General features: G+C 47.1%; 6 protein-coding genes across 8 annotated transcripts in view; 2 read left to right on the top strand and 4 right to left on the bottom strand.

Moving 5' to 3' along the window:
• Positions 1-4,701, top strand: part of RIIAD1 (regulatory subunit of type II PKA R-subunit domain containing 1) — a 7,153-nt gene extending 2,452 nt beyond the window's left edge. Inside the window, exons 3-4 of the mRNA XM_068966662.1 lie at positions 3,457-3,503; positions 4,601-4,701. Coding sequence (XP_068822763.1) covers positions 3,457-3,503; positions 4,601-4,671 — 118 coding nt within the window. The 3' untranslated portion in view covers positions 4,672-4,701. The remainder of the gene's footprint in view (positions 1-3,456; positions 3,504-4,600) is intronic.
• Positions 4,702-38,763: 34,062 nt separating this feature from the next.
• Positions 38,764-45,867, bottom strand: MRPL9 (mitochondrial ribosomal protein L9). 3 transcript variants are annotated; one of them, XM_068964616.1, is made up of 7 exons: positions 45,679-45,867; positions 45,329-45,485; positions 44,463-44,587; positions 44,208-44,258; positions 42,468-42,569; positions 39,530-39,613; positions 38,764-39,417 (listed from the first exon to the last, which is right to left on the bottom strand). In XM_068964616.1, the coding sequence occupies exons 1-7, from the start codon at positions 45,829-45,831 to the stop codon at positions 39,286-39,288; spliced, it is 804 nt and encodes a 267-aa protein (XP_068820717.1). In that variant the 5' UTR covers positions 45,832-45,867; the 3' UTR covers positions 38,764-39,285. The 3 variants fall into 3 exon arrangements, with proteins under 3 accessions (XP_068820717.1, XP_068820718.1, XP_068820719.1); XM_068964618.1 differs by having other exon boundaries at positions 39,281-39,417; positions 39,553-39,613; XM_068964617.1 differs by lacking the exon at positions 42,468-42,569.
• On the top strand, positions 45,475-51,910 carry OAZ3 (ornithine decarboxylase antizyme 3). Its single transcript, XM_068964619.1, is given in 6 exon segments — positions 45,475-45,506; positions 49,436-49,499; positions 49,501-49,575; positions 50,343-50,518; positions 51,009-51,094; positions 51,768-51,910. Coding segments are annotated over 6 exon segments (576 nt in total).
• Positions 51,911-53,830: 1,920 nt separating this feature from the next.
• TDRKH (tudor and KH domain containing) lies at positions 53,831-77,594 on the bottom strand. Its single transcript, XM_068965070.1, has 14 exons — positions 77,486-77,594; positions 60,691-60,827; positions 59,949-60,055; positions 59,150-59,339; positions 58,124-58,263; positions 57,696-58,017; positions 56,444-56,604; positions 56,108-56,280; positions 55,807-55,871; positions 55,371-55,522; positions 55,045-55,146; positions 54,698-54,791; positions 54,405-54,492; positions 53,831-54,226 (listed from the first exon to the last, which is right to left on the bottom strand). The coding sequence occupies exons 2-13, from the start codon at positions 60,812-60,814 to the stop codon at positions 54,440-54,442; spliced, it is 1,683 nt and encodes a 560-aa protein (XP_068821171.1). The 5' UTR covers positions 60,815-60,827; positions 77,486-77,594; the 3' UTR covers positions 53,831-54,226; positions 54,405-54,439.
• A 7,775-nt stretch (positions 77,595-85,369) lies between these two features.
• On the bottom strand, positions 85,370-89,616 carry LINGO4 (leucine rich repeat and Ig domain containing 4). The gene is made up of 2 exons (XM_068991640.1): positions 89,570-89,616; positions 85,370-87,164 (listed from the first exon to the last, which is right to left on the bottom strand). Exon 2 carries the CDS (start codon positions 87,152-87,154, stop codon positions 85,370-85,372), a length of 1,785 nt encoding a protein of 594 aa, XP_068847741.1. The 5' UTR covers positions 87,155-87,164; positions 89,570-89,616.
• Positions 89,617-90,460: 844 nt separating this feature from the next.
• Positions 90,461-115,444, bottom strand: RORC (RAR related orphan receptor C). Its single transcript, XM_068963886.1, has 11 exons — positions 115,397-115,444; positions 112,692-112,721; positions 100,633-100,718; positions 100,209-100,350; positions 98,437-98,949; positions 97,975-98,096; positions 96,988-97,120; positions 96,717-96,824; positions 96,423-96,533; positions 94,853-94,962; positions 90,461-91,868 (listed from the first exon to the last, which is right to left on the bottom strand). The coding sequence occupies exons 1-11, from the start codon at positions 115,434-115,436 to the stop codon at positions 91,707-91,709; spliced, it is 1,557 nt and encodes a 518-aa protein (XP_068819987.1). The 5' UTR covers positions 115,437-115,444; the 3' UTR covers positions 90,461-91,706.
• Between the last annotated feature and the right edge of the window lie 2,307 nt (positions 115,445-117,751).

Below are 117,751 nucleotides of genomic sequence, written 5' to 3'. Positions count from 1 at the left end.
AGGAGTAGCCTGGCGTCTGCAAGGACAGCCCCAGGCAATTTTCCCTCTCCTTCCTTATCATCCCCCTCTTGGGCCAGGTAGGCCACAAGGCCTCTCCTTTTGCTGTCCCTCAAGCTCCTCTCATGAAATTCTCCTGGCCCCTTTTAGGCCTTTCTCTTTCTGGGATGGAGGTGGGAGGAAAGGAGAAGTGTTTGAAGTTTGAGGGTTTGTTTTCAGGGCTTTCATGTGTGTGTGTGTGTGTGTGTGTGTGTGTGATTGTTATTTCCTTTGGATGGTACCAGAATGAATGAGAATTAGCCTGTCATCGGCCCTGGATGCTTCTGATGGTCCTTCCTATAAGAAAAGAGGAAGGGAGAAGAGGGGACAGAGTCCCGGGCGGCGTGCCTGTCCTCACCTGTCTGCAGGTCTCTGCTGTAGGCTCACTGCAAGCCGTGAGAAGCCCTACAGTGTTTTTGCTGGGAAACTGGCTCCCCAGATCCTAACAATTTATGGCCATTCAGCCACAGCTTTCTGGTCTGTACTTATATATACAGTGTACGGAACTCTTCCTACCTTGAATTTGGGAACTGAAAAATGGAAGGAGTAGGGATCTAACCTATTTTTAGGAACCCAGAGATCTCAGGTTTTAGGCTGGAGACAGGAAACAAAGTGTGACATTGTAGGAAGGCTTTACTAGGTGTTTCTGTAAACAGCCAGGCAGATGAATCTTCCAAAACCATGGCACCAATCATATCATTTCTTGGCTGGAAAAATCTGCAGTGGATCCACAATATCGCCTTAAAAAATTCTATTGAAATATAAAATACAAAAAAAGTGGCATGAACTTTCACAAGCTGAGAATACACATGGTGCTAGTGTCCAGATTAAGAACTAGAATCTGACCAGCACCTCAGACCCTTTGTGGCCCCTTCCAGTCACTTCCTCCAAAAAATTAGTCAGTATCCTGACTTCTGGAGAAGGCAATGGCACCCCACTCCAGTACTCCTGCCTGGAAAATCCCATGGACAGAGGAGCCTGGTAGGCTGCAGTCCATGGGGTCGCTAGGAGTCAGACACGACTGAAGTGACTTAGCAGCAGCATCCTGACTTCTAATTGCTCAGATTCATATTGCCTTTCTAGGAGAAGGTAATGGCACCCCACTCCAGTACTCCTGCCTGGAAAATCCCATGGACGGAGGAGCCTGGTAGGCTGTAGTCCATGGGGTCGCTGAGGGTCGGACACGACTTAGCGACTTCACTTTGATTTTTCACTTTCATGCATTGGAGAAGGAAATGGCAACCCACTCCAATGTTCTTGCCCGGAGAATCCCAGGGACGGGGGAGCCTGGTGGGCTGCCGTCTGTGGGGTCGCACAGTTGGACACGACTGAAGTGACTTAGCAGTGACTTAGCATATTGCCTTTCTGTGTCCTTTGAAAGTGAAATGAAAGTCGCTCAGTCGTGTCTGACTCTGTGCGACCCCATGGACTATATAGGGATTCTCCAGGCCAGAATACTGAAGTGGGTAGCCTTTCCCTTCTCCAGGGAGTCTTTCCAACCCAGGGATTGAACCCAGGTCTCCCACATTGCAGGTGGATTCTTTACCAGCTGAGCCACAAGGGAAGCAAAAGAATGCTGGAGTGGGTAGCCTATCCCTTCTCCAGGGGATCTTCCTGACCCAGGAATCGAACCAGGTTCTCCTGCATTGCAGGTGGATTCTTTACCACCTGAGATATGAGGGAAGTCCTCTGTGTCCTTTATATAAATGGAATTCCACAGTATGTGCTCCTTTGTGCCTGGTTCTTTTGCTCAGCAATATCTTATAGCCCCTCCATTCTCCTTGCTATATAGTGTTCCACGGTGGCACTTTACCACACTTTGTTTATCCATTCCCATCATCTCTTTTGGGCTTCCCTGGTGGCTCAGACGGTAAAGAATCTGCCTGCAATATAGGAGACCCAGGTTCAATCCCTGGATCAGGAAGATCCCCTGGAGAAGGAAATGGCAACCCACTCCAGTGTTCTTGCCTGGAGAATCCCCAGGAGCAGAGGAGCCTGGCAGGCTGTGGTCCACGGGGTCATAAGGAGTTGGACATGATGAGTGACTAACAACATCATCTCTTGAACTGAGTAGAAATGTCTCTCCCTGGCCTTTAAGGCCCTCCATACCAGGCCCTCCTTCACTTTCCACTATTTCCTGCATGTGCCCCGACTCTAGCCAGACTGGACCCCTCTGGTTGCTTCACTGAGTGCTCTTCTAGACACTGGGGAAACAAAAGTGGAGATGGCCCGGCTCCTACCCTAGAGGAGCTCAGTGCCCGTAGAATGTGAGCTGCTCCCTTGACTTTCCAGACCTTTGCTCCTGCTGCTTCCTTGTTCTGGAAGGCTCTTGTCCCTCAGCCTTTGTCCCATGTGTACCTCAAGGGTTCTCAAACGCCAGATGCTGTGTGATGACTTGGGGGGTCTTGTTTGAGGAGGCTGCCCTCTCTCCTCTGATCGTTCAGCACACTATTCTGAACCCTCCTGTAGCACTACCTGGAGGTTACTTGGCATTTTGGGAACTTACCCGTTTCCTTGTGCTTGACTGTCCTTTTTTTGAGATGGGGCTGTATTTATCTTTTTAAAATCAATCCCTCATATCTTATATAGTGACTTACACCTAATTTGTGCTCAGCAGTTCTCAAGTTGAATTGAAGGAAAAGAAGGGAAGCAAAATTGTTGAAACTTGGAAGGCAGGGGCCTCCTGGGCAGGCAGGGCAGCTGTGGCCACGAGGCTATGTTGCAGAACCCTGGCCTTGGAGCCACACGACCCGGGGCTCCTCTCCTTTATTTACTCACTTTATGAACTTGGGCAGTGGTCAACCTTTTGAAAGCTAGGCTCCTTCCTGTGTAAAACGGGGCACAGTCATTGCTGTTTCACGGGGTTGGAGAGTGAGGTAATATTTGTGGACCGGCTTTATGAGCCATAAAACTCCGTGGGATGTGAGGCAGTTTCAGCTTCCCAGTGGACCGGCGCTGCGGGTGTCGTCACAGCGTCCACGGGCCTGCCGGACCAGCAGCTGCCTCACGTCTGTCTGCTCAGCTTTGTTTCCCGTGCTCTCTCGCCCCACCCGTGGCAATTTCTGGTTGCTCTTCCTCAGAAGGTTGTGGGTGGCACACCTGTCCCCCCACACGTGAGAACCTCAGGGACGAGGCAGCGAGCTCTTCAGCCCTGGCCTGGCCTTGGTTTTGTGAAATGATTGTCGAGTGAATGGCAAGCTTCACTTGGCTACAGCACTCGCTGTCTCGTGAGCTGAGCATTCCCTAGACTCCTTGCTTCTGACCCCGGATCCTGACTTGAAGGAGAATCACACTGGAAAGGGTCCTTGGCAGGAGGCCTCTGGCTCTCTGCCCGCGACGACAGGTGTGTCTCAGGCCAGCAGCTGACAGACAGGTCAGGACCTGCTTTACCTCCACCCCATACCCCTTGTTGTTTTCCAGAGAAATATTTTTGAAAAGACCAGACAACATTCCCGAATTTGCCGCAGGTGAGTAAGGCAGCATCCATTTTGGGTGAGTGATCAACGCGCACCAGGAGTGTTCCTGTGAACTGCGACTTGGACAAGGCAGAGCCTGGGCTACCACATCACCTGATGTCTCCCAAGGGAGCTTTCTTCAAAACGCTCTTTCCTCCATCATTTCCTCAGAATGAGGACAGATAAGAAATGAGGCAGAACTTCCTCGTGGTAAAGATGGTTAAGAATGTTGCGATTCCCAAAGGGACAGACAGGCAGCTCTTTTCCCGGGAATCTTAAAGCAGGGTTCTCAGCCCAGTCTGTGCATTAAAGTCACCTGGGGAGCTTTTAAAAAATACTGATGCCCGGGCACCCCTCCCCCGGGTTTTATTTAATTAGTCTGGGGCGGGGCCTGGCATTCACTGTTTTAAAGGCTCCCCAGGTGATTCTAATGGGCTCCACTGCCCTGAGAGGGCTTGAGGTCAATGGTATTTAAAGGGAAGGGGCTAGGCCGACTGATTTCTCGGGTCCTTTTAGCCCTGGGAGTCCGTTACAGCCTCACAAGGTTTCTGATTGAGTCTAAGTATGTCTTTGCTGCCACAGCAGATGCTGCCTCTGATTCACATTATGCCGGGTGTATAAAAATCCTCCTTTGTCGTCATCCTGCGAGAGCCTAGCCCTCCTTGGAGAGGATATTCTCAGAGAGGGCGTGATGTCTCAGACAGGAGCCGGCAGGCCGAGTGGAGACAAGAATAACACTTGGTATTTATTTGGGCCCCAAGATGGGCCTGGAGCAGAAAGCCAGAGACTCATCAACCCTCTGACGGCTTCCTGTGCGTCAGCAAGCTGATAAGCCAGTGGCAGGGTGGTGTGGTGGGGACCGGGGCCACCCCATGTCCCCCTTCCCGGGAACGCTGGAGCTGGAGGCTCAGAAGTGCTGGGGGTCAGGGCAGTGCTGATGGTGACCCTGGAATTTGCTGAGACATCTCATATCACATCGTAAAGCTGGACCACAGGAACAGTCCTGCCAAGACAGAGCCGTCCTAACTTTTTAGCAGAGTGAGCTGTCTCTCTCCTCATCTGCTTCCCCTTGGGTTTAGATGATTTCTTCTTTTTGATTCTCATCCCAGACTATTTCACGGATCCAAGACTTCCCAACAAGATTCACATGCAGCTAATTAAGGAGAAGAAAGCGGCTTAATTAGCAAAATCACGATGCTCAGCTGTTGAGAGAGACCAGAAAGAATCCAGCCTCTGGTGGGTGTTAACCTCACTTACAGACAGAGGCTTCTTCACTCCTGTGAAAATAAGCACTGGCTCCTCGGCCTGGGGTGTGAAAGAAACCAAACAGTCTGCAGAGAAGTTTGTGCAAGTGTTGAGTTTTCCTGACACTACCTTGGGGAATTAGGGGCTGTGAAGAGAGGCCCAGGGTTTGTCTGGCATATCTGTGGCAGAGACATCCATCTTCTTAATCTAGTGACGTGGTTGAGGAGAGTGGAAGTTGGAGTAGTTCTGGAGGAAAGAGGGAGGCAGGGAAGCGGGGGTGGGATCTGTTGCCACAGGCTTCCTGCGAGCTCGTGTAGTGGCCTTTTCCTTGTGTCCTTGGTGGTGGGAGTGGAAGGGCTTCCCCACTGCTTCTGGAAGGGGTGGAGCCGCTTCCCTCGCAGCATTTGGATAAAATGAGATCACCCCCGCCTGTCAAACCATGCTACCCTGTGAGGGCCAGCACACATTTTCCAGGCAGGCTTTCTGCAATGATGTGGAAGGTTGGGATTTTTAAATGTGAGGTGGGACGAAGCCGCACTCCTGATTTAGCAGCACCATTTCTTTTTTTTGCAGGGTCACCTGAAAGCCAGAGAGCTCTGCTGCCCTCAGTGTGGGTTTCCAGGCTGCCCTGGGCTGCGCCTGCTGTTGCAAAGGCTTTTAAAGATACTCATTAAAAGCAGACCTTCCTGTGCTCTCTGCTTTATTTCAATCAGGAGGAGGAAGACATCCTCCATGGGAGGCTGCTCTACCCCTCCTCTGACCCGGGAGGTAGCAGGGCCTCTTTCTGTGTCCATGGCAGAGGCCTCTCAGCTCAGCCAGTGGGCCGGTTCATGTGCCTTAGCCCCGTGTGGTCCCTGCCCGTCCAGACCCTCCCTCCCAGGGCCAAGACTGGAAAAAAGGACAGTGGCGAGTATCTGGAGAGGACCACAGCTGGCCGTGGTGGTACTCAAACAAGCGGAGTCCACGCTTCTGAGTTGGCTTTTGTTTTTTATCTCACCTCCGGGGTTACTGTACCGAGAGTACAGGTGATGATTAACTTTTATTTCCATAGAAGCAATAATCAGGAATTGGGTTGGAAGAACAGCAAGAGTGAATGAGATTAAACATAGAAAACCCACTCAGGCTTATGCATAATAGTGAGGGACTCAGAGGTGGTGGACTTTGTTTTGGGGGATTTTTAGGAACAAGCTGCCCAGCCATTTCGTTTTGAGTGTTAGAGGCAGGAGAGCGGGCCAGCTGCCCCTGTGGAGTCCTTTCTAGGCCCAGAAGGTGGCAAAGTTTTGCATGTATGTGTCTATGTCTCTGGCCTCCAAACATACTAGCTCCCCTGTAGGAAGGACCTCTCACTTGTGTGACACGTGTCAGCTTCACCACGGTTACAGAAACACCAAATATTAATAATACAGACAGAAGCAGGGGCTGCATTTTTATTTGCCTTGTCTCTGCTGTCTTGTCCCCAGCTACTATCACCTGAAGTAGTAGCAAAGGCAACCAAATGGGGCAGTTAGAGAACTGTTGGTCTTCCCTGGTGGCTTAGAGGGTAAAGAATCTGCCTGTAAGGCGAGAGACCTGGATTTGATCCCTGCTTGGAAAGATCCTCTGGAGAAGGGAATGGCTACCCACTCCAGTATTCTTGTGTGGAGAATTCCGTAGAGGAGCCTGGGCTACAGACCATGGGGTCACAAAGAGTTGGACATGACTGACGGACTAACACAGAACTATTAAAACTGCAGATAATAGGCTATGTGATAGGAACCTGAGGAGTTATTTTAAGTGCTTTCAGAATCACAGTTCAGCAGCCATAGATCTGATAATGAGCTATCCCTGTTTAGAAAATCCAAACGAAGCCATCAGCCAAACACACATCCACTAAGGACCCCTGATGTGAAGTGTTCCATCAGACATTCTTGGAGCCTTCTGTGGGAGAAGAGACGTGCAGCAATGTGAAGAGAAAGCAGAGTGTTTTGCAGGGTGCTCGAATGCATGATTTAATACTGTGACAGTACAACGGCCCCTGCTTGGGGAGTTTCCTGGTAAGAAGAAATGCATTCCACTGAAAATACATTTGAAAGCCTTTCTGAGTGAAGAATGCACTTAACACAGGTCTTCGTGTGAGACTGTGTCTAAGTCCTGGGGGTAAGGCGGCAAGTGTCCCTCCCTGCAACGGCTCAGGGCCTGGGAGACTGGCCGCTTTACTCCCCAAACCTCAGCTGTCTACATATCTCACCTTTTAGATCGAAAACTCCACCAGGGCAGAGGGACCACACCTAAAAGGCGATCTTGTTCACTGTTGAGCTTCTGACTTCCTATCACTGTGTCTGAATACAGCAGGTGTTCAGTGTCCGTTTGTGGAGAGAATGAATGCTTGTATAATTGAGTGACCAATCCCTTTGTGTACCTATGATGGTAAGCAGGGGCGTCATGCCCGAGGCGGCAGAAGAAAGAACACCCAGCCTGCCTGTGGAGTGAGGGAGGCCTCAGGGAAGCTGGCCTGTGATGGGTAAGAAGGGGTTTGCCAGGCAGACGTGAGGGAAGAGGCCTGGGGCAGTCAGGGTATCTCGGCGCTTCTGTCCTGCTCAGCAGGGTGCTGGGGCCTGCTGATGCTCATCAGCCCTTCCTTCCTTGCTTCCAAAGCAGAAGAGGCCAAAAGAGGAAGGGAGGGGAGTAGCTTTGGCTCAGTCCCAAAGCAGTGTCTTCTGGCCCTTTCCTCCCTGACTCATTCTCCACACATTGCAGCTAGAATGATCTTTAAGAAACGTAAATTAAGTGTTACTTTCTTGCCTAAAACCCTTTGGTGGTCTTCCATGCACTTAAAATCCAGATGCGTTTCCCAGGACTACAAAGCTTCACAAGTCCCTCCACCTTCTAACACGTCTCCCCTCTGCTCCCCTCCTCCTGCCTCACTGGGCTCCAGCCACACCAATCGTTCCTCTCCTCCTCGAACACGCCAAGGTTGTTCCCACTGTAAGGCCTTTGACCTCTGCCTGGATTTCTCTCCCCCAGAACCTCATAGAGCTAGTGATGCAAGCTGGGGTGCTTTGTGCTGGAGGGAAGAGTCTGCTAAACAGGGAGGCCATGCTTTCCTCATGGAGGGCAGCTGCCAGAGCTGGCTCAGGGGCCACCCCTCTGCGGCTCCCCCCACGGTCACAGGAAAAGCAGGAGGACCTGGAAGGGACTTGCTGGTGGTACTTGCCTGTCTTTTCAGAAAAGCTCCCTCTCGAAGGATGGCTGGGAAACGGTTTAGCTAGTGAACACTGCCCTCAGTAGCTTCTTGTCACTTCCTCAGAGAGCCTTCTCCTGGGGATCCAACTGAAGTAGCCTCCCCCAGACATTGAAAAGTCTTTAATTAAGAAAGTATCACATCACTTAGTTTTCTTTTCAGCACCTTCCACTGTCTGATATTATCTTGATGGCTCATTTTCTTGCTATTGTTTGTGGCCCAGGAATGTGAGCCCCAGGGGAGCAGGCCTTGTCTGTTGTGCTCCTCACTCCAAGGCCAGTACCCGCAGCACTTGCTTGGATGGGTGGATGGTGGTTAGAAGCCTGACTACCATGAAGGCTTGACTGAGGCAGTGACATGAAAAGAAATGAATCCTAGTTGTCTTTAGGGGGAGGAGTTGCCTGGGGTTGTGATTTGAATGGGGTGGAGTTATAAGGGAGGGTGGTGGATTCTAGACTGCATCTAGAATTTACTTATGCCAAAGGGCTGTTATAAGGGGCAAAGGAAATGGGGAGATGGATTTATTTTTTGGCTGTGCCGCGTGGCTTATGGGATCTCAGTTCCCTTGCTAGGGATTGAACTCAGGCCATGGCAGAGAAAGTGCTGAATCCTAACTGTTAGACCACCATGGAACTCCCCAGGAGATGAATTAAGACCAAAAGGTTTCCACCGATGTGTAACTGGGTCATGGGTAATACTGATGGTTAGCTTCAGATGGGGTTGACAGGAGTTTGACTGCAGTGGACATAGTAGCGACTGTGAGCTGAGGATGTGGAAGTGGATGCATGCTCCCTATGGACACGACCTTCTAGGAACGTGGCCGGGAGGAGAATGGAGGAAGCGCAGTAGGTGGAGAGGCAGCGTCAAGAATGGGCTTTTGTTACAGGAGATGCTGAGCATCCAGGGATCTGACGTCTTTTGTTGCTGCAGGTCTGTTTTAGGCTAAAAAATGTTTGGAGCATCTTGGAAACGTCAGATGGGCCCTGACATCCAGAAGTAATGGGGACTAATGGGCAGGCCTGACTTTGCCATCATGTGACCCAGAGCGAACTCCGTGTCTGTTTTCTCATCCTCATAATTGGAGCAGAAGCTCTCATGGGCTTGCTCTCCTCACTGGCTGGGCCCAAAAGCCTGGGCTCTCATCTCATTGGATGGGCCTCTGCTGCCCTCTCCTGGGTGAGACGCCACTCTGAGAATCCCCGCTCCAGGCCCAAGTAGTGAGCAAGAGGAAGAGGAACTGGGCTAGGAGTTGGGAGCGTGTTCACACATTCCAAGATCCCTATAATAGAAAGTTTTTCAGAAGTTGCAAAATCCAGGGCCTTATCTCCAGCAGAGATGCTTCATGAGCTCCTTTGACATCTCCTTAAAAGTGTCAGAATGAAAGGTTGCAAGTTTGATTATTCATTTATTTGTTCACTTATTCACTATTCTACAAATATTGCTGCTGCTGCTGCTAAGTCGCTTCAGTCGTGTCTGACTCTGTGCAACCCCACAGATGGCAGCCCACCAGGCTCCCCCATCCCTGGGATTCTCCAGGCAAGAACACTGGAGTGGGTTCAACAAATACTAGGGTATATTATCAGGATGCAAAGTTTTGGAAATAAGACACACTGTTTCCTCAAGGAACCCATAGTCTAGAGAGTGTCCATGGATTCGTGGATAATTAGAATCCGTTTCAAAAGTGAAATGATAAGAGAAAAGGGCAAGCTGTTGCAAGGGCACAGGAAGGGGTACCTTGGCCAGAAAACATTTCCCAGCATGTGGAGCTAAATGCTGACATGATCAGGAATCGACAGGCACCAAGTTGCTGCCCAATATCACATCTCCCCCGTATTAAATCTGAAGGGCAAGTCTTGTGTCTTCCAAGCAGACTTCTTCCTGAGTTCTTTCCTCACTCTTATCTCTGTGCTTAACAGTCTTGTGAGCCCTCAGTTTTCCACGTCTGTAAACAGTGGGACGTGCTACTAGATTTGACCTCTGAGCACCGTTGTCATCATGAATCTGAGTCCTATGGATGCTAACACTTGCTTTCTAAAAACAACTTGGGAGCATGCTAGCACATTCATAATAGACATACAAACCCAGAAAATTTTCAGCATCCTTGGGAGGCTTCTGCTTTACCAGAAAGAACCACACGTGCTTTGCATACAGTAGCTTTTTACTAAATGCTTGTTGAAAAAAAACAGGCTGTTGGCACTGATAAAGTGTTCCTGTTGTCCCCTTGGGTTGCTGAGTTGCTTCATCTATAAGGGGGATAACATGCCTCTTGTGGACTTGTGTGGGGTGCTGTTACACTTGCGGGCAGCATGCCCATGGTGGGGCTCTGTAGATAGCAGTGCTTGTTGCAGTGAGGTGGTAAATTTAACCTGGGTCAGGGCATAGTTACTGAGAAGAGTCTCCATGGGAAGAGGGAGTCAACTAAAATTAAATGCAAGTTGATATGCTGGCGTTTAGGGCTATTTGTGGGAGACTGAAGACTCACGGCTTTCTGGAGAAAGCTTCTTCAAGGCCCAACACAACAGCAGTAGTCATACTTTGGACCCATCTCACACAGTCCCCAGGTGGCCTGGAAGCTAAGACAGGTCCTTCCGGAGCAGGACTTCACAAAGTAGCCTATACTTTGGTCATTGAGCTGGAGAAGTGACAGCACAGAGCACTCAAAGAATTACAGCAATAAGTGCATCTCTGGGAACTGGAAGAACAAAATCCCAATAGTTGTCTGGTAGCTGTACTCAGTTCAATTGCTTAGTTGTAGCCAACTCTTTGCGACCCCATGAACTGCGGCATGACAGGGTTCCCTCTCCATCAACAACTCCCGGAGCTTGCTCAAACTCATGTCCATCCAGTCAGTGGCCATGCAGTCATCTCATCCTCTGTCGTCCCCTTCTCCTCCTGCCTTCAATCTTTCCCAGCATCAGGCTCTTTTCCAATGAGTCAGTTCTTCACATCAGTTGGCCAAAGTATTGCAGTTTCAGCTTCAGCATCAGTCCTTCCAAAGAATATTCAGGACTGATTTCCTTTACAACTGCCTGGCTTGATCTTGCACTCCAAGGGACTCTCAAGAGTCTTCTCCAATGCCACAGTTCAAAAGCATCAGTTTTTCAGTGCTCAACTTTCTTTTATAGTCCAACTCTTCACCTCCTTACATGACTACTGGAAGAACCATAGCTTTGACTAGATAGACCTTTGTTGGTAAAGTAATATCTCTGCTTTTTAATATGCTCTCTAGGTTGATCATAGCTTTTCTTCCAAGGAGCAAGCATCTTTTAATTTCATGGCTGCAGTCACCATCTGCAGTGATTTTGGAGCTCAAGGAAATAAAGTCTGTCACTGTTTCCATTGTTTCCCCATCTATTGGCCATGAAGTGATGGGACCGGATGCCATGATATTAGTTTTCCAATTGTTGAGTTTTAAGCCAACTTTTTCACTCTCCTCTTTCACTTTCATCAAGAAGCTCTTCAGTTGCTCTTCGCTTTCTACCATTAGGGTGGTGTCATCTGCATATCTGAGGTTATTGATAGTTCTCCTGTCAATCTTGATTTCAGCTTGTGCTTCATACAGCCCAGCATTTCACATGATATACTCTGCATATAAGTTAAATAAGGTTTATTGACTACCCCAAAGCCTTTGACTGTGTAGATCACAAGAAACTGGAAAATTCTTCAAGAGATGGGAATACCAGACTACCTAACCTGCCTTCTGAGAAATCTGTATGCAGGTCAAGAAGCAACAGTTAGAACTGGACATGGAATAACAGACTCGTTCAAAACTGGGAATGGAGTACGACAAGGCTGTATATTGTCACCCTGCGTATTCAACTTATATGCAGAATACATCATGTGAAATGCCAGGCTGGATGAAGCACAAGCTGGAATCAAGATTGACAGGAGAAATATCAATAACCTCAGATATGCAGATGACACTACCCTTATGGCAGAAAGCAAAGAAGAACTAAAGAGCTTCTTGATGAAAGTGAAAGAGAGTGAAAAAGTTGGCTTCAAACTCAACAATCAGAAAACAAAGATCATGGCATCTGGTCCCATCAGTTCATGGCAAGTAGATGGGGGAACAATGGAAACAGTGACAGACTTTATTTTGTTGGGCTCCAAAATCACTGCAGATGGTGACTGCAGCCATGAAATTAAAAGATACTTGCTCCTTGGAAGAAAAGCTATGACCAACCTAGAAAGCATATTAAAAAGTAGAGGCATTACTTTGCAAACAAGGGTCTATCTAGTCAAAGCTATGGTTTTTCCAGTAGTCATCTATGGATGTGAGAGTTGGACTGTGATGAAAGCTGAGTGCCGAAGAACTGATGCTTTTGACCTGTGGTGTTGGAGAAGACTCTTGAGAGTCCCTTGGACTTCAAGGAGATCCAACCAGTCCATCCTAAAGGAAATCAGTCCTGAATATTCATTGGAAAGACTGATGCTGAAGCTGAAACTCCAATACTTTGGCCAACTGATGTGAAGAACTGACTCATTGGAAAAGAGTCTGATGCTAGGAAAGATTGAAGGCAGGAGGAGAAGGAGACGACAGAGGATGAGTGGTTGGATGGCATCACTGATCCAATGGAGATGAGTTTGAGTAAATTCCAGGAGTTGGTGATGGACAGGGAGGCCTGGTGTGCTGTAGTCCATGGGGTCGCAATGAGTCGGACACGACTGAGTGACTGCACTGAACTGATGTACTCTTTTCCCAATTTGGAACCAGTCTGTTGTTCCAAGTCCAGTTGTAACTGTTGCTTCTTGACCTGCATACAGATTTCTCAGGAGGCAGGTCAGGTGGTCTGGTATTCCCATCTCTTTCAGAATTTTCCACAGTTTCTTGTGATCCACACAGTCAAAGTTTTTGGCATAGTCAATAAAGCAGAAATAGATGTTTTTCTGGAACTCTTGCTTTTTTGATGATCCAGCAGATGTTAGCAATTTGATCTCTGGTTCCTCTGCCTTTTCTAAAACCAGCTTGAACATCTGGAAGTTTATGGTTCACGTATTGGTGAAGCCTGGCTTGGAGAATTTTGAGCATGACTTTACTAGCATGTGAGATGAGTGCAATTGTGCGGGTAGTTTGAGCATTCTTTGGCATTGCCTTTCTTTGGAATTTGAATGAAAACTGACCTTTTCCAGTCCTGTGGCTACTACTGACTTTTCCAAATTTGCTAGCATATTGAGTGAAGCACTTTCACAGCATCATCTTTCAGGATTTGAAATAGCTCAACTGGAATTCCATCACCTCCACTAGCTTTGTTCGTAGTGATGCTTCCTAAGGCCCACCTGACTTCACATTCCAGGATGTCTGGCTCTAGGTGAGTGATCACACCGTTATGGTTATCTGGGTCTTGAAGATCTTTTTTGTATGGTTCTTCTGTGTATTCTTGCCACCTCTTCTTAATATCTTCTGCTTCTGTTAGGTCCATACCATTTCTGTCCTTTATCGAGCCCATCTTTGCATGAAATGTTCCCTTGGTATCTCTAATTTTCTTGAAGAGATCTCTAGTCTTTCCCATTCTATTGTTTTCCTCTATTTCTTTGCATTGATCTCTGAGGAAGGCTTTCTTATCTCTCCTTGCTATTCTTTGGAACTCTGCATTCAGATGGGTATGTTTCCTGTCAACAGTGAGGAAAGCTAGCTGTAGGGTACCTCTGGTAAGATGCACCTGAGAACGAAAGCTGATGGAAAGAGGCTAAATGGGTTACTGTGTTTTGTTTCCACACTTCAGAGAAATGAAAACTAGATGCCAAAGGGAAGGACTGAATCATAGAATTTCTTCAAGTAGAAATTGCTTTGGAGATCAGCCAGTCCAGTGTTATTTCACAGATGGAGAGACTTATCCCCACACGACAGTGTGGCACAGGGGGCTGGCCCTCTGCTGATTTAAAATCGAATGTGATTTCAGTATTTCACACTGGAAAAAACTACCTAGACTTGTTTAGCTTGGAGAACAATAACTAGATGATCGTTCAGGAGCAAGGACATGCTGTGTGTCCATGGATAATTAACTTACTCTAACTGTAGGTGAGGTCAAAATCCATTCATTTATCAACAGACATTTTGAGCGTGTGCCAGCTCTCTCTCTCATTCAAGGTCACTTCCATCTCCATGCTTTTCATTTTTCAGTTCTGTCTATCATCTTGCACTAGATGTTATGGGAAGACCTATCAAGTGTAAAGAAAGGTAGCTCACCCCTTAGAGAGAAGGCAAGATTCACAGTGTATTCTTTTTTTTTTTTTTGGCTGAGGCACGTGGAATTAGTTCTCTAACCAGGGAGCAAACCTGCTCCCCATGCAGTAGAAGCATGGAGGCTTAACCATTGAACCACCAGGGGAGTCCCCAGCATGTAGTCTTCTGTGTCCAGCTTATTTCGTGTAGCCTATATTTAAATCTATCTGTATTCATTCGTTTGTTCCTTTATCTGCTGGATAGTAGTCCCTTCTTTATGCCCAGTTGATGGCCATTTGGGTTACTTCCATTTGGGGAAATAAAGCTTTGATGAACATTAAATTAATATTATTAATAACTTTTCATTTCTCCTTAGTAAATATCTAAGAATGGGACTGCTGAGTTAAATGGTAAGTGTATATTTAACATAGTAAAGAATTGCCAAGTTCTTTTTCATAGTGGCTACCCCATATATATTGTGGCTCAGCGGGTAAAGAATCTGGTGCAATGCAGGAGGCCTGGATTTGATCCTTGGGTTGGGAAGATCCCCTGGAGAGGGGAAAGGCTACCCACTGCAGTATTCTGGCCTGGAGAATGCCATGGACTGTATAGTCCATGGGGTCGCAAAGAGTCAGACACGACTGAGTGACTTCACTTACCCTGTTTTGCATTCCTACCAGCACTGTATGACCAGTTTCTCTGTATCCTCACCAGCATTTGGTATTCTCACAATTTTTCACTTGAACCATTCTGATAGGTGCATGGTAATATTTCCTGGCGGTTTTCATTTGCATTTCTCTGGCTGACTGTGTTGAACAGCTTTTCATGTGCTTCCTGTCCCTCATTATTTCCTTTCTAGTTTAGTGAAATACATGTTTATGTCTTGCCCATTTTCTGACTGGGTGCCTGTGTCCTTTTTTTAACGGAGAGCTAGTTTATTTAGATATGCAGATAGATGGCTTGCAAACATTGTTTCCTGGTAGTCTGTCTTTTCATTCTCTTCACATGACCTGTCAGAGGAGCACACATTTTTAACATTGATGAGATCCAAATTCTTGATTTTCCCTTTTATAGAGCATGTTTTTGTTATCAAATTTAAGAACTCTTTGTCTAATCCTAGATCTTAAAGATTTTTCTCCTTTAAAAAAAGTTCTATAATTTTACAATTTACATTTAAGTCTGTGGCCATTTTGAGTTGATGTTTGAATAAGGCGTTACACTTAGGTTGAATTTCGTTTTGGGCCTATGCCTGTGTAATTGCTCCAGCATCATTTGCTGAAAAAGCTATCTTTCCTCCATTGAGTTGCTTTGGTATCTTTGTCAAAAAAAAGGGAGTAGAACATATCTGTGTGTGTCTGTTTCTGAGAGCTTCATTTTTTTCCTCTTTTTGATATGTCTGTCTCTCCACCTGCAATACATAGCATTGATTATTGTCGCTATATATTAATAATAAAGTTGGATAGATGATTTATTACACTTCATTGGTTTTGTCTCTAAAATTATTTTAGTTCTAGTTCCTTTGCATTCCATATAAATTTTGAAACAATACAATATTTGTCAACAAAAAATGTTAGGATTTTGATAGTAAATTTCATTAAACCTGCATATCAATTTGGGGGGAAGAACTGACACCTTTACTTAGTTGAGTCTTCTGATCCATGAACATAGAATGTCTCCATTTATTTAGATCTTTATTTCAATGACATTGTATAGTTTGTATTTGTATTCGTTTTGTTATTTATACCTAAGCATGTTTTGAGCAATGATAAATAGTATTTTTAATTTTGGTGTCCACATGGGGGTGTGTGTGTATTAATGCATTGTTGATCAGAGACATTAATACATCTTATGTTACCCAAATGTTATTGACTGGAGACATCTCAATATTCACTTACAGGATAATTTGCTGGCCACAGGCATTAGTTTCTGAAGAAATCCCCCAGTCAATAATGTGTTAATTTGCTTCTAGGAGGTTTTTTGTAGGTTCACTAAGATTTTCTATGTAGAAAACTTGGCATCTGCAAATGGGGACAGTTTTACTTTTTCTTTGCAAATCTGTATGCCTTTTATTGCCCTTTCTTGCCTTATTGCACTGTCTAGAACCACTAGCACAATTTTGAATAAGAGGGATGAGAGCAGATATACTTGCTTTGTTCCCGATGTTAGGAGAAAAGCACGCACTGAGACGTTCAGCATTGAGTGTAGTGTTAGCTGTAGGCTTTGTAGGTGTTCTTGTCAAGCTTTAGAGATTTCCGAATTCCTATTTTCCTGAGTCTTTCTTTTTTTTTGTAATCACGAGTGGGTGTTGAATTTTGTCAAATTGATTCTTTGAATCAATTGATATAATCATGTGACTTTCTTCTTCAGAGTCTTAATATGGTGGAATACATGGGTTGATTTTTGAAGAGTGAGCCATACTTGTCTCCCAGGAATAAACTCCACTTGGGCATGGTATATAAATGTCTCCATACATTGCTAAACTCTATTTGCTAACACTTGGTTAAGGATTTTTCGATTTATATTCATGAGAGATATTTGTCTGTACTTATCTTTTTTTTTGTACAGTTGTAGTCTGTCCCCTCTCCCCACCCCTGGGTAATATAGCTTCATAAAACGAATTGGGAAGTATTCTCTCCTCTTCTACTTTGTGAAAATGATTACATAGAATTGGTGTTAATTCTTCTTTAAACATTTTGTAGAATTCTCCAGAGAAAATATATGGGCCTCAAAAGGTTTTTGCTTTTTTGGTGGTGGGGGAGAAGGGGACACTTTAAAATTACTTCAGTTCAGTTCAGTCGCTCAATCGTGTCCGACTCTTTGCGACCCCATGAACTGCAGCAGGCCAGGCCTCCCTGTTCATCACCATCTCCCGGAGTTCACTCAGACTCACGTCCATCGAGTCAGTGATGCCATCCAGCCATCTCATCCTCAGTCGTCCCCTTCTCCTCCTGCCCCCAATCCCTCCCAGCATCAGAGTCTTTTCCAATGAGTCAGCTCTTCTCATGAGGTGGCCAAAGTACTGGAGTTTCAGCTTTAGCATCATTCCTTCCAAAGAAATCCCAGGGCTGATCTCCTTCAGAATGGACTGGTTGGATCTCCTTGCAGTCCAAGGGACTCTCTAGAGTCTTCTCCAACACCACAGTTCAAAAGCATCAATTCTTCGGCACTCAGCCTTCTTCACAGTCCAACTCTCACATCCATACACGACCACTGGAAAAACCATAGCCTTGACTAGATGGACCTCAGTCGGCAAAGTAATGTCTCTGCTTTTGAATATACTATCTAGGTTGGTCATAACTTTTCTTCCAAGGAGTAAGCATCTTTTAATTTCATGGCTGCAATCACCATCTGCAGTGATTTTGGAGCCCCAAAAAATAAAGTCAGCCACTATTTCCACTGTTTCCCCATCTATTTGCCATGAAGTGATGGGACTGGATGCCATGATCTTCGTTTTCTGAATGCTGAGCTTTAAGCCAACTTTTTCACTCTCCTCTTTCACTTTCATCAAGAGGCTTCTTAGGTCCTCTTCACTTTCAGCCATAAGGGTGGTGTCATCTGCATATCTGAGGTTATTGATATTTCTCCCAGCAATCTGGATTCCAGCTTGTGTTTCTTCCAGTCCAGCGTTTCTCATGATGTACTCTGCATAGAAGTTAAATAAGCAGGGTGACAATATACAGCCTTGATGTACTCCTTTTCCTATTTGGAACCAGTCAGTTTTTCCATGTCCAGTTTTAACTGTTGCTTCCTGACCTGCATACAGGTTTCTCAAGAGGCAGGTCAGGTGGTCTGGTATTCCCATCTCTTTCAGAATTTTCCAGTTTCTTGTGATCCACACAGTCAAAGGCTTTGGCATAGTCAATAAAGCGGAAATAGATGTTTTTCTGGAAATCTCTTGCTTTTTCGATGATCCAGCGGATGTTGGCAATTTGATCTCTAGTCCCTCTGCCTTTTCTAAAACCAGCTTGAACGTCAGGGAGTTCATGGTTCACGTATTGCTGAAGCCTGGCTTGGAGAATTTTGAGCATGACTTTACTAGCATGTGAGATGAGTGCGATTGTGCGGTAGTTTGAGCATTCTTTGGCATCGCCTTTCTTTGGAATTGGAATGAAAACTGACCTTTGAGGGGGGCGGTCCTAAGATGGCGGAGGAATAGGACGGGAAGAGCACTTTCTCCCTCACAAATTCCTCAAAAGAACATTTCAACGCTGAGCAAACTCCACAAAACAACTTCTGTAGGCTGGCAGAGGACATCAGGCAACCAGAAAAGCAGACCATTGTCTTCAAAAACAGGTAGGAAAAAATATAAAAGACGAAAAAGGAGACAAAGGAGGTGGGGAGGGAGCTCCGTCCCGGGGAGGGAGCTCCGTCCCGGGAAGGGAAGCCCGTCCCGGGAAGGGAATTTTAAGAAGAGAGGTTTCCAAACACCAGGAAACACTCTCCCTGCCGAGTCTGTGGCGAGCCTTGGAAACACAGAGGGCAACATAACAGGAAGGGAAAAATAAAGAAATAATTAAAACCAAGAGACTACAAGCCCAACAGTAACTCCCCCAGAGGAAAAACAGCACAGACGCCTGCATCTGCCACTAGGAAGTGGGGGCAGAGCAGGGAAGCGGGGGAGGCGCAGGCTGCAGTGCTTTGTAAGAATCAGGCAGGAACGCCCCACGCGCAACCAGAATGATCTAACTTGGGCTAGCAAACCAGACTGTGGGATAGCTACCATGCAAAAAGCTCGAACATAAGACACCGCCAGGACTGAGCACAGAACAAAGGACGGAACGGAAAAAGCCGGCTGCAGACCATCCCCCGCGGGGGACAGGCAGCCAGAGCCGTAAGAGCTGGAAAGGGGCAATTGCAGACCTGGAGAGACTTTACTTACCTAACTGCAAGCAGGCTTCTTTGCTAAGACTTCTGTGGGTGCTGGACAGTCACCATCTGCCTCACAAGGGGCGCCAGCGGTCCACCCAGAAAACTGAGCAGCAGAGGCAGAAAAGGCGACAAGTCGCAGCGATCGCGCTCACCAAACTCCTGAGCTACTCGGTCCAGGGAAGGGCACAAAACGCAGTCCCAACCGAATCTGTGCCTCTGAAGGCTACCTGAGCGCCGAACCTGAGAGGCTTAGACCGGGGAAGTGCACGCAGCCTAGGGCCGGCCTCAGACGGTTCCCGGCTGAGCATCATAGAGCCGGAGCGGTTTGTACGCTGCGAGAAGGGACAGGTCCAGCGGGGCTGAGACACTGTGTGCACACGACAGCGCTATTTGTTTGCAGCATCCCCCCTCCCCACAGCGCGACTGAACTAGTGAGCCTAAAAAACCAGCATAAAGAAGAAGTTAAACAGAGGGAACCGCCTTGGAAGTGACCCTACACTGCCCACAACATCAGAGAAGGGCCAGATATATTTTTACTATTTTTAAAATCATTCTTTTTCTAACCTTTTTTTCAATAGTTAAGTCTTCTATTTCTCCTCTAATTTTTATTTTTATAACCTATTATTACTATTCAAAAAAGAAAAAAACAACTCTTTTTTTTTTTTTAAGGCAAACACCATATATAGTCTTTGGGTGGTTACTGGTGTTTTTTTTGTTTTTGTTTTTTTTAAAATAATTCTTGTGGCTTTTTTTTTCTTTTCTTTTTATTTCTTTTTTCCTTTTTCCTTCTGCTTCTTTTCTTTAATATTGTATTTTTGAAAATCCAACCTCTACTCTAGATTTTTAATCTTTGCTCTTTGGTTTTTGTTGTCAGTTTTGTACATTTAAAAACCCAAACTTCACTACCCAATTTTACCTGAGAGCGAGATTACTGGCTTGACCACTCTCTCCTCCTTTGGACTCTCCTTTTTCTCCACCAGGTGGCCTCTGTCTCTTTTCTCCCCATCTCTTCTCTATCCAACTCTGTGAATCTCTGTGTGTTCCAGACGGTGGAGAACACCTAAGGAACTGGTTACTGGCAGGATTTGTCTCTCTCCTTCTCATTCCTCTCTCTTATCTTCCTGGCCACCGCTGTCTACTTCCTCCCTCTCCTCTTCCCTGTATAACTCCGTAAATACCTCTGAGTGGTCCAGACTATGGAACGCACATAAGGAAGTGACTACTGGCTAGCTTGCTCTCTCCTCTTTTGATCTCACTGCATCTCATTCCAGTCACCTCTAACTACCCCCTCCCTCTTCTCTTCTCCTTGTAACTCAGTGAACCTCTCTGAGTGTCCCTCAATGTGGAGAAACTTTTCATCTTTAACCTAGATGTTTTATCATCGGTGCTGTATAGATGGAGAAGTCTAGAGGCTACTGTAAAAATAAAACTGAAAACCAGAAGCAGGAGGCTTAAGTCCAAAGCCTGAAAACATCAGAGAACTCCTGAATTCAGGGAACATTAAGCAATAGGAGCTCATCAAATGCCTCCATACCTACACTGAAACCAAGCTCCACCCAAGGACCAACAAGTTCCAGAACAAGACATACCACGCAAATTCTCCAGCAACACAGGAACACACCCCTGAGCTTCAATATACAGGCAGCTCAAAGTTACTCCAAAACCTTTGACGTCTCATAACCCATTACTGGTCACTCCACTGCACTCCAGAGAGAAGAAACCCAGCTCCACCCACCAGAACTCCAACACAAGCCTCCCTAACCAGGAAACCTTGACAAGCCACTGATAGAACCCCACCCACAGTGAGGAAGCTCCATAATAAAGAGAACTCCACAAATTACCAGAATATAAAAAGGCCACCCCAAACGCAGCAATATAATCAAGATGAAGAGACAGAGGAATACTCAGCAGGTAAAGGAACAGGAGAGTTGCCCACCAAATGAAACAAAAGAGGAAGAGGTAGGGAATCTACCTGAGAAAGAATTCCGAATATTGATAGTGAAAATGATCCAAAATCTTGAAATCAAAATGGAATCACAGATAAATAGCCTAGAGACAAGGATTGAGAAGATGCAAGAAAGGTTTAACAAGGACCTAGAAGAAATAAAAAAAGAGTCAATATATAATGAATAATGCAATAAATGAGATCAGAAACACTCTGGAGGCAACAAATAGCAGAACAACGGAGGAAGAAGATAGGATTAGTGAAATAGAAGATAGAATGGTAGAAATAAATGAATCAGAGAGGAAACAAGAAAAACGAATGAAAAGAAATGAGGACCATCTCAGAGACCTCCAGGACGATATGAAACGCTCCAACATTCGAATTATAGGAGTCCCAGAAGAAGACAGAAAGAAAGATCATGAGAAAACTCTTGAGGAGATAATAGTTGAAAACTTCCCTAAAATGGGGAAGGAAATAATCACCCAAGCCCAAGAAACACAGAGAGTTCCAAATAGGATAAACCCAAGGTGAAACACCCCAAGACACATATTAATCAAATTAACAAAGATCAAACACAAAGAACAAATATTAAAAGCAGCAAGGGAAAAACAACAAACAACACACAAGGGGATTCCCATAAGGATAACAGTTGATCTTTCAATAGAAACTCTTCAGGCCAGGAGGGAATGGCAAGACATACTTAAAGTGATGAAAGAAAATAACCTACAGCCCAGATTACTGTACCCAGCAAGGATCTCATTCAAATACGAAGGAGAAATCAAAAGCTTTACAGACAAGCAAAAGCTGAGAGAATTCAGCACCACCAAACCAGCTCTCCAACAAATTCTAAAGGATATTCTCTAGACAGGAAATACAAAAAGGGTGTATAAACCCAAACCCAAAACAATAAAGTAAATGGTAACAGGATCATACTTATCAATAATTACCTTAAACGTAAATGGGTTGAATGCCCCAACCAAAAGGCAAAGACTGGCCGAATGGATACAAAAACAAGACCCCTCTATATGCTGCTTACAAGAGACCCACCTCAAAACAAGGGACACATACAGACTGAAAGTGAAGGGCTGGAAAAAGATATACCATGCAAATAGAGACCAAAAGAAAGCAGGAGTGGCAATACTCATATCCGATAAAATAGACTTTAAAACGAAGGCTGTGAAAAGAGACAAAGAAGGCCACTACATAATGATCAAAGGATCAATCCAAGAAGAAGATATAACAATTATAAATATATATGCACCCAATATAGGAGCACCGCAATATGTAAGACAAATGCTAAAAAGTATGAAAGGGGAAATCAACAATAACACAATAATAGTGGGAGACTTTAATACCCCACTCACACCTATGGACAGATCAACTAAACAGAAAATCAACAAAGAAACACAAACTTTAAATGATACATTAGACCAGTTAGACCTAATTGATATCTATAGGACATTTCACCCCAAAACAATGAATTTCACCTTTTTCTCAAGTGCTCATGGAACATTCTCCAGGATGGATCACATCCTGGGCCATAAATCTAAACTTGATAAATTCAAAAAAACTGAAATCATTCCAAGCATCTTTTCTGACCATAATGCATTAAGATTAGATCTCAATTACAGGAGAAAAACTATTAAAAATTCCAACATATGGAGGTTGAACAACACACTTCTGAATAACCAACAAATCACAGAAGAAATCAAAAAAAGAAATCAAAATATGCATAGAAACTAATGAAAATGAAAACACAACAACCCAAAACCTGTGGGACACTATAAAAGCAGTGCTAAGAGGAAAGTTCATAGCAATACAGGCATACCTCAAGAAACAAGAAAAAAGTCAAATAAATAACCTAACTCTACACCTAAAGCAACTAGAAAAGGAAGAATTGGAGAACCCCAGAGTTAGTAGAAGGAAAGAAATCTTAAAAATTAGGGCAGAAATAAATGCAAAAGAAACAAAAGAGACCATAGCAAAAATCAACAAAGCCAAAAGCTGGTTCTTTGAAAGGATAAATAAAATTGACAAACCATTAGCCAGACTCATCAAGAAGCAAAGAGAGAAAAATCAAATCAATAAAATTAGAAATGAAAATGGAGAGATCACAACAGACAACACAGAAATACAAATGATCATAAGAGACTACTATCAGCAGTTATATGCCAATAAAATAGACAACGAGGAAGAAATGGACAAATTCCTAGAAAAGTACAATTTTCCAAAACTGAACCAGGAAGAAATAGAAAATCTTAACAGACCCATCATAAGCAAGGAAATTGAAACTGTAATCAGAAATCTTCCAGCAAACAAAAGCCCAGGTCCAGACGGCTTCACAGCTGAATTCTACCAAAAATTTCGAGAAGAGCTAACACCTATCCTCCTCAAACTCTTCCAGAAAATTGCAGAGGAAGGTAAACTTCCAAACTCATTCTATGAGGCCACCATCACCCTAATACCAAAACCTGACAAAGATACTACAAAAAAAGAAAACTACAGGCCAATATCACTGATGAACATAGATGCAAAAATCCTCAACAAAATTCTAGCAATCAGAATCCAACAACACATTAAAAAGATCATACACCATGACCAAGTGGGCTTTATCCCAGGGATGCAAGGATTCTTCAATATCCGCAAATCAATCAATGTAATTCACCACATTAACAAATTGAAAAATAAAAGCCATATGATTATCTCAATAGATGGAGAGAAGGCCTTTGACAAAATTCAACATCCATTTATGATAAAAACTCTCCAGAAAGCAGGAATAGAAGGAACATACCTCAACATAATAAAAGCTATATATGACAAACCCACAGCAAACATTATCCTCAATGGTGAAAAATTGAAAGCATTTCCCCTAAAGTCAGGAACAAGACAAGGGTGCCCACTTTCACCGCTACTATTCAACATACTTCTGGAAGTTTTGGCCACAGCAATCAGAGCAGAAAAAAAAATAAAAGGAATCCAAATTGGAAAAGAAGAAGTAAAACTTTCACTGTTTGCAGATGACATGATCCTCTACATAGAAAACCCTAAAGACTCCACCAGAAAATTACTAGAGCTAATCAATGAATATAGTAAAGTTGCAGGATATAAAATCAACACACAGAAATCCCTTGCATTCCCATACACAAATAATGAGAAAGTAGAAAAAGAAATTAAGCAAACAATTCCATTCACCATTGCAACGAAAAGAATAAAATACTTAGGAATATATCTACCTAAAGAAACTAAAGACCTATATATAGAAAACTATAAAACACTGATGAAAGAAATCAAAGAGGACACTAATAGATGGAGAAATATACCATGTTCATGGATTGGAAGAATCAATATAGTGAAAATGAGTATACTACCCAAAGCAATTTACAAATTCAATGCAATCCCTATCAAGCTACCAGCCATATTTTTCACAGAACTGGAACAAATAATTTCAAGATTTGTATGAAAATACAAAAAACCTCGAATAGCCAAAGCAATCTTGAGAAAGAAGAATGGAACTGGAGGAATCAACTTGCCTGACTTCAGGCTCTACTACAAAGCCACAGTCATCAAGACAGTATGGTACTGGCACAAAGACAGAAATATAGATAAATGGAACAAAATAGAAAGCCTGGAGATAAATCCACACACATATGGACACCTTATCTTTGACAAAGGAGGCAAGAATATACAATGGAGTAAAGACAATCTCTTTAACAAGTGGTGCTGGGAAAACTGGTCAACCACTTGTTAAAGAATGAAATTAGATCACTTTCCAACACCGCACACAAAAATAAACTCAAAATGGATTAAAGATCTAAATGTAAGACCAGAAACTATAAAACTCCTAGAGGAGAATATAGGCAAAACACTCTCCGACATAAATCACAGCAGGATCCTCTATGATCCACCTCCCAGAATTCTGGAAATAAAAGCAAAAATAAACAAATGGGATCTAATTAAAATTAAAAGCTTCTGCACAACAAAGGAAACTATAAGCAAGGTGAAAAGACAGCCTTCTGAATGGGAGAAAATAATAGCAAATGAAGCAACTGACAAACAACTAATCTCTAAAATATACAAGCAACTTATGCAGCTCAATTCCAGAAAAATAAACGACCCAATCAAAAAATGGGCCAAAGAACTAAATAGACATTTCTCCAAAGAAGACATACGGATGGCTAACAAACACATGAAAAGATGCTCAACATCACTCATTATCAGAGAAATGCAAATCAAAACCACAATGAGGTACCACTTCACACCAGTCAGAATGGCTGCGATCCAAAAATCTGCAAGCAATAAATGTTGGAGAGGGTGTGGAGAAAAGGGAACCCTCCTACACTGTTGGTGGGAATGCAAACTAGTACAGCCACTTTGGAGAACAGTGTGGAGATTCCTTAAAAAATTGCAAATAGAACTACCTTATGACCCAGCAATCCCACTGCTGGGCATACACACCGAGGAAACCAGAATTGAAAGAGATACATGTACCCCAATGTTCATCGCAGCACTGTTTATAATAGCCAGGACATGGAAACAACCTAGATGTCCATCAGCAGATGAATGGATAAGAAAGCTGTGGTACATATACACAATGGAGTATTACTCAGCCGTTAAAAAGAATTCATTTGAATCAGTTCTGATGAGATGGATGAAACTGGAGCCGATTATACAGAGTGAAGTAAGCCAGAAAGAAAAACACCAATACAGTATACTAACACATATATATGGAATTTAGAAAGATGGCAATGACGACCCTGTATGCAAGACAGCAAAAAAGACACAAATGTGTATAATGGACTTTTGGACTCAGAGGGAGAGGGAGAGGGTGGGATGATTTGGGAGAATGGCATTGTAACATGTATACTATCATGTAAGAATCGAATCACCAGTCTGTGTCCGACGCAGGATACAGCATGCTTGGGGCTGGTGCATGGTGATGACCCAGAGAGATGTCATGGGGAGGGAGGTGGGAGGGCGGTTCATGTTTGGGAACGCATGTACACCCGTGGTGGATTCATGTCAATGTATGGCAAAACCAATACAGTACTGTAAAGTAAAATAAAGTAAAAATAAAAATTAAAAAAAATAAATAAAGTTAATACAAAAAAAAAAGATGCAATAATGATTAATGATGGGAAAAAAAAAAAAAGAAAAAGAAAACTGACCTTTTCCAGTCCTGTGGCCACTGCTGAGTTTTCCAAATTTGCTGGCATATTGAGTGCAGCACTTTCACAGCATCGTCTTTCAGGATTTGAAACAGCTCAACTGGAATTCCATCACCTCCACTAGCTTTGTTCATAGTGATGCTTTCTAAGGCCCACTTGACTTCACTTTCCAAGATGTCTGGCTCTAGATTAGTGATCACATCATCATGATTATCTGGGTCGTGAAGATCTTTTTTGTACAGTTCTTCTGTGTTTTCTTGCCACCTCTTCTTAATATCTTCTGCTTCTGTTAGGTCCATACCATTTCTGTCCTTTATCGAGCCTATCTTTGCATGAAATGTTCCCTTGGTATCTCTAATTTTCTTGAAGAGATCTCTAGTCTTTCCCATTCTGTTGTTTTCCTCTATTTCTTTGCATTGATCTCTGAGGAAGGCTTTCTTATCTCTTCTTGCTATTCTTTGGAACTCTGCATTCAGATGCTTATATCTTTCCTTTTCTCCTTTGCTTTTTGCTTCTCTTCTTTTCACAGCTATTTGCAAGGCCTCCCCAGACAGCCATTTTGCTTTTTTGCATTTCTTTTCCATGGGGATGGTCTTGATCCCTGTCTCCTGTACAATGTCACGAACCTCATTCCATAGTTCATCAGGCATTCTATCTATCAGATCTAGGCCCTTAAATCTATTTCTCACTTCCACTGTATCATCATAAGGGATTTAAGTCATACCTGAATGGTCTAGCGGTTTTCCCTACTTTCTTCAATTTCAGTCTGAATTTGGCAATAAGGAGTTCATGATCTGAGCCACAGTCAGCTCCTGGTCTTGTTCTTGTTGACTGTACAGAGCCTCTCCATCTTGGCTGCATAGAATATAGTCAGTCTGATTTCGGTGTTGACCATCTGGTGATGTCCATGTGTACAGTCTTCTCTTGTGTTGTTGGAAGAGGGTGTTTGCTATGACCAGTGCATTTTCTTGGCAAAACTCTATTAGTCTTTGCCCTGCTTCATTCCACATTCCAAGGCCAAATTTTCTTGTTACTCCAGGTGTTTCTTGACTTCCTACTTTTGCATTCCAGTCCCCTATAATGAAAAGGACATTTTTTTTTGGGTGTTAGTTCTAAAAGGTCTTGTAGGTCTTCATAAAACCGTTCAACTTCAGCTTCTTCAGCGTTACTGGTTGGGGCATAGACTTGGATAACTGTGATATTGAACGGTTTGCCTTGGAGACGAACAGAGATCATTCTGTCATTTTTGAGACTGCATCCAAGTACTGCATTTTGGACTCTTTTGTTGACCATGATGGCTACGCCATTTCTTCTGAGGGATTCCTGCCCGCAGTAGTAGATATAATGGTCATCAGAGTTAAATTCACCCATTCCAGTCCATTTTAGTTCTCTGATTCCTAGAATGTCGACGTTCACCCTTGCCATCTCTTGTTTGACCATTTCCAATTTGCCTTGATTCATGGACCTGACATTCCAGGTTCCTATGCAATATTGCTCTTTACAGCATTGGATCTTGCTTCTATCACCAGTCACATCCACAACTGGGTATTGTTTTTGCTTTGGCTCCATCCCTTCATTCTTTCTGGAGTTATTTCTCTACTGATCTCCAGTAGCATACTGGGCACCTAATAACCTGAGGAGTTCCTCTTTTGGTATCCTATCATTTTGCCTTTTCATACTGTTCATGGGGTTCTTAAGGCAAGAATACTGAAGTGGCTTGCCATTCCCTTCTCCAGTGGACCACATTCTGTCAGACCTCTATTGTTATCAGTTCAGTTCAGTTCAGCCCCTCAGTCATGTCCGACTCTTTGCGACCCCATAGACTGCAGGCCTCCGTGTCCATCACCTGGAGTTTACTCAAACTCATGTCCATTGGGTCGGTGACGCCATCTAACCATCTCATCCTCTGTCATCCCCTTCTCCTCCTGCCTTCAATCATTCCCAGCATCAGGGTCTTTTCAAATGAGTCAGCTCTTCGCATCAGGTGGCCAAAGTATTGGGGTTTCAGCCTCAACATCAGTCCTTCCAATGCACATTCAGGACTGATGCCTTTAGGATGGACTGGTTGGATCTCCTTGCAGTCCAAGGGACTCTCAAGAGTCTTCTCCAATACCACAGGTCAAAAGCATCAATTCTTTGGCGCTCAGCTTTCTCTATAGTCCAACTCTCACATCCATACATGACTACTGGAAAAACCATAGCCTTGACTAGATGGACCTTTATTGGGAAAGTAATGTCTCTACTTTTTAATATGCTGTCTAGGTTGGTCATAACTTTCCTTCCAAGGAGTAAACATCTTTTAATTTCATAGCTGCAGTCACCATCTGCAGTGATTTTGGAGCCCCCTAAAATAAAGTCTGTCACTGATTCCATTGTTTCACCATCTATTTGCCATGAAGTGATGGGACCGGATGCCATGATCTTAGTTTTCTGAATGTTGAGCTTTAAGCCAACTTTTTCACTCTCCTCTTTCACTTTCATCAAGAGGCTCTTTTCTTCACTTTCAGCCATAAGGGTGGTGTCATCTGCATATCTGAGGTTATTGATATTTCTCCCAGCAATCTGGATTCCAGCTTGTGCTTCATCCAGTCCAGCGTTTCTCATGATGTTCTGCATATAAGTTAAATAAACACGGTGATAATATACAGCCTTGATGTACTCCTTTTCCTATTTGGATCCAGTCTGTTGTTTGTGTCCAGTTCTAGCTATTGCTTCCTGACCTGCATACAGGTTTCTCAAGAGGCAGATCAGGTGGTCTGATATTCCCATCTCTTTCAGAATTTTCCACAGTTTCTTGTGATCCACACAGTCAAAGTTTTTGGCATAGTCAATAAAGCAGAAATAGATGTTTTTCTGGAACTCTCTTGCCTTTTCAGTGATCCAGCGGATGTTGGCAATTTGATCTCTGGTCCCTCTGCCTTTTCTAAAACCAGCTTGAACATCTGGAAGTTTATGGTTCACGTATTGTTGAAGCCTGGCTTGGAGAATTTTGAGCATTACTTTACTAGCATGTGAGATGAGTGCAATTGTGCAGTAGGTTGAGCATTCTTTGGCATTGTCCTTCTTTGTGATTGGAATGAAAACTGACCTTTTCCAGTCCTGTGGCCACTGCTGAGTGTTCCAAATTTGCTAGCATATTGAGTGCAACACTTTCACAGCATCATCTTTTAGGATTTGAAATAGCTCAACTGGAATTCCATCACCTCCTCTAGCTTTGTTCTTAGTGATGCTTCCTAAGGCCCACTTGACTTCACATTCCAGAATATCTGGCTCTGGGTGAGTGATCACACTATCATGATTATCTGGGTCGTGAAGATCTTTTTTGTATGGTTCTGTGTATTCTTGCCACCTCTTCTTTTATCTTCTGCTTCCGTTAGGTCCATACCATTTCTGTCCTTTATTGAGCCTATCTTTGCATGAAATGTTTGCTTGGTATCTCTAATTTTCTTGAAGAGATCTCTAGTCTTTCCCATTCTATTGTTTTCCTCTGTTTCTTTGCACTGATCATTGAAGAAGGCTTTCTTATCTCTCCTTGCTATTCTTTGGAACTGTGCATTCAGATGGGTATATCTTTCCTTTTCTCCTTGTTATAGATTTGTTCAAATGATATATTTCATATTGGGTTGTTTGTAATTTTTTTTCCCAAAGATTTAATCTGTTTTGTCCAAGTTCTCAATTTTAATTGTATAGAGTTCATAGTATTCCCTTATCTTTTTAGTATTTGCGGGGTTTTTAGAGATATGCCATCCATGTTTCATTCCTATGTTTGTAATTTTGTCTTTTTCTTGTCACTCTTCCTAGGGGTTTGTCAATTTTATTGATTTTTTTTCCTCTCAAAGAACCAGCTCTTTGTTTCATTAATATTCTCTATTGTCTTTCTTTTATAAGTTTCATTGATTTCTCTTCTGTTTCCTTATCTTTTTTTATATCCTTGTTCATTCTTGTTATGGGTTTAGTTTGATCTTTTTCTAGGTTCTTGTGGTGAGAGTTTAGATGACTGATTTTAGACCTTTCTCTTCTAATGTATGCATTTAGAGCTATAATTTCCCCTCAGTACTGCTTTAGCTGTGTACCACAAAATTTTTTTTTATTTTACTTTATTTTACAATACTGTATTGGTTTTGCCATACATCAACATGAATCCACCATGGGTGTACATGAGTTCCTAATTCTGAACCCCCCTCCCACCTCCCTCCCCATACCATCTCTCTGGGTCATCCCAGTGCACCAGCCCCAAGCATCCTGCCACAAATTTTAATATGTTGCATTTTCATTTTTATTTAGTTCGATGTATTAGAAATTTTTTTTTTCCTTGAGACTTCATTAAGTCATAAGTCAGTTTCCAAGTATTTGGAGATTTTCTTCTTATCCTGCAATTATTGATTTCTAGTTTGATTTCAGTTCTTTTTAACTGGTTGAGACTGGTTTTATAGTCCAGGATATGGCCTATGTTGGGAGAATTAAAAAATATGTATTCTGCTTTTGTTGGGTAGAGTGTTCTATAAATGTTGATAAAGTCCTGTTGGTTGATGGTGGTGTTGAATTTTTCTGTATCTTTGCTGAATTTCTGGTTGTTCTATCAGTTACTGAGTTACTGAAGTCTCCAGATATAATTCTGGATTTGTCTACTTTTTAGTTCAGTTCATTTTTGCTTCACTTGTTTTTCACCCATTTGTTTGGGGCATGTACATTTTGGATTGCCACATTTTTCTTGCTGGACTGGTCTTTGTGTTGTTATATAGTGATCTTCTTGGTCTCTGGTAAGTCTTTGTTCTGAAGTTTACTCTTTCTGATATTAATACAACCACTCCCACTTCCTATTGTTTAATATTTGCATGGTATAACTTTTCCTATCCTTTTACTTTTAACTTGACTATATCATTATATCCCACTCCAGTATTCTTGCCTGGAGAATCCCATGGACGGAGAAGCCTGGTGGGCTACAGTTCACGGGGTCGCAAAGAGTCGGACATGACTGAGCGACTTATATATCATTATATATATATATATATAATATATATATAGGGCTTCGGTAGTTCAGACAGTAAAGAATCTGCCTGCAATACAGAAGACCCAGGTTTGATCCCTGGGTCAGGAAGATCCCCTGGAGAAGGGAATGGCAACCCATTTCAGTATTCTTGCCTGGAGAATCCCACGGACAGAGGAGCCTGGCAGGCTTCAGTCCATGGGCACAGAGTTGGACACAGCTGAGAAATTAACCAGTTAACACTTTTACTTTCATATATACACACACACACACATATATATATCTTCTGGTTTTATTGAGATATAATTGACATACAGCACTGTGTAAGTATAAAGTGTACAGCATAGAGATTTGACTTACATACATCACGAAGTGATTATAACAATAAATTTAGTGACAATCCATTATCTCATATACAAAATTAAAGTAATAGATACATTTTTCCTTGTGATAAGAATTCTTAGAATTTGCTCTTAACTTTTATTTATAACGTACAGCAGTGTTAATTATGTTTATCATGTACATTACATCCCTAGTACTTATTTATAACTGGAAGTTTGTACCTTTTGACTGTTTTCATCCAGTTCCTCTTCTGCTCATTGTATCATTATATTTCCAGTGAGTTTTCCGTAGACAGTATCTATTTGGGTCATTTTTTTTTTTTTTCACCAACACTGTTGATTTCTGTCTTTAATTGATGTATTTAGACTGTTGCATTTAATATATTTATTGGTATGTTTAGAGCTTATGGAGAAGGCAATGGCAACCCACTCCAGTACTCTTGCCTTGAAAATCCCATGGATGGAGGAGCCTGGTAGGCTGCAGTCCATGGGATCGCTAAGAGTTGGGCACGACTGAGCGACTTCACATTCACTTTCACTTTAGAGCTTAAGGTTGCCATTTTATTTTTTGTTTTTATTCTGTTTCTGTATTCTTTTTCCTGCCTTCCTGAGGATTACTTGGACATTTTTTAGAATTCCATTTTGTTATCTCTTTGTATAGGTTTTTAAAAAGTTGACTGCTGCAGGTATTATATATACATAATTTATCATAGCCTACTGTTATCCTTTACCAGTTTGAGTGAAGTATGGAAACCCTACATCTGTATAATACCCTATTCTCTCTCGTTTATAATTTTTTAAAATATTTCCTCTACGTATCGTTAGGAGCTTCCCTGGTGGCTCAGATGGTAAAGAATCTGCCTGCTAATGCAGGAGACCTGGGTTTGATCTGTGGATCAGGAAGATTTCCTTGGAGAAGGGCATAGCAACCCACTCCAGTATTCTTTCCTGGAGAATTCCATGGACAGAGTAGCTTGGTGGGCTACAGTCCATAGGGTCGCAGAGTCAAACACTAGTGAGTGACTAACACACACACACACATATTGATAGAACCAGATCAGACGATGTTATAATTTTTTCATCAACTGTCAGACATAATTTATAAAACTCAAGAGATCTATTGACTTTACCCATATTTTCAGTAACCCTGCTGTTTCTTTCTTCCTGATATTCCAAGTTGTTTTTTTTTTTATTGTTTCCTTTCTGTTTAGAGAATTTCCTTTAGGCATTCTTTTTTGTTGTTGTTTTGATTCCCCATGGACAAAGGAACCTGTCAGGCTACAGTCCATAGCATTGCAGAGTCGGACATGACTGAAGCGACTTAGCACACATGCACGATTTTTTTTTTTTAATTCATTTATCTACTTTACTTGGAGGCTAATTACAGTATTGTAGTGGTTTGTGCCATACGTTGACATGGATCAGCCATGGGTGTACATGTGTCCCCCATCCTGAACCCCCCTCCCACCTCCCTCCCCATCCCATCCCTCAGGGTCGTCCCAGTGCACCAGCCCTGAGCACCCTGTCTCATGCATTGAACCTGGACTGGTGCTCTGTTTCACATATGATTATACATGTTTCAATGCTATTCTGTCACATCATCCCACCCTCGCCTTCTCCCACAGAGTCCTAAAGTCTGTTCTTTACATCTGTGTCTCTTTTGCTGTCTCGCATATAGGGTCATCATTATCATCTTTCTAAATTACATCAGTTCAGTTTCAGTTCAGTTGCTCAGTCGTGTCTGACTCTTTGCAACCCCATGAATTGCAGCACGCCAGGCCTCCCTGTCCATCACCAACCACCAGAGTTCACTCAAACTCATGTCTGTATTGGTGTTTTTTCTTTCCGATTTACTTCACTCTGTATAATAGGCTCCAGTTTCATCCATCTCATTAGAACTGATTCAAATGCATTCTTTTTAATAGCTGAGTAATATTCCATTGTGTATAAGTACCACAGCTTTCTTATCCATTCGTCTGCCGATGGACATCTAGGTTGCTTCCATGTCCTAGCTGTTGTAAACAGTGCTGCGATGAACATTGGGGTACACATGTCTCTTTCACTTCTGGTTTCCTTGGTGTGTACGCCCAGCAGTGGGATTGCTGGGTCATATGGCAGTTCTATTTCCACTTTTTAAAGGAATTTCCACACTGTTCTCCATAGTTAGTCATTCTTTTTAGAGTCAGTTTACTGGTGACAAACTTTTAGTTTTCCTTTGTCTTAGACTGTCTTAATTTCCCTGTCATTCCTGAAGAATATATATTTTTTCTAGGTATAGAATTCTGGGTCAACAGTCCAACATTTGAAAAATATGGTATCAACTCCTTCCTGCTTCCATGGTTTCTGATGAGAAGTCTGCTGTCATTTGAAGTGGGTTGTTTTTCCCTTAGCAGCAGTGTCATTTTTTTTCTAGCTGTTTTAAAGACTTCTTGTCTTTAGATTTCAGAAGTTTAGTCCTGATATGTCTTGGCATGGATTTCTTTGAGTTTATCTTGTTTGGGGTTTGCTTAGTTTTCTGAATCAATAAGTTTATGTCTCTTAACAAATTTGGAAGGTTTTCAGCCATTACTCTGTTGTATATATATATATTTTAGCCCTGCTTTCTTTCTCCTCTCCTTCTGGGACTCCAGTGACAGAAATATTAAGTCTTCTGTTATAGTCTCACAGGCTTCTGAGGCTCCGTTCTTCTCCCCACCCCCCCCCCCCCACCCCGCCCCGCCAGTTCTCTTTTCTCTGTGTTGTTCATAGTGGGGAGTTTCTGTTGTTTTTTCAGCCCTTTCCTCTGTTCTCTTCGTTCTGCTGCTGAGTCCATCCACTGAACTTTTCATTTTCAGTATTACATTTTATAGTTTTAATATTTCCACTTAATTCTTCTTGGTATCGTCTGTTTCTCTAAAAGCTATTTTAATCCTGTTTGTTTAAAGCATATTCATAACTGTTGAAGCATTTTTCTCATGGCTGCTTTAAAACATGCCAGGTAATTCTAATATCTCTGTCATCTCAGTACTGGCATAGATTTTCTTGTTTCATTGATTGAAATCATTTTGGTTCATGGTATGAGGACAGATTTTTAAAAATTGGAATCTGGACATTTTTGTATTATGAGACTCTGAATCTTAAAACTTACTTCTGTTTTAACTGACTTTCTCTTATACTGCTTTGGCACAGAAAGGGGAAATAGGTCATTACTGCCAAGTATAGTTTCAGATTTTACCCCTTACCTTCACTGACACCAAGGCACATGGAGCTTCTCTTTCCTGTTAGGTGGGGATGTGAGTTCCAGCTTCCTACATGGTCTCCACTGATACTATGGTGAATGAGGCCTCATTACTGCTGGGCAATGGTGAAAGTGCAAACTCTCCACTAGGCCTCCTTTGACTCAACCCTGTAGGAAGGCAGAAGCATGCCTCTTTTCTGCCAGGTGGGAGTGAATTCCAGGTTCCCTGCTGACACCAGGGAGGGACAGGACTCATTACTGGCTGGTGGAGGGGCAGCTTGTAGTTTCTTATTTGGGCTTCTCTGGCACCACCCTGGCAGGGGTGCTGGCCCAGGCGTTATCACCTTTATAGAGAATGGAAGGCTAGATTCCCCTCTCAGCCTCGGCATGGTGGTGGCAGGGCTACAGTGCTATCTGTGGTGTTTGGCTAGAGTAGCGCAGTTAATTGTCTAAAAGATTTTTTGCTAAGGCTGCTCCTTTGCTTTGACTAGGAGCAGGCTTTTACTGATGCTTATTATTTGTACTTTTATTTGTACCCCAATTTGGCCTTTCCAGGTTTCTTGGATAAATGAGGCAAAAAGAAAATCCAAGGGATTCACTGCAGTGTTGTTCCTTGGGCCCCACCATTCCTAGGCAGTATGCTTGCTTCTTTCCACTTCTCAGCCGTCTGTGTTTCATGTATAATTTCTAGGATTTATAGTTGTACCAGGAATGGTGAAAGTGTATCTACTCTACCTTCCCCTGAAGTAGAAGTTCTACCAGTGTATTTTTCACGTTAGGTATTGTATTCTTCATCTCTGAAAGTCAAAGTCACTCAGTTGTGTCCAACTCTTTGCGACCCCATGGACTATACAGTCCATGGAATTCTCCAGGCCAGAATACTGGAGTGGGTAGCTGTCCCCTTCTCCAGGGGACCTTCCCGAGCCAGGAATTGAGCTGGGGTCTCCTGCACTGCAGGCAGTTTCTTTACCAGCTATCAGGGAAGCCCCAGTAGAAATATGTTCTATCAATGTATTTTTCATGTCAGGTATTGTATTCTTCATTTTTAGAAGTTCCATTTGGGTCTTATATTCTCTCTCTCATTATAGTTTTGTTTGCCTTTACAGCCGTAAATGTCTGAAGCATGTTTATAGCTGTTTTAATTCCACCATCACTGTCATTTCTAGGAAAATTTCTCTTGGTTGGGATAATATTTTCCTGACTCACTGTCTTTTTTTATGGTAATATTTGACTGGCTGGCTCTATGGTAAAGAATCCACCTGCCAGTCCAGGAGGTGCAAGAGACGTGAGTTTGATCCCTGTGTTGGGAATATCCCCTGGAGTAGAAAATGGCAACCCACTCCAGTATTCTTGCCTGGAAAGTTCCATGGACAGAGAAGAGAAGCCTAGCAGGCTACAGTCCATGGGGTCGCAGTCACACGACTGAGCATGCATGCGTACTGATCGGGCATCTGACATTGGGAATTTTGCTTAGTGTTGTTTGCTGCATTTTCTTCCATGAGTGTTGGTCTTGGTTCTGGCATGCATGGTTATCAGTTTGATCCTTTCTAGGCTTGCTTTCAGGCTTTGCATGGTGGGTCCAGGGTAGCCTTTATCCTAATGGCCTTTTGAAGACTCCACCCAGTGCTCTATGTATTGTAAGATCTACCCACACTGTCAGGAATACAAACAGAACATTCCCAGTATTGTGTGTGGGAGCTCGGAGAACTGTTTGGCTTACTGTCCATTTGGTGTTTCCCACCCCCCAGCCTCATGGTTTCACCCCACACATCCACAGATCAGTATTCAGACCAAGGTTGGAGGGGACCCTTCTGCAGATCTTCAAAACTAGTCACTCCCTCATCTTCAGTGTTCTGTTTCTCAATCTCTAGTCAGTTTATCTTCCATCAACCCTGAGACCCCTATTATAGCAAGGAGGTACAGCACTGGTACATGACCACGGGATCCATGGTCTGATCACACAGCATTCTATCTAGCAACACAGTGTTCAGCTTGGAGACACCTGTAAAGATGAGATACCATCCTCCAGGATACAGTTTATACCCTGGATCAAGACAGCCTGGAGTGCTGTCCCTAGCTAAAACATATGGGTCTGGGAAATGGGGGTTGGGTGTAGGAGCAGCCCTTTACTCTCAGTGACCCACCTGGAGGAAATCGTGTCTCCAGCTCAGGGCTCTGAATATTTAGAAGTCCTGCTTCACAGAAGGGGAATATTTTCACTAGTGGACACACTAAAAATCTCATCACATTTTAAGTTAGGGCTGTCACCAGATTTACTTCAGATCACTACCAAAAGACAGTGAGGTTAAGGGAAGGAATCATTAACCTGGCAGGAGTAACTCGTAACCATCAGGAGGTAGGGCTGCTATTACATAATGGGGACAAGGGAGCGTGTATTTGGCACCTAATTCATCCACTCTTGCTCCTCTCTTGCCTAATTTTTATTATAAATGGAGGAGTGTAGTCATAGCCTGAGAAGGTAACCCGTTTAGGCCAACAGAAGTATAAACTGAGGGGATGTGGGGGAGAATCTAGAATGGGTAGTCCAAGAGGAAATAGGTATCAGTTGTAGACTTAAGCTACAGCAGCAGGGGCTATAGTCTGTCCCAGGTCTTCCTCTTATTTCCCCAGAACCTGAAGGATCATTTTGGGACTTGAAGCAAATGGGTCTGAAGAGCGCAATAAGTGGACTTTAGTGGACACTATGCCGTGCTGCCCAGACTCCTGGCTTCAGCACTGAGGCACTCACTTCCCAGGCTGCTGAGAATGCATACAGCTCTCATCTATGTTCCCCCTGGGAACTGCCTGTGCCTGAAATCAGTCACCACACCCAAGACCCTCTCCTGGTCAGTGTCGGGTTCTATAGGTCTCTGTAGAGCCATCCCTAGCTTCAGCCTGCTGTGGGACTATAAGGCCTTTGCTGAAACTGCATCAGCTCAACTTCTGTCTCTACCTAATCTTGCTTCCTTCATTCCCCAACAGGTGTTAATCTAGAGGACTCCCCCCGCAGTAAACCTCACCACATCATGGTTTCCCCAAGAACTCACCTTATGACAAGTATTTAAACACTTTTTGAGATTAGCTGTGTGGAATGTTGTCTGTTGCCCAATTTCAGAGAGCTTCAATGTGGTGATGGTGGTAGTGTGGAATGATGCGGTGTTAAATGACCTTTCCATTTCAGGGACAGCAGGGATTGATGGCAAATTTGACAGTGGAACAGCAAATTTCAAAGAATACTAGTGCTCGACCTGAGTTATGGAATTCTGGAAAGTGACGTTGGATACAGCTAAGAGTGCTGCAACCACTGATGAAAGAACTCTCATTTTCAAGGATGGCTACATGTGGATGAAAGTAGTTAACTGGCTTGACAAGGCAGGTGAGCTGCTGCTGCTGCAAAGTCGCTTCAGTCGTGTCTGACTCTGTGCGACCCCATAGACGGCAGCCCACCAGGCTCCCCCGTCCCTGGGATTCTCCAGGCAAGAACACTGGAGTGGGTTACCATTTCCTCTCCAGTGCATGAAAGTGAAAAGTGAAAGCGAAGTCGCTCAGTCGTGTCCAACTCTTAGCGACCTCATGGACTGCAGCCTACCAGGCTCCTCTGTCCATGGGATTTGCCAGGCAAGAGTACTGGAGTGGGGTGCCATTGCTTTCTCCAGGCAGGTGAGCTCAAACAGGATAAATCAATTTTTCTGAGCTGCTGATAAGGGTAGCAAAGCGTCAATGGTCTCATCTTTATCCTTCCTAAAAATCTCCCATTTGAGTGACTCTGGCACAACCCACTTAACAAGAGTTGGTCTTTCTTCCAGGAATGAACCTTGAACTTATGCAGAACTATCTACTTGCCTCATCTCCCAATCCACAATTACCTATGAACTAGCCCCACATCTTAACCTTTGTCTGGAAACCAGACAAATTCTTTTTCAAAATTTCAAGAGTTCCCCTTTTAAACTTCTTTCATCCCAGCTTTATTTTCTCCAACAACTGCCCTTAGACCTTATTCAGATCTCAGAAAAGTAGAATCCATTGTGCTTATTTGTATTGAGGACTTTATTAGTATACTTAATAAGTTTTAAGACCATAAGGCATATCAGCTTGTTGAGTAATTTGTCCATACCAACTGTGGGCTGTAGCCCAAAAAATGTTTTCTCTTTTTCCCCCTTTAGCAGCAAACTCCAGGGGCTTTCCAAGAGGACATTCCACTTGGAAGTCCTGTCCCCAGTCTACTCAAGTCAGTAAACAACACCTAAAAAGAACACAACCTTTTTATTTTTTCTGAGATACAATGTTCAGTTTGGATGATGAGAATAAGCTAGCTAGCTCTACCATTTATTCCAGTGAATTCCAATGAAGGAAGAGGCTAAATAGGATCTAGACTGTTTTGGTCTATTAATATTTAGCTTATCAAATCCACAGCCTGTACTTCTGGAGCAGGCCTCCCCAATAAGGCCAAACGTGATAACTGTTGAAGGTGGCAAATATGGACGATTCAACACATACATGCAGTCCGGTCTGCTGTTGCTGCCTCCATACGCTCTCCAAGATTCCGTGTTTGGTTAGAGCTAGGAGCGGTATCACAGTGCTGCTCCATCTTTGCTCCACCGTTCCTCTGATTCTGCTTCGCTGCTTTCGAGGGAGAACAGGTTCAGATCTGGAAGCTGGTGGAGGCCACTCCCTTGGCAGCTTGCTGGGCTAACCAATACTTGTATCTTTTGGTTTTGGGCCTCTCAAAGTTCACCACGGACATAGGTACCCTCACAGTGTCAAGTCCATTTACCTGCCCACAGAACAATAGGAATGCTTAGGTCAGGTGGGCAAATAAGGCTAACACCACCCAATCCCAGCTTTCTACCCAGTCAGAAAAAGGAGAGCGCATGTGTGACACTCACCGTCACCTCGCACCAGTACTCACCCCTCTGGGTGATGGGCTCTTCGGGCAACTTTAATGCATGTGGGGCAACCACAACGCCAAGCTGCAGAAAAATTACAGCCAAAAGGAGCTCTGTTTACATGGCTGCCACTCTGGGCAATCTCCAGAGGATTCTAGACTTCCCTGTAGGGATGAGTAAAACTGGGGCGTTTACCCTGGCTGATCCCACGGAAAGGCACAAACCTCCCTAAACAGTGGCAGAGAAACTCAGTCCTGATTTCTCAGGGAGGTGGTTTCACAAGAGAAACAGGGTTTGAGATCAAAGTCACTTCATCCACATAAGTAAAAATTCTCCAGTGTCACAATTCCCCAGCTTTTCCTATCTAGAGAAAATCAATGTTCCCATCTTCTCCTGTCAGTTTTCAATTTCTTTGTGACCATCCTTAGTCACTTCCCTTCTACACTTCTGCAAACCAATCAAGAACACTTTGCCCAAGATGGACAGCCACATGTGAATTAATGAAGCTAGAACACACCCTCACACCATACACAAAATTAAACTCAAAATGGCGTAAAGACTTAAACACAAAACGTAACACCACAAAACTAGAAGAGAACACAGCAAAACATTCTGACATACACTGTACCAATGATTTCCTAGGTTAGTCTCCCAAGGCAACAGAAATAAAAGCAAAAGTAAACAATGAGACCTAACCAAGCTTACAAGCTTTTGCACAGGACATAAAATAAAAAGACAACCTGCAGACTGGGAGAAAATATTTGCAAATGATGCCACTGACAAGGGCTTAAAATTCCAAAATATACTAACAACTCATATACAACTCAACAACAAAAAAATCAACCCAACTGGACTTCCCTGGTGGTCCAGTGGTTAAGAATCCTGTCTGCCAATGCAGGGGGCATGGGGTGAATCCCTGAAGATTTCATGTGCTGTGGGGCAACCCAGCCCAGGCACCCTGGAGCCCCTGCTCTGAGACGGGCGGCCACAGTGAGAAGCCTGTGCACTGCAGCTAGAGAGCAGCTCCTGTGCACAGCAGTGAAGGCCAAGTGCAGCCAGAAACAAAGAAGACCTGAAAGAAAAGAAGCCACCCCATCAGAAAATGGGCAGGTGACCCAAACAGACATTTCTCCAAAGAAGATATACAGTGGCTAGCAGACACGGAAAAGATGCGGGAAATGCAAATCCAAAGTAAATGAGGTACCGTCTCACACCGGTCAGAACAGCCATCAATAAAAAGTCTACACGGACCTCCCTAGTGGTCCAGTGGTAAAGAATTCACCTGCCAGCGCAGGGGACATGGGTTGAATGCCCTGGTCCGAGAAGATCTCACATGCCGAGGGGCAACTGAGCTTGCCACCTGCACCCACAGAGGCCACACACCACAACCACTGAAGCCCACGCTCTGCAGTAAGAGAAGTCACTGCAGTGAGAAGCCCATGTACTGCAAGTATAGAGTAGCCCCAACTCACCACAACTGAAAAAGCCCACATGAAGCAAGGAAGGCCAGTGCACCCAAAAGTGAAACAGAAGTCTACAGATAATGCTGAAGCGGGGTGGAGAAGAGGGGGTCCTCTCACACTACTGGTGAGAAGGTAAACTGGTACAGCCAGTACAGAAAACAATATGGAGCTTCCTCAAAACAATAAAACTAGAGTTGCCATATGATCCAGCAATACCATTCCTAGGTATGCATCTAGTTGTTCAGTTGTGCTGGACTCTGCAACCCCAGGAACTGCAGCCCACCAGGCTCCTCTGTCCATGGGGATTCTCCAGGCAAGAATACTGGAGTGGGTTGCCATGCCCTCCTCCAGGGGATCTTCCCAACCCAGGGGTTGAACCCAGTCTCCTGCATTGCAGGCAAATTCTTTACCGTCTGAGACACCAGGGAAGCCCATTCCTGGGTTTATATCTGGACAAAACTATAATTCAAAAAGATACACGTGGGACCTCCCTGGTGGTCCAGTGGTTAAGAATCCGCCTGCCAATGCGGGGGCATGGGATTGATCCCTGGTCCGGGAAGCTCCCACATGTTGCAGAGCAACTAAGCCCCTGTGCCACAGCTACTGAAGCCCCCACACCTAAAGCCCACGCTATGCAACAAGAGAAGCCACCCCAATGAGAAGCCTGCACACCACAACAGACAGTAGCCCATGCTCGCAGCAACTAGAGAAAGCCTGTGTGAAGCAGCAAAGACCCATCGCAGTCAAGACGTGGAAACAGCCTAAATGTCCATCAGCACATGAATGGGTGAAGAAACTGCGGTCCATATATACAACGGAACACTACTCAGCCATAAAAAAGAATGAAACCATGCCATCTGCAGCAACAGGGATGGATCCAGAGATGACCATACTAAGTGAACTAAGAAAGACAAAGGCCATATGCTGTCACTTATATGTGGAATCTAAAACATGACCCAAATGATCTATGAAACAGAAACAGAGAGAGAACAACGTAGAGAACAGACTTCTGACTGCCGAGGAGGAGGGTGCATTGATTTACATACGGCTGTCCAACTTAGGGAAAGCATTCCTGACTGGCTTGCACAGCTGTGGGAGGGAAATGACTTGTGGTTGCCAGACTGGGGAGCGATGGATTCAGAGTCTGGGATTAGCAGACTATATATTACGACAATATAGGATGGATAAACAGCAAGGTCCTACTGTATACAACAGGGAACTATATTCAATATCATGTGACAAACCATAATAGAATATGAAAAAGGATACATAGATATAAAACAATCATTTTGCTGCATAGTAGAAATTAATATGTTTTAAATCAACTATAATTAAAAAAAAAAAAAAAAAAGCTTTCCCTAACTTCAACTGGATGATCACACCCTTTCCTAACAGAGGGATCAATCCTGGAGTAGCTGCTTCTTCCCAGGGGTAGCTTCCATCTTAGGGCTATAGTGGTGTTTGGGAGTACTCACATTTCTGAGAAAGTGGCGGGCAACTATTTCAGGGTTTAGCTCCCATTTGACATTGTTCTTCATTCCTACCTCCAGGTGGCAACTCTTCAGAAATTTCACTGTCTGAGAGGAATTATAAACAGAGGATAGGTTAGAGTTAGAATCAAGGAGAGGAAACATGTTAGCAAGAGGCCAAGAGGCATAAAGTTCAAGAGTTCAGGCAAAGCACAATTCCTGCCTCGTAGCCAAGAGAGGTGAGATGATGAATAGGAAAGATAAAAACTCCTATTGTCTCAAGACTGACATTATGGAAAGATGTTTTAGCAATGCTCAGGAGGGGAATGCTGCCTATACTTGGCTATCCCTAAGCAAGGAGACACAGGCCATGTCAAAGTTGGGCTCATCGACTGTTCATCTCAGGAAAGACTTTCATAGACTGTTTTAACCCAATATTCTGGCCCTTCAATCCTACCAATACACCATTAATGATTCCTCCTTGCTTACAGAATGAAGTATAAATTCATTAGCTGAGGGTTAAAGATGTTTTATAAATCATGCCCACCCCACTTTCCAGTCATATATTTCCTAATATACTATTCAAGTCTTCTGCTTTAACTAGACTGGTCTACTTTCTATTTTAAAACATGCTTTAACTGAGCTATCACTTCACACTTGACATAATGGCAATCATCAAAAGAATACAAGTAAATGCTGGCAAGGATGTGGAGAAAAGGGAATCCTTGTACACTGTTGGTGGGAAGTTAAATTTGTGTAGCCACTGTGGAAAACAGTATAGCAGTTTCTCAAAAAACTAAAAATATCAGAACTACCATATTATCCAGAAATTCCACTCCTGGGTATATATATCCAACTCCCCCAAAACACTAATTCAAAAAGATATACGCACCCCAATGTTCATAGCCATGTTATGGACGCAACCTAAGTGTCTATTATGAATGGATAAAGATATGGTATACGCAAACACACACATACACACACAATGGAATACTATGCAGCCATTTAAAAGAATGAAATTTTGCCATTTGCGGCAACAAGGATGGACCTGGAGGGCATTATGCTAGTTGAAATAAGTCAGAGAAACAAAAATACTGTATGATATCACTTATATATGTGGAATCTAAAAAATACAAATCAGTGAATATGAGACAAAAACAGATGCACAGATATAGAATGTAAGGTTACAAGGATGTACTGTACAGCCTGGGGAATATAGCCAACATTTTGTAATAACTATAAATGAAGTGTAACCTTAAAACATGCCTTAATTATCTACTGAGACTTTGTCTCCCTTAATACCTTTCCTACCTTCCTGGTCTATCCAAAGCCTATTAATCCCACAAGGCCTACTTCAATCCTCCTCAATCACCCTAATCCATTCTAGTCCATGTCACTTATAATTTATGGTCTTGAGTTTATGTATAACTTTTTCTTGTGTCTGTGTTCTCCCGACCTTGTCTGTCAACACCCCGGAAGCCAGAGTCCTCATCTCACATTCTTCCATAGGTACCCTGGTGCCCAGGATGGGGCCTCCCTCAATAAGCCAGAGCACTTAACCCAACATGTAAGATCTCCTAGGAGGTCTTAATATTAGTATCAGTTACAGTAGCCACAATACTTTCCCTTGCCCCTTCCTTGTGCCGGAAATCAAGAGACTTCAAGGAAATCAAGAAGCCTTTTAGGGAGAGGTTGGTGATTTCTGTAGGTGACCAATAAATAAAGATTTTCTATGTTTCTACTTACCGCCTCACCTGCCTTGGTCTGGATCTTGTCTAGTTTTCCTTCTTGTCTCAGCTAGAAAATAAAGTTACAGATTGAAAAAAAAAGAGAATCCATAGTAAATTCTTACTATGCTGGGCATAGTCTGGGCTTCTGAATTCCTGTTCTTCTAGTCCCTACCTCATTTTCAAATTAAATATCAAAGGGAAAGAAGTTGTTAGAAGTAATGTTCAGGTTTTAATATCTCTTGAGTCCCTCTGCTTTCTTTTTTGGGCTCACCAATTTCTCCTCTTCAAACAGCTTCTTGTTTTCAGGAGATGCGTACACAGCCAGTCCTTCAGGAAGTAGTCGATTACGGCCCACAGATTTTTTCACTGAGACCAGGTCACCTCGGACTCCAAGTTCTGCCAACAGAGAACAGAGGCAGAGGATCAGAGTTATCTAGCAGTCCCTAAAGAGGAGATGACCAAAGAAAAAGAGACCTCTTATTCTCTCAGTGCTTATTCCTCCCAGAAGAAATATTAGTATTCACTAGGAACAACACGATTTCGAATTCATTTCTTTAGGGCCTGATTGAGAAACTCAATATTCCATGTACAAAGTGAAGCACTGTCCCATCACGGAGATTTCAGTATGTGGTGCCTACTGTCAGGCCTGTCTCCCCACACACTGTTAAAGATGCTGTGCTAAGTGGCTTCAGCCCTGTCCAACTCTTTGCGACCATGTGGACTGTAGCCCGCCAGCTCCTCTCTCCATGGGGAGGATACTGGAGTATTCTCAGGCAAGAATACTGGAGTGGGTTGCAAAGATCCCAGGGGATATTCCGGATCCAGGGATCAAACCAGTGTCTCTTAAGTCTCCCGCATTGGCAGGAGGGTTCCTTACCACTAGCGCCACCTGGGAAGCCCATGCAAAGGGAAACAGTCAAAATGAGGCCTTCCAAGACTCTGGAACATAAAATTAGATGATGCTGCATTCATATTCCAATTTTCTATGTAGGAAACCAATGTCACAATCACAGTACTTTTTACCGCTTCTTCTTCTCAAACAGACAGCTGATCATTCACCCAAAGTAGTGAAAGGGCAGAAAAAATTTGATGCCGAACAGAACCAGCCTGAGAGAAGTACCTCTCCCCGGGCCTTACCGTCCACCGACTGGGTGAGGATGAGCTCCAGGTTGTCTTTGGGCCGGTGTTTCGTATCTTCCACGAGCTTGTAGACGCGGTGTCGCCGGTGCAGGCGCGGTTTCCGGCCTTCTCCCGCTAGCGGCACCTTCCACCAGCGCTCTACAATGACCGTGCCCTGGCGGCCGGGGTAGCGAGAGTGAGCGAGTATTCAAGGAGAAGCCTCCTCCACTGGCCGCCGGCACCTCAGGGAGAGCCCACCACCCTCGATTTGGGGCCCACCCGGTCTCAGCGCGCTTCTCAAAAGAAGCCTCGGCCATAACTAGCTCCACCAGAGGCAAGGAGCCCCAGCACTCAGACCCGGCCCTCACCCGACTGTGAGACAGGCTGAAGTCGCGCTCCGAGCCGGGGGTGCTCCCTGAAAATCGCGGCCGGAGGAGCTCCCGGACCCCTCCTCGCAGCAGCCACTCAGTGGACACCCGCAGCTGAATTGCCCGCAGGACCGCGAAACCGGCTGCCGCCATGTTCTCGGGCGCAGAGGAAGGTCCGCAAGGCGCAGGCGGCGGGAAAGGCCCCCACGGGCTGCCCGCGGCGCGCCTGAGCCGGCGCGGCTCTGTGCGCGCCGAGCTTCCAGGAAAGCCTGGCGTGGATTGAGCTGCGACGTGGGTGTCTGGAGACCAGAGATCTGGCTGGGATGGGTGCTCCACGATTCAGCATTTCCGCCACTCCCTTTCCCCAATTTCTTCTTAGCCACTGACTGATAGTGGAATGACTGTTAGCTGCACTGACACCGGGAGGCACCCGCTCCCTCCCTTGGCTTCACTTGTCTTTATTAGTCTTTATTACTGGGGCTTTTTATTTAGCTCCAGTCGCTGAGGTCGCTTCCAGTTCTGACGTTCTGTGATAGCTGGATGCTTTTCCTTACTTCAAATCTATCTAAAAGTGGTGGAAGGATGGAATCCTCTGGAAAACTGCCAACCTCAGGATCGTCTCTAATCGTTACACTACAGTGTTTAGTCCTCCCATCCTGGAATAAGATACTATCTTCCTTCAGGATTACTGCACTGCTGCTGCTGTTGCTAAGTCGCTTCAGTCGTGTCCGACTCTGTGCGACCCCATAGACGGCAGCCCACTAGGCTCCTCTGTCTCTGGGATTCTCCAGGCAAGAATACTGGAGTGGGTTGCCATTTCCTTCTCCAATTACTGCACTAGTCTCCTAACAAATATTTAAGTAAACGTAAATCACGAGACAGACAGTTCCCTCTGTGGAGGGTCTCAGTACTGGGGAGTAAACCACATAAAATGGAATGAATAGGCCTGCTTGGCATGAGGTTTATGGAAAGATGCTCTGAGCATCATGTTATTCGACCTGTAAACAGCCTTTGGCCAGTAGTCCCTCGTAATTACATTTTCTTTAGGTAGCTTCCAGGACACCGATTTACTTTTCTCCTTCTGGTCTCAACATGCTCCCAGAAACAAGCGGGGAGCATTTCAGTCTCCTTGGCTGATTTCTCCTTTATTCTTCATCTCTTAGAATGCCCCCAGGCCTCAGTCTTTGGGTCTTTACTCTTCTCAATGCCAGTCTTGACTCATATGCCAATGACTTCAAATTTCTGTCTTCACCCTAGACTTCTAAACTCCACACATGACTATCCAGCTGCTTACTTCATCTTCCCCTTACACAACTGTGGACAATTCAAAGTTAACATGCTCCAAACTAAACCCATCTCTATCCTCTGCCCCATTCTGCCTCATTTGCAGCCTTTCTTCTCTGTCAATGGTAACTCCCTTCTTTCAGTTCTTGGACTCACCTCTCCTACTTCAGGAAATCCAGAAGCCAACCATATCCCATCACTCCAGTTCTCCACCATGGTATAAGATACTATCTTTCTCCAAGATAACTGCAATAGTCTCCTAACAAATAATCCTTTAGAGCTCTAGTTTATTTGCGGTACACCAGTCAGAATCTTTTGAAAAACATGTCAGATCATGTCTCATCTGTCCAAAACTTGCAAAGACTTCCCCCTTTAGTCAAAGAAAAAGGCCATACAATGGTCTACAAGGCCCTGTATGACCCGGTTCCATTAGCTTTCTTCTTCTACTCCCCCTATAGCTTACAGGGCTTCCCAGGTAGCAGTAGTGGTGAAGAACCTGCCTGCCAGTGCAGGAGACATAAGAGATGCGGGTTCAATCCCTGGGTTTGGAAAATCCCCTGGAAGAGGAAATGGCAACCCCCAGTATTCTTGCCTGGAGAATCCCATGGACAGGAGGCTGTCAGGCTAAGGGTCAGACATGACCGGAGCAACTTAGCACGTAGCTTGTAGTCAACCCACAGTGGACTCCCTGTTTCCTGAAAAAATTTGACCCATTCTCCTTAGGGATTTGCACTAGCTGTTGCTTTCACACAGAAGCTGTTTCCCTCAGACGCTGGCTTGGCATAACTCCCTCAACCCCTTTGAGTAGACCTCCTTGCTGCTAAGTCACTTCAGTTGTGTCCGACTCTGTGCGACCCCATGGACTGCAGCCTACCAGGCTCCTCTGTCCATGGGATTTTCCAGGCAAGAGTACTGGAGTGGGTTGCCATTGCCTTCTCCTAGACCTCCTTAGATCACCCTATTTATTACTGCCACTGTCCCACCCCCTTCACACTCCTGATCCTTCTTTCTACTCTATCATCTTCTAACACGTGAAATAGTTCTCTTATGTTTAGGTTTGTTCTTTCAGTGTTAGACGCTCCATGGGGCAGGGATATTTGGTTTGTTTACTGGTGTATCTCAAGCTCACAGTAGGCCCCCAGTAAGTATTTGTAAATGGATGAATGAAGAACGTACAGAGGTCTCAGACTGGTGGCGCCAGCTCCAAATTTTGCACGCAATGTTGATTTTTTTAATCAATAATTTTTATTTTTTGTTAGTAGTAAAATTTCTGAAGATTAAAAAAAAATCTTTTTGAGAAACTTACCACAAAAATCTCTTTCCAGTTTCTGTTGAAAACTGTATGATCTGGTCTGCATTCCTGCACGGAAACTTGGAGCTGAGCTGCGTCTCCCCCCACCCCGACCCTTTTTTTAAGAGTGTGTGAGCTTTTCATTTTGCTACAGTCCCACCCAGCAGCTCCACTAATTTCCCCTAGCTGTCCAGGTCCCTGGAGGCATTGAGTTTGCAGTTCCTACCCCATAAGGCACTGAGAAAGTTCAACAACATGTAGAATCATTGGGTTATTAAAGGTAGGGATAATAAAAATATTGAACTGATAGGAACAGGGAACCAACCAATCAAGTCAGATACTGGATCAGGGCCTTAGAAGCCTCCTGCAGTATCAGACCCCAATCTGTTACTGAAGTGTGTGTTTGCCACATGCACACGCCACAGGGGAGCCCATGTTCCATGAGCACAAGTGGTCAGCCAGGGCTGTTTACCAACCATACAGAAACAAAAAGTATTTTAATTTCTGGTACAGCCGTGAAGTCCATACTAGTTGAACAAGCACTCTGGGGGCTACCTAAGTGGGCAGGGTCGGGTAGGGAGCACAGAGAGGAACACTGAAGTGACTGAAGGGCTGGCCCTTTGCCATGTCACAGTGCTCACCGTGTCACAATGGCACCAGAGGCCTGAACCCCTGCCACCAGCCCCTGAACCTCACTTTGCCGCAGGGAGGCACTGAACTAAGAAACTGCCTTGTTACAGGTCACGCCCCTCTTTCTACTCCCTTTCTTATATCAAGAGGGGAAAAACACGGAACTACCTCTACCCATTCTGGTCACCATACGCCTATTACCTTTACTGTTACAAGTACCGGATCACCCTCCGGGAGAAGATGCTGCCTTGCTGTAAAAGGTACTTGTTTTAATCTCTACCTGTAGTTGTTTATATAAACTGTAAAGAAAAATAAAAGAATTTGAAAGGACTCCCTAAGTGGCAAAAGAGAATGGCAAAATAGGGTGGAAGGCTGGCATGGAACTTTGTAAACCTTTCTATCTGGCTGGCCTGGGGAAATGGAAATAGATAGGCTGGTTCACATAAGATACAGAAGACAGTGCCAGAGCCTGGCCCAGTGTACCTGGAAGGTAAGTCTCTCCTCATCTCAGATTCAGAGATCAACTAATTGGGGCCTCTTTTTCCTCATCAGCATCACCACTTATAAGGAAGTGGAGGACTTGACACTCCGGCCCCGTTGCTGTCTTCAGTGCTCCTGAGTCCCTAGTAGGTCTTCAGGGGGGCAGACGCACCGAGCAGGGTGATCAAGACCAGCTTAAAGAATTATATTCGGTAAGTGGACTGGGAGCTGGTGCTGGGACATGGCAGCCCACTGCTTGCTGTAATATGATAACTTACAAAGGGACATGGACTAGTTGGAAACTAAATCATAGAAAGCTAGCTCATGTGAGCTCCTGTGTAAAACGGACTTGCTTTATGGACAAGGATTCTGGTCCAGAGAACTTAAGGCAGGGTCCTAGGGCTGGTGTTGAAAAGCAGGATGGGAAAGGAGAAATTGAAAACAAAGACAGACTATATTAAGACACAAAGCTGTATTCTGGGACATAAAGCTGTTTAGATGCTAAGTTTTGGGTCTAGAATCCCGAACTCCTGCACGTGCCTTTGTATCATCATGCCTAGGTATGAGCTATGCATTTTTAGAATGCATAAGAAGTGGCAGAATTTAGGGAAAACATATGATGGGAAAAAGTACAAGAGTGTTATTAGTGAGACAGTAAACAGATGATACAGCTTTGTTTAAATAAGCTGTTTGATGATGTAAATACAAGTTTCTGAACCGTTAGTGCACCCCTCAGTGGAGTCAGCAGGTAGTATTGACTCGATTCCAAATTTTTATCAAGGAAAACGCCATGATAGGGACAGAGTTAGGTCTTAGGACTAGGAGATATTGAGTACGGCCTGGCTCCACTTCACCTAGGCTCTCCATCAGCCCCCTCCTTGCTTCCACAGACACACCTGAACAGGTCTGAGATCTGATCTGAGGGTTAGGTGAGCACAGAAACAGGAGGCTGTTACTCTCATTTTTACTCCTTTTCTAGGCTGGGAACCTGACGGTGCTGTCTACTGACGCCCTGCTTCACAAGGGCCCAGTGCAGTTAGACTTCCACTTCCGCCTCACCCCCCAGACCTCCGCCCACTGGCACGGCCTTCTATGTGACCATAGGCTCTTCCTGGACATCCCGTATCGGGCCTTGGATCAAGGCAACCGGGAAAGGTGACTGAGTCTGGATGAGGGGAGGGGGAGGTGAAGGGAAGAGGTAGGGGTTTCACTCTGATGTCACACTCAAGTAACGGGCATGCTAGCCAGCGAGGGCTTATTCAGGGGCTGGATACATTCAAATCACTGAACCAGCCAGTGAGTTGAGCCAGGATCTGGATTCAAGAGATAACAGTCCATAGGAGGTTGCTAAACTGATTCAGAATCACAAGGTGGAATCCATAAATAGTTGAAAGGAAGTGATCTCCAGCTGTTTGTCTTTATAGAGTGGCCCTTTTTCCCCCAAGCCCCTTCCATGGCAGGGGTATCAGGCCATAGTGTATAAACCCTTAGCTTCAGAGAAAAATCCATCAAAACCAGTTTGGAACTTTCACTTCCTTGGGTCAGGAAACACTGAGCAATAAAATACCTTCTGTTGCAAATAGGCACCTTTGTTGATTTTGAGTTTGTGAAACATGCCATTAACCATTTTCCTTCTGGTCCCTAGTTTGACTGCAGCACTGGAGTATGTGGAGGAGAAGACCAATGTGGATTCCGTGTTTGTAAACTTCCAAAACAACCGGAATGACAGAGGTGGGGAATCTGCTCTATCCTTCCTGGCCCTTTGTGCTGAAGCAGCTGACAGTGATTTCCCCTTTATAGGAGATCTTCCTCCCTTCACTCTAAAGGGCATGTTCAGGCAGTTCAGGGATTCAACACCCATCCCCTTCTCCCCACCAAGGAAATTAAGGCACCTAGTATTCTGTTCATTGAAGTCATAACTGAACTGTCAGGAAGGCCCTGCACACAAATTTCAGAAGCTAGACTGAAGAAGCACTGGTGAAATTACACAGAAGCCATTCAAGGGATGTGGCTGGTAGGACAGAAAGCGTCTCAAATGTATTAAGCACCCATAGTGTGAGAGGGTCAGGTGTAAGGCCAGATGCGAGGTGCACATTACAGAAACCCTTGCTCCCTCGGGGAGCTTACACTCTGTTGGATATGAGAGACAAGTAAGAGTTTATTATACCATCATTGTGTTAGGCACTTTGTAAACATCTCATTTAAATTGTGTGATCCTCATTTGACAAACATGTAGAGCACTGAAGCCAGGTTAGAGTCCAGCTCTGTTTGACTCCAAAGCACATCATCCCTGTGCCTGCACCACACTGCTCCCTGCCCAGTCATTCCGCAGTGGAAGAAGCCAAATCTAGGGGAATGGCTGCATGCAGTCTCAGAGTATTCTAATTTTGTTCTCTTTTCACAGGTGCTCTGCTACATGCCTTCAGCTACATGGGCTTTGAGGTGGTCAGACCAGACCACCCAGCCCTTCCTCCCTGGGACAATGTCATCTTTATGGTGTATCCCCTTGAAAGGGATGTTGGCCACCTGCCCAGTGAACCTCCCTGAACATGCTTATTCCTACTCTGCGAGGGGCTGGGAGCCGTGTTAAGTGAGAACCAAGCTTCCAGGATGTGACAAAACACCTTCCATCTAGGAGTAAAGGGTAGTGCAATCCTCATGCGTTTCCCTTTTCTTTGCAGGGGGGAGTGGGGGAGAGGGTTGGCTGGAGCGAAAAATGAGCCTTACAGAGCTGAATTCACTGTAGGATAGACAGACATTTGATGACTGAAAAGCTCAAAGGGGTCTGAGCAAGATAGGGAAAGGACCCAAGGATTTTAAGCTTTTGCCTCGCCCCTGTCCCAAAACTCTTCCCTTATTTATTTTAACCATCTGAGCACCTGCCAGGAGCAGGAACCAAGCACCAGGGAATTCAGAAAGACTTAAGCTTTACTGGGATATTTTATCCTTATACTTAGGTTCAAACTGGAGACAAGCGAAGGAAATCAGAGAAGGTACATGGTTCCTGTGGCACTAGTTTAAGGGCAGGAACATTCCAGGAGGCTGCAAAAGTAGTGTTGTTAAGAATAGGGAACCCATCAGAATGGGTTAAAAGGTCTTAAAAGCCATGTTAAAGGAAAAGGCTTTCATACACAGTAACAAACTGTAGCTAAGGATGAGATACCCCTCATCTTTCAGAGAAGTCCTGTGAACAATTTATATCAGGAGACTTCTTTTTAGAGTAAAGGCTGATAAACAACAAGGTCCTACTGTATGCACAGGGAATTATACGCAATATCCTGGGATAAACCATAATGAAAAAGAATACAAAAAAATAAAAATGCCTGTATGTGTGTAACTGAGTCACTTCGCTGGACTTTGCAGTGTTGGCTGTCAAACACTGTAAGTCAACTATACTTCAATTAAATAAAATTTTTAAAAAAGAGTAAAGGCTGAGGAAACTGGGGACTAACTGGCCCCATGATCCTGTCGTAGAGTAGCTCCAATTCCAGGGCCGAGCCTGCTCCGTGAGCAAGTGCAGCCAAGGTCTGAAATACCAAATCAACGGCACGCTTTCATTGATTCCTGTGGGACCACCCAAGCTACCTAGAGATGCTCCTTTACTGAAGTCTTTCTGCTAATTGGTACTGAGGTTTTTCTAAGACAATAAAATTTGAAAATTGTGTTTCTGGGGAAATATAGTTGCTATGTAGTACATGGGTAGACTTCATTAACTCCTAGATTAAAAAGTCCTGCATAGCAGAGTCTTATATACGAGTTTTAAGTCTTCTACTTTACCTTGCTGATCTTTAAAAAAAAAAAAAAAGGTTAATTTACCGTTATTCTCCCACCCACTTTCAAACGCCTTCACAGTTCTCACTGGATCCTCGCAATACTGTCAGAAATGGAGAGATGCTACGTAAGGAAATAGGCTCCATAAGTTTACAGCAAAGATCTATTCCTAGAACCCAGGTTTCTGTAATTCTAATCTACCTCTTTTAGGTGAGGTTTTAGTGAATGATTAATTCTGAAGTCGCTTTAAGGAAAGAATATGATCTGCACATTAGAGGGATAGCTGTTTCATAGGTGGTGTGAGGTGTTAGGCAATCTTACCAGATTTCAGTACCGAGGATACCCATAGGCTTGTTTCCACCTTGTGATTCAACCAGCATTTAGTTTTAGATAACTTTCTTAAGAACTTTATTCAGCAAAGAACACCCCAAATGATCTAAACAGCTCTACAAGTTCTCTATGGCTCTGTGTATATACATATATTGATATAGATACTATACCAGCAATATAGCAATATTTCCTGAGTTACCTTTCTCCTTGTCTACTTGTATTTTAACCAAAGTTTACTGGGAAATAGCTGGAGCACTGTTAAAAATCTTGTCTCCAATAACACATCAGCAGTTGAGGCTGGGAGGCAGTATTCTCTTCTCACTTCCTGAGGCTTTTAATTATGCTGATTTTTCCCTTTGCTGCCTGACTTAACTGCAATCTTTGAGTTTACCACTCAAAAGATTTCCCCTTAACCAGAGTCACCTGATGTGGTGAGTTAGTCTGCAGAATCATCATTTCCAATAACCAAACCCTGGCTGTTTCCCAGCCTCAAAGAGGACACTGCCTAGCAGTACTGTGCATTATGACTGGCAGAGGGGAACAAGCTGGATACTACGCAGCCTGAAAGTCGTGTGGCAGTACTCACACTGCACAGGGCACAGGGGGTGGTGGTGAAGTTAGGGGCATGCTCTTGGGTAGTCCAGTGGAAGAAGAAAATGCATTTGGTTCACAGAAAGCCAGGTCATGTACATAACGAAGGAAGAACTGCATAGATCTCTTATTATAGGCTCTTCTCTCCAGGCACCGAGTCTTATGCCAAACCTGCCAAAGACACACACACAGAGACACAAAAAGCTTGAAAGGGCTCAAACGGAAAGTAAAGCTGCAGGAAGGCAGCTGCAGAGAAGTAGAAATAAGATGGGATACAGGGAAGAGGCAAGGCCCTGTGGTCACCCTCACTACTCTCTGGCTGCTACAGAGAGAGGACAGTTCTACTCACAGCAAAGCAGATGGCCGAGGCAACTGGAGGGGACTTCAGAGTAAGTAGTCGTCTTCAAGATTATCATCACCAGACAGAGAGGCAGCTTCTATTCAGACACGAGGGTAAAGTTAGATGCTGCCCTACTGTAGCAGGCACTGCCACTCAGGGTCAGAGAAAAAAAATAGGCTTTTTGGCGTTCAGTGACCACTCTGGTTAGGAGATAAATCTTGACACAACTTCCCTAGTTTGGAGAGGCTGACTAAGAATTGGTAACTTCCAGAGATGCTCGAGGGAACAAATGCTGTTTGTACCTGATAAACTGAGGCAGGACAGGGTGTTTGCTATCTCTCCAGGGCTCTTCTTGGTCTCAGTGAGCATGCTCAGTGAGACATCTATTTCTGTGGCCTGAGGGCACAAACAGGAGAAAAAGGAAGAACGTGTTTGGCTGGTGGGAAAGGAGAAGCGACCCCATCATTTTGCTCACAGAGTCCGGTGTGGCTGCTGAGGGACACAGTGCTTCCTTTGATCAACTAGTGGAGCAACTCAAGAGTACTTAAGGGTGTTCTACAGACTGCATGAGTGACTAGAGGCCCTCCTGTCTTGAGGCACAAGGTTTGTCCCAAAGCAGCACCGCAAATGACGATAATGGCTCACTTACTAGGTCATCCAACATTAGTGGGACAGCTCTGTTTTTTTCCGTGTCTTCTGCAAGCTCAATTGCGTATCCTTTACGAACTAATTCTAGCCCAATATCAAGTTTCTGAGAAAAGAAATGAAAAGGCTTCTTGGGTTCAAAGAAGGGCAAATCAGAAGAAGGGCAGAAGAGCTGGGATTGATACTTTAAAAAATTCCTTTGGTGGTTCAGTTAAGCAGGAGCTTATGAAGCAGGACTATCATCAAATAAGGATTTCTGGGAAAGGAAAAGAAGATGAGCCTGCAAATATACTGAAGAGACAGTGAGCAACAAGTGAACCTCAGTCTTACCTTCCCGTCGCTAGTATCATATAAATAGATCTTGGGCCAAGTTGAGAGCCCAGACTGGACGTAGCTAGAGATCTTGGCCACCAGGGGCTTCCAGTCAGCACAGTGAGTGAGTCTGTCAAACTCATCCAAAGCTTCCTCTTCCCATTGTTCACCTGGTTAAAAAAAATTGTAGACAGAGCCTAAGAAGAAGGGGTCAGTGCTGACAGGGGTGGGATTATGCCCTGGAGGGAAGCTGGAACTACCTCTGTCTACTTCAGAAGGTACCTATGTCTGACTGCCAGGCAGGTTTCTGGCTGTTGCTGTCTGGCACTGGTGATGAAAAGGCGCCTGAGCCCCCAGAACTCAAAAAGCCTGGGAATGTGAGAATCCCCACCACATGCCCTATGAAAGTTATTCTATTTGGACGCATAGTCAATAGGTAATAGGACCAATTTACCTGAGGGGGCAATCCGTGCCAGACTACACTCTATTGCTTGAAATGGAAGGCTTAGGAAGTCACTCCTAAAGTGAAAGAAACTGAAATTAGAATCCTAGCGCTAGGAGGGCCTTCTTATATTCGTTGCTTCTAGACAGCACTAGTTAACCCAGCAGCGGAAGATAATTAACTGATCTCTGTAAAGAGGTTCTCTTCCAACCCTCCCCGCCGGCCTCCTCCCCAGTGAGAAGTGCCAACAGCTCACCACCTTATGGCCAGGACTGAGTCAACAGATGGGACTCCAGCCTGACTCCACACTGACCTGAGCACCCTGAGATCCCTCAGTGGGCAATCTCCATTATCTCCAAAGTCAACAAAGTAAAGGTCCAGGTTCCCATTCTCCAAGGTACCAAGGACCCGGGCTCGATACCAGGAACCATTTGTAGGTAAAGGTGCTGCGACAATGTCTCCTACATGTACAGTCAAGTCTTCAGGCTACACAAGAAATGAGGAGCCAGGAGAGGGCAGAGTTAGGAAGGGATGGGCTAAAAAACTGAATACCAGAAGGAAGAAAGAACAAGCCATTGCTCCACAGGAAAGGGAAGAGAATACATCACGACTTTCATCAAACCCCAGCCCTGTCCCTATAGCAACTCACCAGACTATTTTCATAGTGCTGGGTCATCTCATTGACAAGCTTATCCAGTTGCAGGCTGCGGGAGCCAATGATTTGGATCCAGAAGTGGTTGGGATGTTCAGAGGCAGAGACATACACTTCTAGGAATTCATCAGCATGGAAACTGAAGTCCGGACTGGGAACTAACCACAGGCATAAGCAAGTTAAGCTACAGAATTATTATCTAATATGATGACCATTATCAGAATCATCTCTGGTTGAAACGGGAAGACTGCATCGGTGGGGTGAGAGGTACAAATACCAAGTGGCTAATAACACTTAAAAATGGCTGGAGGGACAAGTGGATGAATCATACAAGAACATCCTGAAGGAAAGGTACTATAAGCTATGTTCTGTTCTTTCTATGTAATTGAGTACTTAGAGTTCATTCACATTCTTTGTCATCTGCCATGTATTCAAATCAGCACCAATTATAATGAAGGGAAATCCCCATATGCTAGCTGCAGCAGGACCAGGGAGAAGATATGCAGACAGATGTGGGCTGCTCCAGACTGTATTCCACCACCGACTCATTACAGACCTGGACACGCCTATGACCCTCTTAAGGACTCTGGTCTGCCCTGCCCATCCCAGTACCTATGCATAGAAGAAAAAGCCCACAGCCTTTTCATTCTTCTTGAATGGTGAAGATTTTTAAGAACAGTAATGAGACAGGAAAAAATATTGGACTCAAAAGTATTTTACTTATTTGTGTATGTTTTTAGAAAGAATACCATGTAATTCAATTATTTGATGTATTACTTGCAGACCAGTTTCCTGTGAACAAGCATATTTCTATATTGTTCTCTAATTATTAGCTGGTTTGTATTCAGAAAAAAATTTGTGTTCAGTATTAACCCAAGGAAAATATTACCAGAAAGTCCCATCTGTAATTAAAGAACTGTAAATGTAGTCAAGAAAATAGAAATTATTTTTTTATTGTTTCCTTATTCTGGGTTATCTGAGCCAGTATTTCTGGCTTTCCAGGTAGCAGTAGTAAAGAACCCACCTGCCAATGCAGGATTGGCAGAGGGCTCGATCCCTCGGTTGGGAAGATACCCTGGAGAAGGAAATGGCAACTTGCTAGAGTATTCTTCCTGGGAAATCTCATGAACAGAGGAGATTGGCAGGCAACAGTCCATGGGGTTGCAAACTGGCAGACACAACTGAGCATACACACATAGCCAGTATGTCTATCTTCCATATGGCTAAGGGGGTCCCCTTTGTTACATACTTTCAAACATGGACATCTCTGGACTGGTCTGGACACCAGACCTCTGAAAGCTGTCATCAGTGGGTTTCTCCCAGGAACCCTCTTCTGGTCCTACAACAGCCACGTCACCATCTCCTTTGTGGGGAGGAACTGCCAGAGGTGCAGCCTGTTTTAAGCTAGTGCCAGTGTTTCTCCATAAAGCTGGCTCTCTGGCTCCACCTGGCTCTGTCACTTCCTCTCTTCTTACGCTGATTGGCTGCTTCCGTCGAACTCTGGTTTCTGCAGAATGAGCAATTCTCTTCCTAAGTTCTTCATCTTCTGAAACTTTCTCTAGTATCAAATGCTGTGGAAAATAAGAGAAGGGATGATATCTACATGGTCAGATACTGACCCAGGATGGAGTAAAGGGTTCTTCTTACTCTCAGATACAATTCAGGTTAGCTACTTGCCTTAGCTGCTGCCACTTCCTTCTGCGTTCCTGAGATTTTTATAAGTCTTGATAGTAGCAATGTTCCTTCTGATTCTTTATCACAGGTTATTTTGGCTCCTGAGGCCTTACAGATAGAACGAATTGTCTCGCCGCCTCTCCCTGTATTGAATAATACATAAAACCCTGTCTTTTCCTCTACTACAACTTGTGATGCCACTATCTTGTATACACTATGAGGTGAGAGTCAGGGCTCATTTTCAAACAATGTAGGATAGCGAATGGAAAACAGGAGCTACTGAGATCCTTACTATAATAAGGGGGGTACTAGATTATTTGCTCTATCCATTTTATTTAAATTCTACACACTGGCTAAGTTAATGTGGTCATGTCACTTTCATCATCTGGCCACTGAGCAGACTTCACAGCCTCACTTCATTAGAAGATATCCTACATGAAACCACTGGACCAAGGACAGGACATTTCTCTGCCTCTCACAGCAGCATGAGGGATGCTCTAGGAGAAGGCATAAAAAGTGCTTTCTAGAGCACGGTCTTGAGAGATTTAGGATAAAATGAGCATCCTTAGCTGCCCTTTAAAAGTCTTAATATGAGGTAAATACATTTACCTGAACCCGTGTGGAACCTATTTGTAAGGTTCAGGTCATACTTTAAAAATTTTTTATTATTTATTTTTGTCTGTGTTGGGTCTTAGCTGTAGCATGCAGGCATCTCTTCAGTGTGGCACACAGGCTTAGCTTCCCTGAGGCTTGTGGGATCTTAGTTCCCCGACCAGGGATCGAACCCATGTTCCCTGCATTGGAAGGCAAATTCTTAACCACCGAACCACCAGGGAAGTTCTCTTACAGCTTCTTGAGGTAATGAGTTTTGCTTTACCATTGGCTCTATAAAAAAGTAAAGCTCTGCTCTCAGTTTCCCTCAGCAAGGTGAAGGGGAAGTAGGCCAGCAAAAGCCCGCCAGAAGGTGTGAAAGAAAGGAAGGCAAAGGGAACGAAAAAGGAAACAGCAGAGAAAGTTGTCCGGTGGTACCTATGATTCTGCCCACGGATCTCTGGGGGACTGAGAGCTGCTCAGACACTGGCGTATTCTCTGTCAGGATCTGATGAATCGCTGCTTTGGCCTTGCACACCTGAACAGGAAAACCACTGATAAGCAGCACCCGCTCATCTCCTATATCCTCCGTGTCCACATCGATCCGAGCACCTGTCTTCTTTCTTAGCTGCAGAGAAAATGATACGTGGCAGCGTGTTCTGGAAGAGCTCTCACTTGGGTCAGCTGAGGATACTCTAAACCTAACCCTGGAGGTGGATGGAACTGGACACAGTAATCAGTGAAATCGGGTTTTATAAGCAGTCCTCAATTCCATGTACTTATGGAAGGAGAGACAAAGGCAACCCTAAACAGCAGTTAACCCAAAACAGTTTTTCTGTGTTTAGACTGGTCTTTCCCCAGATTTGGATTATAGAATCAATTATTTAGTTTTCTTGACATTCCAACTGAATAATGGAAGATGGTAAAAAGAATTAAGAGAGCAATAAATTTATTGCTGCCAATTAATAAGAGTTCGTAATTCCATAGCAGAAAGGAATGATTCAAACTATACCAAGATGAGAACCATCCAATTAAAAATCCCCATTTCAAGCTAAGTCACCCATTCTATAAGGAGTAGAAGTACTCATCTCCGACAGGAAAATAGCAGCTAGAAACTTCCTATTTTTGTTTTGTTTGTTTAAAATATACATGGTGTAAGTGGGTTTTACAGAATGGGGGCAGAGGATGGACAGCAGAAATCAATCCCGGGAAAGCTGCCGCCTGCTCACACACTTACTTGTTTAATATTGGCTCCTTGCCGGCCAATGATGAGCTTTACAGCCTCCTGGGGGACTCGCATCTCTATCTCGATGTCATCTTCCCCAACAAATGTCAGCCGTTCTTCTGCACAGATCATCAGATCAGATTTAGACAATACCCAAAGCTATTACTTCCCCTCCCCTGAATCAAAGCTGTCAAAGAGACATTGATGTAAAAGATAAACTGACGATTTCAATCACAAAGAGAAGGAGAAGCAGCATCTGAGCGGGAACTAAAGGGTCCTGAAAGACCAGAAGATGGGCATTCTCTCTGGGATACCGTTTTCAAATGTTAAAATGGGAAAAGCCATTGGCTTCTGGGCAGACTACTTCTCCCAAGACATGACTCCTGGAGAAGAATGAAGGCCAGAAGTTGCCTGAGGAGTCCATTAGGCTCAGAACTTCCCTTGTTTATACACAGATCATTTTTCTAAGTCCTACTCTCTAGGTCCAGCTTGTGGGGAAACTGGACCCAGCAGTTAGCAGAATCCCTTACAGTGCTGGTGTTGCTGAAGGGAACAAATCAACAGAATTATAAAATGAGCTCTTTATTTCACAGACTAGCTTCACATTAACATAGAAAAGAAAAACTCTATTTCAAAGGTCCCTCACAGAGAGCCAATTACATCCCAACAAATGATAACTTGAAAGAAGTTTCAAGTTAACAGTGCCAGAACATAGTCTAACCATTTCTGTATGTACAGCCATGGTTTCACATACCTCTGCTTTCCCTATATCTGCGGTATAGGATATAGGCAACTGTCGCACTGGCAGGGATCCCAAGGCCCAGTGCTATTTTTTGAATAGTGGACAAACTTGTCCAAGAAGTCCGTTCAGTGGACATTTTCGGCCGCCTCCTGAAATAAGCAAATGAAGAGAAAGGACCTTTCATACAACTTTTACGCCAGAGAGAATGGAACACATTACAATATTACAAAGAATACTACAGCCTAATTTCCCATTTCAAGAGCTTGAGCAGTCTCGAGGTGTGCTTCATGTGAAAGGTCACAGGGTTATTTTTCCTGAAAGTTAGCTGAGGGACACACACACATGACTAAATAGAGGAGTACTACTCCCTGCTCAGCCCCTGCCAAGAGGGCTGTATATTGATCAGCTTTAAAAGACAAAGGAACAAGGAATTAACTGAATCAAATATTCTTTAAAATTTACATTTCATATCAAACGATTTAAAATCCCTTATATGTGCACTTCTATGCCTTCTGGCCTTTCCAGATGCTGTTGTCTCTGAAAGGAATGGCACTCCAGGCCCAGGTTTATGTTTTGCTGCTTTACTTCTCTTTCTTGGAAGTGTGGTCTATTTATTCTCTGTACTCCTTATTTCTACTTACTCCTCAACTAACAGTGAATGGGGACTTTCTCCTGGTCCTTCATCAAAACTAAAACTTTCCAGGTAATTAACCTAGATGGCATATATAAGCCTTATCTAATCTCACCTCTCTTCCCTCTTTCCCATGGTTTCTATTTATCTGGAGGAGTCTTCTGAGTTTTGAGCTGGTCTTCCAGTGGCCTCTATCCATTGCTATTGTCACTCTGCTCTCTTTGGACAATTTTATCCATACTTGAAGCCTGAACTACTATCTATATGCTAATGACCCCAACACTGTACCTGAACTGATTGCTCATCAAATCTCAGACCACTGTAACGGTCTTCTTGCTATTAGTCTCTCTCTGACACTGTATCTTCATTTCCTTACCAAGCATATCTTAATATGTCCCTCACTCTATTTCTTTATTTCATGTATCAATACTTGCTCACCTTCCCAATTATTTTATACCATCTCTTCTCAAACCTCTAGTGCTTCCTTCTTCATTCTCCCTCTCAAGTGATGTCTGCTTCCTATTTCACTGAGAAAGTAAGGCATTTGGAGAAAATATTAACTGACTTCCAAACTGATCCACCCACCTCCACCTCCTAGTATTTTATCTTCCTTCCTGTGGTCATGGATGAACTACCTTGGCTCTAGCACTGAGTCTTTCATGTAAGTGTTGCTCTCCTTCTTTGTCCTGCATCATTAGTGTTTTCCTCTCTACCAAGTCTTTCCATGAGCAGACAAACACGCCATTATTTCTTTCTTAAAGAAAATTCTTTCTCAATTCCACTTATTCCTCCAAATACTACTCATTTCTTTCCTTCCTTTTACAAGAAAACTCAGTGTCAATGCTTCTGCGCTAGATTTCCCTCCTTGAATTCACCCTTGCTGCTCTAGTGAAGGTCACCAGTGACTTGGATTTGCTACATCCAACGATCAAGTCTCAGTCCTCCCTTTACCTCGCCCACCACCAGAGTCTGGCACAGCTGGTGACTCCCTCTTCTCTGACACTTTCTACACTTGGCTTCACAGTACTGCTTCCTGGTTTTCCTTCTCCCTTTCTGGCTGCTCCATCAGTCACCTTTGTTGGTTCTTGCTCCATTTTTTAACCTCTGAACACTGGAGTGACCCAGGGCTCTGTCCTTTGCCCTCTTTATTCAAGAATCATTCCATCTTGGCTTTAAGCCACATCTATTTGCTGATGTTTAACTCCCAAATTCATAGATCTTGTGAGGACTGTTCTGAACTCCAGGTTTGTACATCCAACTTCTTATGAAATATCTCCATTTGATGTTTAATAGGTATCTCAAGCTTAGCAAATGCAAGTTTGCTAAGTACTCCAGATCTCACTCCTTTCTTCTTTGCCCTATCAGTTAGTGGCAACTCCATTCTCTTCAGTTCCTCAGGCTAAAAATCTTACTCTTCTTCCCCTCAAACAGCACATCTATCCTGGAAGCAAATCCTTTTTGTTTTACATTGATTATCCAGAATCTGACCACTTTTTAACATCTCTATTGCTATGACCAACATCTGCTCAAAACCACCATTATCTCTTGTCTAGATTATTAAAAAGCTTAATTACCTCCCTGCTTTTTATCATTGTCCAATTTATTCCCCATATAATAGCTGGAATAAGTGAAAAGTGTTATCCATCTGCTCAAATCCTTCCACGGTTTTCCATTTCACTGTGATTAAAAGCCACAGTCATTATAATGACCTGCAAGGTGTTCATTTTGATTGTTTCCCCATTGGAAAGTTAACTCCCCAGAGGCAGGAATTTTTTTGTTCCTCAGTACTTAGTACATAGTAGCCACTTAACAGGTATTTGGTCAATAATCATCTTTGAATGAACACACTTCCTCTTATTCTTCAGCAACTCTCTTGCCTACATGTAAGCTCAGTGGTTTGAAAGGTACTTTATAACCTAATCTCTGCCCATCATCTCCACAGCCTTATATTCTAACACTTCTACTAGGGGAACAGGATGTGCTTTCTCAAGTATTCTTGCTCTGTCACATGTCACTTCTGTCTTCACAGTCTTATTCCTTAGCCCATCAATACACTTACAACCATTCTGCTTTTTACTTTAACAAATTCAGTTCAGTTGAGTCACTCAGTCGTGTCCGACTCTTTGCGACCCCATGAATTGCAGCACGCCAGGCCTCCCTGTCCATCACCAACTCCCAGAGCTCACTCAAACTCACGTCCATTGAGTTGGTGATGCCATCCAGCCATCTCATCCTCTGTCGTCCCCTTCTCCTCCTGCCCCCAATCCCTCCCAGCACCAGAGTCTTTTCCAATGAGTCAACTCTTGGCATGAAGTGGCCAAGTACTGGAGTTTCAGCTTCAGCATCATTCTCTCCAAAGAACACCTAGGACTGATCTTTAGAATGCACTGGTTGGATCTCCTTGAAGTCCAACGGACTCGAGTCTTCTCTAACATCACAGTTCAAAAGCATCAATTCTTTGGCACTCAGCTTTCTTCAGAGTCCAACTCTCACATCCATACATGACCAGTGGAAAAACCATAGCCTTGACTAGATGAACCTTTGTTGGCAAAGTAATGTCTCTGCTTTTGAATATGCCATCTAGGTTGGTCATAACTTTCCTTCCAAGGAGTAAGCGTCTTTTTAATTTCATGGCTGCAATCACCATCTGCAGTGATTTTGGAGCCCCAAAAAGTAACAGTTTTGAGACTGTTTCCCCATCTATTTCCCATGAAGTGATGGGACCAGATGCCATGATCTTAGTTTTCTGAATGTTGAGCTTTAAGCCAACTTTTTCATTCTGCACTTTCACTTTCATCAAGAGGCTTTTTAGTTCCTCTTCACTTTCTGCCATAATGGTGGTGTCATCTGCATATGAGGTGAACATTAATAACATTCTATTTTGTTTTTCCCCTGTAGGAGAGTATTTCAACCCACTCCAATATTCTTACCTGGAGAATCCTGTGGACTAAAGCGCCTGGTGGGCTACAGTCCATAGTCTCAAGGAGTCAGACACTACTGAAGCAACTTAACACACACTGCATTTTGTTTTACATATAAAATGCAAATATTCTATCAGGTGAAAGAACTGACTGTTGGATATTAAGCTCTCTAATAGGTCACAGAAGGTGACAGGAAACTAAAATCTGCTAAATTTTTAGTAATGGACTTGCTGTCAGATGTTAAAAAGAGTAATTTGAGGATGATTTTTCCCTTCTTTCTTTCTTTCCTCCACTTATATCTCTCTGATCCTTTCCAGAACTTATTTCAGAGCTTTTTGTTTTTGTTTTTTAATACAGTTCTATCTTGGGGGCTAAGAAAGTACCATTTGTGCAACAAAAATTAGAGAGAAAACTTTAAATAATAGTTTAACTAGTACATTTCACCCAGACTTTTCCTGTCCTAAGGAAATTAGGTTGGGGTCATAATTTCATATTACGCGTGATGAAATAAAAATTCATATTCTAAAGCAAGTTGAGGATAATTTAAAAATTAAAAACATTTCCCCTGCCCTTTGGCCTTCTCTCTCCTCTCCAGTGTGTATCTGCACCATGCATCGACCAAACTGGCCCACTGGCCAGAAGCCTGCTCGAACCATAAAGCATAACATTCTTGGGGAGCTAGACTCAGAAGCAGCCACATTCGATCCACTATACTGCCCTTACAATGTTGCTCAGACTGTATGTATCTCATATCTGAATTAGGTTGCCAAGTTAATAATGGGAAATTGCGCCTCGAAGGCCCAAACTCTTGTGCAGACAGATAGCCACCTACGGAATACCAGCTGGGTTATATATGCTTGCAAATATTTAACTAAAAATTAGAGGAAACCCCACCCTGAAATGGCCAAGACTGGGTTCTCTTTTTGGCATTCCAAAACTGATTTTCTGAATGCAGTTAAAAGCTGGCAGTCTCCTGAAACTCTGCCTGCAGGGTCTACTAGAAATAGTGGAAAGAATTTTTCTCTTTAAAAAATTAGGTTAGCAGGGAGAAATATTTGTACAGGGCTAGCTTTTTAAAGCTTTGGATTCTGTGAACTGAAAAACTTCCAAGTTAAAATTTTAGACAGCTCTCATCTTAAACTACTGTACCTATTTTAACTGATATGCAGAAGGCTCAAAACACTTCAAAATTTCAAAATAGCCTCATTGAAAGATTTGTTGTAGAAGGCTAATGAAAGATTAATGATAGGTACCTAAAAACTGCTCCCCTCTATCTTTGAATACTCATTCTAATAATCCTCTCTCTGACTTGCCTTTCCACTCTGGAGATACTATTAAATGGTTACCTTTAGAAATGGGACCACCTGAGGAGTGCAAGTTGGTACAGCCACTATGGAAAACAGTATGGAGGTTCCTCAGAAAACCAGAGGTATCATATGATCCAGCAATCTCACTCCTGGGCATACACCCAGACAAAACTATAATTCAAAAAGATACATGCCCCCTTATGTTCACAGCAGCACTATTCACAAAAGCCAAGACATGGAAATAACCTAGACGTCCACCGACAGATGAATGGACAAAGAAGATGATATATATATATATATATATACACACACACACACATACAATGGACTACTACTTAGCCACAAAGAACAACAAAATAATGTCATTTGCAGCAACATGGATGCAACTAGAGATTATCACACCAAGTGAAGTCAGAAAGAGAAAGACAGATCCATACTTATATGTAGAAACTAAAACACAGCGCAAACGAACCTATACAAACAGAAACAGACTCACAGACATGGAGATCAGACTTGTGGCTGCCAAGCGGGAGGGAGAGGAGGGGCCAGCTGGGAATTGGCTGGTAGATGCAAACATTTAGAATGGATGAACAAGGTGCTACTATACATAGTGCAGGAAACCATAATGGAAAAGAATATCAAAAAAATATATATATGTGTAAAACTAAGTCACTCTGCTGTAAAGCAGAGACTGGCACAGTATTGTAAATCAACTACACTTCAATTAAAAAAAAAAAGAAATGGGACACCTGAGGCTGTAGACCATAGCTAAATAATTTCTTAAGCCCAGGAAGAATCCTTACAAGTGTTTGTAAATGGATTGCCAAGATGGGTTATCACTGGCCTGACTAAACTAATCATAGCTGATATTCAGAACCTGAGAGGAATTTTACTGGGGGGAGGTGGGGTCTCTGTTCCCCAAGCTAAATGAGGGAACATAAAATTCCAGCATTAGTGAATGCATATGTCAGTCCTTGCACTGAGGTGGCTACTCAGTTTTATGAGGAATTAAAAAACACTGTCCTTGTGTTGCAGGAAGGGGGACCCCTTCCAGGGCCCCAAAATGGGCTCCTCTCTAACACTCAGAAATGAACTGTCTGAGCAGACACATGTGCTAACCAAGCAAGAAATATTACTGGAAAAGGCTCCTGGGCAGAGAGTTGTAGGGTAAGGGAACCCAAGAAAACAGCTCTGACACATGGCTCACAGTCTCAGGTTTTGTGGTGATGGGATTAGCTTCCAGGTTGTCTTTGGCCAGTCATCCTGGCTCAGAGTCCTTCCTGGTGGCACATGCATTACTCACCCAAGAAGGATGCTAACGAGAAGGATTATGGAAGGTGACTGGACACATGGTGTCTCCTTTTGTTCTTTCCCGAACTCTTCCAGTTAGTGGTGGCTTATGAGTTCCGTGTTTCTTACCTGGACCTCCGGTCATAAAGTAACTCATGCAAATAGTTACTATGGTGCCTGGCCAGGGTGGGCGGTTTTCAGTCAGTGTGCTTCCCCTAACACTTGTTCTAAATCTAGTCTTTATAGGACCAGAGGTGTGGCCTCCAGAAATAATACAAAACTCACAGGTGGCGCCAGTGGTAAAGAACCTGCCTGCCAATGCCAGAGACTCAAGAGATAAGAGTTCCCTTCCAGGGGTTGGGAAGATCCCCTGGAGAAGGAAATGGCAACCACTCCCGTATTCTTGCCTGGGAGATCCCATGGACAGAGGAGCCTGGCAGGCTACAGTCCACAGGCTCACAAGGAGTTGGACATGACTTAAGTGACTAAACAACAACAAAACCTCACTTATTAAGAGGCTTGCAAGTACTGAAGAACAAATATCTAGCCCTTAAGGAACAAAGTATCCAAGGAGGAACTTGTGTTTTTCTTCCTATGCCTTTGAGAAGCAAATATTCTATTTGGTCTTTTCCAGGAGCTCTTATCTGGACCATCTTTTTTTTTTTTTTTTTGCTGCACTGTGTGGCTTGTGGAATCTACGGTCCCCAGGGATTGAACCTGGGCCCCCTGCAGTGGGAGTGCAGACCACCAGGAAATTCCCTGGACTATTTTTTTAAAATACAAATTTCATGCAAATCAAAACTACAATGATGTACTAACTCACACTGTGCAAAATGTCCATCATGAAAAAGTCTACCAGATACTGAAGAGATAAGATGGTGGAGTAGAGAGACTTAAGCTTACCTCCTCTCACGAAAACAACAAAATCACAACTAACTGCTGAACAATCATTGACAAAAAGACTTAAGCCAATAAAAAAAGGTATTCTACATCCAAAGACAAAGAAGAAACCACAACAAGACAGAGGGGCTCTTTCATGATTTAATCAAATCCTATACCCATTGGGTAGGCAATTGACAAACTGGAAAATAATTATATTGCAGAGGTTCTCCCACAGGAGTGAGAGTTCTGAGCCCCAAGTCAGGCTCCTCAACCTGGGGATCTGGCATCAGAAGCAGGAGTTCCCAAAGCATTTGGCTTTGAGGCCAGTGGGGCTTGAGTGCAGGAGCACCACAGGACTGGGGGAAACAGACTCTACTCTTAGAAAGCACATACAAGGTTTTACGTGTGTTGGGACCCAGGGCAGTGACTCCACAGAAGCCTGAGCCAGACCTACTTGGAGGTCTTGAAGGTTCTCCTGGGAGACAGGTTGGCTGTGGCTCACAGTGGGGGCAAGGACAGGTGGCAGGGGACCCAGTGAATATTCAGTGTGAGCTCTCCAGGAGATCACCATTTTGGCATTGAGACCTGGCCCCGCTCAAAAGCTTACAGGTTCCAGTGCTGAGATGCCTCAGGTCAAACAACCAACAGGGACTCCCTGGTGGTACAGCGGATAGGAATCCACCTGCTAATGCAGGGGACGTGGGCGGATCCCTGGTCCGAGAAGATTCCATATGCCGTGGAGCAACGAAAGCCCATGTGCCACAACTACTGAGCTGACAAGCTGCAACCACTGAAGCCTATGCTCTGCGACAAGACAAGCCACTGCAACGAGAAGCTCATGTGCTGCAACGAAGAGTAGCCTGTGTGCAGCAACAAAAGAGCCAGTAATGAAGACCCAGTGCAACAACAACAACAAAACTACCAAGGTGGGAAAGAGCCCCATCCATCAGCAGACAGACTGCTTACAGTTGTCCCACAGCCACCTCTAAACACGCTCCTGCTTACCAGAGGGACAAGACCCAGCTCTACTCACCAGTGGGCAGGCACCAGTCTCTCCTTCCAGGAGGCCTGCAGAAGCCCCTGGACCAACCTCACCTACAAGGGGACAGAGAACAGAAGCAAGAAGCTACAATCCAGCAGGCCGAAAAACAGAGGCTACAAACATAGAAAGTTAGACAAAAGAGAGTAATGATAGTAAACAAATTATATCAAGCATCTTTTCCAACCACAACAAGCACAACACTATGAGATCAGAAGTCAACTACAAGAAAAAAAAAAAGGTAAGAAACAAACAACATGGAAGCTAAACGATATGTTACTAAACCAATGGATTACTGAAGAAATCAAAGATGAAATAAAAATACCTAGAGACAAATGAAAATGAAAACAGTGATCCAAAACCCATGGGACACAGCAGCAGTTCTGAGAGTTTATAGCAATACAATCTTACTTCAAGAGACAAGAAAAATCTCAAACAACCTAACCTTACAACTAAAACAACTAGAGAAAGAAAAACAAAATCCAAAGTTAGTAGAAGAAATCATAATGGTCAGAGCAGAAATAAATGAAATAGAGATGAAGAAAACAAAAAAGATCAATGAAACTAAAAGCTGGTTCTTTGAAAAGATAAAATTGATAAATCCTTAGTCAGACTCATCATGGAAAAAAGAGGGTGCAAATCAATAAAATTAGAAATGAAAAACTGATACCACAGAAACACAAAGGAGCATAAGAGACTACTACAAGCAACTATACAGCAATAAGACGGACAACCTAGAAGAAATGGAAAAATTCTTAGAAAGGTACAGTCTCCTTTCTCAGAAGAAAGGAAAGAAAACCAGGAAGAAAATAGAAAATATGAACAGACCAATCACAAGTACTGAAATTGAAACTGCAATTTAAAAACTTTTAACAAACAAAAGTCCAGGACCAGATGGCTTCACAAGTAAATTCTATCAAACATTTATAGTAAACACCTATCCTTTTGAAACTGTTCCAAAACACTGCAGAGGAAGGAACACTCCAAACTCATTCTATGACACCACCATCATCCTGATGCCAAAGCCACACAAAGATACCACTAAAAAAGAAAATTACAGGTGAAATCACTAGTGAACGTAGATGCAAAAATTCTCAAATACTAACCATGTGAATAAACATACACCGTGATCAAGTGGGATTTATTCCAGAGATGCAAGGATGTTTCAATATCTTCAAATTGATCAGTATGATACACCACATTAACAAACAGAAGAGTAAAAATCATATGATCCCCTCAATAGACGCAGAAAATGCTTTTGATAAAAATTCAATACCAATTTATGATTTTTAAAAAACTCTCCAGAAACGGGGCATAGAGGGAACCTATGTCAACTTAATAAAGGCTATATATGACAAACTCACAGGTAATATCATACTCAATGGTGAAAAGCTGAAAATGTTTCCTAGGGAATCAGGAACAAGACAAGGGATGTCTGCTCCTGCCAATTTTATTCAACATAGTTCTGGAAGTCCTAGCCATGGCAATCAGAGAATAAATAAAAGGAATCCAAACTGGAAAAGAAAAGAACTGTCACTGTTTGCAGATGACATGATATTATACACAGAAAATCCTAAAGATACTATCAGAAAACTACTAGAGCTCAGTGAGTCTGGTAAACTTGCAAGACACAAAATTCATAACTCTTGCATTTCTATGGGGCTTCCCAGGTGGCGCTAGTGGTAAAGAACCCTCCTGCCAATGCAAGAGATTTAAGAGATCTTCCCTGGGTCAGGAATATCCCCTGGAGGAGGGCATGGCAACCCACTCTAGTATTCTTGCCTGGAGAATTTCATGGACAGAGGAGACTGGTGGTCTACAGTCCATGGGATCGCAAACAGCCGGACATGACTGAAGCATGAAAGATTAGAAAGAGAAATTAAAGAGACAATCCCATTTATCATCAAAAAGAATAAAATATCAACACTTAGAAATAAATCTATCCATGGAGGCAAAAGACCTGTATTCTGAAAACTATAAAATGCTGATGAAGAAAATCAAAGATGACAAACAGATTCAATACAACCCCTATTAACTTACCAATGACACTTAACAGCAAAAATTAACAGAATTAACAGCAAAAATTTTTTAAATTTTTATGGAAACACAAAAGACACTGAATAGGCAAAGTAATTCTAAGAAAGAAAAGAGCTGGAGGAATCAGGCTCCCTGACTTCAAATTATACCACAAATAGCTCATGCAACTCAATTAAAGAAACAAAACAACCCTATCAAAAACTGGGGAAAAGATCTAAATAGACTTTTCTCCAAAGACGACAGATGGTCAAAAAACACATGAAAATATGCTCAACACACTGTTAATTATTAGAGAAATGCAAATCAAAACTACTATGAGTTATCATCTCACACTGGTTAGAATGGCCATTACCAAGAAGTCTACAAACAATAAATGCTAGAGGAGGTGTAGAGAAAATGGAACCTGCCTACACTGTTGGTGGGAACGTAAATTGATACAGGCACTATGGAGAACAGAATGGGGGTTCCTTAAAAAAAGAAAAGTACAACTACCATATGATTCAGCAATCCCATTCCTGCGCATACATTTGAGAAAACCATATTCAAAAAGATACGTGCACCTCTGTGTTCATGGAAGCACTATTCACATTAGCCAAGACATGGAAACAACTTACGTGTCAGAGGAGTAGTGAAAGAAGATGTGGTACAAGTATTACTCTACTACAAATGTTACTCAGCCATAAAAAAGACCGTAATTTGCAGGAACATGTATGGATTTACAGATCTTACTAAATAAGTCAGAAAGACAAATACCATATGATATCACTTACATGCAGAATCTAAAATATGACACAAATGAATTTATTTACGAAACAAACAGACTCACAGACAATGGAAAACAAACCCATGGTTACCTAAGGGGAAAGGGAATGGAGAAGGGATAAATTAGGAGTTTGGGATTAGCAGATACAAACTACTGTATATAAAGTAGATAAACATCCTACTGTATAGCACAGGGAACTATATTCAATATCCTGTAATAAACCATAATGGAAAATATGAAAAATAATACGTGTATATATGAATAGCAGAATCACTCTGCTGTACACCAGCAACTAACTTAACATTGTAAATCAATTACACTTCAATTTAAAAAATAAAATGCAAATTTCAGGAAGCGTGTAGGTAATTTAGAATTTGTCAATGACAAAATCTTAACTATCTTCTCCATTAAGTACTAGTAGAAAGGGTTTAGCCATCTAGAAAGGTGACTGACTTGTTCCATCTTCCAGAAACCCAATTTGAATTTGCTTGTAACTGATGGGTTTAATATTACTGTCCCTGATTCATGGCTGAAATTTTGGAATGAAAACTATAGGGTGTCTGTTATGTATCTGTGTTGTAGCTGTGCTGCTGCTGCTAAGTCGCTTCAGTCGTGTCCGACTCTTAGCGACCCCATAGACGGCAGCCTACCAGGCTCCTCTGTCCATGGGATTTTCCAGGCAAGAGTACTGGAGTGGGGTGCCATTGCCTTCTCTGGTAGATGTGCTGTATTGCCAAAATTAATTTGTAAAAGAACTCTATATATTGGCTTAAAGGAAATAAAACATCTATATAAATACTCAGAAATTTCACATGATCTTGTAAGCAGATAGGATAAGAGGTCCCTGGACACTGTTTTCTTGACAGTAGAGAAGCCATTTTTAGCCTAAGTCATTTTGTGACCTAAGCCTGGCCACAGTGCTTGTCCTTGAACAGGTCTCATGACAGTAAGTAATGATTTTAAGGGAACAAAGAATCCAGAAAACAACGGCTTATCAGGCAACAGAAGTAACAACAGCAAAGATATTATTATTAGTTGTTAACAAAACTCCAGGGTCTATTTCAGTCTTAAAGATTAGCTTGAAGCACTGAACCACTAGATCAACTGACATCTAAGGGATGATACTGTCTTTTCCTGACTCTCCTGACTTCAATTAACTCAAGAGAGGAGTCTCAATCACTCAAGACCCTTCACGAATATGCATGTGCCCTTACACAGACCCACCAGTTTTGCTATTTGAGGAGACACTGTTTTGGGAAAGATCCTCAGTGTTCTCCTTACTTGCTGCAAGTAATGAATCCTTTTTTCTCCCAGTCTTTGACTTGGTTTTATGGCTTGACACCCACCAAGAGGTGAAGCCAATTTTCTGGTAACACCTGGGAAATACTCAATAGTGAATCAATATCTGGTATTAAAGTTAGCTTAAGTTTGCTGAATTAATAATATGTATCTCTTTAGAATCATCAACACAATGGATGATATTTTTATTGTACCTAGATTTACTAGAAATCAAACAAGACCTTAAATCTGTTGCAAAATTTGCTGGCAAGAAAATAACTTGATATGATGAAACTTTTAAGTAAATAGAGGTAAATGAAATAAGGGCCTTTAGGTAAACTCTTTCAGACTAATTATGTTTTGGGAATGTCTATCCAAAATGCTCTCCATATTTTGGTAATTTGAAATTTTAGCATTTTGCTAAATTAAGTTAAATGCTGAAAGTCTACTGAATAGATAATTACCAAATAAAGTGAGATACTGTAGCATTAGTGAATATAGGTTTCCTTTTACAAAGAAACTAAAGATATTTGGAACTATTTAATAGGTTTGGTGCCATGCTAAGACATTTTCTATTAAAAAGCACATGTTAGCCACAGTCATCAAGACAGTATGGTACTGGCACAAAGACAGACATATAGATCAATGGAACAAAATAGAAAGCCCAGAGATAAATCCACACACATATGGACACCTTATCTTTGACAAAGGAGGCAAGAATATACAATGGAGTAAAGACAATCTCTTTAACAAGTGGTGCTGGGAAAACTGGTCAACCACTTGTAAAAGAATGAAACTAGATCACTTTCTAACACCACACACAAAAATAAACTCAAAATGGATTAAAGATCTAAATGTAAGACTAGAAACTATAAAACTCCTAGAGGAGAACGTAGGCAAAACACTCTCCGACATAAATCACAGCAGGATCCTCTATGATCCACCTCCCAGAATTCTGGAAATAAAAGCAAAAATAAACAAATGGGATCTAATTAAAATTAAAAGCTTCTGCACAACAAAGGAAACTATAAGCAAGGTGAAAAGACAGCCTTCTGAATGGGAGAAAATAATAGCAAATGAAGCAACTGACAAACAACTAATCTCAAAAATATACAAGCAACTTATGCAGCTCAATTCCAGAAAAATAAACGACCCAATCAAAAAATGGGCCAAAGAACTAAATAGACATTTCTCCAAAGAAGACATACGGATGGCTAACAAACACATGAAAAGATGCTCAACATCACTCATTATCAGAGAAATGCAAATCAAAACCACAATGAGGTACCATTTCACACCAGTCAGAATGGCTGCGATCCAAAAATCTGCAAGCAATAAATGCTGGAGAGGGTGTGGAGAAAAGGGAACCCTCCTACACTGTTGGTGGGAATGCAAACTAGTACAGCCACTTTGGAGAACAGTGTGGAGATTCCTTAAAAAATTGCAAATAGAACTACCTTATGACCCAGCAATCCCACTGCTGGGCATACACACCGAGGAAACCAGAATTGAAAGAGACACATGTACCCCAATGTTCATCACAGCACTGTTTATAATAGCCAGGACATGGAAACAACCTAGATGTCCATCAGCAGATGAATGGATAAGCAAGCTGTGGTACATATACACAATGGAGTATTACTCAGCCGTTAAAAAGAATTCATTTGAATCAGTTCTGATGAGATGGATGAAACTGGAGCCGATTATACAGAGTGAAGTAAGCCAGAAAGAAAAACACCAATACAGTATACTAACACATAGATATGGAATTTAGAAAGATGGCAATGACAACCCTGTATGCAAGACAGCAAAAAAGACACAGATGGGTATAACGGACTTTTGGACTCAGAGGGAGAGGGAGAGGGTGGGATGATTTGGTAGAATGGCATTGTAACAGGTATACTATCATGTAAGAATCGAATCACCAGTCTATGTCCGACGCAGGATACAGCATGCTTGGGGCTGGTGCACGGTGATGACCCAGAGAGATGTTATGGGGAGGGAGGTGGGAGGGGGGTTCATGTTTGGGATCGCATGTACACCCGTGGTGGATTCATGTCAATGTATGGCAAAACCAATACAGTATTGTAAAGTAAAATAAAGTAAAAATAAAAATTTAAAAAATAAAAAAAAACTAAAAAGCACATGTTTTCTAGAAACCATAAATAGCATTGATGTACTATTTATAAGCATAAATAGTATATAAATATTACATACTATATATAAGCTTGCCAATCTACAGAATGCTAATGTAAAACAGTTAATAATTGCTTACTTGTTAGTTTTCATTAAAAATTAGAGTTTTAAGAACTGAGAATTCTAAATATACACAATTTAAGCTACTAGAATAAGGGAAACATTGAAGTATACAAGGAAAGAAAAATGTTTTCAGAAAAAAGATATGAGAAACAGAAATACATTTCTATATTTGCCTTTGAGATCTTTTATTGTCACTTTGGTTCGGTGACTAAGAATTGTTCCACATATAATCCTATTTGACTAAGCGTTTTAAAGCTTTTTGATATGTTTAAATTTTTATTTTTTTAAATTTTTGGCCACACAGTGGCATATGGGATCCTAGTTCCCAGACCAGGGATGGAACTGGCACTCCCTGTGTTGGAAGCTCCGTCTTAATCACTGACAGGGAAGTCTCAAAACTTTTTGATATTTTTGACAAACTTCCCAAAGTTCAAATTCTAAATAAAGTTCATTTTACCTCTAATTAACTTTGAGGTTTTCCAAAGGGTCTCTAGAACACCTCAAAATGTTTTTCTCTGTCTCAGAGAGGACAGAATGACCCTAGTATGACTCTGTACTAAGCTGGGTTTTATTGCTATGGGTTTCCATAGTACTCCAAACATCCCTTCATAGCCCTTGCATTGCTTATAATCATTGATTAATGGCTACGTCTGTAGTGAGAATGAACTGAAGGCAGCAACAGCCGGTGTAGGGAGACCAATTCAGAGGCTAGTCCAGGTGTCACTGATGGAGATGGAGAGATGCAGACAGACGGTTCAGAGGGCTTTCAAAGGAAGAATACACAAGGCCCAGCAATTGATTTATGGAAAAGTCAGAGGGTGAGCCAAGGAGCTGACTATCACATTTCTCATTTGAGCACCTGGTAGATGGTAGTGTCTGATAGAATACTGATGATCTGTTGTGGGGGGGAGGGGTGGGGAATGAATGTCTGTGACATGGATGAATTTACTGGGTGACTTCCATTTGAAACAAAACCTAAATTTTACTAACATCTCTTCAGATACTACGAATGAGGTTTGTGCTAAAATATCAGCTGATATCTCAAAAAATATCTACTTGATTAATACTAATCAAGTATAGTTTACAACATACATATCCTTTCACATTGCTAAGTTTCTCTTAAAAATTAAAAGTGGAAAATATGATGGAAATGAGAATAATTCTACAGTGAAAAAAAGAAAGTGAAAGTGAAGTCGCGTCAGGCTCCTCAGTCCATGGGATTTTCCAGGCAAGAATACTGCAGTGGGTTGCCATTTCCTTCACTAGGGGATCTTCCTGACCCAGGGATCAAACACCGGGTCTCCCGCATTGTAGGCAGACGCTTTACCATCTGAGCTACCAGGGATTGTGCCAGTTCTACAGTACTAAATGCTAACTTGTGTTTGATTTTATTACTTCAAGTTGAATGTAAGGAGGAGACTAGACCTTAAGATCATAGAAAGTGAAAGACAGTGAAGTCGCTCAGTCGTGTCCGACTCTTTTCGACTCCATGGATTGTAGCCTACCAGGCTTCTCAGTCCACGGGATTTTCCAGGCAAGAACACTGGAGTGGGTTGCCATTTCCTTCTCCAGGGGATCTTCCTGACCCAGGGATCGAACACCGAGTCTCCAGCATTGTAGGCAGACGCTTTACCATCTGAGCTACACATAAGACATATGGGTCATCTCAAGGTTGAGAAATATAGGTAGGCAATGCTTTTCGGTAAAAGCTAACTTTGACATTTCCTGATATTTGTATTAAAACAGTTGCTAACAACTATCTGATATGCATTTCAAAACACAAAGTGAACTCCATCACATCAGCCAGAATCTGATATATCACCCCAGTATCTCCTAACAACCAGAACCTGCAAGGTACCTAAAACATGGTGATTGGTTTGTCGAACTGAAGCAACTCATTCAATGTTCTCATTCTTGCTACATTTATTTTTAAACCAGTGAGTGAAAAAAGCCTCCACCCATTTCTCTCAGCTGAGGAAAGAGTAGCTGTGACACAGGAGTCTTAAGCCAAAACCCACGATTCTATCTGCATTAAAAACTAAAGAGGGAAAAACAAATACTGAAGACCATTAAAGAAAAAGCTTTGGGAAATAGGCAAACTGATAATCACTGGCTTGGGGCAAACCCTCTCGCACGGTGCAAGGGTCCGCTGATGACTACCTTGGGACGAGCGCACTTGCTCTGGAAACAGTTACTAGCCCCGGGGTGGGAGAAAGCTGCCCCCACATAGCGCCTCACCACCCCAGGCTCAGAAGCTAGCTCCCGGGCCCCACACCCTCGCCTCGCCCGGGGGCACCTTTCTTCTCTCAGCCCCACATTCCCCGCCTTCTTGTTGCTAGTGGTGTCCCTGGCTCAGCCTCCCCCACTCCCCAAACCTCCGCTCCTGGTCCCTGCCTTTACCGCTCCTGGAGTCAGCCGTCGTGCGCTTTGCCTCGCACCTCGCCCCTGGGGCCGTAGCCGCCTCTCAGCAGCAGCGCCACTCCGAGGCCCGCCAGCCTCGCTTCAGCCGCCACTTCCCCGCCCCCTCAGCGCCCGCACCAATCAATGCCCGGCTTGCAAGCCCGACCAATCAACCTCCTTCTCAAAACCAATCCTCGCGGGAGCTGCCCCTGAGCGACGGCGCAGCGCTGCGTGCTGGTACCCAATTACCCGGATGGAAATCAGAGCCCGGCCCACCAGGTCAGCCAATAGACTCCAGGGAAAGCCGACGAGGTTGAGATTGCACCTGCTGAGTATTAAACAGCCAATTAGAGGCTCAAGGAGTACGCCCAGCGCATCTCCAGGCCAATTACCTAGGAGGCTTCCACTGAGGTGGAGGTGGGGGTGGGGTTGTAAATCAGCGCTCCGGAGGTTCAGGGGGGTGGAATCACTCAACCGCATCAGTGTTCGCACAAAATTAGTGCCTTTGTACAAAGCCAGTGCCACTCTACAACCCAGTGACCATTGGGGAAGCCGCCTCCTGACGGGCGATCCTTTGCCTCGATCGTTTCGCATACTATGACAGAGACTCAGGAGACATGAAAAACGTCCCCCCGCCTCATCCCACGGGAAAACATTAAAAAGGCTTTGTAGAGATGAAGAAAAAGCCAAGCGGAAGGAATTGCGCCGCAGAGCGTCAGCAGCTGTTTCTCTATTTCTCCGTCGAGGAGTGAACAGACGAGGAGGACTGACACCACACAGCAGGAGAGATGAAGGACCCAAGTTCGGAGCAACCCGTGGTAAAGGAGCTGTTCGGGCATCAGGGGCCCACCCTTCCCTGGGGATTAAAGGGAGACCGGTCAAGGCTACTGGCTCGAAGGCACAAGCTGCGGGTAGGGGGGCCGTTTCTGTGGGGGCGAGGAAGGGGAGGCAAACGGCGGTTTGGTTTGGAAGCGTGTATTCCAGTCGCCGTCTGGGTACTTGGACCGTTATGGACGGTTGGGCCCTGCTACCCACTCAGAGCGGCGGAGAGCCTCGCGAGGTGGCCCCGATCTTTCCCCGCCTCCAGTCCCCTCCCCGCACTAGGGGCTCACCCTGCGGGCAGGGGTTGAGCGCTCCATGTAATGTGGGAATCGTGCGCACCAGGATCTGTCACAATGCCTGGCACATGATAAGCATGCAGTAAATGTTTGTAAAATAAATGCAAGATTATATGTTTAGTCAACTAAGGAGATGCCATTGAGCCTCAGTTTTCCGTTTTGTATTAATTTAAAAAATATATGTGTTTTGAATAAGTAATACATGTACATTCTACCAAGGAATGAACAGATTTCTCATCCTTAAAGAAGCAATCGGTTTTACCAGATTCTTGTGGATTTCCCGCAAGATTTCTATAATATGCATACATTAAATTTATATATATTATCTAGTTGGTAACATGTTATATATGACTATTTTGCAATTTCTTTTTGCATGGTCCCGATATCTTTCTGTAGCAGTACACATGTATCTGCCTAATAGTTAAGTTTCACAGTAAGCTTGAGGCATGTATTAAGGTTTATTCAATCAGTCCTTTAACATTATATTGACACCCAAGTATATTTTGTTTGTCTCTTGTATATCTGTACAGTAAACATTTAGGGCTGCAAACATTTAAGTCTGACCAGTGTGTGTATTTTTTTTTTTTTTGGCTATATACAGTTTCACAAATTCTCTTTCTTCCATAAAGATTTTTCTCATTTGCATTCCACCAACAACATTTGAAAAGGATTTTGGTAAGTATAGTATTGCCAAGTTGCCTTCCACAGAAGTTTTACCAGTTTTCTCTGCCATCAGCAAGCTTATACAGCCTGTTATAAAACTTTTGGATTTTTGACAATCTGATAGTGTAAATGGCATCTCACTGCAATTTTAATTTTCATTTCTCTTATAAGGTTGAGCATCTCTTAGTATGTTTAAGTGGCAATTATATTTTTCTGTAAATTGTCTGTTCGTATACTTTGGATATCTGATAAGGGTAGGATAAAAGCTTCCCAGGTGGCACTAGTGGTAAAGAACCCCTCTGCCAGTGTAGGACAGGTAAGAGGTGTGAGTTGATCCCTGGGTTCAGGAAGATCCCCCGATCCCCCAGAGAACAGAATGGCTACCCACTCCAGTATTGTTGCCTGGAGAATTCCATGGACAGAGGAACTTGGGTGGGCTACAGTCCATAGGGCCATAACGAGTTGGACACAACTGAGGTGACTTAGCACACAAAACAAAATTGGATCTCTATTTCACACCTTAACACCAAAATAAATTCCAGGTGAACTAAATACTTACGTATAAAAAAAGGACATTTTTAAAGTATTTAAAGAAAACATAGGGTGATTTTTAAATAAGCTTAGATAGTAGGAGGCTTTTCTAAATATGATGTGAAACCTAGAAGTTATCAAAGAAAATGCTGACAAATTCAGATCCATAAAAATAAAAAATACTTGCATAACAAAAAAAAGTCACAATAAAAAGAAGACGACATAGGACAAATTGGGCTTGGGTGAATTGCGATTTCTTTATTCTTATCTCCAGTTCTAGAGAGTCCATTTTATTTCCTTGAAGAGTATTCTGAACAAGGTGTAGGTGGCAGCAGGTGAAACTAGTTAAAGTGTGGGTGGCCCAGAATTCAGTGGGCAGCTGTTTCTACTCTACAAGGCAAAGCAGGGAAGTAGACTGTAGCTAGAGGGCTGGACAGGGAGGGATTCTCAACACAGTAATTCCAGAGCCTGCTGCTTACAGAGTTCCCTTCTTGGACAACATGCAAACCATTCAAATGATGCTCCATCTGAGGTTTTGGAAACCAACACAGTGGCTCTGCCCATTGTAGGATTCGCCCCATCACTCAAGGGTCTTCACCAGAAAGCAGCAACTGGGAGCGTGGGTCTTAGTATCAGAAATTATGCTGGTGCTAGTCTTCTGTCTTTAGGTCAGATTAATGAGTTGTGGCAGGCGTCCTAGGAGAGAGACACTCTCCTCAGCCTCTTTGGCCACCGCCGTCCAACTCGAAGTCTTTCTCCTTAATCCCCCTTTACAAAGCAGTTTGGAGGAAGAGGACTCAGGAGTTCCTTATCTCACACACTCCAGCCTACATCACCACCACACTGACTTCTTAGAGCAAAAGTCCTACCCAAAGCCTCCTGCATCTCGCTGAGAGATGGATGCTACAGGGAGAATGGTGGCAGGGAGGGCAGCAGAGTGGCTGGAGGCAACAGTATGTTTTCTTATAGGATCTGTCCTATCACTTGCTCTTACTTATGCAATTAGCTACTTCACACCATAGCCCTTCTTAGCCTTTACTCTGTGCCTCTAATGGACCTGGAGAGCCCAGGAAGCCTAAGCCTTCACCTTTCTCCCTGCCACCTGAGGCTTCTCCCAGCAGAGGTTCTCTAAGCATTTCTGTCCATTGCGTGCACCGGGTATTCTCACAGGGGTCTGTAACTCTCAAAGTTAAGGATCATTGCCTTGCAGCATGCTCTTCTTTTGAATCAGGGAAACAGCCCAGCAAAGGACGTAGGGAAATTAGAGTATCTCAGGAACCAAAATAGGGAGTGTGGAAGTGCTGCCAGAATGTCTGTGGGTCCAGATTTCTCTCAGCTTAGATGAGATCGTGTCTGAAATGAAAGAGAGGAGGGGTAGAGAGAGGATTGGGCAGGATGATCTCAGGAAGGTTCTCTAAAGCAGGAGTAGGCAGGTGAATAGAGCTGAATTCTTCTCGAGAGTAAAGCAGTTCACCAATCACCCCACCACAGTGGAAATTCCTGAGCCACCGCTCTATAACCTAAGAGGTTGTTAAGGTTAGAACTCTGAAAAGCACCTATGAAATCTGAAGCCTCCATTTTTAATCACAAGAGGCTATGTTGCTGGCATCCAGGCATTTCATCTGATTTCTGGAATTTCTGCTTCTTTCTGCTGGTCCCTGGGGCAGAGGCAAGGGCATTGGGAGAGGAGACTGAGAAAAAAAGATTAAAAACCAACAACTGATCCTCTGCGTCCTGAATCAGGTGCATTAGAGTTACTGAGAGAAGGTGAGGATCAACAGCTGACCTCAGTTTTCCTTAAGAGTTGGGCAGAGTAGGTGGGGCGGAGGATGTCCCCTGGATTTTACCTTTCTCACAGGTCAGTTCCTGCAGCCGAGACACCCTGGGGAAGCGGGTAATGAGAGCAGACAGTGACTGGAGCTGTACGACAATGTCGTGGAAAGCATTTGGCTTTTGAGTCAGACAGCCCTAAGTTCAGAAGCAGCTCCCTTACTAATTAGCTCTGTGTACTTGAGCATGTTACTTAATCTACCTGACCTTTAGTTCCATCAGCCAAGATTCCCTATCTTATAGGCTTGATGTGAGGATTAAATTAGAAATCCTACATATAACCACTGACATAAAATAAGTGTTATTTCTTTTCTATCTCCACGGCTGTCGCCCCAGGGGAGAGCTGGCATTGGATTGCCTGTGATGCGGACCATAACATTCCTACACATACACACATACCACTTGCCCAGGTCTTTGCTTGTCGTTACACACTTGTCCACACACAGACACATACCACCCCTGCCCCCCAGCTAAAGCAGCCTTTCCAGACAGGTGAGGTAAGCAGTTGGCTTACTGATGATGGTACAAGCTGTGGTACAAGTGCTCATCCCAGTAACCTTGTTACAGTAATTAGTGTCGCTCATTGACGGTGTTCTGGAAAGGCTGTATCAGGAGAGCAAGGGGTGGTAGTGGGGGTGGGGGAGCCCCACAGGCATTTCCTCTAGGTTGAATGTGTTTTTTGGGGGGATACTTTTCTCACCTGTGCTGGGGAGGCCCTAGTCTACACCTAGAGTTATAACATCTGGAGCTGTGTTGTCTAATACAGTAGCCACTGGCTACATGTAGCTATTGAACACTCGGAAGATAGCTGGTGTGACTGAGGAGTGGAATTTAAAATTTGTTTCATTTCAGTTAATTTAAGTGTTAAAACCAATATTTAGTTATGGAAAACTTTTTTTGGCTACACCGAGCTACATGTGGGATCTTAGTTCCCTAACCAGGAATTGGAACCATGCACCCCTACAGGGGAAGCACAGAGTCTTAACCACTGGCCTACCAGGGAAGTCCCTAGAAGACTTTTAATATAGTTGGAAAAACTTGGATGTATGAGTTGATTTTTTCAACAGTGAATTTTATGAAACCTAAATACAGATCAGGTATTTCTGGCGAAAATTTAGTTACCAAACTGGAATGTGCCGTAAGTGTAAAGGATATACCAAGTTTCAAAGGCCTAGTATGAAAAAGTAATGTGAAATATTTCATCACTCATTTTTATATTGATAACATGTTGAAATGATCATAGTTTGGGTACACTGGGTTAAATAAACTATAGTCTTAAAATTAATTGTATCTGTTGCCTTTTTTTTTTTTTCAATGTGATACCAGAAAATTTGAAATCACCTAAGTGACTCACGGGATTTCCCTGGTAGCTCAACTGGTAAAGAATCCACCTGCAATGCAGGAGACCTGGGTTGGGAAGATCCCCTGGAGGAGGACATGGCAACCCACTCCAGTATTCTTGTCTGGAGAATCCCCATGGACATAGCAGCCTGCGGGGCTACAGTCCCTGGGGTTGAAAAGAGTTGGACATGACTGAGCGACTAAGCACAGCACTGCACAAGTGACTCGCAGTCTGTCTCTCCTGGGCTGCTCTGGAGGCCGTGGGGCGCAGGCAGCAGCAGCTCCTGATCTAGACACATGTCGTCTGTTCCGCACTGCCTCAGGGAGGGGCTGCTTCCCAGAGCAGATTTCCCAGAACCGCAGTGCTGCTTCTGCCCTTCTCTGCATTGCAATGTGCACAATTGAAACGAGAACTTCTGGCACCTGTCCCCCAAGTCCCCGTCTAACAAGCAGCTGGTGGAAGATTTTGGAGATGGGGGAAGAGGGGCGTGCCCCAGGGGAACCTTTCCAGTGTCTTACAACCTGGAGAGGAGAGGTTGCTGCAAGGCTAAGAGAGCTGTCTGTGCATGGTAGGGGGCAGGGTTGGAGGCTCCAGGGTACTCAAGATTGCCTGATTCCCCAGCCTCACTCTCCAAACTGCTGGGTTTCACAGTCACCTCTGCGTCCTCTCCACCCCACCCCCACATCCCCACCTCGGCCCCGCTGAAGTGTTTGCCTTCTGGTGAAGTCTGGCTGCCTCCATACGGTGACAGCTTCTCTCACCTGTCAGGGATAGTTTGGGCTGGGAGTCTTCTAATGCGTAGAGTCTCCCCAGAGCAAGGACTATGACTTCAGGAATGGCTTGGAACCTGATGATGCTTGCAGATTGTTGGGTGAGGGATGGGTGGGGGCCCAGAAGATGGAGGGGAACTGAGGATGCCGTGCAGATGCTGCTGCAGAGAGAGAGGGAGGGAGGGAGAAAGAGAGGCTCCCCGGGACCTCGTGACTCTCCACTTCTCGGTCCCTCCTCCCGGCTCCTTTCCTCTCCTTTCACTCCTCCCCTTGCTATGATGCTGAGGCTGCTTCTATCTCTCTTGAGCTCTCAGCATCTCCACTTTTTCTGACACTGCTTTGCCCTCTCTTTGAAGCACACTCAGAGGCAGTCAGCATCTTCTCCTCCCACTCCACCTCAGCATCTGGGGTCTCCGTAAGGACAGCGGAAAGGCGTGCAGTTCCTGCTGCTCCTTCTTCCCTCCACTTTTTTCACTAGAGCTCACAGTGCCCCTCCCACCTTGCTCCTCCAAACCTAGTCCTGTTGTGTTCTGGGTCTCTCTCCTTTGACAGCTGCAGATTCTCGTTTTGTGGAGGTTCTCTTGCTTTCCACCAAGGGCACTAGGGATTTGCACAACAGGAACGGTCGGGAGATTGAACCAGAATGAGAAAGAAAGGGGAGGAGCTGGGTGTCCTGGGTTGGAATTTTTGCAGAAGGATCCTTTGGAAGGCAGAGACTCTCTCCTCCAACTCTGGAAATGGAGCACACAGAGGAAAGGGCTGACATGGAAATGGCCTGAGGGTGCTGATCTTTTCAGGCATGGCGGGCAACGTTTTGCATAAACCTTTGGCTGTCAGGCTCGTTAGATTCAGGCAAGGTCATTGTTACAGGCTTAATAGGCAGGCAGAAGGGTAGGAAGCGGGATCCTGACAGAAAGAAGGGGTGGAAAAGACTGAAGTAAAGAAAACTTGAGCGATCACATTTAGTTGTGGCTGCCACTGTCTTGGCCTTTAGATAGCAGGTTTAATGATGTGACAGCAGCTTTAATGATATGACGGGGGTGGGGGGCTCATGCAGACCCAGTGCCAGTGTGTAGTCTGTGCCCCCCCCCATCCCCAGTACCCCGTCACATCCTCTTCTCTCTAGCTTGAGGTCATTGGCCCTAGTTCCTTGTGCCTAGAGAGGGGACAGAGCAGCGGGAGGGAGAGAGGGACACCACCTGGGGAAGGAGCAGACTCCAAGAAGCAGTTGCACTTTCCAGCCCCACCCCTGAAGTAGCCTTATCACTGTGGCTGGCAATTGGCGTTGGTTATTCAGGGTATGTGTAAGTGTGTGTGGAGTTTAGGCTGGCAGACTGGAGGGTTATAGTCCCTGCTTTGTATGTGGTGTGCGGGGAGGGCTGGGCTGACTGCAGGATCTACACCTTCCGTTTCCTGGGACTCTCAGGGAAGAGATGACAATGCTATCCTTAAACTGCAAAAGCCTGAGGAGACAGGCTATGAGGAGGCAGCATCTGCTGCTGGCGTGGTGTGGGCAGAAAGGGGAAAATCTGGGCCGTTTGGGATGAATGTCCACTCCAAGCAGCCTTGGTTCTCTCCCACTGTGATATCTGAAGCTGGCCTAGATGAGGCCCCACTGTGGAAGGAAAGGTCAGAAGAGCTTGGCAGTGACCCGGTTACCCCCAGAGTTCTTATCCCCAGAGGTCCGAGGTGCCACAAAGTCGAAGGTCACGTGATGTTTGACCCGGCCTTTGCCTTTGCTCCAGAGGGCGATGAGGCCAAAACAGAGGGTCACCGAGGTGAGGAAGGGGAGGAAGCCAACTGCCAGCACCATAGCTATCCCTCTGCTGTCCAAGAAGAACGGCCCTGGGATCCCTGGCGAGGTGATGTTGGGGTCAGAGAGAGTGCCATTCGGTGGTTCAACTTGGATCACTTCCAGCCAGGTCCTCAGGGAGTCATTCCCTGCCACATTGCTGACCACACAGACATAGGCCCCTCTATCCCGGAGTTGCACAGAGCGGATCTCCAGCGTCCCATCCTGTAGGACCCTCACTCTCCCAGCCTTCCCCAGCCGAACCCCCTGAGGCCTCATCCAGGAGACAGTGGGGGCTGGGTCCCCATCTCCAGAGCAGGAGAAAACGGCATGCCCCCCCTCCTCGGCCATGACCCAGCGCGGCCCGGATTTTCGGATCAGGGCTGGTCGGCAGGTGAAGTGCCCTGGAGGTAGGATGTCTGAAAACTCCCTCAAGCTCTTCCCCTGGACGTGCTGGGGGCCAGCACAGGCAGGTGGGGTTGAGCCAAAGTCCAGGCGGCGGCGGAGCCGGAGCAGCCAGAGGAGGCGGCAGTCGCAGGTCAGGGGGTTACCTGACAGCCTCAGGGTGACCAGTTTGTCTGGAGAAGGGAAGGCTGTTTCCTCCAGTGTCTGGAGGGCGTTGTCTGCCACATCCAGGAGGTGGAAGGCCGTCAAGCCATGGAAGGCATGGGCCGCGATGGAGGTGAGGCAGGCACCCGACAGTCGGAGCTCCTGGAGCCGCACCAGGGAACTGAGCCTGCGGGCTGGGATGGCTGAGATGGGGTTCCGAGAAAGATCCAAGGCCCTGAGGAAGCTCAGGTGGTGCAGTGCTTGGAAGGGCACCGAGCTCAGGTTGCAGTGGGTGATGGCCAGGGTGCTGAGATTGAGCCCGCCCAGGCTCCCTGGCTCTAGAGCCTCCAGAGCTGGCCAGTGGCGGATCTCCAGCTCCCTTAGCTGCCCCAGCCCCCGCAGCGCCCCCGCTGGCAGCCTCCCGATGTCCAGTTCTCGGAGCCTTAGGGCCCCCAGTGCTGGGAGGCGGGCCAGGGCCGGGCCAGGCACAGTGCTGAGGTTGCAGCGCTCCAGGGTGAGGGTGCTCAGTTTGGCCAGCCCAGCAAAGGCTCCCGGAGCCACAAACACCAGGTGGTTGTCCCCAACCTCCAGCTGCTGGAGGCTGCCTAGCTCCCTGAAAGCGCCGTCAAGGAAGAGGACGATCTGGTTGAGGCGAAGGTCCAGCAGTGTGAGGGAAGACAGGCCCGCGAAGACCCCAGGCCCCATGATTCGCAGCCGGTTGCCCTGCAGCCTCAGGGTGAGTAGGCTGCGCAGGCCGTGGAAGGCCCCTGGCTCCAGGGTGGACAGCTGGTTGTAGCTCAGGTCCAGTTCCCGGAGCTGGCCCAGGCGGGAGAGCATTCCCTGCTGAAGCCCCCATAGGCGGTTCCCACTCAGGTCCAGGAGCTCAGTGTCTAGCGGGAGTCCCCCCGGGACAGCCTCCAGTCGCCGGTGGGCGCAAAGCACTGCCTGGGGTTGGGAGGTGCAGTCACACACAGCAGGGCAGTTGCCACTGCTTTCCATTGCCGGCAGGAGGAGCAGGAGAAAGACGGGGGGCCATGGGGGCCAGGCTTGCTTTGGAGCTGTGGCCACAGCCATGCCCTCTTTGCTCCTGGAACAGAGGATGACATGGCCCTTTTTGGAAAGTGGCTCAGATGATGGGTACTATGGATTTCCCTGAGCCTCCGTAGAGGAGAGGGATTGAGCTACCTGTCCTAGTGTGGCCGGGTAGTGTGCAGTACACTCCCTGGAGCCTCCTGTCTGGGGACTCTCTGCTCCCCTCCACCACCCCTGGGTAACAGGCCGAGTGCTTACTAGCTCTTGGAACCCTAGCCCAGTGGGGAAGATTTTATGGGAACAGGACAGAAAGAAGCAGGGAAGTAACTTTTGAGTTTCCCTCCGTCTCAGAGATCCAGAAATACCCAGGTCCCTTCTCTCGACAGCTGCTCTCCTAGTCTCTGCCCTGTCCCTCTCTGCCCACCCTTCTCTCATTCATCTGCCCACAGCTTTGTCTAAGGCTTACGGGGGTCATACCCCTGGATCCTGATCAGAGAGAGGCCTCACCTTGACTAAGTCATCCAAGCCTGGGAAGCATGTGGGCCTCAATTCGGCCCCCCAAGCTCCACTCACTGCCTCTCTGCCTTCCTCCAGCCTGGCCCAGGGCCCGAGGCCCCAGACTAACACGAGGCAATCTCCCCAGAACGCCTTATGGATGACAGCCAAGCTACACATTAAATGTGGCAGAGGATGCAGGGCACACGTGAATCCCTCACCAGAGCCCCAAGGGCAGCCCACCTCCTCTGTAGATGACATTGGGTATAAGGGACCCAAGAGAGGCCGAGCATTGTTTGCTTGGTCCTCAGACTTAGGCTTCTCTCATGCCCCTCTGTGGTGTTTTGATTCAAACCCCGTGTGGGAGTCTGAGAGAGATCTCTTGTTGCCTTTGGCCTCTGCTGCCTGAGAAAGGCACAAGAGACACAATGGGAGCCAAGGAGGCCCAGACGAGTGAGGAGGGACAGTGTCTGACCAGATACTGTGGTGGGAGTAAGCAGGCCCTTGGCTGGCATAGGAGATCTTGGCACAGGCTGTGTGCCCAGTCTGTCAACTTAAAGTAAGTTTCTGGGTGCCAGGTGCCTGGGAAAAATTAGGAAGATGGTGACTGTGATGACCACTGGCGGCTGAATGAGGTGACAGAGGAGAAGAGATGCCGTGGACCCACCCTGTTCAATGACCACTGGGACCCCAAGAGAGGGGAAGTACTGGAATTGGTAAGGGATGGCTGCAGAGACAGGATGAGAGTGAATTAATGCTCCCTGGGAGGCAGGCTGCCTGGGTTTCTTTCTAGAGGCAGATCCCAGTCACCTTTGACCTTTCAGACTTCTGACTTTCTGGGCCCTATGAGGTCAGCTTTCTACCACATGGGCCATTTTCTCCCAGCTGGAACTTAGGAAAGACAGTTTAAGAGTTAGTGTGATTTTTTTCCCCCTTTATTTCCCACACTATCCCCCCTCCCACAAGGATCATTCAGGTGGCTACCCTACAGCTATTTCAGAGGACCATAGTAGTTCAGGAAAGAGGAAAGAGGCCGAAAGAGCAAGGGACGTGGGACACTGTTCTGAGGCTTGGGCATGAGAAAGAATGGCCCAGCTGGGGCTACTGAGCAGGCTCCTCTGTTCCCTATCCCAAACTAACAGGTATGGATGGCATGCTAAGAATTCTCCAGGGAGCAATGTCCCAGCTTCCCTCATCCCTGGCCTCCCTCCCCCAGTGCCTGTCCTGGGTAGTCCGCCTGACAGCTAGCTCTTTATCACTACTGCTGCAGTTCCTGCTCTTCCTTCTTTCCTGCATTCAGCAAAAGTGCAGTGAAGCGTGTAACCCAGCTTTCCCCCTTCCCACTCTTGTGAGCATCTTCTTAGTCTCCAGAGTCTGCCAGACCAGGGGCTGGCAGGTCCGGCCCCATTCTCTTTAAAGGTGGCTAATGTAATCACAAGCTTCCTTTGCTAAGCTCCGTGGGTATGGGACTGGCTCCCAGCCACTTTGCAGGAAGAGATAGGTGTCAGAACCACTTCTTTCTCTCCTCATGTGGGTTGGGGTCCAGGGGCATCACCCTCAAGAAGGAGGGGTCTTTCTTCTTGTCTCTGTGTGCCAGTCCAGGGACACATTTGATACTGGACAGCCTCTTTAAAGCAGACCTGAGTGAAGCATGGGGAACTACACCGGGGACAGGGGGGCTCCTGGAGGAAAGATCTCTGGAATATCCACACTGACTGCAAAATAATCCTTCCCAGAGGTAGAGCGCCTGGGAAATGGAGGGAGAGCTCCTTGGAGTCCTTTTGCCCAGGGGCACCTGGGACATCTTACTTTTCCCATCAAAGTCCTAAAGGGCCAAGATCAATGGTGGACTGGGGGCAGAGTGGGCACAAACCCTCTAGCCCTCGTGGGTCTGGCCTTGTCTCTGAGCATGTTATGGAGAAGGGCAGCCGCAGCTCCAGGACAGGAGGTGGGGGCACTTACCAGAGAAGCCGGAGGGTGGCATCAAGTTGGGCACCGCATCTGTCCAGGGCTGGGGGCCCGTCCCATTCAAGCTGCCCCTCGGCCCGCACCTCCCCGTGTGCCTCACTCCCCGCCTGCCCGCCTGCCCGCCTGCCGGGCGCTGCTGCTATTGCTGCTGCGGCCGCTTGCTGCCAAGACCGAGGTAGAGAGAAGAGCCAGAGAGCATTTCTCCTTTTTTTTTTTCCTCTCTCTCTTTTAAACCGGGCGAGAATGAGTCTGCAGCAACCCTGTTGGTGCAAAATAAATAAATAAAGCAACCAGGGAGGGCTGCAGCAGTCGCCACTACAGGCTGGCAGTGGAGGGGAGGGAGCGCAGGGAGAGGGTTGGAGCCCCAGGGGTGGGAGGGTTGGCAGCTCCACAGAGTCTCTCGGACATCCTGACTCCCCCTGGGGAGCTCTGGGGCTGGCCAGGCATTCTCCATAGGGTTGTCTTTCAGTCTCCCAAATGCCGGGAGATTCTGTGCCACCTCTCATTCTAAATGTCCCCTGTGGGTATCATTTGTGGGGAAAGTTCTCAGTCCAGAACACCCACTGTGGTGCTTGGTCTGAGATTGCTTCAGTGGGGAGAGGGGGCGTTCCTGATAGCTCCCTCACCTCTATGGGGGATGGCTCAGGGTAGGGGGCTAGCATCCTTACAGTGTTGATGGCTGCCTGGGCTAGGAACCTGGGTCCTCATGCAGAAATGAGATTTCAGAGCAGCGCTAGGATAACCTTCATTAAGGCTCCTCCCACCTGACACACACACCTCTTGCCTTTGAAATCATTTTATAAAGAATGGCACAGGTTGGAGTTTATGTTTACACTCCCCTGAGAGGAAAAAAAAAAAGAAAAACCAAACCTCCTGACCACCTGCTGTTTCCCTCCAAGCAGGGCACACAGCTATTTATAAAACCAAGAGAAGTTCTCGGGCAAGATCACGGTCTTCTCCACCTTGCTGGACCCAGCGGTATCCACGGAGAGAGTGCTGGAATTGCATCTGCTTCCTTTCTCATCGCAAGAGCAGGGCTGCAGGGTGGGGACCAGACAACTAGTACTCCAAGGGTCTGTTCTTGGCCCTGTGACTGATCAGTGTCCAGCTACCTCTTCTTTTAGCATTTCTTGCAACCAAAGACAGCTGGGGCTGGCGTACAGTTTGGGCCACCCCTGGCCTAAGCCTGGTGAACTAGGGCACCAGGTGAAATGTTCTGGGCTCCCTCAGGATTGGGACTCTGCCCTGGGGCCGCTAAATTCCTTTGAGCTGTGACCTCAAGGAAGACAGATTGTGTCAGATTAAATGTGTCTATAGAGCCGCATGACTGCAGGTTGAGTGTGTGAGTATGTTTCACCTGTCTGTGGATATGTCTCTGATAGATTTGGGTAACCCCTAAAGTCTATTTTTAAAGTGCACATAAGAAGTCTGAGTTCTAACTGTCTGTCTGTGATGTTCTTGGTCTTCATCATACCCTATCCCTATGTGCAAATCCCATAAAATTATCATCCCCAGCCCCTCCCTTACTCCCATCCCATCCTTACCCTTCACATATCCAGTTTTTGTTTTTTTTTTAAGACCCCAGAGTGCCTAACCATCTCCTTGCTGAGCTGGAAGGAAGGGGGCAGGCAGCAAACCTAGTGATGCAGATTCATGTTATATGCAGGTCCTTCTGGGCTCCGGCCGCCAGTCTCCAAGCTTGTTGCACCACCCCAGCCAAAGCCCCAGGGAAATGCAATGAGGTATTTCAAAGTCCTATTCTTAGCTTCTGAGTCCAGAGTTGAGTTCCATTCATCCAGGGTGTCCTGGAACCCCCTATTGTCCTGAGGATACCTAGGTCCTCTGAGAGGTCCTTGTATCCCACCCCAGGCCTCCCAGAAGCTGGGGGTGACAGGGCATGGGAAAGGAGCCCAGACAAAGCTGAGGCTGGGGACAGAGTCCCTTCATCCCGACCCTCTGGCTCTTAGCCTGCTGCCAGGCAGGCCGGTGGGCTGAAACCCAGTCTCAGCGTTTGTTCACCCATCCCCCCAAACAGTCAGAGACCACCCTCCAGGGGCCACAGGAAAGGAAAAGACCAAGGGAAAGGTGAGCCAGCAGGCTCTAGGAAAGGCAACGGAGTCCCTCCTCCAGGTCACTTGGACAGTCCCTCGGGTGACTCGATTTCAGTGCTGAAGAGTTCCTTGTAGAGTGGAGGGAAAGCAGCTTGGACCACGATAGGGTGGAGATGCTGGAAGGTTTGCAGCTTTTCCACGTGCTGGCTACACAGGCTCCGCAGCTTCCCCTTGGGTGGCAGCTGGAGGTGGGTTCATGGGGAAGGAGGGTGAGTGGTGCAGCTCTGTCCCCAGGTCAGAGCAGTCCTCCCATCCTTCCTGGGCTGCGACAACCCTCTGTACTCTCTCCCTGCACACTCAGCACTTGTGGGTCATCCAGATCCCATTGGTAGGGGTAGGTCTGTATTCAAGGAACTGGAGGCACATGAGAACCGCAATGGGACAGGAACATGATTTCTGGCTGAGCCCCCAAATGGTGTTCCTGATACTCCTTAAATGAGCCCTGTTCAAGACTCTCTCACTCTCTTACGCTTTTTTAAAACATCTTTTTGCCATGCCACGTGGCATGTGGACTCTTAATTCCCTGACCAGGGATCGAACCCATGTCCTCTGCACCGGAAGCCTGAAGTCTTAATCGCTGGACCACCAGCGATTATAAAACCCATGCTTTGATAATAGCGAAAGTCTGTGCCTCTTTTACACACTGTTAGGCGCCTGCTTGCCTTCGTTGATGCTGTTCCCCTTACCTGGAATGCCTTTTCAATTCTTCGGTGCTTGGCTAATTCTTACTCACCTTCAGTGTTACCTCCTCTAGGACTATTTCCCTGGATTTAAAGGTCCCTTCCTTTGGGCTTCCCTCTGTGGAGCACTTAAATCCCATTTTAGGAAAATGATCCAATTTATCTATCTCTCCAGCCTAGATTTAAGCTCCTTGAGTCTCTCTCCCTCCCTCTCCTCCCCCACTCTCTCTGTATCCTCGGTACCTATCATACTGCTTGCACACGGCAAATGCTCAATAACTGTTTCTTTGGACTAAGCAATTTCCAAACAGATACCCAACACTGCAAATAGTAAACCACCATTGCCAGCACTCAGCCAGTGGAGGGGAATGAAAAAGGCCCAGAGATCCATGAGGAGACAGAGGCAGAGAGACCTCACCGGAGAAAAACTGAGAAAACCATTTAACTTCTGCAGTTCCCTGTATCACCAAGTGAGGCTTAAAAGCACCTCTCACCAGCCACCATCCCTCTCTCCCCAGGCTAGTTATCTAGGAAAGGGACAGTCAGGGAAGAGCAGGCAGCATGGGATCCCTTGATACCTCTTGAATTCCTCCTCTTTTCATTCCTCCTGCTTTACCTTGCATTTGTTTGGGCTATTGCAACAGGGTCGTTCATTCATCCTTTCATTCATTCTCATTATATGTGTTGAGAACCTTCTGGCTGGGCACTGTGATGGGCTGTGGTGATGCGTCGGTGAATGAAATAAAATCTCTACCTTTATTAAATGTATATTCTAGTGAGGGAGCTAGACAATAAATATTAGAAAACTTCTTCAAAAAAACAATAAAGCAGGCTGATGGGTAGAAAGCTTTTTGGATGGGGTAGTCTGGGAAAACCTCTCCAGAATAAAGGGATGGAGCAGGTTGTTTGGAAAACTAGGGGAAGAAGCATCCAGGCACTTGGAACAGCAGGTGCAAAAGCCCTGAGAAGCAACTTGATGTGTTCAAGGGATAGCAAGGAGGCCAGTGCTGCTGGAATGGGTGACTGAGAGGGCAGCGGAAGGAGACGAGGTGAGCAAAGAAGTTGGGGGTCATGCCATGAGGCCAGTTGGCCACGACAGAGACTCTGGATTTGATTCTCAGCGTGACGGCAGCTACAGGAGCACCGAGGACTGCCGTGTGGCTGCAGTAGGACAGACGTGTGGAGCAGGGGTCCAGCTGGAGGCCTCTCTAATGGTCCAAGTGAGCGCTGACAGCAAGAGGGTGACTGTGGGGAGGTGATGTATTCCGAAGGTGGATTCCACCAGATTTGCTTTCCAACTGCCCTCCCAGGTGCTGCTCCTCCTGAACTATTCTACCAGACTTGAGGTTTATGTAGGGCAGAGACTGTCCTTTAAGTAATTTCTGTATTCTCAGCACCCAGCACAGTGCCTGGCACACAGCAAGCGTCCATTGCTTGAACCATTCCATAAATGGTCCCCTTACATTGGTTCCAAATTAAATTGCCTAAAAAATAGCTCTGATGATATCATTCCTCTAGCCTTTGGTGCTCTCCATTGCCTGGAAATAAAGTCTTAATTCTTTAATATGGCATTGAAGGTCCTCTCTGATTTGCTCCCTGACCTAATTTTTAAGGCTGTCTTCTGCTACTTTCCTGCTCCCATCAATCTATCCCAGCTTCCCATCTTAACATGTAGTCAAAATGTTCCACCAACTATTCTCCACATACACATTATCTTTCCTCCTTATTTTTGCTCATATGGTTCCCTAAGCCTGGAATGCCTATCCCACCCCTCAATGCCTGTTAAAATAAATATTTCATGGCCTAGTTTAAATGCCACCTTCACTAGGAAGCATTTATGAGCCTCTCCTTTTTCCCTCAAGTTATTTTTAACCCCTATTCCATGCTGTCACATTTCCCCAATATTAGTAATATATCAGGGGCACAGAGATGTGGTAGAAAGAGCCCCGGGACTTGCATTTATCACCCACGATTGTGTAGACTTGAACAAGTCATTCAGGTCTCCTTATCACTACAGGGAGATTTGAACATCTCTCTTACTGACTGGGTTGTCACAAAGATGAGTATATCTGGGAAAGCACGTTGTTAATCACATTATTATTTTATCCCGTATCACATCTTATTCTGCTTTAGAGTCATTGGTATACAAATCTCTTCTTCACAGCAGGTTAAAAACTCTTGGTGGGGGTAAGGACGGCATCTCTGTCTCTTTCCACTCACAGTACAAGCAGGTGCTGGTAAGCGGTGGCTCTATTAAATTGAATTGTTCCCTGGAGGTCCCTCCCAATTTCAGGCTCCCTAACTTTTCATCTGTACCCACAGAGAAGTGACTGCTCAGTCCCCGTGTCCTGTGCTGTTGCAAGCTCTCTCGTACAACTTAGCTCTCAGGCACTTCCTCCTCTGGACCCTCAGACCCTGGTCCTCGCAAACCCTGAGGTCACAGATCTGGCGCCGGGCCTGACCTCTGTCCCAGGGACTGCTCCTACCTTTGCCAGGATGCCTTGGCGATGAGTCTTGCAGAGATGATGATGAAAGGCCAGCTCCAGATTGCACTGCAGCTGTTCTACTTTCCTTTTCTCTTGGAGCCCCGGCCGGTCTGAAGGAGGGGATGGGACCACAGCAAAAACAAGAAAGAACATGGACGTTAACTTCTCCCAAAAGGTGTGTCATTCTGGACATCTGTGCTGAACGGAGATCTTCTTAGCTGAGTGAGAGACAGTGTAGGGGGTGTGGGTGTGTGTTGTTTTGGAGTTAGTAAGCTGTGGGGCCTTGGGTACCTCTATAAGGAAAACTGGGGAGAGATGAAAGAGATGAGACATTCTGATCTCCCAGTTCCAGGCTGCCTTCTCCCTGGTACCTAGATATTTCACATAGCTAATTCAGTGCTCTCCACTAAAACTCTGCTGTGGGGAAGAAAAGATCTCCCCCTTCACCCCGACTTGGCAAAGATGGTCCCAAAGAGGAGATGGGCCTTGTGTAGCCACCTGGGTCAGCACTGGGCCTTCTGTAGCACTCTGTGGCTAACTTCAAGAGACAAACCACCTTTTGTCCTGACTCCATAAAATAACCAGAAGTCATCTTTTCAGTCTTTACTTCCAGCTCAAGGGGCATGTTTTGGGCTCTACTCATTGGCAGAGCCAGTGGACTGGTAACTTGGTCTATAAACTCAGGTTAGTAGCACAATCCACTTCCCCAGGTTCTCGGAATCCTTGGCATTCGGCTGGGCTCACCCAGCCCACTCCATTCTGTGGAGTGGACATCCAGAGTCCTGCCCTGAAGGCAGGTAGCCTTTTGTTTCTATTTTTGGCTCTGTCCTAGGACTCATGGGATCTTAGTTTGTCCACCAGGGGCTGAACCTGCACCCTCAGCAGTGAAAGCGTGGAGTCCTAACCACTGGGCCGTCAGGGAATTCCTGGTGGCGTGTTGCCTTAAAACGAGTTCACACAGAGCAGCAATTCTCAAGCTTGGTGGCATGTCACAATAACCTACAAGAGGCTATGCAAAGTTCTGGTGTCCGGCTGCACCTGAGATCCACGTCAGAGTCGCAGCACTCGTTTTCTAAAGCTCCACAGGCGGCTCCAGAGTGGGGCCACGGTGGGGTCCCTGGCAGGGGCTCACATGCAGCCCAACTGCTCTCACCTCCTCTCTTCCTCATGCCTCCCCACTTCTCCAGCCCCACCTGAGCTTCTCTCTTCCCTCTCTCAGGCTCCTCTGGATCTTTCTTTTGACTCATCTTATTTTACAGCAACATTGGGTGGGCTTCTTCTGCTTTATAAAGCACCTTCCCAGATTTAACCACAGCAAAGGTCCACACCCTTCAGTATCTGTCACGCCCCCACCACCTGCTTGTGGGTTGCAATTTCTTCGTCCAGGGGATCTTCCCGACCCAGGGATGGAAACCCACATGTCTTAGGTCGCCTGCACTGGCCGGCGGGTTCTTTTCCACTAGCGCCACCTGCGAAGGCTGCTTGAGCACAGCGCACAGGTCCAGACTCTTCAATACCTTTCGTGCCCCCACCGCCTGACTGTCCTTTGCCCAAGCCCAGTGACACTCACTGGCATTGATGAGGACGAGGGCTGTGTAGAGGGCGATCTCATCCTCTGAAAAGCGCAAGGCACTCAGGGAGCGGGAGAAGTCAAAGATGGAGCTGATGAGTTCACTGCAGCCTGGGAGGGTGGAAACGAAATAGTGAGCAAGGTGGCTGAGGCCACAGTGCCCGAGGACACCCGCCCCCCTTGGTGTCTGGAGCAGAGAGGGCAGTCTGTCATGAAAAGAGGGCGCCCTGGGTCTGGAAGCCTCGGATGGGGTTGGCATCGGACTCCTCTTGCTCATCTCCCCCTGCCCCTCACCCAAGGCTCGGAACAGCTCCACGCCACCGTATTTGCCTTCAAAAAAGACTGTGTCATTGTCAGCATTGTAGGCCCGGCACATCCTGACCAGCACCACTTCCATGGCTCCTGGGGAGTGGGGAGACAGGCAGGCGCGTTGTCACACAGAGCCAGGAATCTGTCTCTGTCCCCCTTCAGTGTCCTGGGCCCCTTGAGGCACCTCCCTCCACGCAGCCCCGCCCATTCCACACTGGTCCCCCCACCCCGCAGCCCGCCCGCTCTCCCCAGGCACCTGCTTTGAGCAGCACGATCTGGTCATTCTGGCAGAGCTCCATAAAGCCCGGGAGCCTCTTAGCGAACTCCACCACATACTGAATGGCCTCGGTGAGTCGGTGGGCACAGCGTCCCCACATCTCCCACATCGACTGCAGGGGGAAGGGAGGTCCCACTGGAGCTGTCTTTTAGGACCCCCGGGACCCCACTGAGGCCCTGGGAGCCCAGACAGAACTGCAAGTACCCCCCACATCCTCAGCACTTGTGTTTTTAGCCTATTCTTAGCACAATGTGCTTTGGGGCCCAATGGATCTAAATTTGCCTTTGGCTCCACTACCTTGTGGCGTGGAGTATGTCTACGAACTCCTCTGTGCTCAGTTTCTCAGTCCATGAAAAACAGGAATGGCAACCTCATGGGGTGGTTGTTGTAAGGGTCAAGGATAATTTATGTAAAGTGTTCAGCACAGTGCCTGGTAGAGAAAGAATGTTGAAACAGATGCTAATGAGGGGTCTGACTATTGTTGATAGAGGAGGAGGAAGGAGAGTATGCTAAGGTCTGTACTGCTAGGTCTGGGTGGTGAAGGACATAGGGTGTGCGTGTGTATGTGTGTGTGTGTGTGTGTGTGAGTCACTCAGTGGTGGTCGACTGTTTGCGACCCTACGGGCTACAGCCCTCCAGGCTCTTCTGTCCATGAGATCGAAAATACTGGAGTAGGTTGCCATTGCCTTCTCCAGGGGATCTTTCTGACCCAGGGATCGAACCCAGGTCTCCTACATTGCAGGCAAATTCTTTACCAATGAAGACCAGGTAAAACAACCATAGGCAGGAGCTAAGGAGAAGCTCTCACCCATCTGCGAGGGTGCATACTTAAAAGCAGGTGCACACTGTGTTTCTCTGGGATACCCTGCCTCGCCCCAAGCCCACTCATGTGTGCAGGTTGCCGTCTCTGGACTCCCTGGGTAGTGGCAGGAGTCTTTCCTCCCCGGTACGGTGTCCTGGCCTCACCTTCCTCTGGTAGCCAGCCACCTCCTCTCTCGAGAAGATGTTGGAGCGCTGACGGAGCAGGTCCTCCAGCCGCAGCTGACACGTCTCCCGGTAGGACTTGCAAACGTTCTGCACCAGGTGCTCTGGGGCCAGGGGAGGAAGGCAGAGGTTCCATCTCAGCCAGCTCCTACCTTTCGCATACCAAGGGCACTCCTCTGCCTGGCCTAGTCCTGCTCTGCCTCCCTCAAGACCCTTGTGTATGCTTGGTTTACATGGGATGCTGACTAGGGCCCCCCACCCCATGTTTTTTTGCTGCACTGCACAGTATGTGGGATCTTAGTTCCCTGACCACGGATAGAACCCATGTCCCTGCAGTGGAAACGTGGACTCTTAACCACTGGATCACCAGGGAAGTCCCACAGGGCCCTTTCTTGGAAGCTCCTCCCTCATCTTTCTACGCTCTCCGCCTCCCCAGCCGCTTACCAGTCTCCGTCAGGGAAGCATAAGGCACCTCTGGGGTGCTGTGGAAACTGGGGGTGAAGTAGCTGTCCAGGCCCCGTCCTGGCTCCCCAAGCCCAGGACGCCTGGGGTCCTCAGAGTGAAGTCCACCCCTGTCCGGGGCCAGCTGGCTGTCTGTGCCATAGAAGTTCTCCCTGCCCTCAGCTTTGCCCCGCTCAGGGCTGTATTCCAGGTGGTACGAGGCCCCATTGAGCCCGGCCTTGGCCAGGCTGTTGGAGTAGGAGGGCCCGCAGCCTGGAGCTCTCAGGAGACTGGGGGGACAGGCTGAGGCCTCTGGCAGGTCAGGCGAGGAGCCCAGGGGTAGCTGCCCATCCGGGAGCCCCAAGGTGCAGGCGAGGGGTTCTGCTCCTTGGGCTCCCACAGGAGGGGTTTTGGCCGCTTGTTCCCGTTGCTGCTGTTGCCGCTGCTGCAGCTGTTTCTGCACCTCTGCATGCAGGCTGTCCCTTTGCTTCTTGGACATGCGGCCAAACTTGACAGCTGAAAGAGGTCGGGGGCTCAGGAGTTTTGGAGGCGGGAAGACACGGCACAGGGCAGAGTTATAGGCACTGTGACCATTACAGGATTAACTTGCTGCTCCTTGAAGAGCTCACTCCGAGCAGACCTTCTCCAGTCTGGCTGAGAGCCTGCCTTCCAGGCATTTCTGTTCAAGACCCACTCCCCCCGACTCCTGTCTGCTTCTGGGCTCTGTCCAGCCCAGATGTATCAGCAGATGTATCAGTCTTCTGAGTAAACTCTCCCTGCTTGAAACCAGCTTCGACTAAGTGGCAGAATTTGAGCAATGAGTCTGGGCTGGGGAGCCTGGCCTCCTGCTATGGGGCTGGGGATGGCTGAAGGGGGAGCCTCAAGCTGTATCGGGGTCACCTCGCCCATCTAGGAGGGTCAGAGGAAGAGGAGAGCCGAGAACACAGGTCTCCCTGTGGTCAGGCCTACAGGCTCCCTGGTGACCTAGATACTCACCACAGCCCAACCCAGGCTCCGCGGCTTGTTTCTGAACATCCTCTTCTGCTCTCTCTTTCCTGCCTTTTCACTCACCCCACCGCCCCTCCCAGGTGTGGGGGCACAGCCCCTCACCCCGCCTGCCCCTTTGCAACCCTTCGTGTTTCCTTTCACTTTGTTATTTTGGGCGCGAAAAGTGCTGACAGGCTCCTTCTGGCTCCCCATCACCTCATGCCTCCCCCAGCCCCACCCTGGGCTCCTTCTGTGGTGTTGGTGGGGGGAGCAGTTTGGGGGCTGCACGGGGGCAGTGGCTGAGAAAGATGGAGAAAGGCACCAGGAACAGCCGCCCTCGCCAACCTCAGCCTTCTGGGCTGTTCTCAGGGTAACTGTGTCCCATTCATAGTTGCAGCCCTTTGTCCCAAGCTGTGGATGGGGGTGCGGAGAGCCAGGTGGAGCTGGAGCCAGGGGAAGCTGGGGAAAGATGTGGACTGTGGATGGGGATGGGATCTGGGCTGGAGGCGAGTCGGATGAGGAGAGTCCCTCCCGAGGAATGGGAAAAGGGTCTAGGAGTTTGAGGAAACAAGGGTTTTTGTTGCAGAGCCTGAAGCTGGGGACTGTGAAGACCTCTGATGAGGGCAGCCCGCCCACCCCAACGCTGGACAGTGGAAGAGACCAGGGCCTGCCAGAGGGAAGGATGGAGGGCGGAGACCCAGAAGGCTGTCGAACCCCTGTCTGGTGCCGCTGGTCAGGCCGCCGCTCTGGCGACTGAAGCCCTGGGGGGGCTGCCCACTTGGCCTCACCATCTCGGGACATGCCCAGGGCCAGGCACTTCTGCAGGCGGCAGTGCTGGCATCGGTTGCGGCTCGTGCGGTCAATGGGGCAGTTCTGCTGACGGGTGCAGGAGTAGGCCACGTTGCACTGCTGGCTCCGGCGGAAGAAGCCCTGGGGAAGGCGAGCGAAGATCATGGCTGCTGACCCTGGCCAGGCCTACGTCACTCTGAAGGCCTCCGGATCATAGGACCCCTCAGTTTTCTCTCCTCCATTATAATCTGTCCTGCAGTCACTTCCCTAGTGGAAGACAAGGCCCTCCATGCACAGGGCTCTCCAGGCAAGGCGCCAGCGGGCAGCTCCCTAGCTGTCTCAGGAGACCAGCCCTGCCGGCGGTACGAAGCCCGCCGAGCCCCGTCTATCCTCTGAAGAGACTGTGTGTGAGCGAGCACTCACCTTGCACCCCTCACAGGTGATAACCCCGTAGTGGATCCCAGATGACTTGTCCCCACAGATTTTGCACGGAATCACTTCAATTTGTGCTGGAAGAAGGAAAGAGCAGAGGTCAGCCTGGGAGCCTTCGGTGCATCCTACCCCAGCACCTGGGAGGCAGATACAGGGACGTGGTGTATCCTCTGCTGCCCTACCCCAGTCCATCTCGCTTTATCTCTCTTGTAAGATGGAACACCAGGCTTCCCTGGTGGCTCAGTGGTAAAGAACCCACCTGCCAAGCAGGAGACGTGCGTTCAATCCCTGGGTTGGGAAGATCCCCTGAAGATGAAAATGGCAACCCACTCCGGTATTCTTACCTGGAGAATCCCATGGACAGAGGAGCCTGGCGGGCTACATACAGTCCATGAGGTTGCAAAGAGTGGGACAGGACTTAGCGACTGAACAACAACAATCAGATGGAAGAAGGAGTGAAGCCAAATGCCACTCAGCAGAGGGTCTGTGGAGGCTGTTTTAGTTTTGCGGAGCGGCTGGGGTTGTATCAGTTCTACGGGGGCAGAGAAAGCAGCTGCAGAGAGGCCACCTGCTCAGCCCGTCAAGATGAAAAGCTCTAGTTGCCTCCCTCCCGCCTGGGGACCTAGGAGTCCTCACTACTTCACAACACCTGCTTCCCGCCCAGGGGGCTTCCTCTGAGCTGCCCTCCCCCCACTGGGGCTTGGCCCCCAGGGCAGAGTGTGGGGCCTGGTGGGAAGATGTGGTGCACCAGGCGGGAGGCACCTGGGGGCCAGGTAGAGCTGCCTGCCATCCTCAGCAGGGCTGTGAAGGCTCAGAGAGGGGCTGTGCAGAGGCTGGGGGGCCAAGAGGGCAGGGTCACAGGGTGGGGCCCAGAGAGGGTAGAGAGAAGCCAGATGGAGCCCAGGAAAGTGGGGGCAGCAAGCCAGCACTTCTGGATGTCTGAGAGCCAGGGAGCGGATCAAACAGAGCGCCGAGGTTCCTGGCCCAGAGCAGAGGGTGGCTGTGTATGGATGCTTACGTGTGTGTACGCGGGCCTCTGCCTCCAGCTGTATGAGCCCAAATCATGAATGTTAACACTGGCTGGGACTAGAGACCATCGGATCATTCAGACCTCTTGTTTTCCCCTTTACCGAGGAAGGAATAGGCCAGATGAGATCAGATGGTTGGCCCAGGTTCACACAGCTAGCTTACTCAGGAGCTGGGTCTCTATCCCAGTTCCCCATAGCTTTCCATTCTGCTGGTCCATGTCTGTGATTTCAGGGGCACACACATCAGTGGGCATGTTGCCTGCTTGAAGGGGTGCTCGTGTGTGCGTGTGTGTGTGTACATGAAAGGTATATGTGATTCATGAGGCAGCAGGCATAGCTGCTTGAGCCAGTGTGTACACTGTGCATATTTGTGTGCTAGCGTTTGTTCACTGGCTGCCAGGACCCTCCCCTTCTCCCATGAAGCTCACTGTAACCTACCTCCCTGGTGCCTTCGCTGTGGTTGGTTACTGGCCCCAGGTTCATTTCTACTTTGCCCATCCTTGTCAATGCCCACAGCTCCCTGCTAAGTTTCAGGGATGAGCCGCCGGCCTCCCCACCAGCCAATCTTTGGAGGGACTGGGCAGGGATGGGTTCTCTTTCAGGTCTTTTCATCACTCCTAAGGGCATGCGCGTCTCTCCTCTGCCATTGCTGACCTGCTGCCTCCCCTCTGAGGGAGAATGCCTGGGATGGCTGCTGCTGCTGCTAAGTCACTTCAATCGTGTCCGACTGTGCGACCCCATAGACGGCCCCCCACCAGGCTCCTCCATCCCTGGGATTCTCCAGGCAAGAACACTGGAGTGGGTTGCCATTTCCTTCTCCAATGCATGAAAGTGAAAAGTGAAAGTGAAGTCGCTCAGTCATGTCTGACTCTTTGTGACCCCATGGACTGCAGCCCATCAGGCTCCTCCACCAATGGGATTTTCCAGGCAAGAGTACTGGAGTGGGGTGCCATTGCCTTCTCCTGCCTGGGATGGAGCAGGATGTGAAACTGGTCTAGGACTGCAGCCCCTCCTCATCTCTGATTCCAAGGGTCAGAAGAAGCAGCAGCCGCCTGGGGGGCAAAGCCGCAGTGCTATGGACTCTCTTCTGGCCTCAGCCTGGACTCTGGTTGTGGTGTAGGGCCTGCTGATGTGAGGTGGGGAGGGGGGGCCAGGGCTTGCCCACTACTCCCCCAAATATTGTTTTCGTCACCCTTAAGCCATCATCCCCTCAGGTTAGCCTAGACCTGAGTCAGAGTAAGCAGCTGTCTCTCATGGGGGACAGGGTGTCTGAAATCCCTCCATTAGAACTCGAGTCTCTCCTAACTCGAGTTCTCAGGCAGTCCACTATCCTGCCCAGCACCCACCCAGTAGGCTGTCCTGATCATCTAGGACAGATGGCAAGAGAGCTTTCAGATTCTTTCCAGTAAATTAAGAGCAGATGGGAATGAATGGAGGGAAGAGAGAACAAGGGAGGACTGGATACCTGGAAAAGGGGCAGAGAATGCAGGGACACCTGCACATCTTAGCCACTGGATTCTCTAGGTCTCAGTGCCCTTGTCAGTAAAATCAGGGTAAGCACAGCCTGCGTTGCCAGTGCAGGGGGTGACGGGTGTTAGCATAGGGGGTACATGGAATCACCTGAGCAAAGTGCCTTGCAGCTGGAAACACTGGGTGTGCCATTGAGCACAGCGGCGGGAACAGAACCCTGAAGGCGTTTGAGGCCTAAGAGAAGTACTTGTCTCCTGTGGAGTCAGCTCCTGCCTCTCCCCGACCAGTTCCCCTCCAGCATTGTGGGATCTCACTCCTCAGTGGCCTTAAGCCCGGAGAGGGCAGAAACCATCGTGGGTCACCCAAAAAGTAAGCGGGAGGGAGACTAGGCCAAGCCACAGTAGGAACTTGGGCTCCAGCCCAGCGCTCAACCACAGGCCTCCCTGCCTCTTCCCTTCTCCAAGAGCCACATCCGTGTGCGTGTGTGCGCTGACCACACGGCTGACCCAGACGCATCTCTCGGCCCCACCGCCTGACCCACTGCTGGTCCCAGCCCCAGGAACCTCACAACAGTGTCACCGAGACCTTGCCCTTTTCATAGGACGATGTGGCCAGCCACAGACCAGATTCACAAATACCCGTGTTTGGGGGAGACCAGAGTTTGGACCCCAGCCACTGGGCCAGCCAACCATAGTCCCACACTCCCCAGCCACAGTCCGAGACAGAGGTACAGAGTGAGACAGGCACGCAGGGTCAGGGGTTTGGGGCTAGACTGTCCAGCCTCTCAGCTAGAGAGACCAAGAGGTTCGGGACCAGGAGACGACAGAGACAGATGCAGAGATGGAGAGAGAGCCCCGGAAACACAGAAAAAACCCACACTCATGTCCTGGCCCCATGCCCAAGGCCTGGCCCTGTCAGCACGGTCAGGCCCTCTTATCCTGCTCCTCCCTCCTGGCCCTGCCACCTGTACCCCGGCCATGCCATCTACCCAAAACCTCAAAGAGAAAGTACCGGTGCACACGACTGTGACTTGTGGAGGAGGGGCGGGGAGAGGACGGGAAAAGGACCGGCAGAGGTGGCGGTGGGGTGAGCTGGAGCTGAAAAACACCTTGAATACCTCACCTTTGCAACCTCCCCCCATGAGCCCTGTCCCTGAAGCAGCAGCTGGTGGGAACCCAGGTTGGGGAGGGGAGCTGAGTAATCACAGGATTACTCAAGCTGTTTCCCAGGAGCCTGGCCTGCCAGGAACTTACCACCTAAGGGCCTAACAGTGCCAGGAACTAGAACTAAGCAGAGGTCAGGAGCCTCGAGGTCAACCCTTGCAGCATGGCTCCCACAACAGCCCTCACTCTATCCGCCCTCGCCTGCTGCTTCAGGAAGATCGGTGTAGCACACTGCGGTTCTCTCCCAGGGCCTGTCAATTCCAAGGAGGGAGCAACGTGCCCACGTACACATGATACCTCCTGAAAGCACCTAGTGATTGCATGACCCTAGACCTCTGAGTAGCCAACAAGATCCCCTGGGGAGCTAGTTAAGATGCAGGTCCCTACTCAGGAAGTTGGAGGGGCCCAGGTTCTGCATTTGAACAAGCTCTTGGTTGGTGCCCAAGCTTGCTGGTCCTCACCCTACATTTCTGAGTAGCAAGAATGTAGTCCCTCTTCCTGCTTCTGCCTCCTCCTGGGGCATAAGGGTGGGGCTGGTGGTCTCCTCCCCAGCTCATTCTTTTATCTTCTTTTATCTGCCAACCGGTGTGACTTCTAAAACTTCATTCCGACACAGTACTAGGAAAAGAAAATGAATCTCTTCTGGACTGCTTTGGGGATTGAAGGATCCCCAGGGAGCCTCCTCTGAGCACCTCCTATGTGGGGAAATACGGTAGAGACAAAGTAGGCTGTCCCCCTCCCTCCAGCCTCCTCTAATCTCACCCTTCTCACAGCTGCAAGATTCATTGATAGCGCTCTTTGAATGCATCCCGAGCTTGGCCCTGTGCCACCTTAGAAAGCCAGCCCTGGGCCCTGTCCAGGTGCCCTATGCCACAGAGAGGAAGTGGTAGGAGCAAAGGAGGGGCTGCAACCCAAGGGGATCTTTCCCCTCAAACCCCAGAACCACCCCAGCTCTGGCAGAGAAAGATGCAGGCAGAGGCACCCTGAGGTCCTCATCTTCCCCTGGTGCTCTATCTGCCCAAGGCTAGGCTTTTCCTCTCTCCTCTTTCTCTCTCTTTTTCTCCAAAGGACATTGATTAAGGATGATGATGACAGGTGGCACCTTCCCAGGTGGCAGAGTGGTCCAGAATCCTCCTGCCAATGCAGGAGACACAAGAGACGTGGGCTCGATCCCTGGGTCAGGAAGATCCCCTGGAGAAAGAAATGGCAACCTACTCTAGTATTTTTGATCCCATGGACAGAAAAGCCTGGAGGCTACCCAGCCCAGTATTCTTGCCTGGGAAATTCCACGGACAGTGGAGCCCAGCAGGCAACAGTTCATGGGGTCGCAAAGAGTCAGACATGACTGAGCGGCTGAGCACACACAAGCATGATAGACATAAGCGTTGGCTGAATTCTTACTCTGTGCCAGGCTTTACATACATTTTTCATTTAATGACCACAATAATCCCGTGAAGTAGGTACTCTTTGTATCGTCCGCATTTTAAGAATGAGAAAACTGAGCCCAGGGGAGAGTAAGTGGCTTGACTAAGGTTGCACAAGCTTGCTGGTCCTCACCAGAAGTGGGAGATCGGGTACGTAAGCCCAGGTCTCTGTGACCTGAGAGCCAGGGTCCCCAGCCATTGAGCCTTTCACTCTAGAAGGATGAGACACCCAAATGCACTAGGCAGCTTGTGGGTGGGGGCATGTTTACCGGCTGCAGCGGAAGTGCAAAGTGAGGGGGGGGCTAGGACCAGAATTCAGGGAGGACACCCACGGCACTGAAGCCGGGCCTCACGTCTAGGCTAAAGATCCAGACATTCGTTATTCCCTCTGCCCCATACCTTCTCCCGTGGTGTCAGCCCCCTCCTGCCTTTAACCATGGTTCGCCCACCCCAGCCGAGCTCCTGACTTAGGACTCCTCGCAGGCCCACAGCTCCGCTGGCGTATGGTCTGGCTTTCAGGTCAGGCATGCTGGTAGGCCTCTTTGCAGAAACCAGTGAGTGAGTGAGTGAGAAAGGACTGTATCTCTTTTCTTAGCTCAGGGGCCCCCACCCCCCAGCTCCAACTCAGTCCCTCTCCCCACAGAGACCACACCTCTGGCCAGGGGATCCCTGTGTACCCCAGCCGGTCACCAGCCTCCCTCCTTTCTCAGCTCTCAGTTCCCGCAGCTTCTGCAAAGCTGGAAACCACGGCTGGAGGTGGGCTCCCCGCGCCACAAACAGCAGGAAGGGGAGGGCAGGGTGGGGGTCAGAACAGAAGCTGCTGTACCTGGCGAACGCTCCTGCCTGCACTTGGTGAAAATTTTCTGCTGATACACCCAGGTCCCAGGGCTGAGAAAGTAGTGAAGCTAAAACTCAGGTGGGCGAGGGAGAGTCTGGGGTTTTGAAAAGCTACGAAAGACAGCCAGCCACCTGAAACCCCCCTCCTGGTGCCCCCGCCGCCCCCGCAGTCTGGGACAGGAGAAAGAAGGGGAAACAAAAGAATTGAGTGAAAACAACCAGGGGATGGGGGGAGGGGATGAATCACCAGGAGGAAGCAGTAAGGAGCAGGAGCCCAGACGCACCGCCAGCGGCCTTCCCGAGGCTCGAGTCTCCTTTCCAGAGGGCCTCTGCTGCTGTGGGAAGGCCAGGGCCCCCAGGAAGACCCAGGCTCTGGCCCCGCGCCCCTGCCATGTTGCTGTCCCTCCTCCTAGATGGATATCTCCATCCTTTCTGAGCCTGGAGTCCCATGGAGGGGTCAGCTGGAGGAGTGGAGATGAGATCTCAGAAAGGACTCGTCATTGGAGGAGACCCCAGGGCTGCCTCTCTAGGAGAGCTCTCAGCATGGGAAAGTCCCTGTTCCCCATCTGAATCAGGGGACAGAGGAAGGGGAGGGGAGGGAGCCCCTGGGAGGGGCAGCCACACCAATACCCATGTTTCATGGTGATGGGACAGGCTGGGGTGCTCCCACCTTCTAGAGCCCTGAGCTGGAGGTGTTTGGGAGTCCTGTTAGGAATGGGCAGAGAGAAAAAGCCAAAGGTACAAGAGTGACTCGAGGAAGGAGGGGGCCCTTTGTATGGCCCTGAGCTCTCTGGGTGAGGTCTGTGGCTCCCTGGGACTTGGACTTCTTTCTGGTTCACAGGTCCTCCTCATCATAACCAGACTTGAGGAAGATCAGGGCACAACAAAGACAAGAATGCAACCTCATAGCCCGTGCCCTCCCACCTCCCCATCCAGGCCTAACGCCAGGGCCTTATGTCCGTCTCCACTCCAGCCATGCCCTGGAGTGAGGTGATGGGGCCACCCTCCCTCTGTCTGGCTGGGAAGTTCTTCTGGCTAATGGATGTTTCCTCTCTACTCGGCAGCAGGTCATGATGGCAGAGTCCCTGTCATTCTTTCGGAACTTCTATAAACTCCCTCCCTCCCACTTCTGCCTTCCTGCACCTGACCTATCCTCAGTGTCTCCCCTCTCCTGCCCACCTTCTCTTCTCTCTGTCACCCCCTGGGTCTGTGTGCCTTCCCATCCTCGGCGCTTCAGTCCTGCCTCAGGCTGCACGTTGTCATGCTCTGGCTCCCCTGGCATTTCTCCAGCTGCAGCTCTATCTAGACACCACTCTCTCCCCGTGTATTTATAGATCTTCTGTCATTTGAGTTTGGCCTCTGCATCTCTCTTTATTTCTTGGTCTGGTTTCTTTCTTCTTCTTCTTTTTTAAAAAAATTTATTTGGCTGCACTGGGTCTTAGCTACAGCATGCAGAATCTTCTGTTTTCAACAGGTGGGATCTAGTGCCCCTACCAGGGATCGAACCTGGGCTGCATTGGGAGCACGGAGTCCTAGCCCCTGGACCACCAGGGAAGTGCCACTGGTCCGTTTTCTACTCCCAGTGTGTCTGGACCTTGGTCTTTGTGTGGGTCACAGTTCCAAGCCCCCAGTGCTCTGCCTGCCCCAGAGAAGGTCAGAGGACAGGGAGGTAGCGGGAACTCACGAGGGGCTATGCGGTGCCCAGAGACGTCCAAGTGAGAAGGACCGGTGGCACCAACCCCGGATGGGAGGAGACCCTCTCCAGCCTACCAGCTTGGTGGGGGGTGGGTTTGTCACGCAGAGCTGCTCTATTCAGTGTCTCCCCGTTCAGTCCCGGGCTCTCCTGCTCTCCTGCCAGGCTCTAAAGCACATCTGACCGTTGCTTCTTCCCAAAGTGGACTGGCTGATTTGAGACCATTTCTGGCAAGACTAACCTTTGCTAACCTTTCCTGCTAACATTTGCTGTTACTGGGAAGAAGCTAGAAACTGAAGTTTGGGTCTCCTCACCCCTCCTGGCCGCCACCACTCGGACGCCTGCACGGGAGTCTCCACCCCAAGTGTGGAGGTGAGGCTCTTTCCTTCCCTTGGCTACCTCTCCGTGTCTCCTCTGAGTTTCTTCCACTACCGTGGGGGATGCTTTACTTGGAGATCATTGCTCTCTGCTTGCTCAGAACGGGAGCTTCTCCAAAGTTAGTTTTGTTTTTAAATTCAGCTTTTTTTTTTTTTTTTTTTTTAAACAAGAGACAGGGGCGCAATGACTTGCCTAAGGACAAGGCTAGTCAGGGACAGAGGTGGCTCAGAACCTGGTATTTAGACTCAGCCAGTGGGTTTTTCCAGTACACAATATGGACTCTCTTTTGTGGGTTGTGGGAAGACCCCCAGTTGAGGCTGGGGGTGCTTCCTGCCTCAGGCCACAGGGGTCCAGGGCTTCCCTTTTCGTCCTTCACCCTATGCTCTGGGAGGTTCTCTGGCTCCCTACATGAGGGCGATTTGCCCACCGCTGCTCTGCTGGAAGGCACAGGGACCCCAGACATCTGCCCACCAGCTGTTGGCCCATGGCTTTGGGCCAGGAAGCCAGTAAAGTTGAAGGCTTTTTGCTCTCATCTCTACCGCCTGATCCTACTCATCAAACGGCCGTCTGAACCTGGGATGAGGGGTCTCTTTCTCACACATGCACACACACACACACACACACACACACACACACACACACACCCTGGCTGGATTCCGCTTGGTCCTCATGATCCTGCAGTGGGCAGGGAGTATGATGGCTCAGAGGCCTGGATGCTGGGGTTCTGACCCCCTCCGCCAGCTGCCCTCTCTTTACCCTCGCCAACCCGCTGCCTCGGCACAGCGGCTCCTCCGGCCTCCTTTCTCACCCTCCCACAGGCAGTTTGGAGGCGTGGAGGGAAACACTGCAGTGGCTGCCTGCTAATTGCCAGCCTCCACCTACTACAGCTATGTGATCTAGGGGTGAAGCACTGGGCCCCTCTGGGTCTCAGTTTCTTTTTGTAAAACAAGGTGCGGGGCACCTCACCTGCTCTGGGAGATCCTTGCCAGAGCCCACGACAGAGGAGTTCCTCAACAGACCCTTTACTGCGACTGCTGTAAGAGAACCGCTTGAGGAACGAGACTCCACGGCTACTCCGCCCGACAGACCCTAGCCTTGACCAGGACACACCCTGCCAGGGAAGAGCGCTCGGCTTCTGCCCACACTGTCCCCTCCTTTTCAGAAGGCCCGGGAATGATGATGGGCCCCAGGCTTCCCCGCTCCCAGGAGGCCCATTCACTTACTTCTCATGACTGAGTCCTGGGCTTTGCCGCCTGGGCTCCCTGTCCTTCTCAGCCGGGGTGGTCCAGGGATGGGGCGCAGCTGACAGCAGGGGTGGGGGCCAGGCCCTGCTGGCAGAGCCTCAGTCCGCAGCTCTGCACCTAGCTCTCCCCCAATGCTTCTGGGCCGGGGGGTTTAAGATCTGCACCACACAGGTGGCCGAGTGACACCCCCCCCCAACTCCACCCCCCACCCCCCCTGGGGTGCAGCGGGTAGGATGACAGGCGCCCCATGTGGCCAATCTGGGCCTGGGGCAGAGTGTGAGGGGCGGGGCAGCCAATCGCAGGGGGCGTTGGAAAATTCCAAAACCACAGGCGACAGCCACACGCGTAAAAGCTGTTTCCACCCGCCAGGGTAGTTCTGGCTGGGGAGCCGGAATGGAGCTCACACGAGCCTGGGGCCAGGTCCTTACTCCCCCTCCCCCCGAGGATCCCCGAGAGCCTGACCCTCTTTGCCAGGTGACTCCAGGGACGGGGCTATTTCTAGAGGTAAGTCACAGAATGTCTGCCTGGGGCCACCTGCGACGCTATGGACTGCCAACAGCCGTGCTCCACCACCCACCATGCTCATGCCCTCCCTGCACACAGTGCATGCCCTGGGCTAGGGCATAAGTGATTATAGTAGCAGTAATAACCATCAGACAAATGCCACTATCTGTAGGAGGGATTAGTCTGTCAGAAATTTCCTCAGGAGCAAAACTGCTGAACTCGGAATGAAGATGATGTTAATAATAATGCTTAACCATGTGCCGGAAATGGTTCTTAAGGCTTTATGTGGATGATCTAATCCTCCCAGAAAGCTTTATGTTGTAGGTACCATTATCCCTACTTCAAAGATGAGGACAGTGAGACGCAGAGAGGTTAAGTAACTTGTCTGAGGTCACACAGCTAGCAAAGTGGTGGAGTCAGGACTCAAAATCAGGGTGTTTGACCCCAGATTACACTTGAGAAATGGGAAGCTTTCTCTGCTTCAGGTCTGCTTAGGAGGGTCTCCTGCTGTGTGAGTCTGTAGAGTTTCTTGCTCTTGGAGTCCTTCTCTGGGGTCCATCAACCTCAGAGGCCCTCTCAGCCTCATATCTGCTCTATGGGCACCTCAGCCTCGGGGTTCCCTCTTCAGGACCCCTTAGTAATCAGGTGCCCCTCTCAGTCTGGGAGTCCCTGTCGGGCTTCTCCCTTCCTGGGGTTGTCTTGGAGCCCCCTTTTATGACTGTCTACACTCCAGAGCCCACTTTTCAGAGTCTCTGGGCCTGGGGGAGGCATTAATCTTTCCTGGATTCTCTGGGCCAAACCTCCCAAGAGGCCTCTGATCTTGCCGGGACTCCAATGGCGCCTGGCACAGGCCTTTCCCCGCTGGCCTTCCTTGGGCACTCAGGAGCTGGCAGTGGGTTGGGGGAGGGGTTGTCAGCCCATGTTCTCCTGAGGACCCTCACGGGTGGGGGTGGGGTGGAGGTGGTTGCACAGGGCCAGTGGGTTGGAAGGGGATGAGGGGGTGTGGTCCTGGCCGAGGTTTCTGTGGTAAGGGGTTGGGGGTAGGAATGGCGTTTAGCCTCTTCCAGTTCCAGATGCTCCGAAAGTCCCCCTTCTCCCCCCCACCCACATATGGTCCCTGGCCCCCACCTCCCCCAGCTCACCCGCGTCACTCCTTGACCCGCTTTCCTCCCAGGGCCCTGCTCAGCATTTCCGTGGGGCCCTGTGGCTAGGGGCAGGCGAGGCACTGATCAGGATTGTGCTGAGCAAAGCAACCCCCCACTCAGAAGGATGTAGCCTCCTGGTGGCCCCCCAGCCCCTATCTGACCAGCTCAGGGAGGAGGGTGATGCTTGGGCCCTCTGAGAGTCTCTGCTTGGAACAGGGAGCTCTAGGCAATGATGGCAGCAGAAAGAACTGGAGTGAGCTCTCAGGAGGAACTGGTCGGCAGTCCAAGGGAGGGCCGTGGAGAAAGGCAGGTGACCTCTCATGCCCTGGAGTGGTCCTCCTCAGTTCAAGGATTCTGAGAAAGCATCCTGGGGCTGGAAGGGCACGTTGATGGGACATGAGCTTTGAGACCAAGGTGCAATGGGTGCATTTTCTGGGGGTGTAGCCTGTCTTATGAACTAGGAAGATAGATCTGATGAATTGAGAGTTCCCAAGAGAAGGTATTCCTTGCTAGTATCCATTGGTAAGTCCTTCCTGAGCTCTAATCCCTTCCTCACAGGTTGCAGCCTCAGTCTTTCAATGTCCCCAGGACCCAGAGTGTTTTTCTCCACGTGTTTCCTACCAAGATGAAGGCTTTCCTGTTCTCCTGCTCTGCACAGGCTGGCCCCAGGCTTGTTTATGCCTTGGGATGTGTTAACCACAGAGATGCACAGCAAACCTGACTCTGCCGCCACAAAGCCTGGTGCAGGCTCCCTGAGTCCCTGAGGCCACCCTGCCTCAGCAGCTCCCTGCCTGACCTAGCAATCTGCGCCACTGCCCACGCCCCGCCCCCCACCGCCCCACCCGGCATCTCCTGTGCCTCTGTCCAGCCGCTCCTCCTTCCTGTGGCTCCCTTTTACTGTCGTCTCCTTACTTCTTTGCGACATTCCCTCGCACTTTTCAGGCTTCTCCCTTATCTCCTCCCTTTGCCCCCCAATCTTGAGGTTTCATCACTCCTCCTCCTCATCTCCCCGTCCCCCTGGTTTTTCAGCTCCACCTCCTTTCAGACCTGGCCACCTCTGCCTGGTTGCTCCAGCTCCGTACATGGACCTCCTGGCGCCCTTGCTGAATTCTTTGCCATCTCTCCACACCCCAGCACCAGTTCCTGCCCCAGTCCTCTACTCACAGGTGTGGGTCTTCTTTGCAGCCAGCAGCTCTGTAAGGAGAAGAGAGGGGGTCAGGGCCAAAAGTTGAGGGCCATGGAGGATCAAGAGATCCTCCCCAAAGCTCAGGCCCTCACCCCCACCCCAGTCCTTCCTGGAAGAACCTGGCGTCTGGGGAGAAGGTGGGACCACCTCCACTGCACTGCTCTCTTCCCTCTGCCCTACAGTCACGCGAAGCCTCTTCAAATCCTGAAATGTGCCAGGCTCCTCACCACTCTGGGACTTCCCCACATTATTCTTTCTGCCTGGAAGGCCCTTCCCTGGCCCCTCTTCAATCTAGACAACTTTTCAGCCCCCAAGTTCCCAAGCAGGTCTTTTCCTGAGAGAAGCCTTCCTGCCCCTGTGCTGACACACTCAGCACCAGTTGATTTCCTGGCACTCATCACATCATCTCACTGCTATAACTGTTCATGATCTAAGAACAGGGAGCTTTCCTGCTGGACAGTAAGCCCTATGGAGGCAGGGACTGTGTCTGCCTTGTTCATGTTGTTATTTTGTAGTGCCTCCCCCTTAGAGATACACAGTAAATATTCTGCTGGCTGCACAAGCATGCTCAGCCGTGTTCAACTCTGCAACCCTACTACTGTAGCCTGCCAGGCTCCTCTGTCCATGGGATTTTCCTGGCAAGAATATTGGAGTGTGTTGTCATTTCTTCCTCCAGGGAAATCTTCCTGACTCAGGGATCAAACCTGTGTCTCCTGCATCGTCAGGAGAATCCGTTACTAACTGAGCCAAGCGGCCAGAGTTAAAACTCTTGGTTGCTTGTTTGTGCCCGCAAGCATCTGGAAATTTCTAGGTGTAGGAGTTGAGGGTAGGGTAGTGAAGATGTTAGAAGGAAGAAGGGAGAGCTGCAAGCACAGACACCCCCACCACACACACTGCCTCCTGCAGGTTCTGGCTCCATTGGCCCCGCAGCCTGCAGAAGAAGGAATGCCTCGTGCTGTGTGTGGCTGGTCCAGGTGAAGAGAAGGCTGTAGGGAGCACAGATGTGTTGATGTGGGAGGAAGGCAGGGAGGCACAGACCTCCAGAGGGGCAGCTGCTGAGGGGGAAGCCTTTAGCTAGAGCCTGGTTGGAGCAGGGAAGAGCATGTCATTCACTCATATGGTTAACTTTTATTAAACACCTATCAAAGGAGTCCCTGCGAAGAAGCTTTCCCTGCCAGACCTTACTGCATTTTGTACATCCACACAGCAGCTCCTCACAGAGCACAAGGACAGTCTTTCATTTCAGTAAATGCTGCAGGCCTGCCTTAAGCCCCCTGTATTTCCCCTGACCTCTGACTTGGCTCTCCTGTTACTTTTTCCTTCTACTTGCCCAGTGGGCTTCCCTGGTGACTCAGATGGGAAAGAATCCAGGAGACCTGCAATGCCAGAGACCTGGGTTGGATCCCTGGGTAGGAAGATCCCCTGGAGGAGGGAACGGCTACCCCCTCTAGTGTTCTTGCCTGGAGAATCCCCATGGAAGAGGAGCCTGGCGGGCTACAGTTTATGGGGTCGCAAAGAGTCGGACACCACCAAGCGACTAAGCATAGCACTTGTCCAATGCTCAGCATCTTTCCCTTCTGCCCACCCTCCCGGCTCACACACTGTCCCTCTGCCCAGGAGGTGCCCCCTACACGCCAGTTCCTCCACTGGACTGGGTGGGAGTGATGGACTTGAAGGTCTGGGCTCAGCTGGGGTGGGGTCGGGGGAGGACTGCGCAGAGAGGGAGGGGCTCCATCCGGCCCCTCCCTCTGGCCGCCAATCCTGCCTGGCCCCACCCAGCTTCCTCCCTGACGTGGCACCCTCTTCCCTAGCCTCTAGCCTTGAACCTCACAGCAGGCCTGGGGTGGGGGAGCTCCCCTTGCTTGCCCCGGCAGTGGAGTTCTTCCTCCACCAGGTGGCCCCACCACTTTTTGCCTCAGGGCTCACACCTGACTGAGCATGTGGCCATGGGATCCCGCTGAGCGGTTTGAGTTAGACCCTCCGTGGGGCCAAGGACTGCCTGACTCTCCACACCCCCCGGCCCCCCTGCCCCGCTACCCCTGGCCGAGCGTCCCACATTTTCTGCAGAAATGAAACCGCATCCTCCACCCCCACCCCTGAGCCAGTGGGGAGCAAAGTGCTGGGGGTGGGCGTGGGCAGCGGACAGGGCTCTATTGCTTGCTCCCCTGACCTTTGTCATCTTTAGAGGCAGGACGGCTTCTTCCGTCGCTGAATGAACAGAAGGTGGAGTGGTCGGCCTCTTACTGCTGCCTGGGGTCCCAGCCAGATGAGCAGTGTCCGCCCCTCCTCCCAGGGGGCGCTCTCACTTGAAACCAGACCCTGCCCACATGCTGGCCCTTCCTCCCTCCAGCTTCCCTGACTCTCTTCTCTCCTCTCCTCCCCCAGCCCACCTGTCTCTTCCTTCTTCACGGCTGCCTTTCTTTCCCCTCCACGTGCTTCCTGCTGCTTCCTCCTCCTCTTTCTCTCCTCTGTCTGGCCCCTAGCCCTTCCTCCCATGTCTCCTTCAGTCTCTATCAAGACCTGTTCTGTCTCACCGGCCTACCCTCCCCTGCCAACTCATCTTTCTCTCCTTCTCTCTTCTCTTGCCCCAACCCTCTCACGTCCCGACCAGCCCCTTCCCATCTCTCCTCTGCACCTCCTGGGAGCCCCTTCCACCTGCCTGTAAGGCTGCAGGGCCTCTTACCCTGCGAGGCTCGGTGGTGTCTCTGTGGGGCCCTGTCCATGGGGCAACTCCCTTGGTGCCGTCCTTGCTGCCCTGGCTGCCCAGGAGGGCAGGGAGCAGGGCCCAGGGGAGGGAAGAGGGAGGAGGAGGGAGCACCTGGCCCGACAGCAGGCAGGGGAAAGGAGTGGCTGGCAGAGCGTCCCGGCATCAGGAGGGGACACAGGGAGAGATGGGAGGAACAGAGTCTGGGGCCTTGAGGAGAGACAGGATAGGTGACGGGAGGGGCACTGGCCTTTCTGCATCACCTACTGTGTGCTGGGTCCTTTGCCAGTCACTTTCTGTAAATCCATGATTTTCTCCAATCCTCCCAATGTCCACCATGGAGCAAGCATAGTTGCTTCAGATACCTATGTGATGCTCAAAGCTAGCTGATGCGCGAAGATAGTCACAGCTCGCCCAGGGATTGTACAAGGACAGTAAGTGGTTGAGCTGTGATTTGAACCCAGGTCTTTGTGACTCTAGAATCATGCGCTTTCTATTTGACCAAGACATGCGTGCTCAGTCACTCAGTTGTGTCTGACTTTTTGCAGCCCCACGGGCTGCAGCCTGCCAGGCTCCACTGTCACTGGGATTTTCTTGGGAAGAATACTGGAGTGGATTGCCATTTCCTCCTCCAGGGGATCTTCCTAACCCAGGGATCCAACCTGTGTCTCCTGCATTAGCAGGTGGATTCTTTACCACTGAGCCACCAAGACAGGTGACTGGTGAAGGGGAGGTGGGGAGGGGAGAGATGAAGATGGGGTGGCATATTTGGTGGATGGTGCCTCTTCTACAGGGTGAGGTCGGGTTCATCCCAGCAGTTCTTGGTTTCCTTGAGGCCTCTGCCTACTTAGCGTCTGCACTTTGCTGACCTTCCCTAGGACTCCCCGGCTCCGTGATGCCTTCACAGCCTCCTGGTCTGCTGGGTGCTGGGGGCAGGCCTGGAGGTGTGTGCTGAGGCAGAGGAGCAATGGGAGAGGAGTGTAGAGGAGACATGCTTCATGCAGTAGTTGCAGGAAGGAGATTCTCGCCCCCCCCCCCCGCCCCAGTCTGGCAGCCCCCACGGAGGAAGGGCTCTGGGGAGGCCACAGGATACAGCTTCTGAGGATCCTGGGTGCCACTGATCTCCTGCACAGCCTCGGCCCAGAGTTTGATTAGCTGGGCCTGGCTCTCCTGGTTACCCAACAGGCTGGCTGGCCAGGGGCCAGGCTGCAGTGGGGAGGCTCCCTGGCACCTCCTCCTGCTCTCACTCCCAGCTGGTAAACAGCAGAGCAGGAGCCAGACACGCCTCAGCCTCATGACTGCAGCCCACTCCCCCCGACGTGGTGCACGTGGCACCTGGCGTGGAGAGGCGGGTACCTGTCCCCTCCCAGGCCTGCCCAACCATCTTGCCATCCTCCACTCGTGCCCCACCCTGGAGCTTCATGCTCAGCTCCCAGCGGCACCTCCATTCCCAGGTAGCTCCCAGAGTCTCCCAGGGCTGCAGCTCACAGAACAGAGGTTAGAAGTAGAGAAGGACTTTCCAGCTCCCAGGATGGTTGACAAGGGGGTAGGGAGTGAGGAAGAGTGAAGTGGAAACTTTTGGGGACCTTCTCGTACCGAGAGTCTGAGGGCGTGTGTCTGTGTCTCTGAGACTCTGATTATCCCCGTGTCCTTTTGGTAAATGCGTGGCCCACGCATCTATGTACACTTCTCTGCACAGAACAGGATGTTGGTCTGTTTTGGGGTGCAGCCCTTTGGGCAGGCTTCAGTAAGCAAAGCTCTCTGAAGAACCCCCAGGCAGATCAATAGAGCCAGTGAGAGGCAGGGGGGCAGGGCCACCAGGAGTGCTGCTCTGCTAGCCCCTCCCCACCCACAGTTGGCTTTGCTTCCACTCAGGACCCTGTCTCTGTGTTTCCCCCTGCCAACCCCCCATGCCTATGGCTCTTCTGTTTTTTGTGCCTCATCTCTCTCTTTTCTTCTCTTTAACCCTCCCTTCCTCTGTGACTCTGGGTCTCTCAGGATCCTTCCTGACCTCCCAAGCATGGGCACAGAGCAGAGGCCATGCAGAGCACCTGGCAATGGACACTTGGCCCCAGCATGGTGCCAGGCAGCCCTGCCTGCCCCAGATACCACAGGTCTGGTTGCCTCTCTCAGCCCTGCCACTTCGGGTCACTGTGTAAGGTGGGGGAGGAAGTGACTGGTGGTTGGGAAGACAGGGTCCTCCTAGACCTAAGCTAGTTACACACTTCCTGGACATTTCTACCCCTTCCTTGCCCTAAGCATGGATGGCTGGTGTTCTCCCTGGGGCAAGAAGGTAACTCATCCTTTTGGGAAGTCCCCTCCTGCCTACCCTTC

The sequence above is a fragment of the Capricornis sumatraensis genome, chromosome 2, assembly GCF_032405125.1.
Source record: "Capricornis sumatraensis isolate serow.1 chromosome 2, serow.2, whole genome shotgun sequence".
NCBI classification, from domain to species: domain Eukaryota; kingdom Metazoa; phylum Chordata; class Mammalia; order Artiodactyla; family Bovidae; genus Capricornis; species Capricornis sumatraensis.
Note: the sequence above shows the minus strand (reverse complement) of the source record. Positions and strands in the feature narration are given on the sequence as shown.

Coding starts and splice junctions, on each gene's coding strand:
- MRPL9 (XM_068964616.1), bottom strand. CDS start 45,831: ATGGCGGCAGCCGGTTTCGCGGTCCTGCGGGCAATTCAGCTGCGGGTG. Junction 45,486..45,678: donor TCAGCCTGTCTCACAGTCGG/GTGAGGGCCGGG, acceptor CCCGGCCGCCAG/GGCACGGTCATTGTAGAGCG. Junction 44,588..45,328: donor CCTCACCCAGTCGGTGGACG/GTAAGGCCCGGG, acceptor CTCTGTTGGCAG/AACTTGGAGTCCGAGGTGAC.
- LINGO4 (XM_068991640.1), bottom strand. CDS start 87,154: ATGGCTGTGGCCACAGCTCCAAAGCAAGCCTGGCCCCCATGGCCCCCC.
- RORC (XM_068963886.1), bottom strand. CDS start 115,436: ATGGACAGGGCCCCACAGAGACACCACCGAGCCTCGCAGG. Junction 112,722..115,396: donor ACACCACCGAGCCTCGCAGG/GTAAGAGGCCCT, acceptor TTCTCCTTACAG/AGCTGCTGGCTGCAAAGAAG. Junction 98,950..100,208: donor CCTGGGCATGTCCCGAGATG/GTGAGGCCAAGT, acceptor GACCTCTTTCAG/CTGTCAAGTTTGGCCGCATG.
- TDRKH (XM_068965070.1), bottom strand. CDS start 60,814: ATGTCCACTGAACGGACTTCTTGGACAAGTTTGTCCACTATTCAAAAA. Junction 58,264..59,149: donor ATCCGTGGGCAGAATCATAG/GTACCACCGGAC, acceptor TATTCAATACAG/GGAGAGGCGGCGAGACAATT. Junction 54,493..54,697: donor GTCCTGCCTCAGTTTATCAG/GTACAAACAGCA, acceptor GTGTCTGAATAG/AAGCTGCCTCTCTGTCTGGT.